We start from the raw sequence: 134994 nt of genomic DNA, 5'->3' as shown, positions 1-134994 counted from the left end.
TGCAGGAAGTGACACCTGCATCAACATTCAGAGCAAATGCAAAAGTCATAACATAGCTTCAAGGTTGAATCAAAATAGACACGCAGGCCCTTATTATGACTTTGGCAGTCTTTTTCAAAGACCGCCAGTGCTGGTGGCCTTCCACCCACCATATTACGACTACTGCTGGATTTCAACCACATTTTGGGCGGAAATCCAGCAGTAGTCGAGCTGGCGGACGGAGGCGCATGGGCGGTTTCACCACCGGCCCCACCCCGCCAAAAGTATTCACCAGCCGTATTACTAGCTGTAATACGGCCTGGTGGTTTCCTGACGGCGGGGCGCTGCATGCGGTGGAAGCGCCCGTTCCCTGCCGGACGAGCTCCTCGCCGGATGAGGTAAGTTGGGCATCCGACAAGGGAGCGGGTGGGAGGCTGAGGGGTGTTGTGTGTGCACGTGTGAATGTGTGTTTGCCTGCGTGTGTGTATGCATGTTTGTCTGCGTGTATAAATATTGAACTGAATGCGTATATGAATGTTGAAATGAACGTGAGTATGAATGTTGAAGTGAATGCGAGTATGTGTTGTAGTGAATGCGAGTATGAGTGTTGAAATGAATGCAAGTATGAGTGTTGTAGTGAACACAAGTATGAGTGTTGTAGTGAATGCGAGTATGAGTGTTGAAGTGAATGCATGTGTGAGTGTTGCAGTGAATGCGTGTATGGATGCATGTGAGTGAATTTGTGTATGTCAGTGTTGGTGAATGAGTGTATGCGGGGTGCGTGTGGGTGTCTGTGTGCATTTGCATGTGTGCGGGGAGGAAGGTGCTGTACCTGGAGGGGGTGGGAGGTGGGGGATACTGTACCTGGAGGGGGAGAAGGGGTGCTGTACCTGGAGGGGGGGTGGGAGGGGGGGTTGCTGTACCTGGAGGGGGGCGCTGTACCTGAAGGGGGGGTTGGGGAGTATTGTGCTTGCTGGGGGCGGGGGGAGTCATCTGCCAGTGACAGGGAAGAAATTCCCTGTCACCGGTAGCCTTTCCGCCAGGGTTTTCGTGGCGGTGCTACTGCCGCTGAAACCCTGGTGGAAAGGATGCTCATAATACATTCAGGGCTCTTCTGTGGACAGCCGGGTCGGAGATGTCTGGCCCGGAGGGTCCAACCTCCCTAGAGGTATGGATGGGGATGTGGACGGGTTGGCAGAGGCCAACCCACCACACTCATAATGTGTCAGTCTTCACCGTCAGCCTGTTGGCATAATGAGGGCCACAGTTCCTAATGCATTCGATGGACCCGATAGTGCATTATACTTCACAGAACAGAAAAAAAAAACAAATCTCCACGTTATTAGGACCAAAATCAGATTTAATGCATCAGGGGACATGTGACATCCACCAAAGATAGTTTATCTCTGCATTTATAAAAGACCCAACATTATAATGTATGCTTGATTTCAAACTAAACAACATTACCCAAGTTGAGTGGTTCTCACTGTGGTTATTTGTTAGAAACTGGGTTTCTGATTGGCAGAAGTACGCACCGTGACCAAGTAGAAACCACAATCCTCATCACGATAAGTCACCAAAACACCCTAAATTAACGTGTGCTGGTAGCATGGCACAGAGCAGTCAGGCTTAACTTAAGAGGCAATGTATTACGTATTTGTGCAACAGCTCAAACATTAAAACAGTGAAACCACCACACATAAAGATACCACACCCAGTTTGAACAATAGAATTTAATTTAATGAACAAAGCAAGATCGAAACAACAAAATGCTAACAAGTAGAACCTGAGATATGAATTTTTAAAGAATAATGTCAATGGCATTATTTCTTTCTGGAGCAGCACTTTATACCCACTTCATAGGGCCGAGGACTGGATTAGCACCACGTGGCAGGGCAATATTCACAGCTGGCAGAGTTCAAGTGCTGTAGCAGCTGAGTTGGAAGTCTTTTATGTCCCTGAGACTTCAGAAAACATGAGGCAAGCCAGCAAGCCCTTGGAGCCACTTTGGGTCTCTTTTAGATAGATGCAGGTCCAGTCCTTCTAACTCCCAGGCAAGGAGGTGTAATGATATTTGTGTTTTCACCACTGAGTCCACGTTGCACTTAGCCTAGCAGCACATCGTCACATTAGTGACCACCAACTTCATTTTTCATATTGACTTTATTTAAGCATTAGCCACCTCACGTTAAAAGCTGCAAGTATTTTACAGTGATAATGTGCTCTTTGCTCATGTTCACAGAATAAATACATATTCTTTCTCACCAAGGGCTTAGGCTGATAAGAATGTACTAGGACAGCAGGGAACGGTTCTGACCTAAAGTAACCAGCATTTTTTGAATAATAAACTTAGGCAGTGGGAGGGACTTTCTAGAATTCTCCTCTTGTTTATTCAAAGTATAGAAGAGGTCAAGACCAGATGGACCGGGGAGTGACTCAGATCTCGGACATGCTCAGGACGCTAAGGTGTGTCATCCTTCCCGTGAGGATAATTGGTCTCTCTCTCTCCAGGATCGATTCTGGGATCAGATGGTCTGATGCTGATTAGGAGGGAGATGAAGCAGATTTGCCCGTGTCTCATGGTGATGCATTTTTTAATTAATTAATTGCTTTGCATTGTAATATATATATAGATATATTTGCTGTGTATATTGCAGTGGAGAATCATTTGTACATGTTTTCATTTAATTGTTGTCACCATTTTTAAATGTGTACTTTCAGCATGCTAATCTCCTCAACAAAGCTTGCAGAGTGAATTAATAAATGTCTTCTTTAGACTAAGAAGCGCATTCCAGATATTTTTGTCAGTGCATGAGTGTTTCATCTCGGTCATTAGTGAAGCAAAACATTTTGGCATAGTCGGACAGTCTAAAGGGAGGTTGGTGGTTGAAAGTGTATGATTTAAAAGTGAAAATATGTGTGGCAGAGTGTCAAAGGAAGCACCGCAAACCTTTTCTGAAAATGCATGTGAAATTAAAATGCCTTATGATGCCTTGGCAAATGTGTTTTCTTGTTTATCAGGACTTTTTAAATTTTGGGATGGGTGCTTGGATAAAACAGAATTATTTACTGTTCTTACATGTTTTAAAAAGGTGCTTTTTGAACGGACTGATGACCCTTTTGTTCTTAGCAGGAGGGGTTGGATACTTTTGTCTGCTTACAACAAAAATGCATGAGAAGTGTAAACAGTTAGAAGATGATAAAAAACAATTACAGAAACAACTTGATGACACATTAAGTACTGTAACTATGCTGTCTTGTCAGAATAAGTTATTACAAGTTAAGGCTGATATCTACCAAGCCATCACAGGGAAAGCTGATTTTTCACATTCCAGTAATGAGGAGGTTAAAAAATGTAGGGACGAGTGTGAGCTATATAAGCAGAATGTAGTTTGTACTCAGCCAATATTTAGACAAAAAATACAGAGTAGCCCACAGAAATTGGCAGGAGTTGAAATGCATTCTTTAAAAAATTACACTCAGCAAGAAGTTAAGGATGTTAACAATATATTCACAGAGCTTTTGCAGTGTAAAATGTGGATGATTAATTCAGACAAGACTCAGGGGCCATCTCAAAATGGGAAGTTTCTAGGAATTCGGTGAAAACCAGGACATAGAGAGGTGTTGCGACAGGCAAAACAAAAGATTTTGGAGTTTGCTACTTCTCGCACTAAGCAAGAGACACAGTGATTCATGGGATTGTTTGATTTTTGGAAACAGCATGACCCTCATCTGAGTAAAATCTTAACCCTTTGGTACAAAGTGACCAGAAAAATCATGAGTTTTAATGGGGTGAAGAGCAGCAGTGCTGAAACTCTCCTGATACAACCACATGTGGCCACCAACACCATTGTGTACTGGGAAATAAAACCTGGAGCTTCAACTCCTTACTGAGCCACAACAGAATCTGCAGGTCTTGACCTACATGCTTACAAAATTGCCCAACTTGTCATAAGTCCAGTGTATGGAGGATTGGTGAGGAAGGGGACTGCCCCAGCCCTTCTGACAGTACAAGGAAAGGGAGGTTTTAGTTCAACTGACAAAAACCATGGTGCTAAAGTGTGGGTGAAATCCCCAAATGGCCCTCCAGAACCTGCAGAAATTATAGCCAAGGGCCATAATAATGTCCTGCTGATCATAAAACTAGGAAAGGAAAATGGGAGCACATTTCAGCTGACAAATGTTATGTGCAAGAGAAATCATACTTGTTTCTTTTACAGATCATACTACGACTTTCCTCGACCTTGAGTGTGCTGTGTCGCCTCCCTTCGGGCGTGTGCATGTGGGGTTGGGCAGGACAGCACCTCCAACCTGAACCTGATTGATCGATCACATTGCACAACACCCCTGCTGCTTTTGAAGGGCAATACCTATGGATCGATTTGGCGCAAGTTGTGCTCCACAGATCAAAGTTCTGCATGGGAATAATGCAGAGTACCATGGATGTACTATCAACCTGTTTGATTGCAATTTTAATGGAACCAACCATATGGCTTGTTATCACCTGGTGACTGCTGACACATTAAACATGTTTAAGTTGCCATTTGGCTGACTATTCTCATATGGCAACCTCACTTGTACCTACATTCCAGCAAACACTACAGGTGGACTGTGTACCTTTTCATGATTAGGACTCATGATGTTTCCATCTAACTCTATACAGACTCGTTATCCTAGAGACACTATTCAATTAATGAAGACTGTGATTCAGTTATTATCACAATCAGAATATATAAGCTTAAGTCTTTCTATTGTAGGTGTGCCTGGTTTAGCTGTCTATAATATCTGAATGATCAATACATTAGCATGTCTAATGGTTAAAAAATATTATTTACAATTCTATTGCTTTATAGTGATTGCTCTTATGAATTCATTATGTTGCTGTGTACAATACATACTTAATTTGCTTGTAATGTTAAAAAAAGAGAGAAGTTGATTTAAGGACTGTAGGGTATATGAGTCATTGGTCAAAAGGGTGGAGTGTAATGATATTTGTGTTTTGATCACTGACTCCACGTTGCACTTAGCCTAGCAGCACACCGTCACATTAGTGATCACCAACTTCTCTTTTCCTATTCTCTTTATTTTAGCATTAGCCACCACCATGTTAAAAGCTGCAAGTATTTTTCCATGATAATGTGCTCCTGCTTATGTTTTTATTCTGCATGTTTGTGTGTTCTTTCTCACCAAGAGCTTAGGCTAAGAATGTACTAGGACGGCAGGGTACGGTTTTGTTTTGATAGAGGGCACCTTGAGATTTTGGCCAATTCCCCACATGTTCTTTTCAAAGCTGACCTAAAGTAACCAGCATTTTTTGAATAATAAACTTAGGCAGTGGGAGGGAGTTTCTAGAGTGACTCAGATCTCAGACTTGCTCAGGACGCTGAGGTGTGTCATCCTTCCTGTGAGGATAATTGATCTCTCTCTCTCCACGATCGATTCTGTGATCTGGTGGTCTGATGCTGATTAGGAGGGAGATGAAGCATATTTGCCCGTGCCTCATGGTGATGCATTTTTAAATTCATTATTTGCTTTGCATTGTAATATAGATAAATATATTTGCTGTGTATATTGCAGTGGAGAATCATTTGTACATGTTTTCATTTCATTGCTGTGACCATTTTTAAACATGTACTTTCAGCATGCTATTTTCCTCCACGAATCTTCCAGAGTGAGTTAATAAATGCCTTTTTCAGACTAAGAAGCACATTCCAGAGATTTTTGTCAGTGCATGAGTGTTTCATCTCGGTCATTAGTGAAGCAAAACAGGAGGGCAGCAGGTCAGCACAGCAGAGCAGAGGTCCAGCAGGTTGGAATTCCTTTCAGCATCACAGCAGTCCCTCTTCCTAGCAGAGTTCCCACAGGTCCAGAAGTGTACTGCAGGGGTGGTGTCAGAGGTCCATTACTTATATCTCATTGTGCCTTTTATGTGGGAGAGACTTCAAAGACAAGTCTTTGAAGTGCACAGATTCTCTGTCCTGGCTCCAGACCCTCTACAGGGGGATATGCAGCCATTTGTGCGGGGGCAGGACACAGCCTATTCATGTGTGTCTGCTCCTCCCACTCATCCTGCCCAGGATGGCCCATCAGGATGTGGATGGCCCATCAATCACACCTAAGTTCCCTTTTTGTGTGGCTCTCTAGTTGGAATGTACAAAGCCCAGCAGTGTATTCAGAAGCAGGCAGTAGGCACAAAATGGCTAAAGTAAGAAACTGCCAACTTTCTAATAGTAAGCAAACACAAATGATGGATGGAATGTGGAACCAATCAAACATTCACCCTCAATCACAGATCTGGGTTTAATCCATCAATTCTTTTGCTCACTATGCCACCCCAGTGTGGACCCAGCCATATGCAAATCAGTCTTGACCCTGTTCCCCATGGGAACAGTCCAGCCCGAACTGCCAAGCTAGGTCATCCCTGGACCGGAAACAAGCATCCTAGGACTGGTTTCAGGGTATCACGCTTCATCATCCAGGCTAGCTTGAATCCAGTGGCACAGTGAGCCCAGGACTCACGTCTGGGCATACCCGGCGCACATTGGGCAAGAAAAGCAAGTAAACACCAATGATGGACGGAATGTGGAAGCAATCAAACATTCATCCCAGTCACAGATCTGGGTTTAATCCATCAATTATTTTGCTCACTATGCCACCCCAGTTTGGGCCCAGCCATATGCAATAAGTCTTGACCCTGTTCCCCATTGGAACAGTCCAGCCCGAACTGCCAAGCCAGGTCCTCCTTGGACTGGAAACAAGCATCCTAGGACCAGTTTCAGGGTATCACCCTTCATCGGCCAGGCTAGCTTGAATCCAGTGGCATAGTGAGCCCAGGACCCACGTCTGGGCATACCCGGCGCACATAGGGCAAGAAAAGCAAGCAAACACAAATGATGGACGGAATGTGGAACCAATCAAACATTCACCCCCAGTCACAGATCTGGTTTTAATCCATCAATTCTTTTGCTCACTATGCCACCCCAGTTTGGACCCAGTCATATTCAAATCAGTCTTGACCCTGTTCCCCATGGGAACAGTCCAGCCCGAACTGCCAAGCCAGGTCCTCCCTGGACCGGAAACAAGCATTCTAGGACCGGTTTCAGGGTATCACCCTTCATCAGCCAGGCTAGCTTGAATCCAGTGGCATAGTGAGCCCGGGACCCACGTCTGGGCATACCTGGTGCACATAGGGCAAGAAAAGCCCCGATCAAGAAACCCCCCTACAACCGCACCGTCAGAAAGGCCACCTGGTTCACCACCGACCACCGGACCTCCAAACAGACTTGCCGAAAAATTCAAGAAGAAGTGGCGCCAAGAACAGACTCCGGCCACCCACGCGGCCTTCAAGAACGCTATCCGCAGGCACCACCAGCTCATCTGGACTACCAGGAGAGCCTCCTTCAAGGAACACATCGACAACAACGCACACAACAACAATGAGCTCTTCAACATCTTGAAAGATCTCTCCAACCCCAGCTCCAGCACCAACGACATCCCACCTTCGCAAGACCTCTGCGACTCCCTTGGCACCTTCTTTCACTGCAAGATCGCAGACATCCACAACAGCTTCAACTCCAAGACCCCACCTGCAGTTGCCAACACCTCAGACTCACCGCCCCCCAGCCACACCAACCTCCTACTCTCCTGGACCCACGTCAGCGACGACGACATCACCAAAGTCATGAACACCATTCACTCTGGCTCACCATCTGACCCCTGCCCACACCACATCTTCAACAAAGCGAGCTCCATCATCGCCCCCCAACTCCGGATGATCATCAACAGCTCCTTGAAGACCGCCACATTCCCGGAAAGCTTGAAGCAAGCCAAGATCAACGCCTTACTCAAGAAACCCAAGGCGGACCCAAAGGACCTCAAAAACTACCGGCCTATCTCCCTGCTCCCGTTACTGGCGAAGGTCATCGAGAAGATCGTCAACAGGCAACTGACCCACCTCCTTGAGGAAAACAACACTCTGGACCCGTCCCAATCCGGCTTTCGCAGCAACCACAGCCTAATGCCCGTGACAGGAAACGTAACATGGACACATCACATTTTTACATTGAAAACTGACATGTTTTTTGGAAAGTGCCTAGCTGTGGTTTTTGATCTGTAGCTCAGCTGGCACCTAGGGAAACCTTCCAATCCTGTGCATTTTTGAAAACTAGACACCTATAGAAATCCAGGATGGGGTGATTTGTGGGGCTCTCATCAGGTTCTGTTACCCAGAATCCTTTGCAAACCTCAAAATTTGGCCCAAAAACACTTTCTCCTTACCTCTCTGTGACAGAAAGTTCTGGAACCTGAGCGGATACAGAAATTTCCTTCCACCCAGCGTTCACCCAAGGATCCCGATAAAAATGGTACCTCACTTGAGTGAGTAGTCCTAGCGCCCGTGACAGGAAATGCCCCAAAACACAACGTGGACACATCACATTTTCCCAAAGAAAACAGACGTGTTTTTTGCAAAGTGCCTAGCTGTGGATTTTGGCCCCTAGCTCAGCCGGCACCTAGGGAAACCTACCAAACCTGCGCATTTTTGAAAAGCAGACACCCAGGGAAATCCAAGATGGGGTGACTTGTTGGGCTCTCACCACGTTGTGTTACCCAGAATCCTTTGCAAACCTCAAAATGTGGCCAAAAAAACACTTTTTCCTCACATTTCGGTGACAGAAAGTTCTGGAATCTGAAAGGAGCCACAAATTTCCTTCCACCCAGCGTTCCCCCAAGTCTCATGATAAAAATGGTACCTCACTAGTGCCCGCGAAAGGAAATGCCCAGAAACAATATGTGAACACATCAAAATTATCAAATACTAAACTACCTGTTTTTGCGGGGGTGGGGACCTGGGATTTTGGTCATGGGCTCAGCAGCCATATAGGGAAACCTACCAAACTGAAACATTTCTGAAAACTAGTGACCCGAGGGAATCCAGGGAGGTGTGACTTTCGTGGATCCCCCAATGTTTTCTTACCCAGAATCCTCAGCAAACTTCAAATGTATCTAAAAAAATCACATTTTTCCCACATTTCTGTGTGGGATCACCGCACCGGGACAAATTTCCTACCACCCAACATTGCCCTCAGTCTCCCGGTAAAAATGATACCTCACCTGTGTAGGTGGGCCAAGTGCCTGTGACAGGGAAGAGCCAAAAACATGTCGAAATTGAGGGGGAACCAAAGTGGGTCCAAAAGGGCAGTTTGAAAAAACACATTTTTAGGCTGACAAGTGAGGCAGAATGTTTATCGGTATAGATGAGACAATGATGGGTTGTGGGAATTTTGTGGATTCCTGCAGATTCCAGAAGGTTCCATCACAAAAATATGGGGAAAATGTGTGATTTCCAGCAAAGCTGAAGGTTTGGAGGGCATTGTGGTTAAGAAAACAGTGCAGGTGCATGTGAAGCACACCACCCTGGAATCACCCAGATGTTTAGTTTTCAGATGTGTCTAGGTCTTGTGGATTTTTCTACATGGCAGCATCCCAAAGTCCGAAAAGTGCAGCCCTCACCATTCCAAGTGGGATGATTTTGAGTGTTAGCCAAGCTCTCATGGCCCAAATGTAAAACCAAAACCCAAAATAATCAAATGTCCTCTTGCTTGCAGTGGGATAAGATGTTTTAGTTTGGGGGGAGCTGAAAGACTGTTACCCCATTCAGTTGGGGTGGGTGGATAACCAGGCCCATACTGGTTGGTAGCCACCACCCCACAATTTTTTTAAAAAAATGTCCCTGGCATCTAGTAGTCTCCCCTCCACCCCGGTGTGTGGATTGGGGTAATTGTCCCATCTGCCCACTGTTGGGAAGAACAACTTTGGCCCCATTAATTTGGGGTGGGGGTATGGCCATACCGCCACCCTCTTATTTTGAAACAAAAATCTTCCCTGGTTTCTGGTGGGCTTTCTGCCCCCCTTGGGAGCATATGGGCTTTCCAAAAATAGGCTGATCTGCCCCCAATAGGGCAGATAAGGCCAACAGTAATGTGCGCCCATGGGGAGCGACCCTTGCTCAAGGGGCTGCCCCCAAACAAAACACACACATACACACACCAATCCCTGGTACCTATGTGGTTTCTTCCTCCCCCCCAGGGGAGGATTGGCCTAATAGAAATAGGCCGATCTGTCCCCAAGGGGAGCACAAATGGCCTAAAATAAATGTGTCCCCCACAGGGGAGTGACCCTTGCCTAAGGGGTTGCTCCACTTGTGTGAAATTGGCGCAAAAAGAAAATCCTCAGGGCCTAGTGGTTTCTGTCCCCCCTTGGGGTCAGATCGGCCTAATAAAAATAGGCTGATCTGACTCCAAGGGGGGCAGAAATGGCCTAAAAACAAGTTGCCCCCCAGGGGAGCGACCCTTGCCTAAGGGGTCGCTCCCCACATATAAAAAAATTAAATAAACAAAAAAAAATCCCTGGTGTCTAGGGATTTCTTCCCCCTCTGGTGGCAGGTCGGCCTTATTACATTAGGCCAATCTGCCCCCAAGGGGGACAGAAATGGCCTACAACAAATTTACCCCCCCAGGGGAGCAACCATTGCCTAAGGTGATGGTCCCCTCACGTGAAACTGACAAAAAAAATCTCTGGTGTCTAGTGGTTTCTGCCCCCCTTAGGGGCAGATTGGCCTAATAAAAATAGGCCGATCTGCCCCCCAGGGTGGCAGAAATGGCCTAAATACAATTTGCCCCCTAGGGGAACGACCCTTGCCTAAGGGGTTGCTCCCCATATATAAAAAAATGAAGTAAACAAAAAATATATATATCCCTGGTGTATAGGGGTTTCTGTCCCCCCGGGGGCAGATTGGCTTAACTATAATAGGCCGATCTGCCCCCGGGGGGGACAGAAAAGGCCTAAAAATATTTTGCCTTTGCTCTCCTGGGGAGCACCCCTTGCCCAAGGGGCCGCTCCCCTTATGTATAAATATAAATAAAAACAAAATTCCCTGGTGTCTAGTGGTTTCTGCCCCCTTGGGGGCAGATTGGCCTAACTAAAATATGCCGATCTGCCCAAAGGGGGGCAGAAAAGGCCTAAAAGTAATTTTGCCCCCCGGGGAGCAACCCTTGCCTAAGGGTTTGCTCCCCACATATATAAAAAAAAGACACAAAAATAAAATTAGCCCTGGTGTCTAGCGGTTTCTGCCCCCCCAGTTGGCAGATTGGCCTAATTATAATAGGTGGATCTGCCCCCGGGGGTGGGCAGAAATGGCCTAAAAATAAATTGCCCCTCTGGGGAGCGGTCTTTGCCCAAGGGACCGCTCCCCTTGTTCAATAAAAACAAGAAAAACTCCCAGGTGTCTATTGGGCATTTCTGCTGCAGAGAGACATCAAAGGAAAGGAAAGTCCTTTCCTTTCCTTTGATGCCTCTCTCGGCCCCTCCACGTGATCGGAGGAGAAATACTTTTGCATTTGAATGCTAGTGCTTCCCCTGAGGGCCCCTACTTGGAAGTAACAGTTACGTCCTGGGCACCCGAGCGGTGCTGCCCAGGACGTAACCACTACGTCCGAGGCACCCGAGGGGTTAAATACCTAGCATCTGAGCTTGGCCAGTCCAGGGCCTGCCTTAGGGGTGACCTATATGTATTAAAAAGGAAAGTTTGAGTCTGGCAAGAGGGTTACATTGCCAGGTCGACATGGCAATTTAAAATTGCACACACAAGTTCAGCAATGGCAGGCCTGAGACATGTTGAAGGGCTTCTTAAGAGGGTGTCACAATCAGCGCTGCAGGCTCACTAGTAGCATTTAATTTACAGGCCATGGGCACAGGTAGCACCCTTTACTAGGGACCAATAAGTAAAGTACATATGCCAATTGTGGAGAAGCCAATCTTACCATGGTTTAAGCAGAGAACACATGCACTTTAGCACTGATTAACTGTGGTAAAGGGCACAGAGTCCTAAAGCCAGCAAAATACAAGGGCAGCAAAACAGGAGGTCAGAAGGCAGAAAGTCAGGGGAAAACAAGCTAAGGATGCTAAGTCTAACACTATTGCAAAAAATTACCATGAAAACAGCAAGACTCCAAAAGTTGTGTGGCTTTGAAAGAGTAGTAAGACTCGGGCAGATTCATTCTTATTGTTGGAGCCTGACATGTGGCATTGCTCCTACAATGTGGTCTTTCAGAGGCATCAGCTTATCAGACATTTAGGCCCATATTTATCCTTTTTGACGCAAACCTGCGCAAACTGAGGTTTGCGGCAAAAATGCCATTCGGGCGCCGTATTTATTCAATGGTGCAAGCCGGCGCTAAACCTGGGCTAGCGTCTTAGAAGAAGACGCTAGCGGGGTGGGGGTGTGTAGTGCTTTCCTCTTAGCTAGTTTTTAAGCACTAACATAACACAACAGAAATGCACTTCTGAGGTCAAAGAAGACTTTTATTGTTGTTAATTCTTCCCCAACCACAATATTTATGAATGACGAATTAGTAGCTTTCAAGCCCGCGTTAATCAAACAAAATATATCAGTTTGCAATATACACAGCAGGTTATATTTATAAGATATTGAATGCAAAGCAAAACAAATACTTCAACGTGTGGGAAACTATTTACACCTTCATCTTTCTAAGGTCTGCAAGCTGATGACCCCCTGTCAGCCGCGAGAAAGAGATTCATCTACCCACACGGGATTGCTGGCAGCTGGCGCCAAGCTCCAGCACGAGGTCCGGCAGATTCGAATCTAACCCTCTGCAGCCTGTTACATTCGTTACAAAGGTGTGCCCCCTCCTCTCAGACCTGGGAAACTGAGCAAGCCTTTTGGAGACTGGCCAGGTCTCCAAGACTACTCCTGTTCCCAAGCTCAAGCAAAGAAAAACAACACCCATGTACTCTTTCTTATCATGTCTAGTCTACTGTGAGAAAAACATCTTGGTTCTCTTGTGCAAAAACACAGCTTGGAAAAATACAGCTTGGATTCTCAACTGCAATGTCTAACTCCACGTTAAAGGCAATAGGCAGCTAACCTAAATATCAAATGCAATGTCATGTGTCATGTCAAAGCCAATAAGCATCTAAGCTGAATACAAAATGCAATGTCTTATATCATGTCAAAGCCCATAGGCAGCTGAGCTGAATACAAAATGCAATGTATAATATCATGTCAAAGCCAATAGGCAGCTGAGCTGAATATAAAATGCTATGTATAATATCATGTCAAAGCCAATAGGCAGCGGAGCTGAATATAAAATGCAATATATAATATCATGTCAAAGCCAATAGGCAGAATATCTAATAGCATGTCAAAGTCAATAGGAATGCAATGTCAAAGCCAATAGGCGGCTAGACTGGATACAGCATGTCAAAGCCAATAGGCAGAATACAGAATGTAATGGCTAATGCAATGTCAAAGCCCATAGGCGGCTCAACTGAATACAGAAAGTAATGGCTAATGCCATGTCAAAGCCAATAGGCAGAATACAGAATGTAATGACTAATGCAATGTCAAAGCCCATAGGCGGCTAAACTGAATACAGAAAGTAATGGCTAATGCCATGTCAAAGCCCATAGGCGGCTAAACTGAACAAAACATACAATGTGAACATTGAGCAACTAATATGCGCAGTGGTGAAACACAAAGTCATTGGTCAAAACAAAACTTATCAAATGGCAGTACAGGGTGGCAGTAGGGAAGGAGGGGGTTGTGTTTCAGAAAATGATGCAAGCCTGGTTGGAGGCAAAAAAATGCCTCTAGCCAGACTAGCTCCATTTCCTGGTGCACAACCACCAAAAACATGACTCATGTCTTAGGAAAGACAGGAGTCATGCCCACCGCCCTAATGGCCAGCACAGGGAACAAGTGTTCCTGGGCATGGCCATTGCACCCTGTGCCATGCAGGGGCCCCCAAGTTAGGGCCCCCAATAGCAAACAAAAGAAAAAAATACATACCTGGTCCTACCAGGGATGGGGTCCCCTAACCTCCGGTGTCCCTCTGGTGGGGGTGCAAGCAAGCTTAACACCATTATTTAGCACCTCCTCCCACCCGTGCATCATTTTAACATGGGGAAATACATATGGGGCTATGGAGATAGCACCATTTTTAGATGGGAACGCCTACCTTGCATCTCATTGACGCAAGGTGGGTGCACACATCCACAAAATGGTGCAAGCGCCTATATTTTGACGTTAGACGTGTCTAATGTCAAAATATGAATATGGAGTTGGGTTTGTGCCGAATCTGTGTAAAAAACTGACGCAAATTCAGCTCAACAGAAGTATGAATATGGGCCTTAACTTGTTAAATGTCCACTAGCCCAAGACCTGCTCTGCATAAGCTATCTGTGAAGGCCACATTTTCCCCCATGAGTAAAATAACTAAACATGTAATCGCACAGCAACAATGTATCTTTTCATTTATGTAGGATAAATTGGTTGACTAATGCAGACATCTATGTGCACCTCAAAGGTAAAAGAATTGCAACCAAGTTAGGACAGCCTTACATATTCTCCTTTTCAGGTTAATAGACTGAGAAATTCCAGTTTATTAAAACACGTCATTCACAGCATCGCAGAACTGTGGCTACAAGTGCTATAAAAACAGTAGTATAAAAAGTGTTTATTGTCCTGCTACTTAAAACAATACACAACAATTGTAAAGTACATTAATAAAACGGGGTAAAAGTATGATATGCAATATGCAAAACTCCGTCCTTCACACAGAACTGATGATTTCAATAGTTACAGTAATGTTTCATTAACATTGTTAGTAATAAACAGTCATCTTATAATACTTAAATTCCAAATTTAAATTTCTTTTTTGTAAAAGCATTTATACAGTGATGTACTACACAAAAAAAGAAAACATTGCCCTCACTAGCACTGTGCCCATGTATTCAATGAGCCAGCTTAGTAAAAGAAGGTTCTTCCAACTTAAATTAGCTTTTGTAGTTTCAAAGCATGTTGGATGTAGCGTGAACAAAACGTTTATTGGAACATTGGGAAATGTATAGCTGCACTGAAGATGGCGAAGTGGGTGATGGCTGTAATTTTGGTATATACCTTCGCCTATAATATTCCAAAGGTTGTCTCTCTGTTTCACCCTGTTTAATTTAGAACATTCTACCACATGTGATGACATGTTCTTATAGCTGTACATTGAACTCTTAATTATTCAAACGATATGGTTGACTCGTCCTCATTTGTATGATATATTTGGACTCCAGTACATACACCGATATTACCACTTCCATCAAACTCATACCGCCACCTGACCGCAAGTGCGGCCAGAACACCGTCAGCCCTATTACGAGTTCACCACAGGGCCAGCGGGCAGAAACCCTGCAGTAAACATGGTTTTAACATTGACACGGGCTCATAACCAAGCCAGAGGCAATGTGGCAGTGGGGTGGGTGCAGCAATACGCGTTGCGCTTTCCACTGCCCGTAATTCGGTCAGTGGAAATGGCAGCAGGGCTGTCCATGAGGGCCACTGCATTACCCACGTCAAGTGCATGGGCAGTGCAGAGGTCCCCATGGGGCCCCGAGTACACCTTTTCTGCCAGCCTTTGCATGGCAGGGCTACCACCATGCAAAGGCTGGCGGAAAGGGGACCCGTAATCAGCAGGTGAGGCTGTCGACAACCTGGCAGTGTCGGCGGTCTGACCGTGCTGGCTCTGCCATGGTTGTAATGTGGAGGCCGGACTGCTGCTTTGGCGGCGGTCCAACCGCCACTGCGGCCCTGACAGTCTCATGACCGCCAGCATCGTAATGAGGCCCTGAGTCTGAATAAGGAATGCAAAAAGAAACAATCAGGCTAAATAGATGACATGGACACTTAGGCATCTAAAGGTATTGAAATATGACGTTTGTAACAGAATTGATACTACCATAAATATGTAATGTACTCCATTTAATCTTTCCCTGAAAAATCACAATAATCAGTTAATAGCAATAATTTATATTGCAGAAAGTTTATTCATTGCACGGCTGGAAAAGACCTTTCTGAATGTGTCTGTATATTCAAAACCAGTGGTTCCCAACCTTTTGACTTCTGTGGACCCCCACTTTATCATTACTGGAGCCCGGGACCCCCACTGAGTTTTTATTGGAATCCGGGGACCCGCCCACTGAGTCATTACTGGAAGCTGGGGACCTAATCTGTTAATATTATTTAGTTTTTTAAGCAGTCGCGGACCCCCTGAGGAGGCTTCGCGGACCCCCAGGGATCCCCGGACCACAGGTTGGGAACCACTGAACAACAAAGTCAGATAGCAACTTAACATCAAACTGCTTAAAAGATGTGCTTTTAACAAATACAATATGCGTTTTTAACATATTTATTTTCACAGTACACATTCCTTGTTTATTTTGCACATATGCACATATAAGACAGGTTTATTCAGAAAGTGAAAGAGATCAAGATTTATAAGAGGAGTCAGGTAAGGTTGTGGTGTGACACATATCATAGGAAATAAACGACTTAATTCCACACATTAAAAGAATATCGCAAATCAACTTCGTTTTCCCTAAGCAGGAAGTCAGCTTTAAACTACTGACTCTTGAGTCACAGAACTTCTTTGGAACTCACATTATCCTTATAAATAAGAATTGGGGGCAAGCTGTCCTATACATTCTTTTCTGAACATCCCTTGCTTTAATTATTTGACAATAAGAACCAGGCTTTTTGTAATTCCTCTTATAGAGGTATTGAGTTATTGCACTCAGACCCTCGCTTTTGTTTTTGCCGGAGCCCCTGGTTCAATGGGGCTCCAGTATGCAAAAGCCTTACAACACCAGCATACATATACAAGATGTCGGCAGTTGTAAGAAATTGCCTAAAATGGCACTTCTGCTCATTCCTTGGGATGTACAAGTGCCAAATTATTGGAATATGAAAATCCTTGCACCTGGACTGCTTGCGGATAATAACATTGCCTTCTTCAGGCCAGCAATAAACAGTGGCCAGTCCCTAGAGGAGTTCCATCTTACTCACAAACCAAACAACCCTTGGAATGATTTTGGTCCATAAATACGCTGGGATGGGATTTTTCACATTCTGTGACTTCTCCATGATTTGGCATTCCAGGCCTAACACGGACCTAACTGTACATTTGTGGGTTTTCATAAACTGGTCTCTGACCCCGTCCTAACCAGAAAACAGTAGGAGATTTACTTCAGACAAGGGCATATGCAATTATGTTTCCTGGGTTGGAAAAGGAAGGCCACACCACGAAAGCTGGTTTGTTTATGGGGGAAATAGTTTCTCCATGAGGAAATATTTTTTTAGTAAGTACATTTGTACCAGTTTCGAAAATATACACATGTATATTTTCACTTAAAATGTAATTTTCAAACTTTTCTAGGACTACCCCTGGAAAACTGTGATTGGCTCAGATTTTAGACAATATTTGGAAACATTTTGAAAACTAAAGAAAGTCATATATCAGCATTCTTTGAAAACAGTACATTTGTCATACAGATGTATAACTATTTTTTTTCTGGGAATCATCCCTGTGGCTTTATTTGTTGGTGTGACCAAGGCAAGCTTGTTACCACATCCAAGCTAGATAGAGACCAGCAAACCACACACACTATAAAATATGACAACTTCAACTTTGACACTAGATATACAGTGATTGCCAAATGTTTCAAAAACAAGATCATCTCTGCTTTGCACAATAAGCATCCTTATGGGGTCAAAAGAAATGGCAAAGGTCACATAATGTCTGTGAATATGCAATGAAAGCGTGGTACAGTCATCAGTATGTATATCTTTTTGAGAGCAAAGAATGGTTTTGAAATGGATGCTATTGTATTATTATTACAGTAGACTTGTAAATCATGTATCACTCTATCTACATATCACACTGTAGCCGGGCTGGGGCAGTATGAACCTACATAATCATTACATGTGTTACTGGATTTAATCTTAGCTGTATGAGAAAGTTAGTTAATTTAGCAAATACTTCAGCACCATTTTCTGTTCCTACAACCTGGATGATTTGTGACCTGTGTCTACAGTGAGTCTTCTCGTCAAGTAGATGCATGACTTAGTCCTGAACTGACATAGCAAATAAAAGGGAACATTTTGTTTCCGTACAGCACTGATATATCTGCGTTTCATTCCTCTGCACGTTCAATGCCAATGAGTCTTCACCAGGAGCTTAGTTATTCTTGGGTTGAGGGATCTCACAGCATAAATCCTTCTCCACTTATTGGCTTGGTTTTTAGATGATCAGGCACAGAGATGATATCAAAAGATGTAGACCAGTTTTCTGAATGCAAGTTAGATAGGAATTGCTTTCTAGAATAGAATACAAATGATGTTCCTTTTCCAGCATCTACTATCAATCAAAACTGAATGAAACATAGTGTGATATTGAAAATAAGTAATGTGCTTTTTGAGTTTATCCTCCCAACATGGGCACCCATATTTTGAGATTCATACTCATAGAAAAATACTGTTCTTCCTTTGATAGGAAGCAGTTATACGTTTTGGCATAGGGTCTGCTTCCTGCCGCTGATCATCTGTAGAGTATGAGCCCTGTAGTTCATCGGTGGATTCAGCACAAATTGAGGTAAATAGTCCTTAGACCAGCCAAGGATAATGTTTTTCCCAAGCAAGACTTGATAGTGCTGTGATGGATCACGGGTTACACTTGGCAATCCTTGGAATATCTGAGAGAAAGGAAACACATCCTCATCATTATCCGATAAATGTAAACATGTAAAAATACTTGGTTGTTCATTCTTTTCCTTTTAAGTTCCACTTTACTTTCTTAAAAAATCTTTGCCAACTGCAGAAATAGAGAAGCTTCAATTTTTCGAAAATAAAGTTGCAAAACAAGGCATATTCACTAAACATGGGCATAAGTCCACTACTATACTGCTGGAAGAATACTTGTTTCTGAGGAGCCAGGTTCTCCCCCTATATTGGAAGTCCCAATGGGAGACTTTTGGGCAGTGCTTAATTTGAGTCGGTGGTTTCCGGTGCTTAGCACCAGCACTTAATCGTCAACACCGGTACTCATGACAGCCAGCTACATGGCGTTGCTTGTCTAATTTTGTAATAAACACAACAGCTGTTTAATAATGCATATACATTAAAAGAGTAGCTTGGTTGGATGGTATTGGTCATTTTTAATGCATTTTAATTCTGAATTGTCATCAGCAGTGCTGACAAAGGCAATGGGTGGTGCTAGCTGTAGTGGTCTCCTGACAAGGGCCTGGCATTTTTTTTCAAATTGACAAAAACAAAGTTCTATGAGGTGATGGGTATTTGTTTTTCTATACTGTATTTATTAGGACCTCCTATGATTGAGGCAGTCTAGAGTGGTACATGTTTGGATCTGTGATTGAGGAGCCCACTGTAGGCCCGAGCCCATCTCTGTTCATTCATATGGAAAAGGACAATGTGGCTTATTTAGAAGTTGACATATTTTGGGAATCTGATTAATGGTGATATTTCAAATCAAAATAGGTGTCAGGTTTCCGACTGCAGTACCTCTACTCGCTTCACCAGTGGAAACATGGGACCGAAAGCCCATCCACCACTGGGCTGTTGGTGAGCGTACAACAAAATGTCCAGCCCATTTAGGCAGACGTTCTGTCATTTCCTGTTCAGGGCTGCTAGGGAAAGTCTGGTGCTCCAGAACAGGAAACAAAGGAATTGAATGCACTAGGAGAAAACCCTTTAATCTTTTTTAAAATAAGAAACTGCGACTTTGGGAATTTGTATTTCAAAAACAGAAAGACTATGCTGAGAAAGAACGATAAACATGGCAACCACTGATCAAAGCATCTGTGCCGTCCGAGGGACTGCAGAACTGGCTCCATTGAATTCTCTTGATACCAGAGATCTCTAATCATGGTGGACAATCGCTGACAGGTCTGCAAAGGACATATCAATGCTGACCTGATGCACTGTACAGTAAAGAATGCCAAATAAATGAAATGGGTACCTTATGGGAGGTAGGGCCCTAATAAAGTTGTTTAGTGCTTGAAGTCTATCTTAAGCTAAGAAGGAATGTCAAGCCTGTCTTAAGCAAGGTCAAAACAGTTTACAAATCATATTACTGCGACTTACAACCATGAGATCTTAATCAACTTTTCCATACCATCAGCACTGAAAACTAGCAGTATTGCAAGGCAAACAGCCTAACTCATAGTAGATCCTGCAAAGAAAATTATTCCTTCCGTTTACTCTTGGTTCCTTAATTTCCAGCCAACGAAAACAATTGATAATTCTACCTCAGTATGACAACTGTTCTTAACAACCTCTTTCTAGTTCTAAAGTCCTTTGCTGCCCCTAAACCTCTTGGAAAACCCAGTTGGTAGAAGCCTCCAGTGAAAGCAGTAAAATCAAATTGAAAGACCCTGGAAAATCTCTGTAACAAATCCTAGAGCAATAACAACAAACTTGCTTTCAGCACCATTCCAGAATATATAAAGTCATTATGAAAAAGGAAAAAACATTACATCACTGTTGCATTTCTCAGATGCTATTTGCCTATTATTGACATTATACAAAACTATTAATCAGGTCTACATCCCTCAACAAAGTGACCCCTCGCATGTATTTTGCAACCCTCTGGCCTTGCTACTTCACTACAAAAGTAAATGACCTGAAAAAAAGGAGGACAGTCTGTTCTTATCATTTCTATTTCTAATGCAACAAACAGGTAAAAAAGAAAGTACTTTCCCCCAACTCATTCCTTTACCAAGGACGATTCCACAACACTGCAAAAGCCTGGCAGCACCAGCTCACCCCTGTCCAGCATCTATATTCAAGGTCATTCTCCTCAATAGCTCTGGTGCCATTGCGGCACATAAATCTAATCCAGAATATTATGGCTTTGGTCCAATGGATCCTTCTAATTATCAGTCTAAATGAATGGCCACGTCCCAGGCAAACTCACTGAAAGATCAATGTTCTCCCCAGCATCTGCATCCTTTGAAGACATTATCCTGCACATCAAATAGGATTCTGTCATGGCCATGATAACGGAGAAGCACTGACAGTCATTTAAAATCAAAAGTACTGTCAACTCTAATAGAGTAGAAGTACTGCTCCTACTGGACTTCCCATCTGCTTTTAATGTGTTTCATCATCATGTGCTCTGTCTGAGATTTGAGGACATATTAGCTTTAAGGAAATGTTATAAAATGGATTGCCTCTTACCTTACTCATCATTTTACTTAATTCCCTCTCCTCTGCTTTCAAGCCCACTGCTGGCATTCTCTAAGTCTCACAGATTGCACGCTTCTATTGAAAGACAAGCTGTGCTCAATATATCCAAATTTAATTTTAAATTCTGTAACAATGTCATTTACATACAAATGATACCTAGGCTAAAATTCCCGTGATTAATGACTCCTGTACCACTGGACAATGCCCACAGGTAGCTGACCACTGGATTCTGGAGAACATTATCAATTAGAAACATCAAAAATGAGAAATGAGCATTCAATAAACAACCAACTATCATCCCTCATCGTCTGGTTTTAGGAATTAGGGCCAGTACTATCCCCCTCAACTAAAATATGGAATTTAAGAGTAATTACAGACACTGATCCATCATCTATACCTTATGTAAATAAAGTCTCCAAATAAAGCTTCTTTCTTTAGGAATGCATAGGTAAATCTTACTACATAGTATACCTTATACTTCCTAAAAAAAAATTCAAACCCTATTGCTTTAGCACCTTTCAGTCATGCCAATGTAAGTGGACTATACTGGGAGCAACTTTGTTGATACTTCAGAAATTACAGGTGTTCAGAATAAAGCTGTCCGGCAGCTTCCCAGCTAATCATGTGGACCCACATCATGCTACGCATCACATACTTAGACTGGCTACTCTGGCAGACATGTCACCATCAAAAATCAGATTTGCCCACACATCCTTCAAAAGAAAATCTACCCTTATTACTAAACAATAAATCATATTCTGGCTAAATATCACATCCTCAAAAATGTTGTGAACAGGTGGATCATGGGTCTCTGCCCAATTGGCTAAGCTAAGGAACTTGTTCCTTGCATGAATGAGAAAGAAAAATTGACAAACACCTCAGACTCTTGAAGACAGTACAAACCTTAGTCTTCCCATCAACATAACCGCAACATGCAGATGCCAACTAAATAACTCGGAAAATACATACTCAAGAATATGTCTATTGTCACAATTTCAGTGACACATAATGCTTCTCTGCAGTGGTGTATGCTGCACCCTCGGTGAACCATGTCATTGAAACTCAAGCACCTCATACAACATATCCCAAGTAGGACAAACAACATCCAACATCCTTCCAGTCATACACTCTGAAAAGGCATCCCTGAACTTGATTGATGCAAATCACACTTCTTCACTTCCACATCATGGAATTGAAGCACTATTCAAATGCTGCACCATAGTATAAAGCCCAAACTTCAGGATAGCTTTGGGTATATGAGGTAACAGAACTTGAAGATTTCAGTTTTCTGAGAAGTCTATTGCTTTTGTATGTGCTTTATAATCACCACCACAATGGTTTTGCTAATGTCTCCCACTTAAGTTGCAGGATTCAGCGTTATATTGAGGCTCAAGTCTTGACTCTTTGCTGTTATTGACAATAGCACGCTTCCCAAGGGATACCCAGGCGAACACTGAACATGTGCATAGGACAAACAATGCTCATTTTAGATAATTAATTTTGATAATTCTAACAGATTTACATAATATTGTCAAACAATTAAACACATGGACATGGCTTTCTTCTTCCATATGTTACCACAAAATACTCACTTTGTGCACAACTAGACTAGACCACGCCTTTGTGAATTCTGGCAAACCCTGAGGAGTCTACAAAAAGATAGATGCACCTATTTGTATTGTAATCAAATATATTGGAAAATGAATATCCAGACATTTACTGGGAATTCCAAACCTTATTTAGAGGATGTTCTTACCTGACATTTCAACATAGTCGTAGACATCTTTTTCCCTGGAATGACAATAAGAGCTCTGTTAGTATTTTTGCATTCACTTCATTCAACTTCTTTCTGAAGTACAATACTTGGAATAATTGCTTAATGTATTCAATGGCAGAAATATATAGCCATATGTGAAAATATAGACTAAAAAAAATATGCTCTAAATTGAAGTCCCTCAAAATCTCAAATTTACATGAAAAAAAATCATTTTGACTTATTTATAATTCCTAATGATGGGAAAATTCAGTTACCACATACATTTGTTTGTGTTATTTTACTATTCTGATTATAGTCTTGACATATTTGATGGCATGTTCTTGATAGTGGCATTAGGCGTAGAATGGTATTTGTATAATAAGATTTGTTGCAATCTATGTGTGCAAGTACTGCCAATATCTAAAAAACTATTCCCTCAAAACACACCCTATTAAGACAGCTTTAACCAATTTGTTTTCATAGCGCTTGTTACTTAATTTGTTGCTAATTTATATTGTGTAACAAGTAATATTATATACAGCTCAATGGTATTCAATGTATGACCTTCATGGGAATGAAAACAGGATTCAGTGATGTGTGAGTTAAATTTGCGAACATTGGTTCAAAACATGATCCCATATTTTGCACTGTGCCGACACAGAAGAGGTCTGTCTGGCTCTCTTTCCCATCTTCAATGCACAACTTTAGGGCCAATTTTACAGAGAAACCCTGCAATGCGGCACAGCAAGTAAAGGTGCCCGCTGCATTGAATGAATAGGAGAGAAAGAACAGCATCATATCGATTAAATGTGAAGCTGTTTTGGTCCCTCTTCCTGTGCTAGTGCACTTTTGGCTGCCATGCACCCACATGGACACACTGGTGGCATACCGCTAGGATGTCTACTTTGTGGCAAGTATATTTTTTGTATAGAAAGGGGTCCCTTCCACTACAACAACTATGTGTGCATTAGAATGAAACACACGTGCAAAGAGGGTAAAACGAGGAGAAATTAAAACATTTGTCCTTGTTATACCTGCTTCAGGGAACTGCAGAATTTTTGCATAAATCCCTGCCAACAATTCGTTCTAGATACGGACTTAGTCAATACCCACATGTGGTAGGATGGGAACGCAGATGCACACACATGGAACATCCCCTTGATGTAAAGTAAAGCAAGGCTGCCAGTTGCGCCGTGTTGAGTTACTACTGGCTACAGTCGGAAAGTAAATCCCACCAGTGGACTTTGCTTCAGGTTTGCATTAAAAAAGTAACTCATACCTGTTTCAAAGTCCAGGTAAATCTGGGCCTCGGTATGTAAATCTCCACGCTACAAAAATTATGGATTATGCAGATGCCCTCATGGCTCAGGACATTTTTGTGCTGCACCCCTTAGCTTTCGTGACGGTAAGTAAGTACATCATCACAATGCTTTGAGTTTCCTTGCACCCACTTTAAACCTTAGGAGGTAACCTCTCCAATTTCTTTCATTAGCTGCAGACAGCTGACCTTGGAGACATGAGGCAATAATTGCCTCTTTGCGTTTCCAACTTTCCCAGCTCTGCTGTCTGAACCCCGTGCTCGAACTGAAGATTTGTTGAGTTAAGGTATGTGCTGAAGATGGGAAAAAGAAATGCGCAGACTCTTTCTGCTTCGGCGCATTGCAAAGAACAGGACCATGATACCACGCTTGGCTAAGGAAAACTCCCTTTCAAACGTTGCACATACCCAGTCCTCGATACTACAATTAATGCCCCTATGTAGGGCGACCAGATGTCCCGGATTTCCCCAGACAGTCCCGGTTTTCAGAGGACTGTCCTGGTGTCCCAACGCTTTTGTTTATTTTACATAAATGTCCCGGTTTTTGGGGCACAGTCAGGTCAGTCTGCGCATCAGGAGTGAAAGGTTTGTTCTCTTTTCACATGTAGCTCTAGTCTTAAATACTTCTGCTGCCTACTCTTTTGGGGGGAGGGGGCTGTGTGGGTGTGTGTGGGTGTGGGTGTATACACACGCACTCTTTTACAGGACAGGCCAGATATAATAGTGAGACTGAAGGATTGAGTCCTACTTTTAATTAGAACCTGTCCTGTTTTTTCTTTTCAAAATCTGGTCACCCTACCACTATGGTAATATGTTGACTGGGATATTGGTTGCATGTTGACAGAGTATCTTGTGTGGCAAACAAAAGAAAGGGCCCCTAGTGCCTTAGCTTGCCTAGGGTTGTCCTTCTTTTCAAGAAAAAGGATATTAGGATTCAAAGACCCCTGATATATAGATTATTGTGTGGTTTTGATTGCATCACTCAATTCAATCACGCCATTCAATCCAGAAATATAGAATGCAACAACTCTAAGTTATTTGCATGTGTTGAGCATTAGCTGCGCCCTGGGAATGAACACCAATAGTATTAAATCCAGTGTGTTCATTTGTTTGTGCATTTGCCACCAAGGTCTATCTTGTCTTTCCAGAGGATTGTGGAAGTGGTTATGATGTGTGCTAAACAGGACCAATACGGTGGTTCCCCATTAATAAACATATTGCAATAACTGGGTGCAAAAGCATTCCGGTACTTTGCACAAAATGCTAAATGTGCATGGAGAGTTTTTGCACCTATCAACACCACACAGAACCAAATGGTCTTTCAAATGTAAAACAAACTTCTGAAACAGAATACAAAGCCCGCCTGGTGCATTTCAGCACCACTGCATCGCTCTTTATGTGTACTGCAATTTCTGCCACGCAAAAAACTTTATAGGCAAAATTATACTTTTGCAGTGACCCACTCAGACTGATGAGAAAATCTTGGTTGCACACATTTTTAGTAAAGAACTTCCTCATGTCATTTATCATTGAATATGTACATATATATCTTGGTGTCACAGCTTTCTTTCAGTGAAGCTCGTGGCTATAGTGGAACGTAGAGCAAAAGTTTAAATTGTATAAATATATACATTTAAAGTATACTTACACCTGCAGCAGGTAGAGCCTGGGGACATAGCCATCTGAAGAGAGAATAATTTAACAAGAGTTTAGATAAAGGTATCTTGTTTGATGGTCAAATAGAAACCTCTTAAGTGGTTACTCAGAAGGTACTGATGGAGCACGTTTGGTATGTAAGTAAATGAATACATGGATCAATCATGTGTATGTGTGTGTGAACGGACATGTGTGCGTGCATGTGTGTTTTCCTGATGCCTCAGAAGTGCAAGTGATTAGAGTACCTGACTGTTCATTTAAGGCTTGGGTTTTGACAGCGGAGCTTCATACAGACATATTCGTCATAATATACACTGTGTTTTGGGGGGGTTTTCGGTTCACTCCTTTGAATAGTTGGCTTTTCTCAACCAGCTTCTTTCAGCTTTTGGCTTGAGAAAGGGTCAATAATTTTTTCAGTTCAACCATCCTGCATTTAACGTACATATGTATCATGCGCTAACGCATTATCCAAAAACCTATTGGGTTTGCCAGTACTTGATGGGTTTTTGGAGGGTGTGGGTAGAGAGGCCTCAATGCTGTGTGTGGCAAAGAGAAGGGAATACCACCAGGGAATCCCTCGCCAAGTGTACAAGGGGTGTGTCAGACTTTCAGCACGGTATGAAAGCCTTGTAATGTAGTGCCGTGTTTGGTGTGAAACCTTCAGAGTGAGTTGCTCAGCCTAGTGTGATACATTCACAGTGAAGATTTCAGATTGGTGTGATCCTTTCACAGTGAGGAGCGTAGCATTGTGTGATAACCTTGATGTGGAATGCTAAGTCTGGTTTGATATCCTCGCAGTGAGGTGCTCAGTTTGGTTTAATTCATCACAGTGGAATGTTCACCTGAATTTGAAAAGTGCTCACCTTGGCACCACAGCCCACAGTATAGGTCCGTCGTACTATGTGTAACATCTTTACTTCAGTATTGTCTGTGGTGTGATATACCGCAATATAGTGGTCTCTAAGTCAGATGTGATGCCTCACAGTGCACTGTTCTTCATAAGTTAATACCTCGGAGAACAGTGCTTTCTATGGTCTAACACCCACACCGAGAAGGACGTCGCTAGGTGCTATTTCTTTACAATGTAGTTCCCTTCCAGATTCTGTTGTGTTAAATTATGTGTGTTTTTATAATGCACTAGTCACCTATGAGCGTATTCAGTTACTCTGTAGCAAGCGTGTGGGGTCAGCACTGTCAGGCTTAATCAAAAAACCGGGTCTCCAGTTTCTTGTGAAAGTCAAGAAGAGAGGAGGATCTGATGTGTTGTGGGAGTCGTCCCAGGCTTTTGGGGGCAGGTATAAGGCATGGCCCCTTGATCTCCTTTTGTATATGCAGGTGGTGTTTGCTAGTGAGAGACTGGCAGAGCTAAGTGTCTGGAAGGTTGGCGGAAGTGATGGTGACTGTTGAAGCGTGCTTTGTAGGTGTGACGGAGGAGTTTTAAGTGTTGCAGTGTACGCACTAACGTATCAGGAGCCATTGGAGTTCCCTAAGGAGCAGTGTTATGTTACATTAAGTTATGTTAAGTTATGTCTTGTTATATTAAGGTGATATGTAGGGTGCACTAATCACCCAAGACCATATCCAAGCACTTGGGCAAGTGTGTAGGTGGGTGGTCCCCAAAGTGCATATCCAAAAAGCCAGATCTTCAGCTTCTTGTGGAACTTGAGAAGTGAGGGGACGTGTTGAGGGAGGTCATTCCATGTCGTGGGTGTGATGTAGGAGAATGAGCGACCTCCAGTGATGGGGGCTTGACCTATGCCACCTACATATTCTGACTTTTAGTGGCTGAAGGGATATACCATGTTGATGTATTACTGGTGAGTTGAGAAATATGAAAAATAAATGAATGTGCATGTAAATATATGCGCATATTCACAAATATTCGTTATGGAGCAATTCAAAACTAGCTGAATTATCTCAAATTTAGATAAGCTATGTCTCACATGATGCATGAAGATGTGTACTGTAGCAAATTTTGAGTTGTCTGGTGCCAGTTGTCCCCTACTATTTGGACACCAACGGTATTGTGCCCCAACAATATTGTATGTTTTACACTGATCTGTTACTACATTTTAAGGAATCTACACAATTAATATTTTTACTCTGGAGGTAAGTTTAAGTGGAATTAAGAATAGTATTTGTAAAGAAATGGCTCCCTGTTGCAGTTACCCCCCACTTTTTGCCTGATACTGATGCTGACTTGACTGAGAAATGTGCTGGGACCCTGCTAACTAGGCCCCAGCACCAGTGTTCTTTCACCTAAAATGTACCATTGTCTTCACAATTGGCACAACCCTGGCACCCAGGTAAGTCCCTTGTAACTGGTACCCCTGGTACCAAGGGCCCTGATGTCAGGGAAGGTCTCTAAGGGCTGCAGCATGTCTTATGCCACCATACGGACCCCTCACTCAGCACAGACACACTGCTTGCCAGCTTGTGTGTGCTGGTGGGGAGAAAACGACTAAGTCGACATGGCACTCCCCTCAGGGTGCCATGCAAACCTCACACTGCCTGTGGCATAGGTAAGTCACCCCTCTAGCAGGCCTTAGAGCCCTAAGGCAGGATGCACTAGACCGCAGGTGAGGGCATAGGTGCATGAGCACTATGCCCCTACAGTGTCTAAGCAAAACCTTAGACATTGTAAGTGCAGGGTAGCCATAAGAGAATATGGTCTGGGAGTCTGTCAAAAACGAACTCCACAGCTCCATAATGGCTACACTGAATACTGGGAAGTTTGGTATCAAACTTCTCAGAATAATAAACCCACACTGATGCCAGAGTTGGATTTATAAAAAAATGCACACAGAGGGCATCTCACAGATACCCCTGGTCTGTGCTAGCCTGCTGCTGAGAGACGAGTTTTTGACCCCATGTGGTGAGGGCCTTTGTGCTCTCTGAGGATAGAAACAAAAGCCTGCTCTGGGTGGAGATGCTTCACACCTCTCCTCTGCAGGAACTGTAACACCTTGCAGTGAGCCTCAAAGGCTCAGGCTTTGTGTTACAATGCCCCAGGGCACTCCAGCTAGTGGAGATGACCGCCCCCTGGACACAGCCCCCACGTTTGGCGGCAAGTCCAGGAGAGATAATGAGAAAAACAAGGAGGAGTCACTGGCCAGTCAGGACAGCCCCTAAGGTGTCCTGAGCTGAGGTGACTCTGACTTTTAGAAATCCTCCATCTTGCAGATGGAGGATTCCCCCAATAGGAATAGGGATGTGCCCCCTCCCCTCAGGGAGGAGGCACAAGGAGGGTGTAGCCACCCTCAAGGACAGTAGCCATTGGCTACTGCCTTCCCAGACCTAAACACACCCCTAAATTCTGTATTTAGGGGCTCCCCAGAACCTAGGAAACTAGATTCCTGCAACCTAAGAAGAAGAGGACTGCTAAGCTGAAAAACCCTGCAGAGAAGACGGAGACACCAACTGCTTTGGCCCCAGCTCTACCGTCCTGTCTCCCCACTTTTAAAGACACTGCTCCAGCGACGCTTTCCCCAGGGACCAGCGACCTCTGAATCCTCAGAGGACTGCCCTGCTCTAGAAGGACCAAGAACTCCCGGGGACAGCGGCTCTGTTCACCCAAGACTGCAACTTTGTTACAAAGGAGCAACTTTAAAACAACCTGCGTTTCCCGCCGGAAGCGTGAGACTTGCTACTCTGCACCCGACGCCCCCGGCTCGACTTGTGGAGAACAAACACTTCAGGGAGGACTCCCCGGCGACTGTGAGACCGTGAGTAGCCAGAGTTGCCCCCCCCCGAGCCCCCACAGCGACGCCTGCAGAGGGAATCCCGAGGCTCCCCCTGACCGCGACTGCCTGTTCCTCAGATCCCGACGCCTGGAAAAGACTCTGCACCCGCAGGCCCCAGGACCTGAAGGATCCGAACTCCAGTGCAGGAGTGACCCCCAGGAGGCCCTCTCCCTTGCCCAGGTGGTGGCTACCCCGAGGAGCCCCCTCCTTGCCTGCCTGCATCGCTGAAGAGACCCCTTGGTCTCCCATTGATTTCTATTGTTAACCCGACGCATGTTTGCACACTGCACCCGGCCGCCCCCGTGCTGCTGAGGGTGTACTTTCTGTGCTGACTTGTGTCCCCCCCGGTGCCCTACAAAACCCCCCTGGTCTGCCCTCCGAAGATGCGGGTACTTACCTGCTGGCAGACTGGAACCGGGGCACCCCCTTCTCCATTGAAGCCTATATGTTTTGGGCACCACTTTGACCTCTGCACCTGACCGGCCCTGAGCTGCTGGTGTGGTAACTTTGGGGTTGCTCTGAACCCCCAACGGTGGGCTACCTTGGACCCAAACTTGAACCCCGTAGGTGGTTTACTTACCTGCAAAAACTAACAAACTCTTACTCCTCCCAGGAACTGTAAAAATTGCAGTCTAGTTTTAAAATAGCTATATGTGATTTATATGAAAACTGTGTATGCTATTTTGATTATTCAAAGTTCCTAAAGTACCTACCTGCAATACCTTTCATTTGAAGTATTACATGTAAAATTTGAACCTGTGGTTCTTAAAATAAACTAAGAAAATATATTTTTCTATACAAAAACCTATTGGCCTGGAATTGTCTTTGAGTGTGTGTTCCTCATTTATTGCTTGTGTATGTACAACAAATGCTTAACACTACTCCTTTGATAAGCCTACTGCTCGACCACACTACCACAAAATAGAGCATTGGTATTATCTCTTTTTGCCACTATCTTACCTCTAAGGGGAACCCTTGGACTCGGTGCATACTATTCCTTACTTTGAAATAGTGCATACAGAGCCAACTTCCTACAGTATTTACAAAGTTCTCTTACAAAATCGAGGTAGTTGATGTATTAGATATGGTATTATTGCCATGCAATATATTGTGAACAGTATAGTGTCCCATCATTCTCCAGTACATCTTACTGGTGTTCCATTTATATGCAGATTTTATCCTCTACAAGTCTTTGTGAATTTTGTACACTATTAAAAGCAGGAGCGACAAAGAAAATGGCTGTAGCTGCACAAGTGACATTTTGAGATTTGGTAGAGGTGATCATTCATCTATTGGACTGATGAGTGGGTAGGATCTTGGTATGAGTGGGTACAAATTTGGTAAAGTTGATCATTCTGATATTGGATTGAAGAGTGGGTAGGACTTTGATTACCAAGGTATGTTACATTTGTGTTTCCAGCGATAAGCAACTGGAAGACAGTAATTATGAAACCCTGTTCTTTGAGCCTTGTTGCATGTGTTTTTTTTTTTTTTTTAATATATCTTTATTGTATTTATGCACTTAGAGAAAACAGTTATTTTCCAAAATTCTACATCACAAATGTAATTCTTAGTACACGTGTTGGCCAGTCAATGGAAAACAATGCCCATAAAAGCAGTGAGACTTGATGAATAGGTGAAAAATTTTGGTAGTCTATGTTTCTGTTGTATTTTATTCTTTAAGACATTGATGTCAAAATGGCTCAGTTGATTAAAATGAAAATACCTACATTTCCCTTTGCTGTTGCGGCAAAGCAGTTTTTCCAGACTTGTCCGTTCGATGACTTCTAGAATTTCACCTCTTTTGTGTGAAAGATATTTTCCTCCGCCTTTCTTGATCTTTGCATTGGGATCTACCATCATTTGAGTCAAAACCTTAATTTCTCCCTCAAGCTGGAATAAAATAGATCCAACATTATTTAGCTGCAACTGTGATGATTTAAAAAAGCAGATCGTTTTTTTTTTTTCAAAACAGGTGCTCAGCAGAGAGAGGTGTATCATTGTTCTGTCTCCTCACATGACCTGAAATATGTTTGATTAGTGTTCTGCTGCAATGACCATGCCAGGGTGGGCTTCCAAGCATTACTGAAGACATTACACACAGTGTGTACCCTGTGAATAACAATATGTTCCTCATCTTCATACTTCTCACCAGGCCTACAGGAAATAACTCTCTATTTGCAAATGTTGGTTCATTAAAATAAAAGATAACTTTTTAAGAAAACTTTCAAAACAGTTAATTAACAATACAAAGCTAGCAACAGACCACCAAGGGAGTCCAGTCTAGTATGCCAAATTTTAAAGGTGCGTTCTCTCTGGCACTATATTAATATCTTGCTGTTGGAAAAACTGTTATAATATCCTCCTTCCTTTTTAACTTAATGCGGTGGGGTGAAGCCCTCCAGTACTGTGTATTTCACCCTACCTAAGATGCGTGAGGTGAGGAACAGGAAAAGTGTTGGCATGGGGAGGAAGGCACAAGAGAAACAAGTGATGGTAGGAGAGGACAGGAGCATGAATGTGTGGATGAAGCAAACCACATTACTGTGAGGGACTGCAGGAGGACAAGTTAATCAGGTGTGAGAACGGTGGAGGAACAGGGATAGGAAGCAGGAAAAGAGTGACCACAAGGGGAAGAAAAAGGTAGTATAGGAAGAGGGAGGCAGGAGAACGAGTGGCACAGGTAAGGATGGAGCAAGAAAAGTGTTTCCACATGTAGGGATGCAGAAAAACTGGTCCTGTGGGAAGGGCACATGTACCCTGGGAGGCACTGGTGGCAGGGTGTAAAGCTAAAGTTACCTGTGCATCTAACGAACCGGTACAGCTGTGGTAGAGCCAGGCACTGGCTTTGCCTCATCCCCACTTGAATTTTAGGCTATTGTTATAAGAGGTCTGTAATTCGTGAAAGGGCTGCTAACCCTGTTGTTTGCCCTTTCATGAATTATGAGGTCTGAGAAGTTACAGAAAATCTATCACGTTTCTATTGGAGATTACAGGTATTAAAAGCAAATTTTGGGGGAAAATATGAGGAAGAATGACTATGTGGCTATTACTTGAAATTACTATTCATCAGTTATTCTTCAAATCACAGGTGATTTTGAAGGCCTAACCTGCAATCCCTGTGAATTCCACGCACATGAAGTTGGCAGAAACACCAATTATCTGTGGGACATTTAATGAACATCTCACCATTTGTGCACATTTAAAAAGGCCCCAAACACTGATTAAGAAAGTCCTCGATGTTTTTGCTTAGCTGGCTCTCTTGTGTTTATATTTGTCCATGCTTTCCACGCTGACTTTTTAAGTAGATTTATCTAGATGAAATTGTACATTCACTTCTAGCAACTATCATTTCCCAAAATATCCAGGTAGCCTTTTGTAGCTTTTTGTATTTTTATGAATCTTGTTACTTGCACCCTTTGACCTAGTATTAGGATTAATTTGCATATGTCGTAGTAAATTTGAAGACCCTGGATCCAAAGTGAAGTAACCATCTGTCTGTCTTGTTCTTTAGCATACAATCCAAATCCCTCTACGTTTATGATTTTGGGAGTTGCACATTTTGAGACTGGAAAGGGGAAATAGTGATGCAAGATTTTGTATATGATCTGATTGAAATGAGGATAAATGTAGACTAACCTACAGACTTTTTTATACTTGTTCTTAAATCTTAAATTGCATTTTTGATGTTTTACTATTCCATTATGTATTTGTAGTCTGATATATTTGTTACTATTTTTAAAGGGTTTGTACACAAACCCTTTTGAAAGGGTATGAATAATTATTGAAAAAAGGGATTATATTTTCTTTCTGTTATCCTTTATCATTTTCTTATTTGAATGTTTTTATTGTTTGTTTCAATATGTTTTTCTTTCCATATATAATTTTTTTTTTTTAAAGGGTTTCAGTGTAAAACACACTACAAAAATAAAAGTGACAAATAAAAACATATTAGTTTTCAAGTTAATATTTAGAACAATGTATTGATCTATTATAATTGTGATAAACCTGTGTTAGACGGTATGAGGTGCCAACTTTCACCACTTCGAAGAACACCGCTGCTACCACTGAACCGCAGCAACCATTAGAGAGTCAAGATGGTGGAGAATCAAGCCTAAACTCTTAGACTGCAGTATCTTGAATCAATATAAGACACAGGGATTCACATTAAAAGTGGTAAGTGCTTCAATAGGATGAGCACACAATCCAATGAGTCTATAGGTAGGTGTGCCCCAAATAAAGTATAGTAACATAAAGTATTAGTGTGTTATGAAAGGTGGTACTGAAGGCATCAGATATCCAAACAGGCACTAATAACTCCTTAACACCAATTAAAATAAGAGCAAGGTAGCTAATACTATTACATTCCCAACATTTACAACATTTTAGCACTAAATGAAACCTTTCACCCATTTGATAAACTTAATATTTCGCAAAATTGCGAGAGGCTGGAGTGACTGCTATTCGAAACACTCTATCCTTGAAAGTGGCCATCCAACAGTCCTGTAGGGTTTGGCGTGGGGGAAGAGGATGGTAGAGACAGATAATACTGCTGAAAGTGATCAGTCTAGACTTCTCAAACACTTTAATCTAGTTATTACTGAGCAGCATGATGGATTTACGTTATTCCACAGCTTTGTGAAATGGCCAGTTATCATATCATAGAGTCCACATTCTGACTGAACACTTTTAATAATGCTGTTGAGCGAGTACAATGTAGGTTGTGTGGAACCTAGGATTTTGCAGACAAAGTTGTGTGTGTCACCCCTTTTTTTAAATGCAGTTGTGAAACTTGTGACCCTCATATTTCTTCATTTGCCGGCGATCTTCCCATGTGAAACATGATCTGTGGGAACATTTACCATTAAAAAAACAGAGCTTGAGGATTCTCCTTCTAAATCTAAGTTTTAGGTGGTATTTTCTACCAGAAAAAAAACATTTCTAGATTTTCATCTTTTACTTTCAAAACAAAAAAAAACTCTTGAAATTCACATTTAAAAGTTTTAAAAATCAGGTAATTAATTGCAGATTTTGATTTTTTGAATATCCCACGACCATCTCATAAATGTGAGGTGATTACAAATGAGATTTATAAAATGAACATTCTTGTTTATTCTGCTATACCTTAAATTTTTTCCTAATGTCTTTCTCTTCTTTTTCTTCTTTCTTTAGTTTCTTTAAATTTTTCTCATTTGCTTGCTTCATTGCATACAATTCAGCTTCGCTGGGTTTCCTAAAAAATATTAGATCCAAAGTTTACAATTTTTTTTATTAAGTCTTTGTTTTTAAATTGTATTAACTTAGCACAAATAAAGCTCCCTTACTAAAAGCCGTTGTAATAAGGGACCTAATAGCCAACACAAACTTGGTACTGTAACAGATCTTCAATGTCATGACGTGCTGGAAAACCCCAGACAGAAACAAAAAAATCATTATCATATCAGAAAAAAGTAAGGTTTTAAGGGGCATATTTATACTCCGTTTGCGCCGAATGTGCGTCGTTTTTTTCGACGCAAATTCGGCGCAAAACTAACGCCATATTTATACTTTGGCGTTAGACGCGTCTAGTGCCAAAGTATGGGCAAATAGCGTCATTTTTTTGCGTGAACGCCTTCCTTGCGTTAATGAGATGCAAGGAAGGCGTTCCCGTCTAAAAAAATGACGGCGACGCAAATGCGTCGTATTTATACTCCCGGGCAAAAATCACGCCCGGGAGTGGTCGGGTCAAAAAACCCCGCATTTGCGCCACTTTTTAACGCCTGGGTCAGGGTAGGCGTTAAGGGGCCTGTGGGCTCAAAATGAGCCCACAGGTGCCCTCCCCTGCCCCCAGGGACCCCCCCTGCCACCCTTGCCCACCCCAGGAGGACACCCAAGGATGGAGGGACCCATCCCAGGGACATTCAGGTAAGTTCAGGTAAGTATAAAAATTTTTTTTTTTTTGGGTGGCATAGGGGGGCCTTATTTGTGCCCCCCTACATGCCACTATGCCCAATGACCATGCCCAGGGGACATAAGTCCCCTGGGCATGGTCATTGGGCAAGGGGGCATGACTCCTGTCTTTACTAAGACAGGAGTCAAGTAAATGGCGTCTGGGCGTCGTTTAAAATGGCGCAAATCGGGTTAAGACGTTTTTTTTTGCGTCAACCTGACTTGCACCATTTTTAAGACGCCCTAGCGCCACTTTTTCCAACGCCGGCGCTGCCTGGTGTACGTGTTTTTTTTCCACGCACACCAGGCAGCGCCGGTCTGCTTGCGCCGGCTAACGCCATTCAATAAATACGGCGCCCGCATGGCGCTTCAGAATGACGTTAGCCGGCGCAAAATTTTTGACGCAAAAAGTATAAATACGGGCCAAAATGTCCATACTGACTAGGAAGCAGGTTTTCAAATAACGCTGATAAATAACTAGTTATTTGATTCACAATTCTCCGCATTGAGCCTGTACTTAGAACAGACAAATGGGCTGCTTCAGTCCTAAATTTGCCCATGGTTTATTCCTGCTTACCTGGAAAAAAACACACTTCATGCTGAGGAATGAGTGTGTTGTTTTAAAGACCCAAATGCAGAGTTAACTACATTCAGGAGATTGATTTATAGTCTAAGAAGAACTCCTGGATTGAGGAAGATATATACAAAATATGATTTTTCTAGTTTAAGGCTGTAGCAAATATTATTCAACTTAATTACTTATACGACATACAATTTCTAGTTGAAGTTAAAATAAATAGTGTTCAATAAAATGAAAGTCTTAAATAATTTATGATTAATTTGAAAATGAAACAAATACAGTCATTTGAAAAAATGAATACTTCAGACATTTAAAAATATAAAATATACACCATATAGATTGAAACCATCTGTTAGAAGTATAGATAACCATACTGCGACCTAGACTGTATTAGACTAGAGTTAGGCTGATTAAAAGATGCAGACGGTGTAGGTTATGAGTCATATTATAATTAGGTAAAGATACCTAAGAAATTGGATTGTTTCTTACCTCATTTTAGGAAGTGCAGGCGGCATTGCCTTATTTATCAAATCTATATCATCATATAATTCCTCTGAAAAGAAAGTTTGACATAAACTGATTAGGTTAAAAGAATGCTGGAGATGAATGTGTTATGTTATGCATAAGCATTACGAGTCTCACTTAGTGTCTGGGGTAGAAATGAGATATCCACAAACAACAAACAAATGTCTGATCTGCCAAACTAACTTTCCACTGCTTTGTTTAAAGTTGGGAAAGTGCCACTTTATGACTAGAGCTCCTCTTTTCGTCTCCACCTGGGCTGTCAGTGAATGTACAACAGAACCTCTGCCCTTTTCGGGACCCAAACGGGAAATCAAATAATGTACCCAATTTATAAAAGTTCAGTGTCTTCAAGAGATCAGTTGCACAGGCTGCGCTGGTGAAGACTAGCTGCTTGGCAGAGATTTGTTAGCATGGTGGGTAGTCTTCGGTCAGGTCAGCGGAGAACACTACTCTCCTGACCACTCAAGCCACTCTTACTGAGGCCCTAAGGCCCAGATTTTCTAAGAATTGGTGTCGGGTTAGTATTACTTTTTTGGCACAACCCTGATGCAAAATCTATTTTTGGATTTATAGAGCCCCACAAAGCCTGAGTGGCAAAGTTTTGCATAGCTTTGTTAAAAGAAGTAAGGCAATTCAGCACATAATGCTGCCTTGTGCTACCTTCGTTACCTTGTGTCAGGTTGGTGTTGCATTTTGATGCAAACCCATATGTACAAAGGCTTATTAGCGTGGGTTTATGCCAAAATGTTGGCCCTACCTGAGACTAGCGTCCTGAAAGAAATATAGTTTTTTATCATTGTTACTTTCACTTTGCTTGCATGATGCATTCTGCAGCCCAAAGTGCACAGGTGCAAGAAGTGTGGTGAATTGTGCCATATCTTTGTAATTATAGCACAGTGCTGCTCGCTCCCTTTCATGCAAAGCAAAGCAGCAACTTCCTTCATCTCCTGTTTCTGTCCCTCTACTTCCTAAAGCACATGAACAATCCCCTGGACTATTATGAGTGTCTTAACATGTAAAATCAAAGATCGGCTCATACTTTCCAGCATGAATCTTCATTTTTGTAAAGGCACCTCGAGACAGTTTTTCTAAGTAAAAAAATTACAAGGTATCCTCAAATAATTTTTTCCCCAGTTGTCCATGTTGAGAGGCACTTTGGGCCAGATTTGCAAGAAAGTGGTGCATCATCAACTTTTCTTGTGCCCCCTACCGGCACAATACGACGCACCGTGGCACACGTTAGGACAATAGCGTCATAATTTATGACGCTATTGTGGTACTTTGCAGGATTTGCACCATAAATAATGGCGCTAATCCTGCAAAGTAAAGGGAGGCCCACTGAAAGTAATGGGCATGTCATTTTAGCGCCTGCTCTTGCGCAGGCGTTAAAAATGGTGCAGTGAAATGTTTACCGGCCTCCAACCACCTAAACCCCTCTCTTGCCTCAATTATGCCTGGCACAGGCATAATGTGACGCAAGTGGTCACAAAGTGGCACAATGCAAGCCTTGCACCACTTTGTAAATATGGCAAAGAAGAATGGCCTCCTTAACGCCACATTAGCATTAACAAATTACGCTAGTTTAACGCTAAGATGTGCTAAGGCCTTGTAAATCTGGCACTCCCTTACCTCAATAGGTTAGGTTGTCAATGACAAACATCCTGTTGTAGGATAGAGATCTCTTCTAACAACTCAGAGCCTCATTCTTGGCCAATGTACCCCTTTTGTACTTTTCAATCCTCCAATAGTTTACTCCTAAGGCTATAATTATTTAGATCATATCTAGACATGTTACAATAACTTGAATATATGTAAAGGTATTTGAGCAATCACTAAATAGCACAGATTACAAAGTTATTTTTAAACATACCAAATATTCCAACATCGTCATAGACATCTTTTTCTCTAAAATTGTAAGGAAAACACAATTTCAGTTAGTTATTTGTTCACAACTGTTTAGCATTTTTCCATTCATTAATTTACATGATAGTTTGATGTCTAAGGTAGTTTATAAATTACTAAGCCAAAGTTTTTGGCTGTTGCCATCCATAAAATTATCAAAACACACCGCAAAATAAAACTGACAAATTATGTTAGTCCACACTGCATCAAATTCTATAATGGGGGATTCCAATAGCTTTCAACACAATTTCGGTGATTAATTTAGAACACAAAAACATGGCTTCAAATTCTAACGTTTTACAAACCACTGCCAATGTCTTGCCATTTTAAATCCACTACATATATTGAAATTGGGGTAAATCTGAGGCTCAGGTTTTAAGGATGAGGCTTCAGAAGATGCTTCAGACAAGTCAGGATACAGAAGTGGTGGCAATTTGCAATAAGCCTTTATTTGTGAATTACAAAGCATGATGTAGGTATTGTGAAGTACTTAAATCCCATAACAGCCTACTCTTATACATGATAGAAGAGGTTAACACAAACACAAAGGGGGTCATTAAGAGTTTGGTGGATGGAAAAGGCTGTCCACCAAACTTCCACGGTCAGGTTACCGCCAGTGCGGACCCTTTTCCGTGGGCCCCATTACAAGTTTCCCACTGGGTCAGCGGGCGGGAAACAGCCCACAACATTGACGCCTGCTCATAATTGAGCTGGCGGCAATGTTTCAGTACTTAGGGTGCACAAGCATCCGTCACACTTTTTACTGTCTGCAAAGCCACCTAAAGCTCTATCTTCAGAATAAGACATAGAGAAGGATCTGATCTTGAGTGGCGGACTTGCATGGCCTCTTACGCTATTTTTATTGTCCAGAACAGAGTCTGTATCGTGAACTTGGAACAAAACAAAAAACAAATATATATATATATATATATATATATATATATATGTAATGAAAACAGTAAAGATACTTACATCGATAAGAGGGACCTCTTGGGCACATACCCAACTGTAAGAGAAAGAAGGCAGAGTATATTATATACAAAAGGTGGGCACAGTGGGAGCAGAAGAGTAAGATCAAATCAAGGGATGAACCACTGTTGTTTCTGGGCTACAACCCTTTGACACATATTGTAAGGTTCAGTGGATGTAGGAAATACAACTGAAGTAAGTGGAGACATTACCTTCTACCAAATTCAGTGACCACAGATATATAAAACCATTTAAAAATATACATCACACAGTAAATCTGACAACAGCCAAATTAAAACGCAGCCACTTATATTTCAAGCTCAGTTGTTATGGTTGTTTTAATGTATTTTTGTAGCTTTCATGTAAAATCAACAAATAACAGTGATCTTATTCCGGTGCCCAGCATATATAAGTCATGGGGTCTCCAAAGAGAAGTTGTGTACAGTGTATGTGGAATGATCCTTATCCATGGTTACTTTAGTATCATCAAGATTTTTGTTTCCAATTCTATGCATCTTATCTGGCTTTCTTTTTAATGACGGATCATTCCATATGATGCAGGAGGCAAAACTGACTGGTTTTGAGTTGAATTTGGCATTTTCTCACTCAGCTGGGATAAAGGAATCGATAAGTGGAGAGGTAGGATTCATAGTAAAGCTTGAGATGAGGTGGGAGGATAAAGTGAGAGAGGATCTGACGTGGACAATGAGGGTCAGTGAGTCTCCTTATTAGTCCGAAAGTTTGGATTTCAGTTAATAATATAGTGGTTGTTAGATGTCAGGGCCCAATTATATCACCTAAGCGCATGCTCATGGAGTTACACAAAACTGTGGCTGTTCAGCATCTTCCATATGACCTCAACTGCTCAGCTTTCCCTGGAACAGTCACAGTTCCACATGTAAACCTAAAATTAGCCCTCTGGAAAACTTACCACACAGGTGGACTGTGCAAGGCACTACATACCGTCTGTGGGTATATATGTTTGATGATCCCAACTCATGAACTCAGGCACAGCAGTAGAAGCCAATTTTTACACACCAAAGCACAACTTTGATGTAGCAAAATGCTAGGAATCTGGCTCACAACAATTTTCATACAAACATAAGATCAGACGGCACTGCCACAAGGGAATGCGGATTTAGCACACCACACGACTCCCAGCTCCACATAATGCTCTTGGTCGTAGGCTTTATGTACAGGAAGAGCCATCAAATGGCCATCAAATGGCATTATCATTCATCTAAATAGTTGCGTGAACTCATCTACGTCAGCTTATAAAGAATGGCAGTGGTCGTGAAGTGGCATCATGCATCCACTTTACTTCATATAATTGACAATATGACCTCACGTGGTTGTGCTCCCCTCTTTTACCACTCAGTGGTCTCCTACTTAGGCTTCTTCACTTATCAGCCCTGAACAAGGATTTATATGCACACATATGAAAAGTGAGTGTGAAAACATGCAAAGGCACCATTGTTTTTGAAGGTATACTGGATGGGATTTTTTCTCCTTAATAGCATACTTTTCGGGGGGTAAAAAATAAAATATTAGAACATTTTTACCTTACACTCACCGTAAACATGTGGATTTCCACCAGTGACTTGTGTATTTCATGAACCAAGCAAATTTTGTTGCAATATTCAATATGGTCGTTTCAATATTTAATATGTATGTTACAATATTTAATATGTATTGGTAGGATAGCACATTTTGTTAGTCCAGTAATAGCGAGAGTTACTAGAATCATGCAGCATAATTTACTAAATTATGTTGATGAAAAAAATAAATTATGAAGAAAGGAATTGTAGGTTGTGTGCCATAATATGTAGTGAAGGTAGATTATTTGCAAGGTCAGTTACATTATTATACAGGTAGTTTGACACTTCAATAAACTGTGATAAAAAGGCGCCCACTACTATTAAAAATACCAGTTTCTTAACAAATTAAAATTTACACATTCACTTGATCCTATATTTAAAATGTTATTCATCCAGAATGTTTTTGTCTTGCATGGAAGTACCAGAACCTACTTTTATTCTCATTGACCTTTCTACTTCCAAAAGTTAAATAAAATGGTAAAGCATACACAATGCTGTACCCTACAGAAAACATGCTGACATGTACACAACTTTTTTTAGTAAAAGGTGTGCTTAACTTGTTTAGAGAATCCCTGTCATGGTCTAAGGGCCTCATTATGACCCTGGTGGCCGGCGGTACACTGGCGGTAACACCTCCAACAGGCTGGCGGTGTTCTGCCAGTGTATTATGACTGTGGCGTATTAGCCACGGCCATACCGCCGGCCCCTCCACTTGACCGCCAGGCTTCCACCAGGCGGTCATAATCCCCAACCGCCAGCCTGTCCATGGTGGTAAACACCGCCATGGAAAGGCTGGCGGTAAGAGGTACTCGGGGTGCCCCTGGGGGCCCCTGCACTGCCCATGCACTTGCCACTGCCCACTTGGCATGGGCAGTGCAGGGGCCCACAGGCACAGCCCCATCGTGCATTTCCCTGCCCAAATTTCGTGAAATGCACGACGAGTGCTGCTGCACCCGCTGCACATCAACATTGTCACCGGCTCTAATATGAGCCGGCTGCAATGTTGATGTGACTTTTCCGCTGGGCCAGCGCAAATGTCATAATAGGGAGCCACCAATACCGCCAGCACTGGCGGTATAGTGGCGCCCGCTGCTTCGAAGTCGTAATGAGGACCAAAATCTTCTCTTTTCTGTGAGTGTAATCTAGGTTTTCTTTGTGAGTTCCTGGGCTCAGCACTTTGCTATCAGACACAGATCAGTAGAATGAAGGTATATATTACGTATTTTTACTTCAGGCACTGATTATGAGTTGCTTGTTATATTCTGACCCATGCGTAAATCCCTGTTTACGCATGGGTTGAAATTATGATTTTGAAGACATTTAACACATCTCATAATTAGCGGATGAGTTAAATTCCTCAACTGTCCTTATATTTTGGCAGGTCAAACCTGCTGAATTTTATTGGGGAAAATCATCTGGTATTTTCCGTACCATATGGATTTTGGTGCATTAAGCAACAAAATCTGCAAGTTATTCCCCACAAACTCGATACATAACACTGAAACTCGTAATCAGGCCATAAGTGTCTCAGTAACGAGGACTTTTCGTCAAGACTTCAAACTGTAGAAAGCAATGTAACATATTTCTGAAGTCTAAATTACCTCTTGAACTAACAGGAGCTTTGAGAACCGTGTATGTGGTCTACACCTGAAGTTTTATCAATAGTGAAACAAACTATTAGCAGTGAGGTATTATTATTGCAGCCTTTTTGGACTTACATTTAGGTACCTTATGCTTTTGTGTCCTACTTTAAGCAATAGCTCTTTTTTCAGCCCATCAAATGCTAACATTCAGGCTATTTGGAATACTCCAAGAACAGCAATTGTAATATATGTCATCCATTAGTGCTGGAATTTTTTTTTCTAAACTATAACTTATGCAGAAGACAGTGGTTTATGTGGCAAATGTGGGGAAATCATATTAAAACAGAAAACACCCTGGAATAACCTGTGTCCATGGGTCCTGGCCAGAATGGTCGTGCGCATTATCCATTTAAATGGGAACACTGACTTGACACGCAGCAATATAAAAATACATTATTTTAAAGTAAATAAAATGTATTTTAATAATATAATTAAGAGTTTCATAAAATGTAATCTTTTACGTACATTTCCATCTTATGTTGCGGCACAAATACTTTTCTTGACTTGTATATTGGATCACATCAAGAAAATCTCCTCTCTTGTGCGGTAAATCGTAGCTTCCACATTTCTTGATAATGGCGTTGGGATCGACCATCATTCGAGTCAAAACCTTAATTTCACCCTCAAACTGCAACATAATGTCAATAAAGCGCATGAGTTCAGGTTATACTAAGTGTACATCTCTCACACCACTCATTCCAGTTTAGACCCATACTATTTTTATCGGGTCTAAAACTTCCTGCCTCTCATACCATTAGTACCAGGCAATGCCCAAGTTCTTGCACCCAGTTTGCACAATCTGCAACCTGTCATCAATGTTTCCCACATTTTGTGCTTTACCTCTTCTAACTCCAACTTCTACCTAGTGTTAACACCACAGACAAACTAAAAACAACATAATAAGCTGCAGAAACCCACTATTTCTACTCCCTGTGGGTTTCTGTGCATCGCTGCGCTATTATTGCCCGGCACCTTTGCCTTGAAGCAACTTTTGGCTTAGGTTGCAAATGAAGACGGTTTTAAAGCAGAGTATTTGTGGTCAAAAGGCTGAGTCACACATCCCACTTACTCAATTCAAGTTGCAGCATGATGCTAAAACTTTGGCAACAACTTCCTATATCCTGCTGAAGGTCTAAAACAAGTGCAAGGTATGAAACCTGTAGAAAGTGCGACTTTACCTGTAGAAAGTGCAGACTTTATGAGCCGTCCACTGTTTTCATTTCTTTTGTTTGGGACAGCAAGGGCAATGCCAGACTAGCAAGTAGACAAAACACCCTATTTTTATTGTGTTATCCTAGTATAGACATCTCTGCATTGGATGCCCATTGAAGGTTTCAATCGGAATTCAAAAATATAAGGTAAAATAAATCCCTCCCCACACCCACCTGACCACCTTGGGTCGAGTTGAGAGAATGGCTGTGGTCACCAGAAATATCAAATTGTCTTGTGGACATTGCAACACAGCAACCATTCATGATGTTTATGTGGAGCCCGCCCAACACACACAACTTCACAAAAAATAGTGTACACCTCCAGGTGAGGTCAAGATACAGTGCGGCTGGGGAACAGTATTCCCCCATTGTGATCACTCTTGTTCCTGATATCATAGGGGAAAACTGGGGATGGTTACCTGTGGATTCTGACTATGCAAGGAATCAATACTTGAATTAAACAGCTAAAACAAATCACCCCTCTCCCATTCAAACAATACCTGTGTCAAGCATGGTGGATATTAGATAGGAGATAGCATAGCTTGGAATTTAAGTCTTTGGTAAAATTGTTCATTGTGCCCGTGTTTGATACTGTGTTGAACTGGGTATCTGTCTAATGACAGTGGTTACATGGCTGCTAACCGGGGATTGTTCTTTGAGTGTATTGTTGCTCTAGAGCCTTTGGTCCCCTGCATATCTCTGTAGACTTGTGCTTTTGCTTGCATTTTGAATTTAGTCAACACATAATTGTGCAGTTTGTTACGATCCTCTATAAGTATTGCATAATTTGTAGGTGCATATGAAATGTGTGTTATATCCACAAAATTTAAGAATATCTGTGTTATGCAGGATTCTGGAAATTTAGTGAACATTCAAAGATTTTGTTTTTGCTGGAGATTGGTTTAAATGGAAAGCCTTGCAGAGTCCATTTGCCCTGCAAACAAATCCTCTTGCCTTTACCTTGAGTGACTTTTGAACTCGATGTATACAACACACAAAAAAATTGCCACACTACAAAGAATCATTCATAAAGGTATTGCCTCAGAAACAAGAAGCAGATTGCTCATAATATTCGCCGAAGAGAGTGACACACAGAGTTTCATTGAGACTTCAACCTATGAATCAGCTGGGATAAAACAGAGGGGCAACAGATGTAAGTGAAAACTTCTTTGCTCCAACATTCAATAGCCGATAAGAGACCCTCCACTGTCTTCCTTCTCTACAAGTAAGCCCTTGATGCACAATGATAAGGCTATCAAGCTAGCACACCAGTTCAATCCCTCTACCATGTCTGCTCCAAGTCTGCCAAGAGTCTTGAACCATTTATTTATTTTCAATACACTCTCCTGGCATGATGGAGCTCACAAATACATCCCTTCTCCAAGGTGTATCCCATATGCAGCAAAAGCATACAGGTAACACCCCATCCTAACCAAGACTACCACTGTGTCAAAGGGGGTATCTAACTATAGCCTATTTGCTCATCACCAATATCTAATGAAAGTAACCAGAAAACTATTGGATTATATGGTTGACATGACACAATCAATAACCATGATCACCCTTCGAACCATCTAAAGTAACAGAGGCTGCACTAGCAAACACCATAGAGGACACCAGGATCATTCTGATCTGAAGACTACCTTGCAGCAGTGATAATTACTTGTATCTTTACAGCCTACAGATGGAAGTCAATAGCATTTTTTAGCTAGCAAGCACTGGCTGAGATTCAATCCAAAATAGGAAAAGGATCCCAATTACCAGGTTGTACTGCCATTTGTTAAATTTTGTTTTGACCAATGACTTTGTGTTTCACCACTGCGCATATTAGTTGCTCAATGTTCACCAGTAGCACATGGTATGTTTTGTTCAGTTGAGCCGCCTATTGGCTTTGACATGGCATTAGCCATTACTTTCTGTATCCAGTTGAGCCGCCTATTGGCTTTGACATTGCATTAGCCATTACATTCTGTATTCTGCCTATTGGCTTTGACATGCTGTATCCAGTCTAGCCGCCTATTGGCTTTGACATTGCATTCCTATTGGCTTTGACATGATGTATTCAGTTTAGCTGCCTATTGACTTTGACATGCTATTAGATATTCTGCCTATTGGCTTTGACATGATATCATATATTCAGCTTAGCTGCCTATGGGCTTTGACATGATATTATATATTGCATTTTGTATTCAGCTTAACTGCCTATTGGCTTTGACATGATATTATACATTGCATTTTGTATTCAGCTCAGCTGCCTATGGGCTTTGACATGATATAAGACATTGCATTTTGTATTCAGCTTAGATGCTTATTGGCTTTGACATGACACTAGACATTGCATTTGATATTTAGGTTAGCTGCCTATTGCCTTTAACATGACATTGCATTTGATATTTAGGTTAGCTGCCTATTGCCTTTAACGTGGAGTTAGACATTGCAGTTGAGAATCCAAGCTGTATTTTTCCAAGCTGTGTTTTTGCACAAGATGTTTTTCCCACAGTAGACTAGACATGATAAGAGAGAGTACATGGGTGTTGTTTTTCTTCGCTTGAGCTTGGGAACAGGAGTAGTCTTGGAGACCTGGCCAGTCTCCAAAAGGCTTGCTCAGTTTCCCAGGTCTGAGAGGAGGGGGCACACCTTTGTAACGAATGTAACAGGCTGCAGAGATTCAGATTCGAATCTGCCGGACCTCGTGCTGGAGCTTGGCGCCAGCTGCCAGCAATCCCGTGTGGGTAAATGAATCTCTTTCTCGCGTCTGACAGGGGTCATCAGCTTGCAGACCTTAGAAAGATGAAGCTGTAAATAGTTTCCCACACGGTGAAGTATTTGTTTTGCTTTGCATTCAATATCTTATAAATATAACCTGCTGTGTATATTGCAAACTGATATATTTTGTTTGATTAACGCGGACTTGAAAGCTACTAATTCGTCATACATAAAAATTGGGGTTGGGGAAGAATTAACAACAATAAAAGTCTTCTTTGACCTCAGAAGTGCATTTCTGGTGTGTTATGTTAGTGCTTAGAAACTAAATAAGAGGAAAGCACTACAATTGGTACCAGAAGGCGTGGGGTCGGTCATTAAGAGGTGATTAAGAGGGTGTTGACGAGTTGGTAGATTTCTAAGTGCACACTTTAAAAGTGTAATTGTTTTTGTTGTTTGGAGAATTACAGAAATTGTTTTTTTTGGAGAATCACAGTAGCACGGCAGACCATGTCTGAGAATGCATGTGTTGGTAAACTGCCCGATGGTGCTAAGAAAAACTGTGAATTGTTTTCTGTTTGGAGAATTACAGAAGCACAGCAGACCATTTTTGAAAATGCATGTGTAGCTAAAAGGCCTGATATTGCTTTGAGAAATAATTTCTGTTGTACATATGTAGAAAAAGTGTCTTTTGGAAGTAATGATGACAGAAAGGTCTGGATACCTTTATCTGCTTACAGAGAAATGCAGGAGAAATGTAGGAAGTTGGAACATGAAAATAGGAATTTACGTGAGCAAATTAGCCAGGATACAATAATTCAAAATAAGACTGAAAGTTATAAAACTGCTGTTTTAGAAGAATCTTTCTTGTCCCATTCCAGTAATGAGGGGGTTAAGACAGCTCCGAGCTGCACGTTTTCGTGTGAGCCAGGGTTTTTGGCAGACAATGTGATTTACGAGTTACCGTTGCAAAATGCACAAGTAAAACGAAGGATTTAGAGCAAGACACCCCGAGTTTCATTAGCTTGTTTGATTTTTGGAAAAAGAAGCTGCGCGCTTGTGATTTGGCAAATGAAATAATGCAGACTTTAGGTTTCTGCGCAGTGCAAGAAGGAAATACTTATGTACATGTAATTCAAGAACAAGGGAAGAAAATAGTGCCCCTAGCTAGGATCATACACTGGATCTGGTACTTGCAAGACAGGGCTAGAGTACCACAGGTAAAAGAATTACCGGTGAAATTGTGTGCACCATTTGAATTCGTGTCCACTGAAGATAAAAAGCATGTTTGTTTTACTAATGATTCATTGACTGAAATGTTGTTTTCTGGCACAGGAGAAGGAATGGAGTTGTATAATGTGTGTCAGATTTTAAAGCAAGAGCTACGTGAGATGTGTCATTTTTACGCTGATTTTTGGTTCATTGCTAATGTTTTAGCACCTAACTGGTTCAATTACCTTGCAGATGTTAATGAGAAAAATTCAGAGAGAGAAGTGTACACCCAGAATTCTGCCTTAGTGGGGATGGCTAAGTGGGTGCCCCAGAAATGTGAAAAGCTGAGAGAAAAAGCCACTTACAGGTGGGCAGAGATGAGAGAGATGCACATTCCCCTAGATTTGATAAAAACTGTGCAGCACGCACAAAAGCAATCTGTCATGCAAGCAGTCACAGAGCAGTTGGGGAGAGGAAAGTTACCAGGACAGAAATGGCAAAGTGATCAGGTTTTAGGGAGAGTGATTGCTGCAGATTACCAAGGAAAAATCGAAATTATGCTGATACCTAGAAAAGAATCTGATTTATTGATACAAATTGGAGACAGAATGGCCCAAATTGGCAAAAGTGCAGTGAATGGAGGTTTGGTAATGAAGGAGTCTGCCCCAGCCCTTCTGACAGTGCAAGAAAAGGGAAGCTGTGGCGCAGCAGATAAAAACCTCAGTGCTGATGTGTGGGCTGAAGCCCCAAGTGATCCTCCAGAACCTGCAGTGAATATAACAAAGGGACCCAAAAACGTCCTGCTGATTATAAAACAGGGAAAGAAAGAGGAAGGGTGCAGTTTAAATGAAAAATGTTATTTGCAAGAAAAGTCATACTTGTTTCTTTTGCAGATCCTACCACGTTTCGCCACTGTCCCTGAGTGTGCTGTGTGGTCCCCCTTCCGGTGTGTGCGTGTGGGGTCGGGGAAGGGACCGAATCCCCAACCTGAACCTGGCTGAGTAAAGTGCCAGCACCATGGATCCATTTTGCGCAAACTGCGCCTTCAGTTCAAGTTCAACTTGTTTGATTGCATTCTTCCACTGGAACTAAGCTGTGTTTTTTTTTTTTTCCCTTCTCGTATGGAACTCTGACTTTTGCTTATCTTCCAGCAAACCTTTCAGGTGGACCGTGCCCCTCTACATGAGTAGAACTCATGCCACATCAAATTGCTAACACTGTTGAATTAGAGACTCATTCAGAGTACAAATTGCCCAGTCTTTTCTATGTAGATGTATCTGATGTGAAAGGTTATGAAATCAATGTGTTAATTCACTTCTATTGCTTTACAGGGATTGCTTTGATCATTCAAATCTGACTTGCTGATAATGTTTTTTTTGTTTGTGCTGATGTTTTTTTGTTTTTGTTTGAAACAAGAGATATGTGAAACAAAAATTCATTGGTCAAAGGGCGGAATGTACTGGCATTTGTTAAATTTTGTTTTGACCAATGACTTTGTGTTTCACCACTGCGCATATTAGTTGCTCAATGTTCACCAGTAGCACATGGTATGTTTTGTTCAGTTGAGCCGCCTATTGGCTTTGACATGGCATTAGCCATTACTTTCTGTATCCAGTTGAGCCGCCTATTGGCTTTGACATTGCATTAGCCATTACATTCTGTATTCTGCCTATTGGCTTTGACATGCTGTATCCAGTCTAGCCGCCTATTGGCTTTGACATTGCATTCCTATTGGCTTTGACATGATGTATTCAGTTTAGCTGCCTATTGACTTTGACATGCTATTAGATATTCTGCCTATTGGCTTTGACATGATATCATATATTCAGCTTAGCTGCCTATGGGCTTTGACATGATATTATATATTGCATTTTGTATTCAGCTTAACTGCCTATTGGCTTTGACATGCTATTATACATTGCATTTTGTATTCAGCTCAGCTGCCTATGGGCTTTGACATGATATAAGACATTGCATTTTGTATTCAGCTTAGATGCTTATTGGCTTTGACATGACACTAGACATTGCATTTGATATTTAGGTTAGCTGCCTATTGCCTTTAACATGACATTGCATTTGATATTTAGGTTAGCTGCCTATTGCCTTTAACGTGGAGTTAGACATTGCAGTTGAGAATCCAAGCTGTATTTTTCCAAGCTGTGTTTTTGCACAAGATGTTTTTCCCACAGTAGACTAGACATGATAAGAGAGAGTACATGGGTGTTGTTTTTCTTCGCTTGAGCTTGGGAACAGGAGTAGTCTTGGAGACCTGGCCAGTCTCCAAAAGGCTTGCTCAGTTTCCCAGGTCTGAGAGGAGGGGGCACACCTTTGTAACGAATGTAACAGGCTGCAGAGATTCAGATTCGAATCTGCCGGACCTCGTGCTGGAGCTTGGCGCCAGCTGCCAGCAATCCTGTGTGGGTAGATGAATCTCTTTCTCGCGTCTGACAGGGGTCATCAGCTTGCAGACCTTAGAAAGATGAAGCTGTAAATAGTTTCCCACACGGTGAAGTATTTGTTTTGCTTTGCATTCAATATCTTATAAATATAACCTGCTGTGTATATTGCAAACTGATATATTTTGTTTGATTAACGCGGACTTGAAAGCTACTAATTCGTCATACATAAAAATTGGGGTTGGGGAAGAATTAACAACAATAAAAGTCTTCTTTGACCTCAGAAGTGCATTTCTGGTGTGTTATGTTAGTGCTTAGAAACTAAATAAGAGGAAAGCACTACAATTGGTACCAGAAGGCGTGGGGTCGGTCATTAAGAGGTGATTAAGAGGGTGTTGACGAGTTGGTAGATTTCTAAGTGCACACTTTAAAAGTGTAATTGTTTTTGTTGTTTGGAGAATTACAGAAATTGTTTTTTTTGGAGAATCACAGTAGCACGGCAGACCATGTCTGAGAATGCATGTGTTGGTAAACTGCCCGATGGTGCTAAGAAAAACTGTGAATTGTTTTCTGTTTGGAGAATTACAGAAGCACAGCAGACCATTTTTGAAAATGCATGTGTAGCTAAAAGGCCTGATATTGCTTTGAGAAATAATTTCTGTTGTACATATGTAGAAAAAGTGTCTTTTGGAAGTAATGATGACAGAAAGGTCTGGATACCTTTATCTGCTTACAGAGAAATGCAGGAGAAATGTAGGAAGTTGGAACATGAAAATAGGAATTTACGTGAGCAAATTAGCCAGGATACAATAATTCAAAATAAGACTGAAAGTTATAAAACTGCTGTTTTAGAAGAATCTTTCTTGTCCCATTCCAGTAATGAGGGGGTTAAGACAGCTCCGAGCTGCACGTTTTCGTGTGAGCCAGGGTTTTTGGCAGACAATGTGATTTACGAGTTACCGTTGCAAAATGCACAAGTAAAACGAAGGATTTAGAGCAAGACACCCCGAGTTTCATTAGCTTGTTTGATTTTTGGAAAAAGAAGCTGCGCGCTTGTGATTTGGCAAATGAAATAATGCAGACTTTAGGTTTCTGCGCAGTGCAAGAAGGAAATACTTATGTACATGTAATTCAAGAACAAGGGAAGAAAATAGTGCCCCTAGCTAGGATCATACACTGGATCTGGTACTTGCAAGACAGGGCTAGAGTACCACAGGTAAAAGAATTACCGGTGAAATTGTGTGCACCATTTGAATTCGTGTCCACTGAAGATAAAAAGCATGTTTGTTTTACTAATGATTCATTGACTGAAATGTTGTTTTCTGGCACAGGAGAAGGAATGGAGTTGTATAATGTGTGTCAGATTTTAAAGCAAGAGCTACGTGAGATGTGTCATTTTTACGCTGATTTTTGGTTCATTGCTAATGTTTTAGCACCTAACTGGTTCAATTACCTTGCAGATGTTAATGAGAAAAATTCAGAGAGAGAAGTGTACACCCAGAATTCTGCCTTAGTGGGGATGGCTAAGTGGGTGCCCCAGAAATGTGAAAAGCTGAGAGAAAAAGCCACTTACAGGTGGGCAGAGATGAGAGAGATGCACATTCCCCTAGATTTGATAAAAACTGTGCAGCACGCACAAAAGCAATCTGTCATGCAAGCAGTCACAGAGCAGTTGGGGAGAGGAAAGTTACCAGGACAGAAATGGCAAAGTGATCAGGTTTTAGGGAGAGTGATTGCTGCAGATTACCAAGGAAAAATCGAAATTATGCTGATACCTAGAAAAGAATCTGATTTATTGATACAAATTGGAGACAGAATGGCCCAAATTGGCAAAAGTGCAGTGAATGGAGGTTTGGTAAAGAAGGAGTCTGCCCCAGCCCTTCTGACAGTGCAAGAAAAGGGAAGCTGTGGCGCAGCAGATAAAAACCTCAGTGCTGATGTGTGGGCTGAAGCCCCAAGTGATCCTCCAGAACCTGCAGTGAATATAACAAAGGGCCCCAAAAACGTCCTGCTGATTATAAAACAGGGAAAGAAAGAGGAAGGGTGCAGTTTAAATGAAAAATGTTATTTGCAAGAAAAGTCATACTTGTTTCTTTTGCAGATCCTACCACGTTTCGCCACTGTCCCTGAGTGTGCTGTGTGGTCCCCCTTCCGGTGTGTGCGTGTGGGGTCGGGGAAGGGACCGAATCCCCAACCTGAACCTGGCTGAGTAAAGTGCCAGCACCATGGATCCATTTTGCGCAAACTGCGCCTTCAGTTCAAGTTCAACTTGTTTGATTGCATTCTTCCACTGGAACTAAGCTGTGTTTTTTTTTTTTTCCCTTCTCGTATGGAACTCTGACTTTTGCTTATCTTCCAGCAAACCTTTCAGGTGGACCGTGCCCCTCTACATGAGTAGAACTCATGCCACATCAAATTGCTAACACTGTTGAATTAGAGACTCATTCAGAGTACAAATTGCCCAGTCTTTTCTATGTAGATGTATCTGATGTGAAAGGTTATGAAATCAATGTGTTAATTCACTTCTATTGCTTTACAGGGATTGCTTTGATCATTCAAATCTGACTTGCTGATAATGTTTTTTTTGTTTGTGCTGATGTTTTTTTGTTTTTGTTTGAAACAAGAGATATGTGAAACAAAAATTCATTGGTCAAAGGGCGGAATGTACTGGCATTTGTTAAATTTTGTTTTGACCAATGACTTTGTGTTTCACCACTGCGCATATTAGTTGCTCAATGTTCACCAGTAGCACATGGTATGTTTTGTTCAGTTGAGCCGCCTATTGGCTTTGACATGGCATTAGCCATTACTTTCTGTATCCAGTTGAGCCGCCTATTGGCTTTGACATTGCATTAGCCATTACATTCTGTATTCTGCCTATTGGCTTTGACATGCTGTATCCAGTCTAGCCGCCTATTGGCTTTGACATTGCATTCCTATTGGCTTTGACATGATGTATTCAGTTTAGCTGCCTATTGACTTTGACATGCTATTAGATATTCTGCCTATTGGCTTTGACATGATATCATATATTCAGCTTAGCTGCCTATGGGCTTTGACATGATATTATATATTGCATTTTGTATTCAGCTTAACTGCCTATTGGCTTTGACATGATATTATACATTGCATTTTGTATTCAGCTCAGCTGCCTATGGGCTTTGACATGATATAAGACATTGCATTTTGTATTCAGCTTAGATGCTTATTGGCTTTGACATGACACTAGACATTGCATTTGATATTTAGGTTAGCTGCCTATTGCCTTTAACATGACATTGCATTTGATATTTAGGTTAGCTGCCTATTGCCTTTAACGTGGAGTTAGACATTGCAGTTGAGAATCCAAGCTGTATTTTTCCAAGCTGTGTTTTTGCACAAGATGTTTTTCTCACAGTAGACTAGACATGATAAGAGAGAGTACATGGGTGTTGTTTTTCTTCGCTTGAGCTTGGGAACAGGAGTAGTCTTGGAGACCTGGCCAGTCTCCAAAAGGCTTGCTCAGTTTCCCAGGTCTGAGAGGAGGGGGCACACCTTTGTAACGAATGTAACAGGCTGCAGAGATTCAGATTCGAATCTGCCGGACCTCGTGCTGGAGCTTGGCGCCAGCTGCCAGCAATCCCGTGTGGGTAGATGAATCTCTTTCTCGCGGCTGTCAGGGGTCATCAGCTTGCAGACCTTAGAAAGATGAAGCTGTAGATAGTTTCCCACACGGTGAAGTATTTGTTTTGCTTTGCATTCAATATCTTATAAATATAACCTGCTGTGTATATTGCAAACTGATATATTTTGTTTGATTAACGCGGACTTGAAAGCTACTAATTCGTCATACATAAAAATTGGGGTTGGGGAAGAATTAACAACAATAAAAGTCTTCTTTGACCTCAGAAGTGCATTTCTGGTGTGTTATGTTAGTGCTTAGAAACTAAATAAGAGGAAAGCACTACACAGGTACTTGTTAATTCTTCTGGAGCCACGAGCAGCACTTTGCCACAACATCATTTATGTGTCACTGGATTCAATTAGGGGAAAAATAAGGTTTTACTGGTGGAATGATGGCTAGAATTACCTATTCCCATTGTAATTCCTTATTTCTAAGGGAACTCTCCTAGTACCGCTTGTAATCTCTTGATACCTCCGTTCCCTTAGAGTTAAAATCAAGAATGATGTCAACAAAAAGGGAAGAGTGGAGTTACCAGGCGGGTACAGAGGCACTCACAATAAGGTCCACAATGTTAGAGTGTTCTAATCATTCATCCAACTCAGCAGCGTACACATCATAATGATATCTATAAATCTTAGATGAAAAGGTATGCCTCAAGGGTCCTTCCCACCACACACTGGTCCAGGCTTATAAAGGATTTGCACCAGCGCAAAGTCATACAAAATGTTGCAAATTGGTTCTAACTCTTGCAAGGCTATTTACTTTTCAACTGAAAAGATACATTGCACTGGAAAGGTGCCCGTTTCTAAGGGCAAATAGTGCATTGCACTGCTTCCCACCGCTTTGCAATCAGCGTGTGACACTTGGGTGTTACTTGAGTGGATCAGTAGAAGCATCCACAGTTTTTACCCAAAGCCAAAATCTACTTTGTGCCAAAAACACAGCTCTTTGATGCAGGTTTTCTGTTATGTTATATGTATTATTATAGCAGCATATCACCTGTGAGGATATCCTTCCACTTCTTAGGTCAGTGGGCCAGCCCCAGGGTCCTTACTCGAATGGCCCGGTCTTCTGCCTCTTGCGGAAATCAGGAAGACAGAAGGAGGTCCTAATGTGATGGGGAGGTCGTTCCGTGCTTTAGGAGTGATGTTGGAGAAGGCCATTCTCCTGCTCTACCCTTGCATATGGGTTGTATGTGTGCTAGTGAGAGTTGGGATAAGCAGAGGTGCCCAGGGGGTTGGTGGAATTGTATGCGCTGTTCAGGTAAGCAGGTCCTGTGTTGTGATTTGCCTGGAATGTGTGGGTGAGTAGCTTGAACTGTGCGAGCCAATGAGTTAAGAGGGAGAAATGTTTTCATTTCTTCAAATATTCCATGCTGCACTGTCCAGTACACATGCAATGAGTGGAATGTGTAAGAATTTGTCGAGACATAGGATGTTTTGAGCGGGAAGGGTATGCTCAAACAATGACCCCGTAGTGCAAAGGGCCTGATTGGCAGTATGCAGCATGCTTGTGCACTAGCGGAGGGGATGAGTCTAGTAGTGGGCCTTTTTCAAGAAACATGGTCCTGCGTTGCACTAAAAAATAATAAATCTGCCACGTTCTATTCAAAGTTTACATGACAACATTTGGTACAGGTAACTGGAATACAGTTTCTGCAGCACCATATGTAAGTGGATGACTTTAAAAACCATCCCTGCCAGAACCAGGGCAACCATTTGAAGTAACAGGACCGTGTATACCACTGGAAGTGGGACTGCTTCTGCGTGTACAGCCCCGATTTGGATGTAATGCTGGATAGTCCTCCTTGAGGCACAGTGGTCCCAATGAAATGGTCTTGTGACTCAGGCATAAGGTCATTTTCAAGCAGGGTCAAAGATAACATATACCTAGCCCTTCTCACGTACTTGGGCCCTGATTTTGAGTATATCGGAATCCATGTGCTTTTTTTGCACCACATAAATAGTGATACCCTGGAGTAGGTTATTTATTGGGTACAATAAATAGCACCTATTATGAGTACCTGGGGAATAACATGCAAATTGTGATGCTTATCGCACTAAAATATGCATGGTATATTAAATACCATAGAATTTTCTGCTGTTAAAATCCAGTGGGTTTGACCTGCAGAAATTTAATGAAGGGTGAGATAGTTAACGTACTGGTAGTTACCGGATGCGGTAAATAACACCCAACTCGTATTTCTGACCTGTGCACAAACAGAGGTTTTCCCAAGTGTCAGAAAACACCAATATGATCATTATTCAGGGCCTTAGACTCAGAACTTGAGATCAGGTTTACTACAAGGAGAATTTGAAGCAAAATAAATGACAGCAGCTCCTTAAGGCAGATTGTCCTGGGCTTTGGAACACTCTCAATTAGGAATAGGTGAACTATTAATTTCTTTGCTTGAAACATTTTGAAAAGAATTTGGAGGTAGAATTCTCCTGAAATGCATTTTTTTGCAAGGGAATTATACCTCCAAACGAGAAGTGTGCAGAGATTTTAAGAAGCACAAACACTGACATATTTTTTTTGCAATCTGGCTAGAAACTATGCGATCTTTGTAATGTTTGTATGGCGCGTACAGTCTGGAAGTCAACCTGACAGAGTGTGCTTGAAAAGACTTTACATCTTTCATTATAACAATGAGAGCCACAGCACCAGTTCTTCAGTCGTATACTAGCAAGAGCTCAGACAAAATGCCCGCCCATCACAACACTGTCAATGCACGCCTGAGAGCACAGGCAAGCCTCCTGCTCATAAGACCTCTCTCTGTACATCCATGGGAGAACAATGGAACTATTCGCTCATCTGAAAGCTCTCAAAAACTCTTTGAGGGCAGTCAAACCACCAACTCAACAGAACTCCCTCAGTTCCTCTACAGGAGAATAGTGGGAACATGCACCGATGACAACAACTCCCAATATATGTTGTTTGAGGATGGTTGAACTATCGAGCCATCAGAACACTCTCAATAAATCTCTAAGAGCACACTTAAACTGCCTCTAGATGAAAACACTCAGTATATGTAGAACATCACAGTCAACCCACCTGCCCAGCAGAAAACTCTCAATGCCTCAATAAGAGTGTAGTTGGAACATCTGGTGAAGAGAACACTCAATATATGTGCAGGAGCACAGCAAACTACCTGCTCATAGGACTATTGGGAGCTCTGGACAACTGTTTTTCCTCACCAGGATCTCAAGCAATGATAGAGATATAGGTTCTAACATTTCTTACCTTGAATTTTTTCCTAAATTCCTTTTCTTCCACTTCTCTTTGTTGCTTAATTACGTTTTTCCAGTTTATTCGGAATTCATGGGATTTCCTGAACAACAGATGAAAATGGCATGTTAATTTCCACACTATTCTAGTCAAGTTAGATAACAAATACAATGTTGCATTTTTATAATGGATTACATCTGTCCATGTGATTACTTTGGTGGTGCTAGTGGTTTCTATAATGTTAGGCTTTCACATGTACATTCTTGTATTTTAGAAGGAGAAAAGTAGAAGGAAAATAGATTGTTCCATTTGAGTTTTGCTCAGTTGGTTGCTCTTATCATCAGGGCAAATTTCATGACTGATGTCATCAGCACAGCAAGGAATGGCCACAAGAAAGGACATCATGGTCATTGAGATGCATGCTCTGCCCTGGTATACCTATGTAGATCTGCTATCTGATCATAGCAGATTTAAAGGGGTTTGCATTCTATGTATGTGAGGTTAGTGTTTTGGGCGACTTAACATGTGATTATGTGTGAACATGATGTCCGTGCTTGTAGAATAAATCAATGTGGTTACCAATCATTTTCCTCTAACACATCTGCAACCATCACGAATTTGGTCACGTGCGAAGGCCCTCAATGAAAGTTTGATGATAATTAAAAGTTCTCCAATTTTTACATGGTGTTTAATTCCACAGAAGAAACCACAGAAGGAGTGTCCTCAACCACACTCTCCCTAAGCCAGTGGAAATTCCAATTGTGGGTTGTAGACCAATTTAGAACTGCATCAGAGGAATTCCCATTACTAGCCAATTATTTCACAATTTCTGATTGTCTGCAGAGTAGGACTGAGCAAGTTTCAGTTTTTCAAGCAAATGCAATATTTACATATGGGATCACCTGAGGTTATCCTGTGGGTGTATTTGATGTTTTGATCCTTCATATATTTCAGGCAAATGAAAGTTAACCTGTAAGATCATTTTGGTGCACCAATATGATTCAGTGTGTGATTGTCATGGTGGTACTTAGTGCTTAAATTGTAAAAATAAATAAATAAATACATATGTAATAAGTGTCATATTTTTGTTAAGAAACCAGCTGCCTGGCAATTGCAAAAAAAACCTTTCCAGGTCAATGTATACATAGTGGATGGATTTCCATATGCTAGGCCACCACTTCTCGTGTAGGTTGGCCTGGCTACAGACACCCATGCAATGGTCTGAGTGTACCGCATGCAGGACCTGCCAAACATTGCTATTTCTGTCTCTGTCTCTTTCTCTCTCTCTCTCTCTCACACGTTCTTCTCCTCCCTGTTACCTTCTTTCTATTGCCGCTCTTTCTCTCTATACATCCTTCTTTCCTCTCTCTCTCTCTCCATATATATATATATATGTACATATATATATATATATATATATACTTTTTTCTCTCTTTCTTCTATCACACCCCCAGGCTGCACTGTGTTATAGGGAGAGGGCAGGAATGTGCTTTACTTAACAATATATGGAGCATTCCTGTCATTTCCCAGCTCTGGCGCACTTTAGGCAGCCTAGCGCCAATTCAGACACCCTTGCACCATGGTGCAAGGGGGCCTGAGTTGTAATCAGGATTGTTTTTGTGCAGGAAGGGGCACCTTCCAGCACAAAACTTTGCAGGTAGGCCTTGCATGTCTTGATAAAATCACATTTTAAGGGATTTTAAGGGCTGCAACACTTTTGCACCATGTTGCGTGGTACAATGGCACCACAACCCTACCATAAATATGGCTCTAAATGTTTTGTGTCTTGATACTTAAACTATTAGCAATAAAAAAATGCAATGGTTTACCGTAGTTGTGGGGGTGGAGGAGGAAATATCGTTTCCAATGATCCCACATCATCGTAGAAGTCATCTGAAGCACAAACACAACAGAGAGATCAACTAAAGAACATGTGCCCTTCCAACCACCCAAGTTACATTATCAACAGGCTTATTTTAAAATCAACTAAAACAGAACAAATCTTTCTATGACTGCACTCCTAAGTTAAGTTTCCTGCGAAAATTTCACCAGGAAAAACGTCCAAATGCTAAAAACAAGATTGCAAATTCTCAGGCTTTGCAGTGTACAAAGGAAACTTTGTGATTTGGAAATTCCTTTCTGACAACAAATGTTTGGTTTCGAGTTATTTTTGGCCTGGGCTGAAGCCTTTTGGCATTTCCAATACTTATTTTGTTTTGTCATGGTTTCACCAAAAAGCAAAAAACATGTTTTGCTCTAAAAAGCACATTGCCGTAATAGACTCTGGTACTGAATGGCACTACTTTGGGTGCTGATAAGATCACCGCCATGAAACTGCTGGCAGAGAACAGGTGCAGGGGGCTGCAGGGGGCCCATGCATTTGGCAAGGCAGCCCTACCACCCCCCCCGGCCAGCACCATTGCAATATTCACTGCTTGCTTTGCAGACAGTGAACATTGCGAGGGTGCTGGTGCCCCCTGCAGGCGACGGCATTGCCACTGGCTCACTTACGAGCTGGAATCAATTCTGTAGCATGTTTTCCACTAGGCCAGCAGGCAGAAACTCAGGTTTCCACCTGCCGTCCTAGCAGGAAACCCATAATAGCTCCGGCGGGGAGGTCGCAGTGTAGGCAGCGGCCACCCTGTCAGGAGTTTGGGGGACAGAGTTTTCTGTCTGTCAAACTCATAATGGGACTCATAATGTTGACAATTTTAATGATTGTGGCATCAGGCCATATAAAACCAGAAAATATACTATTAGAGCCTTTAAAAAAGATTTGTTTGCAAACTTTCTCAGAAATTCCAAGGTGTCCTTGGACAGCAGCATTTTCCAGAGTATTTTACGTTGACCTGACTGACAAATGAGATTTAAACCACTAAAACCAGGTTTGATGATACTTCTTTTTAAAAAGACATCTAACTGTAGTATTTGCATAGTATGTATAGTATGTACAGTGATTCACATTCATACTGCGATACATAAAGATAGTTTCTGATAGTATTTATAGAAATGTATCCATACCTTCTTTGGAGCTGGAAGACATCTTTGGTTTTGGCTTCGGTGGTGGTGCTGGAGACAGAGCTGTCCGCTTGGGCATCGGTCGAACTGTTTCAATGTCATCATAGTCCTCACGGTCTTCACTGGGATGCAAATAGGTTAACTTTATTGAAAGAGACTAACTGCATTTGACATATTCAGCACACTGGTACAGCATACCTGAGCAAGCAACAAACCATCACCAGAAACAACTCCAGCTCCATCAGCCAGCATAGCTCTATCAGTAAGTATAGCTCCATGAACAACTGCATTACCATCAGCAAGCACAGCTCCATAATCAGGCGCAGCTCCATAAGCAAATATGTCTTCATCATTTGATACAGTTTCATCAGCATGCACAGGTCTGTAATAGGAACATGGGAATCCCAGCCTTGGTCCTTGTATAAAAACCTTCCTCCCCAAAACTCACACTCATCTAGTCTCACCAATGAAAATGTAAATCCACAAAAATTACAAATGAATCCCATATGTATCACCACAAAAGGGCACTATAGGGACCAACAATGATAGAGACAAAACATGTTATCTTTTCCAGTCACAATCAATAGCCATTCCAGAATGTTGCCTTTTCTGATGATGTCTTCTCAAGATTTGGGAGCCACTGTGACATCATTTACCAGTTGACCTCATTAAGTAAAAAAAAGCCTCATTTCAACTGGCCTCAATCACTGAACCAGTTTCTATTAACCCCTGGAGCATGAGTCATGAGTCATCTTAAGGACCTCCTGAATCATCCACCTACATATCAGGACTTCATCGCAATTCACACTACATGAGCTACCCTCAAAAGCAAAATGTCATTACCTAACAACAGTGGCCTTATTCATAAAACCATTTATGGTCATTAAACTATGTTAACAGCCCTAAATTGCCTTTTATTTATACATGACAGCAGTGCAGAAAGGGATACCTGCCTGGTGCACATGGATTTGCAACAGCATAATTCTCTATCACAAGTGTGCCAAATTACGCTGTAGCAAATACCACATATGCAAAGAGGAGTGAATGAACCAAGTGTGGTCTGTCCTAGGAACTTGCGGATAATCATAAACTCTGGTCCGACCATTTCCCGCACTGGAAATTGTCAGAGATTTACTCTAGCCAAGAAATGCAGTACATAATTTCCAAGATTGAAAGGGGAATGGATCACCCTCAAACCCATGTGAACGTTAAGGGGAAAACGTATCTCCACACAAAAAAATATTTCCACATGGAGATAAAAATTTGAATTTGAATGTTTGACTACGTTTCTAAAGTGGATAATTGTATACTACTTACAATTAAGCAACATGTAAGTCATAAAAATGGCACAGGTCCTTCACAGTAGTATGCTTGGAAATCTTTCACTGGGGCAGATTTCCGTCATTCTACTGAGGATGTTTGTGAATTGCAAACAAGTCTAATGTAGATTCACAGTAAGGTGTACATTTTTTAACATACTATTACCTATTTATGTTAAATGTGCCCCACTAGTCTCAACCAGAACCACATAGACACTATCACCAACTCCTTAATTTAACTGAACAAATGAAATTGTGAGTTCTTCTAGGTGCTTACCATGATGATGATGAAATATTTAATGAACCTGAACCCGTCGAACTTATTCGTGGATGATGCTGAAGGGACGACAACAAGTCCTTTGCTTCAAATTTTTGCTTCATGAAATCTACATTAAAAAAGAGAACAGAATAAATGATGTAATCATGGCACATAGCTGTTGTACAGAACTATATTGGATGTTATGTGTCCTGTCTGCTCTCTTAGTGCCCACTAGGTGAACAGAAAAGTACTTTAGCAGGTGTACTTCATCCTCTCAAAGCCAAGATTGAACACTTGATATATTAATTTTCTTGGCTAGAAGTACCACTTGCTCTAACATCAGGGACTGAGATAGCACTGACTAGTTAGATATTGTCTTGACCCCTTTAGAACGGCCAGTAACGTGTATTTTTGCATGCCTCTCACACAAATCCAAGCTGTGCTGTAATATATGCACATGATAATTACCACACCCCTACAATTTTCCTGGCAGACATTTACCTGGAAACCCAAGAGGAATGCCTTTGAAGACAATGCTCAGAAACACATGTAATCAATGCACAAAACACCATTATCATATGTTATACCTCAATCTGAGCTGTGGAACCCATTGGTTGTATTAACCAGTGAGTCATTTGAGCTGGTGCTTGAGGTGGGACCTACTGGCACTAATTTTTAGGAACTTGTGTTTATTTTTTATCATCAGACTTTGCCCTGAGAATAAAAGAGAAAAGACAAGAAGGGAGCAAGAAGAAGGAAAAGCATGACAAACAATTGTGACAAATGGAGCAGGCAGCAATGAAAAAGAACAGGCAAAAGTGAGGTAATGGGGAAGTGAGTGGATGATGGTGGATGAAAGAGGCATAGGAAGAAATCAAACAAAGACAGTCTGGATTACTCAGTAATCCACCGACATTGGGCTCCTAAAAAAACTTTGTCCCTGGCACTTATTCTTTTACATATTAAGGTAATTACCATACCCAGTGAATAACACACTCTGGACAGCAGTAGTAACACAAAATGCTAATTGCCACCTTTTTTCGACAAGATCCAGAATGAAGACCTAAGTGGTGTTTTTAAACTGGAAAATCTCCAAATATACATCATAACTTTACCCCTAAATGAGAGGTTTCTCAAATTTGAGCCCCAAGTCTGAAATGCGCACTCCATGGTCGCTGTTCTCTCTGTCGCTAATGTGAGGCTTAGGTAACCAAACAGAGCCATAAAGTATGAATGTATCTCATGATACAAAAATCTGATGTAGAACAAGTGGATTTTTATAAACTATCTTTCCTGGTGCTTGTCACATTACAAATCAATGGTAACACTGCCACCACTGTCATAGGAAGGCAACCAACTCTACTTTAAGAGATGATGCAGGATAAAAGGCCTGATTCAGAGTTTGGCGAACTGGTACTCTATTACAAACATGACGTATATCCTGCAAGTCATACTTTCAAGATGTACAGGATATACGAAGCAGAGAAAGTTAATATCTCTGCGTTGATGAAGGAGATGATGATGACGATTGTTATTTTTATTATTATTGTTATTAATCATATCATGTTAGTTAGTTCCTGACTTTACAGAATTTTAATCATTTGTTTTTGTTGCAGACAGTAAATATATTGTTACTTTTAGCATCATTAAACTCTCCATGAAAGTTGCTCATGTTATCTGTATTTCACTTTTGTCTAATCATCAGAATAAAATCATGTCCACCTGAAGTTAACATGTAAATTCGAAGCAATGGCCATCCACCCTCCTCAATATGAAACAGATAAGTAAAGAAAGTACTAAGTGCAGACTCTACATTAATACACACTTTCTGTAGGAGTAATATCAAAGACATTTTTAATACTATTGTCTATATTGTGTTCTAGTCCATAAACAGACGAGTACACTAGCTAGTAATAAGGTTACTGCAATGACTATGAAACTTTATTGATTTTGATTATGAAAAGCACAGAATTCAATACATATTCCTAATACTCCAAGCGTGGTGTCTGAAACTGGTGGACAAGATTATATACTCACAGTATTAAACTCTAGATTATGTACAAACAGTTATGAGATTTCGTCCACTTTGTGGGGATTTATTTGAAATCTGATAAATGTTATGAATCAATATTAAATACTTTAACTCAGACTAATAGAATGGATATATTGAAATTGTTTTATACATACCCATTTTTTTCTCATTTGCAGGCTGCACCATGAGCATCACACCTTTGCCCTTTGTGAATCTTGTTAAGTCCACTAGTGGGGGTCGGGTGGGTTTCAGTGGTCTAGGTCCCAACTGTTTTGGGTTTGGTAATGCCTTCCGTGGAGGGACACCCGGTTTATTGCAAGGTGAAAGTCTTAAAGGCTTCGGTGGCAGATGATCTTTGCTTGGACACCTTTTTATCTCATTCCCCCCAACAGGATTTTGTGAAAGCTTCATAATTAGATTATGGTGAAAGTCCAATGGCCTTGTGGTGTAGGAGTTGCCAGTCTCTTGGGTAGTACTATTAACATTTATTTCCTTGAATGTGTTTTGTCGTCCAATTTCGAAAAGAGGAGTTCGTGCACTGGCTTCATTAGGAGATCGGTCCCCATTATACTTTTTTGTGGCATCCACTTTCAGTTTTGAATTGTTTATGTTGGACCCAATCTGTCCACCTGCCAGTTCTTTCAAATTTGGTGATGAGAGTTCTTTCGTTAACTCTCTCCAGGCGGCCACTGGATACATTGGTGAATAGGGATTCTCCGGCTCTATCTTTTTAGGTGCAATAGCTGGTTTGGACTTATTTGTAGGTGGAGCTGGTTTAGTTGCAATAGGTGGCTTAAATTTACCTGCATCAATTTCTGTGGTTTTCGTGTGGAATTTAGCCATCAAACTTTTAAAATCACCTTTTTCTTCCTGTGAATCAAACAGCAAATATTTAGAAGAGATCATGGGGTAAAATGAATAATTCCATTAGCATGAATCCAAACACTTAACACACACTTTTCCATACTAAACAAGTGCTACCACAAAATTAAGTGACTCCTAACATTCACAAAGTATTGGATAAAAAGGCTTTATTTATGGACGTAACCCTATAAGTATTTTCAATCAATCTGAGTCCATGGGGTGGGAGTGGACAGGAACCAGGTGGGAGTAGACAAAGGTGGTCATTAAAACCTCTGTGGTCTTTTTCAAAGACCGCCGAGGGACCGCCGTGCTGAAGACCGCCAGTGCAGGCGAATTATGACTGCTGGCAGCCCTCCGTCCTTTTCCAGATGGAGAGCCGCCAGCAGCCATACTGGCAGTCAGCGGGGAAGTGGAGGTTGCTCTATATGGAAACCCAGAAAATCTATCATTTGAGAGGGAACCAGAATGGATTTCTGGGCATTGATTATGAAACCCAGACTCTGAAGTAGAGACACTGAATATTCCAGATGAGACAACAGCAGGTCTCGATCCTGGGCCATGATCAGAATGTCGTCTAGATAAATTATTAATCGGACCCCTTGGGAGTGAAGGAATTCCACGACTGGACACATTATCTTCGTGAAACACCAAGGGGCAGAAGACAGATCAAAGGGGAGAACTTTGTACTCGTAATATTCGGTCTCCCAACAGAACTGGAGAAATCTCCGATGCGGAGGAAAAATAGGAATTGTCAGGTAAGCGCCCCGTCAACAGAACACCGCACACCGTGATTCGGCGAGGCGGTGTTCTGTTGACAGGGTGCTGGCGGCAGAGCAGCCCCCATGGATCCCATCCCCTCCTGGAGGATCAACAGACCAGGTAAGTTGATCGTCCGTTTGGGGAGGGGAGGTGTTGTGTGTTGTGTGCGTGAATGGAGGTGTGCGTGTGAGTATTTAGAGTGGGTGTGTGAGTTTATATGCATGCGGGGTGTTGTGTTTGGAAATGTGTGCGTGTCTGTCTGTCTGTATGTAGATGTGTGCATGTATGTCTGTATGTTGGTGTGCGTGTATGACTGTGTGTGTGTGTCTGTTGGCATGTTTGGTGATATGTGTGCGGGTATGTGTGTTGGTGGTGTATGCATGCGTGTACGGTGTGTGTCTGGTTTGCGATGTTGGGGGTAGGGGTGGGAAGGGGGGTCCTGCCACCTGTGGGGGGTGCCAGGGTTTGAGGACACAGGGGTGGGGGGTGCGGGAGTCCCCTATCAGTGCCAGGGAAGGGATTCCCTGGCACTGATAGTGCTTACCACCATGGATTTCATGGCGGTTCCCAACCCCATGAAATCGATGGCGGTCAGCCGGGCTGTGATACCGCCGGCGGTCTTGTGACGGCAGGCGGGCTGGAGACCCAAGTCTCCAGCCCAGCATTCGTCTCCGCCCTGGCGGTCGGAACGGAGAAGTGGCAGATGACCATGGCGGCAACCTCCATGGTCATAATTCCAATTTTTTTACCGCCATTCTGTTGGCGGTAAGACCGCCATTTCTCCGCCAACCGCCAGGGTCATAATGAAGGCCAAAGTGTGAATACATAAAGGTTTGTCCTAAACACAATTAAGTTTGTAGGCTTTATAGATGACTATGAACACACTTATGTGTATGTTAGGAAAAGTAGATACGAAGTCAATAGAGAGTGTTTCCATGACTGGAAAATAAGGAAACCACTGACACAACATGAGATTTAACAGTTAATTTGGACTTCACTTGCTTAAAGACAAACTGTAAAAAATATATATATTAATCCCTACTCAAATGTTAATTTACATTTATGCATCATTAATCGAATTTGTTGAATTTGCATTACATCACATTTCTAGAGTTAGTGTTGTGAGTAACCACAAATCAAAGAGCACACGCAGAAAGATTTCTTTAGCACCAGGTGGATTTCGCTTATCACACCTACTTCAGAGGAGGGGAAAACAACAAGTGCCTCTCACTTTTGGCTGTGATGAGTTAGGCTCATCTACATTATGAGTGTTATGAGTTAGACAACCTTGCAAGGGGATTTCATATCTGCAGGGGTTATCCGTATAAGCTTGGAACACCACCCTCACCCCTGAAAGCAGCAGACACAAGCAGCAGTTGGAGTTTTATAACAATAGTTTATGTATTGTGTACATTCAACACACAAACTATGTATCAGAATGATGAAAATAAGTACGGTAATCTCAGCAGTCATGATATAAAATAAGATGTATATTAGAAAAATCCAAAACATTTTATCACATATCCCTATTGCATGCGACAATTTATCTACACCATATATAATTTCCTTACTAGCCACATGCCAAACCATGTACTGTCTTAGCATAGCTATAGAAAGCTCCAAGGCATGGATAACAGCGCTCTGGTATTTTCAGATTCTGTTTATACCTTTCTACTTAATGATCTGCTATGGATGAGGGAGGTGGAGTTGATATGCAGCCTCTTGTATCTACCTCACTATCCAAATAATGCCTTAGTTAAAGACACATCTGAAAAGACAAGAAATTGTATCGAAACATTCTTCCTTCAACATGAGTTCTGTGCTGGGCCACAGAGCCATGTTATGTTGGTCACTGCATGTAGTTCCCCGGACAGATAACAAAATAGAAGCTTCCTTTTCCCTGCTTTTCTGTTATTTTTGCTAGTGTGACAAATGTCGGCCTACTTGTAAAATAATATGGCAATCTTGCACACTTTGTTATCACCTTTCAATGCATTTGTTTTCTACATACTAACCCTTTTACAATCACACCCTAAAGAGTTAGGCCCCCATTACGACTTTGGGGGTCTTTTTCCATAACCGCTGAAGCAGCTGCAGCCAACAGACCGCCAGTGCTGGCGGTCTGTTGGCTGCCATATTAGGAGTCCTTGGAGGACTTCTGCCCATTTCTGGGTGGAAGTCCGACTCCGAAGAGGTGGTTCCACTGCCGTCACTGCCACGGCAGCAGGACTCCACCCACCGTTAGAACTCTACTGTTATTAGTGTTCTGGGGATTTGTATTTAAAGAAGTAGATTATAAAGGTTTTACAATAAAAAAATGTAAACATTGTAAATATAAAAAAGTAGAACCGAAAAATGTTTATATTTGGTACAAAAAGTAAAAAACAAGATAAGAAGTAATTAAAAACAATGTAATTCAGTTCTAAAAATAAGGAACTACAATACAGAAATAAAAAAATGGTCACAGTTTTGAAAAGACACAGAGGGAACTTGAAAAGATGGACTCACACTGGCACAAAACGAGGAGAATGGTGTTAGAAAATGGTGGCAGAAAGAACACCAGCTTGGAAAAATAGTAAGTGGAAATGATGAGGGAACAGAGAGACAATGGCAAAAAGGTAGGATGTAAATGAGCTATACAGAGATTGAGGAAAGTGACCAGAGAAGCAAAGTAATTGGAGCAGGAGTACTGCATCAAAAAAAATAAAAGAATAAAGTAATTGAGGAGAGCTGTTAGGCTAAGAAAACTGGACGATAGGGAGAGAGACAATTGTGGAACGGGACTGGAGAGTGAAAGAAACTGAATGGAAATAAAAGAAAGGACAAAACAATGGTTCAGAATGAGATGCAACACAGAGACAGTTACAAGGAAAATGAAAACCAAGAAAAGACACAGTGTAAAAAAGTGTACAACAACAATATAGTGGTAAAAAATCCAACTTTCTTTACATTTTTGTAATGCACGTAGACATAGCTGATAGTTTGAAATAACTTTTTACCACTGCATTTGTGTAGTCTACATTTTTCAAGAAGGCAAAGAAATTTACATATAATGATTTTGTGGTGCAAATTACTTGGCCACCTACCATATTCTATAGAGGGCACAGTAGTATTTGCTAGCAGGACAGCAAATCTAAGTTTAATTTAGCCTGCCCATATTGATGTTTCATGATTTCTTGTATTACCCCTACATTATTTGACTTGATGTACGAAACAAGTGAACACATACAAAAGCTCTGACAATTATCAGCTGATCTTTCATAATCCCACACCTCCCACAAAGTATGTAGGTTGCTGCATTGTCCTAGAATGAGACATTTAGGCCAAGAAAAGAGAACATCAAATGCAGAACTTCACAAACGTTTCGAAATATTTACTGGCAATTCTAACCACATCTCTTTCAAAGATAATATACTTTAAGAAAGGTTCTGCTCAGGGGAGTAAGCGAGATCGGATGCAAGGAGACCGAGGTCTGTTGTAGTTTAAGATTCCTTCTTGAGTAAGGAGGAGTCAGGTAGCCAGTTCATTTACAATAACAGGTTGTAGGTTGTAGGTTTATTGAAGGAGTTACAGGATACATGGGAATGTACCCCACCAGGAGCACAATCCTTACTGCTCAGCCCACTCTCTCTGACACTCTTACAGGCACTCATTGGCATTCCATGACATCACACACTGGCTGAGCAGCAGAGAACAGAGGATCTATGGAGAGAATGAATTGCAACTAACAGCAGTACAAGGGCTTTATTTAGAGTTTGGAGGAATACTCCATCACATATGTAGTGGATGTTCTGACCTTTGTATTACAGGTGGATTATAACCTACAGCACTTGTAATATGGCAGAGAGAATATCCACCACCAGGTAATATCTTGCCCACCGAACTCATACAAACTCTAAATAAGTTTCAAAGGATTATTTAAGTATAACTAGATGACAGACTATGAACATGGCACAACTTGATTGTCTTACACTTTCAGCCTTATCAAGTGAGTTAACTGTGTTAGGGTAATTACCGCCCAATAATGTCAAACACAAAGGTGCTTGGAATTTACTAAGTACGGTTATTATCACATATTCAACTTCAGAGGGAATATTGCACAGATTCTGAAGCTTTCATAACCAAAATACGCATGTACTAATATATCCCAGGCCTTTTGCCTTTAAATTCTAGCAGGTGTGACCTGCCAAAATTTAAAAGAGATGCAAACCATATACCAGCTGGTAATTATCCGGTGAGATAAACTTCAACCACAAGTAATAGTGATCCCCGCATATACAGATGTTTGCAAAGGCACTGCAATTTTACGGGCTATTTGTAATCAGTCCCTCAGTGGTGAGCAGTAATGGGCCAGCAGCCACACATTGTCAGCTGTTCTGTTTGGCTACGCTTCTATATACACCATGTGCTTTTTCCTGATAGAGAAGCAAACCCAGGCTCCACCATTGGGAAAGCTGCCATCAGATGGGAGGCGATTCAGCAACATCTGTGCTGACATGTTTTCTGGTCCAGGTCCACCATGTAAACCGTGACAGGTCCAGACAAGGAATGTTCACAAATGGCTCCCTCGTACTTGTGAAAAACTCAAACCATTTAGTGGTAAATTATTCCCTTCCTCAAGAAAATGTACGCCGCACCCAGCAAGCTCAAGAACTACTGCCCATCTGTCTACTGAACTTTCCCGCCTAAGTCCTCAAAAAGACCATCAACCCCCAACTGACGGAATACTTGGAAAACTACGATCTTCTGGACCCATCCCAATCCAGATTCCACATTAACCACAGCACCGAAACCACCTTGATCGCAGCCACCGATGACATCAAAACCCTCCTAGACCAAGGACAGGCAGCAGCCCTGATCCTCCTTGACCTCTCAGTAGCCTTCAACACCATGTCTCACCACACCCTAATCAAGAGGCTTCATCAGATCGGTTTCCAAGGAGATGCCCTCAAAAGGATCACTTCCTTCCTCACCAGAAGAACCTAGAGAATGCGGACACCACTGTTCACTTCCGAATCCAATGGCACCATCTGCGATGTCCCTCAAGGCTCATCCCTCAGCCCCAATCTGTTCAATGCCTACATGAGCCCTCTGGCCATCATCGTCAGAACCCATGGACTGAACATCGTATCCTACACAGACGACACTCAGCTCATCCTCTCTCTACCAGAAGAACCTTCTGTCACAAGGTCCAACTTTTGCCTGTGCATAACCAGTGTCGCTGACTGGATGTAAAACAACTGCCTCAAAGTCAACACAAACAAAACAGAAGTCCTGATCTTTGGGAACAACACCTCACCATGGAACGTCTCCTGGTGGCCCTCACCCACTTCTACAGGCCACCCCTGGAACATTGGCCTCTTTCTGGACAGCAAACTCACCATGAAAAAATAGATCAATGCAGTCTCCTCCTCCTGCTTCCTCGCCCTTCGCGTACTCCAAAAGATCTTCAGATGGCTCCCAGCCAGCACCAGATGTACCATCGCTCAAGCCTATGTCAGTAGCCGCCTGTACTACAGCAACACACTCTACACAGGAATCACCACCAGTTTCCTAAAGAGACTGCAGACCATACAGAACTCAGCGGCCAGACTCATCCTTGACCTCTCCAAACAGACCCACATCACCCCACACTTCAAGATGTTCCACTGGCTCCCCATCCACAAGAGATGTCAATTCAAGATGCCGACCCACGCCTACAAAGTCCTGCATAATCAAGGATCAGCATACATCAACCACCCACCCTCCAGACATCTCCACTGTGCCTCTCCCTCCCTTGTTCACCCCCCCACTACATCTGCCGATCAACAGTAGAGACCGATCCTTTTCCTACCTCGCAATGAAAGCCTTGAACAGCCTCCACCTCCGGACCTCACCCTTGCTTCAGGAATTCAGAAAAGGACTCAAGACCTGGTTTTTCAACTGATTTCACTCGAGCAGGTGGCTCACAGTACCTGGATACCCTTACGGGTGAATAGCAGTGCTTTACTAATTTCCGAGTAATAAATTTCAGCTGAAGATACTAATCCAGGACGAATGACCAGAAAATACCAAGACGTGAATTTTAGGGAGGCAAGCACTAACATCTTCATTTTCTGCCCCATTTTTTTGTGGGCAAAGCTTCTAACAGGTGACAATTATTGCACTGATAATTCTAAACACTTCAGCGCTGGATTTTATTGTGTGCAATAACTATCATCCTGGACTCCAGGCTGCTTGTAATGAGAGCCGTAGTAGCCTAAAAAAAATCTTAAACACAAGAAATCAAAAATAATGTAAACTAAAAAGCAGTCAGTGAAAATGCAAATACAAAATGATTAACAATGCATTCTGCTACACCATATTTAGTTCAACATCTTTACGAACTTTGTTAATGCAGGTGTACACATAATATGCAAGTTATTTTCTAGACCTATTTTTGGAGCACCACTTCCTTTTAAGAAAAAGAATGCTGGATACATGTATACATATAGTCACAGAGAAATTATATATTATATAAATTATATAAATTCCAAAAGGAAAATATATTTACTGAGAAACCACTTTGAAGAAAATTTGGAACAAGAAAAATACATTCAGGTTTTTTCAATAAAAATAAAACAGATTATAAAATGTTCATTTCGAATTTATTTAAATGAAATGTTTAAAGATTATTCTGCGAGGTAGGACTTCCACTGTCCGATTGACGGATATGGACATCGAGGGAATTACATCCGATCCTTTGGGGTAGTACATGCTCTCTCAGATGTTCTCTTATTAAAGTGCAATTTTTAAAACGATATCGTTTAAAGACTTCCAAATTTGCCTTCGCACCTCTTCTTCATTAGTATTGCGGCATAATTTCAATGAATCCTTCAACGGTTGGTCAAGTAGCACTGCAGACCTGTGCAAACACAGCACTTCCATCGAACCCTGACCCAAGGATACAGTATACATTAAGGTTCAGGGATGGAGAAAGGTTTGTGTGTGGGTCACTGTTAGAGTGAACTTTAGAGTAAGTTAAAGGTTAGTGTTGTGGTTTGTTGTAAAGTGGGGGTCACGGTTATGGATTGGTTTGGAATTACAGTTCAATTTAAGAAAGTTGTTAGGGTTAGTTTCAGTTTAGTAGGGGTGGATGAAATACAATCTCTTTCTTCTCTTGTTTTTGATTACCTTTTGTGGTTCACTAAAAATGTGGCGTTCAGGTTTCTCCGTAGGGCTTACTGTTTTAAGATATTTCTCCATGAAAACTTTCATCTGCACTGGATTCAGAGGAGGATATTTCACTGTAAACGTTTTCTTTGTAATTTCATACGCCCCTTTGTGGATGGTGGTAAAAGAAAGGTATTTTGGGGTGGAGAAGGCAGTGTCCTAACAATGTGTCATTGGCTCTCATTCCACTTGGCGAAATACGTCCGCAGGCACCTTGTTCTAAAGTAAAAGATATATTTATTTTGATGCAGTGAGACGCCCTCACCCATCTTCCCCAGCGCTACTGCACCTTCCACACCCCTGATAGCCATCACCAGCTTCGCTGGATGGTCTGTCCTAGTCACAGCCCTCCTTTAGCAGTGGGGATCCTACATTAGGCTTCCGATTGTCCCAAGGTAGATCTATTTTGGAACAACGACGCCATGTGGCTACAGTCTGGGCATCCCAGACCTTCAGGTCTTCCCACAGTCTCCATGAAGTGAGGTAGAGTGTGGGTGTGCGGGTTGATGATAGGGGTATCATGTATCTCTCTTCTTCAATGAGGGTGGTGTTGGTGTGGAGAGGCCCACTTCTGCACTCAGATTGTGAAATCAGTGACAATGTGTGCGTTTGCTCATCAGGGTCGCATGGGATTTCCTACTGCAAGCAAATCCACTTTTCATCTTGCACGTGAAATTTACACAACTTGAAGCTAGCTTCAAACTTCTTGCAGTGCCATATTAAAAGGTTTCGTTTTCCACACTACCCTCTGTGTACAAACACATTTGTGTAGCACCTCAAACATTTCTACCTCCTATGAAACCTGCTTGGTCTCTAAGCACCAATTTACAAGGTCTTCCATTCATACTGCCCAAACTTTTGTTAACAACTTGACAACAATAAATGACATGTGATGTCACTTTGACCTCGTTAAGAATCTATGTACCATTTGTACCATGTATTTTGGCTTTCCTTCCGCTCAGAACTCCCCCTGCAATCACCCCTTTGACGTCACTGCTCGTGATCGTGGGCGTTCACCCCGCCGCCCTGTCATGGAGCTCCCCAGGATTGTACAACTCCTGGCGCTGTTGAGAGTGATGTGGTCAACATTACTGTAGCAGTGTCAAAAACAATTCCCCAAGCGGAAGAAGAAAACGGAAATTACACATCTGGAGAGATTTACCACATCTTCGGACTCAGGCCGAACGGTAGGGAGATGAAAAAAGGGATGTGGGAAACGGTAGCAAAGTTTCACAACTTAGGGAAGTTCATCAAGCTTCTTCTCACTGTGCGTAAAAAGCAGGCAAATATTGACAGACAAGTTCCCCAATTTCACTGGTAAAAGACAAAACATGATCGAAAACTTTAAAAAGAGGCTTTTAGGTTTAAATTAAAAAAAAGTCGAATTGCTGTGCTATGTTTTCACTGTAGATATTTTTCTTCCAAATATTTGTGCATTTCAAGAAAATATTTTCACTGTAGTTAAAATGTATAGAATTTTTTAGCTAACCTTATATGGAAAACGCAAAATGCAACTAGTGCAGCTACCGAGAAATAATCAATTTGTAAGAGTAAAGATGACACAGAGGAGTGAGTAGAGTCCACCTGGTTGTAGCAGGCTGGGAAAGCATAAACTGAGTGGGGTCTGGTGCTTTCCTGCCACCTAACTCAAGAAGCAATGGCCATAATAACTCTATGTTTATACCTTTACAAGATACAAACATGCATGAAATAATTGTGCTTCTTGTAATTAAGTATGTGATACTCGATTTCAGTAAACACCTTTTGAAGAAAGTGAACTAAAAAAATCTTGTGTATATGCACACTCATTCGTGCTGTGGAGCTGCGTTTGTGTGTGTACACGCAGTTGCTCATCTTACTTGGGGCATATTAATGATGTCCCTAGCGCAACCTTACCACCGCCATAGCGTCATTTTTTTTATGCTAAGGCAGCGCTAAAGTGGTTTTTTTACTGCATCACATTTACAAAGTGGCGCAATGCGTGCATTGCACCACTTTGTAACCCCTTGTGCCACATTATGCGCTAAGAGGCCCGCAAAAATAGCGCAGTGAAATTTAAAAGATTTCACTGTGCCATTTTTGACATCATTTTTGGTGCCTGCTCAGAGCAGACGTTAAAATGACTCTGCCATCATAACCTTTGCGTCAAAATGCTTGAAGCTAGTGTATCAAAGCGCCAAAAATGTTTATGCTATTGTGCTAACAACCATCATGGTGCGCCGTATTATAAATACAGTGCAACCATGGTGTTGTTAGGTGCCGTGGGGGAGGAGGGCAAGAAAAGTGTTGCATCATAGCTGATGTACCACTTTTTCTTAAATATGGGCATTAGTGTTTTGTTAAAAATATGTTGCAGTCCAGTTTTTTCCCGTTGCATTTTGGGATTTTGTAGTACTTGTTTATCTTCTAAAAAAACAAGAATGGTGCAACTAGTCAAGCATGGACCTTCGAAGCTTGTCAGCTATGCTATTGTGCAGGGTAGTGTATGTGATGTGTGCACTCACACACATGCACCCACGTACCTCGTGTAGTAGATACATTACCAATTTTCATGGCTTCTCATGCAGATCATGAGTGGTGCGCATGATTCCCTTATTAGAATCAGTCAATATTCATTTGAGATAAGGACTTGGTTTTCTAGATAGGGGCAGCAGTCTGTCCTGCCCAAAGTAAATAGCGTCTAATCTAACAAGGAAGGAAAGGCGGGGGCTGCTCTTCTGTTTTAACAGCACATTCAAATCCAAGTGACAGATAACATTGAGGAATTAATACTCACCTCCTAAACCCTGACTGGTGCAAAGTCCATGCCCAGAGCTATATCTATTAGCAGGCACACTCAGTAGCCATTTCCTGATTTCTTCATAGCCTCCTAGCAATTGAGGTCATTGAATTTTTATAACTTAATCAAGGGAAGCACAGAATTTCCACTCATTACTTTCTTATTATCTGTGCATACAGATGCTAAGCCTCTCCGGAACTGGGAAAGCTAATAAGGTAAATGTATGCACAGATGTTGGCTAGGGTGAGATTTGACACCGAAGAGAACTTAAGGATGGAATCCATTTTTCAAAAGGAGTTAGGGGTGGTCACTAGAACTGGTACATCAGTGGTTCCATTACAGTCAAATGTAGTTGTCTGGCGAACCTTTTGTAAAAAATCCTTTATACATATTTAAGGCTCCCCGTTTCTATTGGTTTGTACCGATTAATACAGACTGAAAACCATTTATTTTCCTGTATGTATTTAGTTTTGGATGTGGATAACATCAGTCACTCCACATTCAGTTCCTTATGTCTTACATGCATTACATACATTACATCATTACCTCCACAATTACCACAAGTACAACCGCCACCACTACCATCACCATTGTCACCACCGCCATTAACATCCCCACCACCATTACCATCACACCTATCAACACCACAACCAATATTATACCACCATTTCTACATTGGGATCCAACATCAATACCACCACCACCATTTTGTTTGATGTCATAACTTTAGACAGCCAGTCGGTCTAGCTTATAAATGAAAATGTGAGCCAGACCTATTGGCTTGGCCAATGCTTGTTAATATGTTAGCATTGCTTAGCCACATGGCCCCATCAGCCAAGCACCAGAGTGACACAGTGGTTAGGACTCATGAATGCCAGGGTCCATCAAGCACTTGAAAAGGATGGGGCATGAAAAGTGTAGAGAGACCAACAATAGCTCAGGAGAAAGAATAAAAAGCAGAAAGAAGAGCTGCAGAGCAATGGTGAAGATGTCAGCTTCTATGGAAACAGGCCAAAGTCATTCACCTTTCAAAGAAACCTTCTTTAGATGCCTCTAATCTGGAAATCCTATCTCGCTGCTACGTTTTCTGACTAAAGTCACAGAAAAATATATGAACTCTATTCTAATTAAGTACTTAGAAATTAATCAGCCTTTAGATAGTTCACAAAATGGTTTTAGGCCTAGACATAGTACAGAGTCCACCCTCCTTCCTGTTACTGAACATCACTTGAGGCTCTTTAGATGTGGGTAAGCCTGTGGCACTGGTCTTGCTCAGACTAAGTGCACATTTGAGATTTGCATTGGTGACTCTGCTCTGGCATGGGGTGCCTTGTTTCTTGCTGAGCACTCCTTCCAGGTCATTGTTCACCCATACAGCTCTCAAACTCATACCCTACATCACGGCATGCCACAGGGTTCTGCATTAAGCCTAACCTTATTTAAGATCTACATTCAACCTTTGGCCCAAGTGGTAAAAGCTTTGAGCCTTATGTTGGTGTCATATGCAGATGATACCCAGTTGAACTTTAGTTTGGACCTGGCTCTCTTTCGGGGGGGGCCTCCTTGCTGTAGCTGAGTGGATGGTCACCAACTGAATACATCTGAATGCCAATAAAACTGAAATCATGGGACTTGGTACAGACCCTCTCCTCTGGGATCGGAATTGGTGGCCTTCTTCTTTGGGGGTTCCTCCTTTACCTATGTTCACAGTAAAAAAAACTTGATCTCTGGATGGAGCACAACCTCACGTTTGAAGCACAGGTGAAAACAGTCTCAGGTAGTTGCTTTGGTCTTTTGTGCAGTCTCAAACCCATACTTGTATTTTTTGCCCCAGATGTTCGCAGAATTATTGTGTAGGCAGCACTGACAAGCCCTCTACCGGGCAGCTATGTCCGTTAGAAGTCTTTTAACATAACATAACAAGAGAGAGTGCCAGAGAAAGGAAATGTATCTAAATGAGCAACAGAAAAACAAAAATACCATGAACATTCAAGGATAGAAAAGTCACTAAAGAGAAAAGGGGGTCAAATGACCATGGAATAAAATATTGCCAAAAAAACATTATTAAGGTAACTATATATATATATATATATATATATATATATATATATATATATATATATACATATATACATATATGTATATATACACTGAAAAAAACAAAGGTTAAGTTAATGTTATGGTTAAGGTGAAATGATCAGTAAAAAACACATACATTCACCACTTATAGTTATCTCAAGTGACTTTAACTTGTGCACTAAGGTAACTGTTAGTGAATCCAATGTACTCAACATTTCCGGCGGAAAGGGAAAAGGACTTATGAGTGTATCAACCAACTCCACCTAGAAGGAGCAGTGCTGTCCAAGATGGATGCCAAACTTTTGCAAAGAATCATGAGCCAACCATCAGCCTGTGCTCATCTTCTTTACCACCTCGTTTGTCTTAGATATCTTATCTGTGTTACCAGAAGTGCCATACTTTTAGTGTTTTAAGTAACACGCTGAAAGATAAGAGCCTGTTTGCTCTTGGGCAAGAGGACTCTAAACTTATCTTATCCGCTCCCTATCTTTTTGTTGCGCAGTGTATGTACATATGGTTGAGACATCTTTATTTACAATAAATATATAGCTTGGGCCCTGGCACTTGGTTTGAGCTATTTGCAATCTACCACTCTGACGTCATTTATATTGTTCTCAGTATTCATATAGTTGTGATTCTTTCCATTTCTGAAAGGGTGAGAACATAAAGTGCACAATTCTTGTTTGAAGTTCAGAAATAGTAATTTCTTCACATAGTTCTTCCATTAGACTTGATTATACCTGAGAAAACAGTGTCTCAAGGGGTTGGCCATGCCATCTGAGCCAAGGTTTGCAGACTCCATGAGGGAGAGAAGAATACTGGTACTTTTCAGTAGCAAACTGGTACTTGGGGACAGTGAGTTCTTGCACCACTATACTTCCTTGTCAAGCACTGGCAGGATGGGTTTAGTAACAGGAGATTTCTACTGCCAGCAGGCTTCCCTACATGACCCCACATCACACATCAAAGTGCACTGTTTATAAACCTTGAAGGACTCTTGCATGTACAACTGATGGATTGTATTTACCTTACTTAGTTATAGAGGTATTGTAGTAAGTACAGGGGTCCAAACGAAGTCAGTAAGTTTAATGTATCACAAGGGCCATCACAACCACTCGTAACAGCATCCAGGGAGCAACTGACATCCTGGAATGTCCAGCGGCTGGCTGTCAACTATCATGCGCACTTGTTCCAACATTACATTGCAGAACAGAATTCAAGAATAAACACAACCCTTCTTCCCTCGTAGACAACAAAATATACCTTTATACACTTAAACGATATATGTTAAATATACCTTTATACACTTAAATGATATATGTTAATGAAAAATGATAAAACTAAAGTCAAATAAAGTATAATTCTATACATGAAAAGTAGAGATATATTAAGCAATATAATCTTGCAGATATGCAGGTCATTTGATCCCACTTCTTATCTGCTGCTCATTGGAGCATCCGGGGTTCTACTTTTCTCCATCTCTTTGTCAACATTATTCTCTATTAGTTCCCTACTACTTGCACTATGGTAATTACCACAGTCACCATTTTCTCCTAGAAAACTTCCAGGACCAGTCGGCACACTTTCATCCTCAAGCATCTACAAACCACCCAACCCATACTGCTCATTTTCCACATCCTTTTCCTCTTCTATTCCTTTTCTACTTCTTGCTAAGCGGCTCATGTGCCAAATCTTGCCATCTTCTAATCTCACTGAGTTGTTAAAAATGTCATGAACCTCTAAAGGCTTAGAAAAATTGGTGTCACCCTTACCCACTTTAAAATGTAGTTTCATCCAGACTGTATCTAATTCCTTGATTTTACACTCTCTAGTTTTCTTCTTACAGTCCTGATGTATTTGGTATTCTCTTTGAGGCTCCAAAATATTATCAAGTGACCAAAGCAATTTTCTGAACTTCACTAGCCAACCTTGGTTATCCTTCATGTAAGGAATTCTACCTCTCATGATTGTGAACAGGCTAAACCCTGTAACAGTAGGTGTGTGTGATACATCCAGATAGTTCTTCTTATGCTCACCTTCCAGATCAAATTCCTACTTCTTTCCATTTGTAAGCATCCCTTGGTCACTATAATGAATCTCTCAACCTCACCATTACAGGTGGCATGGTAAAGAGAAGTTAATTTGTATTTACCTTCATTCCACAGCAAACAATCCTTCATAGTTTCACTCTTAAACTGCACTCCATTGTCTGACACAATATATTTAGGAAGGCCCTCCCTCTGAAAAACACTATCTAGAAATGTTACCACTGTTTCAGCATTGATGTTATGTACAAATTCTACTTCCGGCCATTTTCAAAAATAATCCATGGCTACCAATACATACCGATTACTATCATCTTCCTCACACACATGGCCCATGATATCTACTCCAACAGTCTCCCATGGCATGTCAGGACAGGGTGTAGGGGTGGTCTCATTATCACTTGACATTTATCAGCTCCTTCACAAAAATGACACTTCCTGATAATTCTTTCCATCTCCACATCCATCCCTGTCCACCAATAACTGCTTTTGATTTTCTTATTACTCTTTACAGTGCCCAAATGTCCCTTAAGGCACAATTTGACTATTACACTTCTTAGTCCCTTAAGGGGTATCACCCTTACACCTCACAATATACTTCCATCCATCATTGTAAGTTTGTGACGCATCTCCCAAAAGCCCTTACAATATTCCTTTAAAACCTTTTTTGCCAGCCACTCATTTATCACAAACTCTTTCACATCCTTCAATGTAGAATCATCCTCACTTGCCTTTTCTCACTCTTCTCTGGTAATAGCCTTAAATTCCTAAAATCCTCTCCATGCCACATTCAATTAATCATCACAGCCTTTGAAGGCATCTTCCAATGGTAACTGTAGCCAGCTCAGGCATTCACCCACTCTGTTCTTAACTCCAGGTACACAGAACACTTTATACCAAAAGTCCATTAACCTCAGTGACATTCTTGTAATCCTGGGGGTGGCATCGAGCATAATAACTAATAAAGTACACTGTTCCAAAGAAACACAACTAATCTACAAGAAGGCGAGAATAGTCAGGAGCAGAACAGCCCTCACACATTCAATAGGATGTCAAGCTTCATCACTGGGCGAGCTCCTCATCAGACGGCACTGCAATGTCTGACGGGCCACCTCTTTCAAAGAAGGAGGTGGCTCTTAGCCGGAGATTTTACTCCTCATGGTGAATATCCCCATAGTAGACACAAGCTAAAGGTGTATGTAGGAGAGGGGAAAAAGTGAAACATAAAATTGGCTCTAAACCATAACCATCATATTTTAATAGTTCAGAAGATGGTCCAGGCCAAGATTAAAAACAGAGGGAGTGCTTGTAGAGGTGATGCTCAACCGCACTCACACACAATAAGTGTAAGGAAAATGAACAATCTCCAAATTCCTATAGAACTAAGTCAACATGTTTCGCGTCTAAATGGCCAAAAATGATCCAGTGACGCTTCCTCAGGACCAAAAAAATAAATGACTTCTCCTAATAGTAGTGCTTAAACCTAATTTAGGATACAGTACAGTAAACAAATAGCTGATTACTTACTCATGCCAACTGCTCGTCAAAGTGGCACCGGGCATTCAGAGTTTCGTTAAGGGCTTATGATCACACCTAACATCGGCTTCATAGCACCAAATAACATTTTAAAGTGTTCCAAACCCCACACATTTGCCAATGTCTCCTTCTCAATAACAGAGTACCTTTCCTCTCATGGTGTTAATGCCCTAAATGCTAAAGTTACCGTATAATCAATACATTTGACATCTGCTTGGCTGAGTACGGCACCTATTCCTCTGTTGCTCACATCACTAGTAAGTATATACTTGAGCTTAGGGTCAAAACCATGTATATTTTTTGCTGAACAAATGCTACTTTTTATGAATTTTAATTCTGATTCTTTAGACCAACTGAATTTCGCCTTATTTTTTAATAATTGGTGTAGCTTGTAAGTTTTTTCTAAGAGGTTTCTAACAAACTTTGCATACAACTCGGCCAAACCAAGGAATTACCTCAATTTGTCCTCGGTATAAGGAAAGGGAGCTTCCTTAATAGCGCGTAACAAATCATCTTTTGGCTTAATGCCATCAACAGTGATCTCATGTCCAAGGTAATTCAGACACTTCACCTTAAATTAACATTTTGATAACTCGCCTGTTAACCCACAATCCTGTAAAATATGCAACACCTCATTCACTCTAGAGTTATGTTGTTCTACATTCTGTCACCTTGGAAAATTATAACGCTGGAAAGATCCTTGAATTAGTTTGTGCATAAGCTTTTGAAATATGCTGCCACTGAAGAAAGTCCAAGTGGCATGCACAATAAACAGTAACACCAAGATGGAATCATAAAGGCAGCTAAGTCTGTACTATCCTCTTGTAGACTGATTTGATGATATGCTGAGGATAAATCAATCGACGTGAACCAACTCATCCCTTTAGTGTGTGCAAGCATCTATTTTGGGCAAGGGAAACGTTTCCGCTACTGTATTCTCGTTCAGATTCGCCAAATCTATGCATAAGCGGATTTTCCCGTTAGCTCACATTGCAACTACAATCGGGGTAATCCACTCTGCAGTATCAACTTGTTCAATTATGTTCTCCTTAAGTAATCTTTTGATTTCTTGGTCCACCTCCTTTCTCACTATCCAAGGTAATTCTCTAAATGTGTGTACCTTTGGTACAGTATTATATCTTAAAATAATCTTATACGAGTACCCCTTTAAAGTACTGATTTTTAAAGAAAATATCTTTGGAAATTTACTCCTAAATAAATTCCTGTCATATTCTCAATCACTAGTAAAAAAGGACCTGTTCCTTACTGTTCAGATCTAAGATAACCCCTAAGGCTCTCTGGTCGATCCATCCCAAGACAGAAGGACCATATTCTGCAACATATAATTTGCTCACAGTTTTCCTCCCCTTCAATTCAAAAAATAATTTCCTATAACCCATACTATGGTATTAAGAGACCCAGATGAGTATTTCAACTCCCACCAACTCAACCTTACATACAGGTTTGTTTCTTGATTGTTGAGAAAGCAAAGTCACACCATTTGTAACCTGGGCATTCCTTTCCTAGACTTCAGCTATTCCAAAAAGATACTTGTCCTTCATACAAGAATATTCCTCTATGGATTTGTCAGATTGAGATTCTGAGTCAGAATCCCATCTCTCCTGAACTACTTTCATTTTCTTACCAAATTTACTTTTCCTACATACTTTAGCGAAATGCCCCAAAGTAGCACATTACCCACATTTTTTATTATGTGCAGGGCATTTCCTGCTGTAAGCTAATAGTTCTCTACTGCCAAAACTATTGTGAGCCTCAAACAGTTATCACAACTAGCAACACTCCTGCTTCAAGCTCACATTATACTACTTACCCTTCTACTAAACAAAACAACACTACCACTAACACACCCTATCTAAACTGCCAGCTCATAAATGCTCGATCACTCTCAAAAAACAAGCACCACATCTACGACCTGCTCACAGGCACACAACCTGACTTACTATTCATTACGGAATCCTGGTTGGGAGATGACATGGCACCAGTGTTGCACGAAGCCCTTCCTCCGGGCTATCGAACCATCACACAAAACCGTATAGGCAAGAGAGGAGGTGGACTTGCTATTATATTCAAACATGCAATAAACCTCAGTAAAACAGACAACATCTCCATACAAGGTTGTGAAGCCCTCCTTACCAGATGCCACCCTACTCCAACTTTCTCCTGTAACTTTCTCCTCCTTTACAGACCTCCACCTAACAACTCCACTTTCCCAGATGCTTTTCTTGACACAGTCTCAAACCTTATTACACTATACTCCAATCTATGCATTCTTGGCGATCTAAACATTTGGTTTGACAAACCCAATATGCCCTATCCAAAAGTTATCACCACTGGCCTACTCGCATTGAACCTACATCAGATTGTACAAAATCCCACACACATCGCTGGTCACATCCTAGATGTCATTTTTGCTAAGCCTGAACTCGTTACTATTCATAGCATCACACCAACCACCTGGTCAGACCACCATCTGATAACTTTCCGGCAGACAACTCCACAAATCAACACACCCCACAACCACTTACATACATACACCTATCGACCATGGAGCAAACTCAATTTGGATCACTTAGAAACACAACTAACAGCAAACACAGATCTAGATACAATCAATTCTGTACCAAAACTTTATGAGTGGCTACAGGAAGCTTTTCATGTCCTAATACCACTCAGAAAAACTAAACATGACAAAAGAAAACCAACACCTTGTAGAAACACAGAACTTAAAAAGATAAAGCAACAAATCAGAAAGTTGCAGCGGACCTGGCTCAAAACAAACAACAGTCAAGACAAACTGCAGCTACACAAACTTAACAGGATATACAAATCATCAATCAAAAAAGCTAAAAAAAGATACTACTCAGACCGAATTCTAAATGCTCAATCTACAACCAAGGAATTTTATAAAATTCTCAATGAATTTCGAAAACCCACATGCATGGAAGGAAGTCATCCCACCACTCAAGATTTCCCAAAAACAAATTGGCAACTCACTACACAACCAAGGCAGACACATTGGACTCCTATTTAAAATAGAAGAAAACCATCAGCACCAACCCCTTTACTAAAATACCCTTTAAGAATAAACCATCCCAACCTCTACAGTCTTTCAAACAAATATCCCAGGATGAATTTATGGATTTGGTCAAAGCAAGCAGACCTTCTGGTTGCCCTTCTGACCCTTGCCCACCACAAATCTTCAAGAACATCCTGCTATCTACTTCTGCTGCCACACCTGTAAGAAGAATCATCAACAACTCTTTAACTTCAGGAACTTTTCCTACAGACCTGAAAAAGGCATACATACGACTGTAAGGAAATGCCTCCTTGGCATGGTTGCCCCCTGACTTTTTGCCTTTGCTGATGCTATGTTTACAATTGAAAGTGTGCTGAGGCCTGCTAACCAGGCCCCAGCACCAGTGTTCTTTCCCTAACCTGTACTTTTGTATCCACAATTGGCAGACCCTGGCATCCACATAAGTCCCTTGTAACTGGTACTTCTAGTACCAAGGGCCCTGATGCCAAGGAAGGTCTCTAAGGGCTGCAGCATGTCTTATGCCACCCTGGAGACCTCTCACTCAGCACAGACACACTGCTTGCCAGCTTGTGTGTGCTAGTGAGGACAAAACGAGTAAGTCGACATGGCACTCCCCTCAGGGTGCCATGCCAGCCTCTCACTGCCTATGCAGTATAGATAAGACACCCCTCTAGCAGGCCTTACAGCCCTAAGGCAGGGTGCACTATACCATAGGTGAGGGTACCAGTGCATGAGCATGGTACCCCTACAGTGTCTAAACAAAACCTTAGACATTGTAAGTGCAGGGTAGCCATAAGAGTATATGGTCTGGGAGTCTGTCAAACACGAACTCCACAGCACCATAATGGCTACACTGAAAACTGGGAAGTTTGGTATCAAACTTCTCAGCACAATAAATGCACACTGATGCCAGTGTACATTTTATTGCAACACACACCCCAGAGGGCACCTTAGAGGTGCCCCCTGAAACTTAACCGACTGTCTGTGTAGGCTGACTAGTTCCAGCAGCCTGCCACACTAGAGACATGTTGCTGGCCCCATGGGGAGAGTGCCTTTGTCACTCTGAGGCCAGTAACAAAGCCTGCACTGGGTGGAGATGCTAACACCTCCCCCAGGCAGGAGCTGTAACACCTGGCGGTGAGCCTCAAAGGCTCACCCCTTTGTCACAGCCCAGCAGGGCACTCCAGCTTAGTGGAGTTGCCCGCCCCCTCCGGCCACGGCCCCCACTTTTGGCGGCAAGGTTGGAGGGAACAAAGAAAGCAACAAGGAGGAGTCACTGGCCAGTCAGGACAGCCCCTAAGGTGTCCTGAGCTGAGGTGACTCTAACTTTTAGAAATCCTCCATCTTGCAGATGGAGGATTCCCCCAATAGGGTTAGGATTGTGACCCCCTCCCCTTGGGAGGAGGCACAAAGAGGGTGTACCCACCCTCAGGGCTAGTAGCCATTGGCTACTAACCCCCCAGACCTAAACACGCCCTTAAATTTAGTATTTAAGGGCTACCCTGAACCCTAGAAAATTAGATTCCTGCGACAACAAGAAGAAGGACTGCCCAGCTGAAAACCCCTGCAGAGGAAGACCAGAAGACAACAACTGCCTTGGCTCCAGAAACTCACCGGCCTGTCTCCTGCCTTCCAAAGAACTCTGCTCCAGCGACGCCTTCCAAAGGGACCAGCGACCTCTGAATCCTCTGAGGACTGCCCTGCTTCGACGACGACCAGAAACTCCCGAGGACAGCGGACCTGCTCCAAAAAGACTGCAACTTTGTTTCAAGGAGCAGCTTTAAAGACCCCTGCAACTCCCCGCAAGAAGCGTGAGACTTGCAACACTGCACCCGGCGACCCCGACTCGGCTGGTGGAGAACCAACACCTCAGGGAGGACCCCCGGACTACTCTCCGACTGTGAGTACCAAAACCTGTCCCCCCTGAGCCCCCACAGCGCCGCCTGCAGAGGGAATCCCGAGGCTTCCCCTGATCGCGACTCTCTGAAACCTAAGTCCCGACGCCTGGAAAAGACCCTGCACCCGCAGCCCCCAGGACCTGAAGGACCGGACTTTCACTGGAGAAGTGACCCCCAGGAGTCCCTCTCCCTTGCCCAAGTGGAGGTTTCCCCGAGGAAGCCCCCCCTTGCCTGCCTGCAGCGCTGAAGAGATCCGTTGATCTCTCATAGACTAACATTGCAAACCCGACGCTTGTTTCTACACTGCACCCGGCCGCCCCCGCGCTGCTGAGGGGGAAATTTCTGTGTGGGCTTGTGTCCCCCCCGGTGCCCGACAAAACCCCCCTGGTCTGCCCTCCGAAGACGCGGGTACTTATCTGCAAGCAGACCGGAACCGGGGCACCCCCTTCTCTCCATTCTAGCCTATGCGTTTTGGGCACCACTTTGAACTCTGCACCTGACCGGCCCTGAGCTGCTGGTGTGGTGACTTTGGGGTTGCTCTGAACCCCCAATGGTGGGCTACCTTGGACCAAGAACTGAACCCTGTAAGTGTCTTACTTACCTGGTAAAACTAACAAAAACTTACCTCCCCAGGAACTGTGAAAATTGCACTAAGTGTCCACTTTTGAAATAGCTATTTGTCAATAACTTGAAAAGTATACATGCAATTGAAATGATTCAAAGTTCCTAATGTACTTACCTGCAATACCTTTCAAACAAGATATTACATGTTAAATTTGAACCTGTGGTTCTTAAAATAAACTAAGAAAATATATTTTTCTATAACAAAACCTATTGGCTGGATTTGTCTCTGAGTGTGTGTACCTCATTTATTGTCTATGTGTATGTACAACAAATGCTTAACACTACTCCTTGGATAAGCCTACTGCTCGACCACTCTACCACAAAATAGAGCATTAGTATTATCTATTTTTACCACTATTTTACCTCTAAGGGGAACCCTTGGACTCTGTGCATGCTATTCCTTACTTTGAAATAGCACATACAGAGCCAACTTCCTACATTGGTGGATCAGCGGTGGGGTACAAGACTTTGCATTTGCTGGACTACTCAGCCAATACCTGATCACACGACAAATTCCAAAATTGTCATTAGAAATTGATTTTTGCAATTTGAAAAGTTTTCTAAATTCTTAAAAGACCTGCTAGGGCCTTGTGTTAGATCCTGTTTAGCATTTCTTTTAGAGTTTAAAAGTTTGTAAAAGTTTGAATTAGAACCTAGAACTAGTCTTAGATTCTTAAAAAGTACTCCAACTTTTAGAAGCAAAATGTCTAGCACAGATGTGACTGTGGTGGAACTCGACACCACACCTTACCTCCATCTACAGATGAGAGAGCTAAGGTCACTCTGTAAACTAAAGAAAATAACAATGGGCCCCAAACCTACCAAAATACAGCTCCAGGAGCTTTTGGCAGAGTTTGAAAAGGCCAACCCCTCTGAGGGTGGCAACTCAGAGGATGAAGATAGTGACTTGGAGGGAAATTCCCCCCCTCCAGTCCTACTTAGGGAGAGCAGGGCTACTCAAGCCCTGACTCCACAAATAATAGTCAGAGATGCAGGTTCCCTCACAGGAGGGACCAACAACTCTGAAATCACTGAGGATAACCCCAGTGAAGAGGACATCCAGTTAGCCAGGATGGCCAAAAGATTGGCTTTGGAAAGACAGATCCTAGCCATAGAGAGGGAAAGACAAGAGATGGGCCTAGGACCCATCAATGGTGGCAGCAACATAAATAGGGTCAGAGATTCTCCTGACATGTTGAAAATCCCTAAAGGGATTGTAACTAAATATGAAGATGGTGATGACATCACCAAATGGTTCACAGCTTTTGAGAGGGCTTGTGTAACCAGAAAAGTGAACAGATCTCACTGGGGTGCTCTCCTTTGGGAAATGTTCACAGGAAAGTGTAGGGATAGACTCCTCACACTCTCTGGAAAAGATGCAGAATCTTATGACCTCATGAAGGGTACCCTGATTGAGGGCTTTGGATTCTCCACTGAGGAGTATAGGATTAGATTCAGGGGGGCTCAAAAATCCTCGAGCCAGACCTGGGTTGACTTTGTAGACTACTCAGTGAAAACACTAGATGGTTGGATTCAAGGCAGTGGTGTAAGTAATTATGATGGGCTGTACAATTTATTTGTGAAAGAACACCTGTTAAGTAATTGTTTCAATGATAAACTGCATCAGCATCTGGTAGACCTAGGACCAATTTCTCCCCAAGAATTGGGAAAGAAGGCGGACCATTGGGTCAAGACTAGGGTGTCCAAAACTTCCACAGGGGGTGACCAAAAGAAAGGGGTCACAAAACCTCCCCAGGGGAAGGGTGGTGAGACAGCCAAAAATAAAAATAGTCAAGAGTCTTCTACAGGCCCCCAAAAACCTGCACAGGAGGGTGGGCCCAGAGCCTCTTCACAAAACAATCCTGGGTACAAGGGTAAAAACTTTGATCCCAAAAAGGCCTGGTGTCGAAACTGTAGTCAGTCTGGACACCAAACTGGAGACAAGGCCTGTCCCAAGAAAAGTTCCACTCCAAACTCCAATCCAGGTAACACTGGAATGGCTAGTCTCCAAGTGGGATCAACAGTGTGTCCAGAGCAAATCAGGGTCCACACTGAAGCTACTCTAGTCTCTGAGGGTGGGGTGGATTTAGCCACACTAGCTGCCTGGCCTCCTAACATGCAAAAATACAGGCAGCAGCTCTTTATTAATGGGACAAGTGTAGAGGGCCTGAGGGATACAGGTGCCAGTGTCACCATGGTGACAGAGAAACTGGTTTCCCCTGGCCAATACCTGACTGGAAAAACTTATACAGTCACCAATGCTGACAATCAAACTAAAGCACATCCCATGGCAATGGTAACTTTAGAATGGGGAGGGGTCAATGGCCTGAAACAGGTGGTGGTCTCCTCAAACATCCCAGTAGACTGTCTGCTTGGAAATGACCTGGAGTCCTCAGCATGGGCTGAGGTAGAACTAAAAACCCATGCAGCCATGCTGGGTATCCCTGAACTGGTGTGTGTAAAAACAAGAGCACAATGCAAGGCACAGAGTGAAAAAGTAGAGCTGGAGTCTGGAAAAATGGCCCAGCCTACCAAGAGAAAAGGAAAGTCCGTTGGGAAACCAACTGCAACACAGTCAGAAAAAGAGAACCTCTCTTCTCAGGAAGAAGTTCTGCCCTCTGAGGGAACTGAGCCTTTGGAGCTTGAACCTTATCAGGTTGAGCTCTTAGGCCCAGGGGGACCCTCAAGGGAGGAGCTGTGTAAGGGACAAGAAACCTGTCCCTCTCTTGAAGGCCTTAGGCAGCAAGCTGCTGAAGAGTCCAAGGGCAAGAAAAATGGAACACATAGGGTCTATTGGGAAGATGGACTCCTGTACACTGAGGCCAGAGACCCCAAACCTGGTACCACTAGGAGAGTGGTAGTGCCTCAGTCGTTCAGAGAGTTTATTCTGACCTTAGCCCATGATATTCCCCTTGCTGGGCATTTGGGACAAACCAAGACGTGGGAGAGGTTAGTCAACCACTTCTACTGGCCCAATATGTCCCAGAAGGTTAAGGAGTTTTGCCTCTCCTGCCCCACCTGTCAATCCAGTGGTAAGACAGGTGGGCACCCAAAGGCCCCCCTCATTCCACTTCCAGTGGTGGGGGTCCCCTTTGAAAGAGTGGGTGTGGACATAGTTGGTCCACTGGAACCTCCCACAGCCTCAGGAAATATGTACATCCTAGTAGTAGTGGATCATGCTACTAGGTATCCTGAAGCTATTCCCCTTAGGTCGACTACTGCCCCTGCAGTAGCCAAGGCCCTCATTGGTATCTTTACCAGAGTGGGTTTCCCTAAGGAGGTGGTGTCTGACAGAGGTACCAACTTCATGTCAGCATACCTAAAACACATGTGGAATGAGTGTGGAGTGACTTACAAATTCACTACACCATACCATCCACAAACTAATGGCTTAGTTGAGAGATTCAACAAGACATTAAAAGGCATGATCATGGGGCTCCCAGAAAAACTCAAAAGGAGATGGGATGTCCTCTTGCCATGTCTGCTTTTTGCTTACAGAGAGGTGCCACAGAAGGGAGTAGGATTCTCACCCTTTGAACTTCTGTTTGGCCACCCTGTAAGGGGACCACTTGCTCTTGTTAAAGAAGGCTGGGAGAGACCTCTTCATGAGCCTAAACAAGACATAGTGGACTATGTACTTGGCCTTCGCTCTAGAATGGCAGAGTACATGGAAAAGGCAACCAAAAACCTTGAGGCCAGCCAACAGCTCCAGAAGTTTTGGTATGACCAAAAGGCTGCACTGGTTGAGTTCCAACCAGGGCAGAAAGTCTGGGTTCTGGAGCCTGTGGCTCCCAGGGCACTCCAGGACAAATGGAGTGGCCCTTACCCAGTGCTAGAAAGGAAGAGTCAGGTCACCTACCTGGTGGACCTGGGCACAAGCAGGAGCCCCAAGAGGGTGATCCATGTGAACCGCCTTAAGCTCTTCCATGACAGGGCTGATGTGAATCTGTTGATGGTAACAGATGAGGATCAGGAGGCAGAGAGTGAACCTCTCCCTGATCTTCTGTCATCAGACCCAAAAGATGGCTCAGTAGATGGAGTGATCTACTCAGACACCCTCTCTGGCCAACAGCAAGCTGATTGTAGGAGAGTCCTACAACAGTTTCCTGAACTCTCCTCCTTAACCCCTGGTCAGACACACCTGTGTACCCATGATGTGGACACAGGAGACAGCATGCCTGTCAAAAACAAAATCTTTAGACAGTCTGACCATGTTAAGGAAAGCATCAAGGTGGAAGTCCACAAGATGCTAGAATTGGGAGTAATTGAGCGCTCTGACAGCCCCTGGGCTAGCCCAGTGGTCTTAGTCCCCAAACCTCACACCAAAGATGGAAAGAAAGAGATGAGGTTTTGTGTGGATTACAGAGGGCTCAATTCTGTCACCAAGACAGATGCTCATCCAATTCCTAGAGCTGATGAGCTCATAGATAAATTAGGTGCTGCCAAATTCTTAAGTACCTTTGACTTGACAGCAGGGTACTGGCAAATAAAAATGGCACCTGGAGCAAAAGAGAAAACAGCATTCTCCACACCTGATGGGCATTATCAGTTTACTGTTATGCCCTTTGGTTTAAAGAATGCCCCTGCCACCTTCCAAAGGTTGGTGAATCAAGTCCTTGCTGGCTTGGAGTCCTTTAGCACAGCTTATCTTGATGATATTGCTGTCTTTAGCTCCACCTGGCAGGATCACCTGGTCCACCTGAAGAAGGTTTTGAAGGCCCTGCAATCTGCAGGCCTCTCTATCAAGGCATCCAAATGCCAGATAGGGCAGGGAACTGTGGTTTACTTGGGCCACCTTGTAGGTGGAGGCCAAGTTCAGCCACTCCAACCCAAGATCCAGACTATTCTGGACTGGGTAGCTCCAAAAACCCAGACTCAAGTCAGGGCATTCCTTGGCTTGACTGGGTATTACAGGAGGTTTGTGAAGGGATATGGATCCATTGTGACAGCCCTCACTGAACTCACCTCCAAGAAAATGCCCAAGAAAGTGAACTGGACTGTGGAATGCCAACAGGCCTTTGACACCCTGAAACAAGCAATGTGCTCAGCACCAGTTCTAAAAGCTCCAGATTATTCTAAGCAGTTCATTGTGCAGACAGATGCCTCTGAACATGGGATAGGGGCAGTTTTGTCCCAAACAAATGATGATGGCCTTGACCAGCCTGTTGCTTTCATTAGCAGGAGGTTACTCCCCAGGGAGCAGCGTTGGAGTGCCATTGAGAGGGAGGCCTTTGCTGTGGTTTGGTCCCTGAAGAAGCTGAGACCATACCTCTTTGGGACTCACTTCCTAGTTCAAACTGACCACAGACCTCTCAAATGGCTGATGCAAATGAAAGGTGAAAATCCTAAACTGTTGAGGTGGTCCATCTCCCTACAGGGAATGGACTTTATAGTGGAACACAGACCTGGGACTGCCCATGCCAATGCAGATGGCCTTTCCAGGTTCTTCCACTTAGAAAATGAAGACTCTCTTGGGAAAGGTTAGTCTCATCCTCTTTCGTTTGGGGGGGGGTTGTGTAAGGAAATGCCTCCTTGGCATGGTTGCCCCCTGACTTTTTGCCTTTGCTGATGCTATGTTTACAATTGAAAGTGTGCTGAGGCCTGCTAACCAGGCCCCAGCACCAGTGTTCTTTCCCTAACCTGTACTTTTGTATCCACAATTGGCAGACCCTGGCATCCACATAAGTCCCTTGTAACTGGTACTTCTAGTACCAAGGGCCCTGATGCCAAGGAAGGTCTCTAAGGGCTGCAGCATGTCTTATGCCACCCTGGAGACCTCTCACTCAGCACAGACACACTGCTTGCCAGCTTGTGTGTGCTAGTGAGGACAAAACGAGTAAGTCGACATGGCACTCCCCTCAGGGTGCCATGCCAGCCTCTCACTGCCTATGCAGTATAGATAAGACACCCCTCTAGCAGGCCTTACAGCCCTAAGGCAGGGTGCACTATACCATAGGTGAGGGTACCAGTGCATGAGCATGGTACCCCTACAGTGTCTAAACAAAACCTTAGACATTGTAAGTGCAGGGTAGCCATAAGAGTATATGGTCTGGGAGTCTGTCAAACACGAACTCCACAGCACCATAATGGCTACACTGAAAACTGGGAAGTTTGGTATCAAACTTCTCAGCACAATAAATGCACACTGATGCCAGTGTACATTTTATTGCAACACACACCCCAGAGGGCACCTTAGAGGTGCCCCCTGAAACTTAACCGACTGTCTGTGTAGGCTGACTAGTTCCAGCAGCCTGCCACACTAGAGACATGTTGCTGGCCCCATTGGGAGAGTGCCTTTGTCACTCTGAGGCCAGTAACAAAGCCTGCACTGGGTGGAGATGCTAACACCTCCCCCAGGCAGGAGCTGTAACACCTGGCGGTGAGCCTCAAAGGCTCACCCCTTTGTCACAGCCCAGCAGGGCACTCCAGCTTAGTGGAGTTGCCCGCCCCCTCCGGCCACGGCCCCCACTTTTGGCGGCAAGGTTGGAGGGAACAAAGAAAGCAACAAGGAGGAGTCACTGGCCAGTCAGGACAGCCCCTAAGGTGTCCTGAGCTGAGGTGACTCTAACTTTTAGAAATCCTCCATCTTACAGATGGAGGATTCCCCCAATAGGGTTAGGATTGTGACCCCCTCCCCTTGGGAGGAGGCACAAAGAGGGTGTACCCACCCTCAGGGCTAGTAGCCATTGGCTACTAACCCCCCAGACCTAAACACGCCCTTAAATTTAGTATTTAAGGGCTACCCTGAACCCTAGAAAATTAGATTCCTGCGACAACAAGAAGAAGGACTGCCCAGCTGAAAACCCCTGCAGAGGAAGACCAGAAGACAACAACTGCCTTGGCTCCAGAAACTCACCGGCCTGTCTCCTGCCTTCCAAAGAACTCTGCTCCAGCGACGCCTTCCAAAGGGACCAGCGACCTCTGAATCCTCTGAGGACTGCCCTGCTTCGACGACGACCAGAAACTCCCGAGGACAGCGGACCTGCTCCAAAAAGACTGCAACTTTGTTTCAAGGAGCAGCTTTAAAGACCCCTGCAACTCCCCGCAAGAAGCGTGAGACTTGCAACACTGCACCCGGCAACCCCGACTCGGCTGGTGGAGAACCAACACCTCAGGGAGGACCCCCGGACTACTCTCCGACTGTGAGTACCAAAACCTGTCCCCCCTGAGCCCCCACAGCGCCGCCTGCAGAGGGAATCCCGAGGCTTCCCCTGATCGCGACTCTCTGAAACCTAAGTCCCGACGCCTGGAAAAGACCCTGCACCCGCAGCCCCCAGGACCTGAAGGACCGGACTTTCACTGGAGAAGTGACCCCCAGGAGTCCCTCTCCCTTGCCCAAGTGGAGGTTTCCCCGAGGAAGCCCCCCCTTGCCTGCCTGCAGCGCTGAAGAGATCCGTTGATCTCTCATAGACTAACATTGCAAACCCGACGCTTGTTTCTACACTGCACCCGGCCGCCCCCGCGCTGCTGAGGGGGAAATTTCTGTGTGGGCTTGTGTCCCCCCCGGTGCCCGACAAAACCCCCCTGGTCTGCCCTCCGAAGACGCGGGTACTTACCTGCAAGCAGACCGGAACCGGGGCACCCCCTTCTCTCCATTCTAGCCTATGCGTTTTGGGCACCACTTTGAACTCTGCACCTGACCGGCCCTGAGCTGCTGGTGTGGTGACTTTGGGGTTGCTCTGAACCCCCAACGGTGGGCTACCTTGGACCAAGAACTGAACCCTGTAAGTGTCTTACTTACCTGGTAAAACTAACAAAAACTTACCTCCCCCAGGAACTGTGAAAATTGCACTGTGTCCACTTTTGAAATAGCTATTTGTCAATAACTTGAAAAGTATACATGCAATTGAAATGATTCAAAGTTCCTAATGTACTTACCTGCAATACCTTTCAAACAAGATATTACATGTTAAATTTGAACCTGTGGTTCTTAAAATAAACTAAGAAAAGATATTTTTCTATAACAAAACCTATTGGCTGGATTTGTCTCTGAGTGTGTGTACCTCATTTATTGTCTATGTGTATGTACAACAAATGCTTAACACTACTCCTTGGATAAGCCTACTGCTCGACCACTCTACCACAAAATAGAGCATTAGTATTATCTATTTTTACCACTATTTTACCTCTAAGGGGAACCCTTGGACTCTGTGCATGCTATTCCTTACTTTGAAATAGCACATACAGAGCCAACTTCCTACAACGACCATTATTAAAGAAAACAAAACTAGACCCGCAAGACCCCAACAACTACAGACCTATCACAAATGGACCTTTCCTGGGCAAATTGATAGAAAGAGCAGCATTCGCCCAGATGTCACAATTCATTGAAGACAATTCTATACTTTCAGACTTCCAAACTGGATTCCGCCCAGGAAGAAGCACTGAATCGGCACTCATGGCAATCTGGGACGATCTTAAAAACACAGTCGACTGAAATGGAGTTGCTGCACTACTTCTCTTGGACCTCTCAGCTGCCTTTGATATGGTTGACCATGACACCCTAACTCAAAGACTCCACGAAGCCGGCATACAAGGGATTGCTCTCGACTGGATTACTTCCTATCTCCAAAAAAGAGCAAATATCATCCACTCGCCCCCCTTCTCGTCCGAACCCTACCTCACAAAAACAGGGGTCCCCCAAGGGTCAATCATCTCACCTTTGCTTTTTAACATCTACATGATATCTTTACCAGAACTGATCAATGATTTCCATCTCACATGCTACAACTATGCAGATGACACACAAATACTACTTCAATTAGAAGACCCCAAAAACATTGAAAACTCACAAATCTTCAGTTGCCTCAGAGCCATTGATCAGTGGATGACCTGGAGCCATCTCAAACTAAATACCGCCAAAACAGAAATACTCATATGTGGTGACTGGAAAAATTATGAGCCTCTGTGCATCTGGCCTGAAGATCTCGGACCACCTCCTCAATTATCCAAGGAAGTGAAAAACCTAGGAATCACCATGGATTCCAAGCTAACTATGAATGCCCAAGTAGACAAATTAGCACGCACAAGCTTCATCACCTTAAAAACTTTACGACGCATCTTCCCCCACCTCAGATTTCCACACAAGGTGCAAGCTACTATCTCGCTTGTATTATCCAAACTGGATTATGCCAATAGCCTCTACCATGGATCATCTCTATCTGTTATGAAAAAACTACAACATATCCAGAATTCCGCAGCCAGGCTACTACTACGTATAAAGCCGCAAGCCCACATCTCCCCTGCCTTGAGAGCACTACACTGGTTACCCGTTGCCAGAAGATGCACTTTCAAACTGCTTTGTATCACCCACAAAGCTATACATGGAACAGGACCGCTTTTTATCAGAAAGAAAATTACCAAATACATCCAACAAAGAACCCTCCACTCAAGACTGGCACCCCGCCTTAGAACACCACCATACAAGAAAAAGACTGTAGGTGGTACATCCTTCTCCGTCCAAGCAGCCAAACTATGGAATTCATTACCCCCAACTATAAGAGCCACTGATAACTTTTTTGTTTTCAGAAAACTACTCAAGAGTTGGCTCTTTCCTTCATAACCACCTTTTTCAAACAACTATGAACTGCATATGCCTATGTGGATAAATATTTTTTCAGATTATATGTATATTTCTATTTATTTATAGTTTCTTCGGAAAATATGTATTGCTACTGTCATAACAATATAATACACACACACTCTTTTTAAACCTGTCTGACTAAGTATTTTTTACCCATGATTCTAATTATGTATTGTATGTGCATATGTGTGTGTATTCATGTGTGTGTGTATAAATATATATATATATGTGTATGTATGTGTATATGTTGTTTCTGTGCTTGGCATGTTTGTGGATCATTGCATGGCTCCTGGTTTTTTTGGGTTGTTATACTAGATATCTATGAATTTCTGCTCTCATTTTTCATCACTCTTATGTCATGTCTCTATCAAACTATCCTCCATACTCACTCTGACTCATCCCAAATCCCTTCGACCACTTTCATCTCCTAAATATCTCTGCCTAAGCTCTTCCCTCCACCTCCACATCTAACTCACCAAACCTCACTCTACCTCTGTGACCTCCCACACAACCCTACTAAATTCTCCTGCATTCATCTAACCCTGCTACTATGCTCTCCCTAACCCTTCCACATACTCTTCCCCCCTCTGCCCCCCTTTATTCATCCCAAGCCTTTGGATTGAGTAAATTAAGGATATACTCCCAATTAACACTTCTGGATTTCTTTCCTCCTCCACCCCTCCATTACTCCAGTCAATCTAACTAACAAACTCTCATATCCGCGGCTCAAATTAACACATAATAATACTAAAACTGTAGTCATTATTAAATGATACTAATCCATCACTAATTCTTGTTGGGTTCCGGAGTAGCGTGCTACTCATCGAAAAGTGCTTCGACGCCTCGTCAGGGGTAGTAAGCGCTATATAAATACGATTACAATACAATACAATACATCTGTATCATCTCTTTTTCTCGCTGTTTACTAGATATTTTCTTTGTGTCTCCCTGACTACGACATCCTTCAACTCTTCTTTTTGTTTTGCTTCCGCTGCCCTGGCACACTTCTTTGACAGCTCTGCCTTTTTCACTGCTGCAACTACCTCACTAAGAGATTATTCACCATAAATGCTCATTGTTCACATGCAAAATAATTTGATCTCTCACTAATTTGTCATGCAATGTGCCAAACCTATAGGTGAGTGCTAGTTTTTTCAAGGCAGAAACATATTCTTCTATTGGTTCTTGCCTGTTTTGCTTCCTTCTAAAATAGAATTATGCCCATCAATTGCAATGCAGACTGAAGTCGAGTAATATTTGTCCAAATCCTCAAAAGCATTCTGGACTCACTTGCACTATGTGTTTTTTTTCTCCACCTCATTGTATACAATAAGACCTTGCGGTCCTAACAAATGTAAAATATTTTTTTCTTTTTTTCCTGTAATAGCTCCTCATCTTCTATAGTATCAATATAGTTCAAAAGGTACTGTTTCCATTCATTCAACTTGATAGGCAGATCTCCTGTGCCTGTTAAGAATGGTTGTGGTGAAGTCAGGGAAGAAATATGGGACGGGCACATATTTGTGGAGGAACGATGACCCAAAAGTTGAAGAACAATGAATAGTCACTGTAGTCTATAATACTTTAGCAGTAAAATATTGGTTTGCTTGTTGGATATATACGAAGCAAGTTGTAGAGTAATGACATGCTGTCATAGCTGGAAAAACTCCTTTCCAAAAAATATTATTTATTACAAAAACAAATCCTTCTGTTTACACACCTGGGATAAGGCTGCACTACGGTATAGAATTGACCAAGGTAAACAATTACAAGTTAAACAGTACATTACCTACAGAATAGAAGGTGTGCCTATCACAGATGGACAAGACTTAATATGACGAATACCAAGAAAGGCTGTATTAAAGAGGGTTTGCTGTCACTTGCGTTGTTTTACAGACAGCAATGCAGGAGAACGTGTCTGGCTGCATACATTCATGTGCATGCGTCGCCAATCATCTGGTATTCAAAACAGCTGAATTTCACTTAGTAAGATGGCTGCCTTTACGTACATCAACTTACTTTTTCTACGGTTCTCCGGTGTCAAGAATGCGCAAGCTTCAGAACCGACATGTGTGCAGTATCGCGAGAAAAGCGCATCCAAACCTGGTGCGCGGGTCCCAAAGTGTCCATTCCACTAAAACGAGCGCCCTGAAGTCTGAGCAGCTCCAGCCCCAGTACCTGTATTTGTACCACCTGCACAGAAGTATTCTCCAGCTGGGTGTGAGGATGCGGAAGTGTGTAGCGCAGATCACACACACTGAGTTCCCCTGTGCCGCCGCAAACTACTGTTAGCGAAGCAATACATTAAAGTTTTGCTACTAGTCATTCAGCTTCCTTTACTGTGTGATCCGCCGCTGTTAGACCTCTCAATTCCCTGTTTTGTGGCGTCGCTGCTGGCCCATACCCCGTTTCCACTTTCAGTACATGTGCAGCGTAGGACAGTTCTGTACACGTAATTTCAGGTTGCACACTGTTCTTCTCCAAAACTGTAGTAAGTACAGGAGTCCAAGCGAACTTAAGTAAGTTTAATGTATCACAAGGGCCAGCACGGCCGCTCGTAACAGAGTCCTGGGAGCAAATGACAACCTGGAATGTCCCGTGGCTCGCTTTCAGCTTTCACACGCAGTCATTCCAACATTACAAGAATAAACACAACAGGTATGAAATTCTGTACCCTGTAACTTACATATTTCACTGAAGAGGACTATGAGGCAGAACTTAAGCATCCAGGCAGGATGAGACCCGATCATGAAGCATGCCACTACTGGAATCGGTGAAGGTCTAAAAACAAACATTTTGGTTTGTCCTCATTGCAAAGGATGACACTCACTGGTTATCAGGGTGTCCATTACCAATAAAATCTAAAGTGTGGTCTTAGTCCTGTATCCTTGCAAACGTGTGATATAAGCAAGTATAAATGGCTGTGCGTAGTCTAAGAAATGTTTCCAGCCCTTACAATGGTGTGGGGCCTTGTGTTCACCTTCACACTCACCTCAGACGTCCGCCTTGAGTCGATGTCCTCTCTTCTTCGTCCATAGAATCTCGGTCCTCTGAGGGGGGTTTTACAGGCTTTAGGTACTTTAAAGGGAGAGCTCCTGTATTAGAATGGTTCCTGCTGGATTGTAATGCTCAGGTGTGCTTTAAAGAAAGTGCTTTAATCTTGAGAGGAAGCACAGTGACAACACACAACAATGCCCAGGCCCAATCCGTGTTATATCTTTTAGAAACCAAACAAGACCTTTAATCGCATTGAATTCAATAACATAGTTGAAATATGACAGGATCGCCGTCAAATGTTTCTGCCAAGTACATTACACACTGTAAATTGCCTTAAATGTTGATGAACTATAGGAGTGTGCAAGAGAAGGCAAGCAGCCTGCAAATTCCGGGATTACGACAAGTTTTCTGTATCCCGTGTCTGTGGGTAAAGCCATAGTCCTCTGTTGTACTCTATCCTGCCGAACAGGCTGTCAATCACTAGAGGACAACATATTAGGACCCTGGAAGGCCGGCAAAGCCAAATGATGGAGTTGCAATTGGAATATCCACCCAGTGGATTTTCGGCACATTCTACAAGAGGAGGATATCTTTGGGCAACATACACAGGAATGTCTGTGGGAATAATGCTGCATCCATCATGGTTGATTTAGCTGCAGGAAATCCTAAAGGACTCCCAATGTGGAAGAGCCTAGGCATCCAGAATCTTGAAAAAAGGGAAATAGTAGTTAGAGATGAGGAAAATCCCTGTGGCAATCTTCCTTTCCAGTGGTTCACCCCAGATGGTCTGGTGCCCCACAACATGGGGCTCTCTCTATCTTTGGGAAACATGGAGGTCACAGCTATAAAAATGAACACAATGTGCTCCATATTGGAGTCCGGATAGGCAGCAGTAGTAGCATTCTGGTCTTGAGCAACCTCCTCCTTTTTTCCCAGACAGCAGTCTACATCAGTGGTTCCCAACATGTGGGCCGGGGACCCATGGGGGGTCCGCGAAGCCTTCTTAGGGGGTCCGCGGCTGCTTAAAACATTTAATAATATTAGGTCCCAGCTATCAGTAATGACTCTTTGAGGGTCCCTGTGTTCCAATAATGATTCAGTGCGGGTCCCTGGGCTGCAGTATTGATAAAATGGGGGTCCACAGAAGTCAAAAGGTTGGGAACCACTGGTCTATATGCAACCTTCAGAATAGCTAGACCTTCACAGTTCAGCAGATTAATTCAGGCAGGAACTGAGCACAAGCAAGTCTTTCTTGTACACTCCTGGGATGTTGTCCCTACTCCTACCAGGGAAATGGCTAAGCCTTCTTGTCTGGGATTTATTCCTATCCTCCGTATTCATGTCTCAAACTCCTGGAAGTCAAATGGCGAATTTCTTCTTGTCTCACAAGGCGAGGGTACATTCAGAATCAGTGTTAGTTGGTTTTGGGTGAAACAGTCATACAAGTTCAGAGCCACATTAGAAATTTGGAAGCACAGTACATCTCAGTGCAGTTCACTCCCTTGGTGACCTGGATCCCATGGTATTGACAATCACCCTGGTTCCAGAGTAACAGCAGGTGTCACAGAACGTCCACTAGTTGCAGATATCTATACAAGACACTCCGGCAGTGAATTAGTAACTATTACAAGGATTACAAGTGCTACAGCTGAACACTGCATGCAGCACATGAGGATGGGGACCAACCTAATATGTTAGATGTTTGGCAGTGGCAATTTCTCTGCCCATGCTTTATTCGTCTAGGGTTTCCTCCCTGCCACAGACTGATCTGTTAGAACCATGTTCATTAAAGTTTATGTTGAATCTGAGAACCACAATTACAATTACTTGCCTCACAAGGAAAGGTGTAAGAAAAAGGAGAGTGGAGAGAGAGAGGAGAGCATTGCATGGTGATGTGCAAGCAATGGAAGACTGCTACTAATATGGAGCACAGACGTTACTTGGTTGCTCTTAGCAAGCTTAAAAAATGATGGAAAAAATGGTGCAGTGAAATCTTGTAGATTTCACTGCGCCATTTTTTCAGGCCTCCCTGCGTTGGAACGCCCCCTTTGCATACATTATACCTGGCATAGGCATAATGTGTTGCAAGGGGGTGCAAAGTGGCGCAATGCATGCATTGCGCCACTTTATAAATCTGAGGGTGGCCAAAATGCCTTTCTAACGCCAAATTAGCATAAAAAAATTAAGCTAATGTGGTACAAGGAGGCACTAAGGGCTTGTAAATGTATCCCCTATGTAACTTACTACCCGCCAATGATGTTCAACTTCTGCTGATACCTTGCAGCAGTGGAATGATGAAAAGGGCTTCATACGCCATGAAATATAGAAGCTGATGAGACAATCTATGTGCTGTCTTACAGGAACACAAGGCCAAGAGACAAATCTTGCATCATATTTCCATCTGCCTCATTTCCTGTTTCAAAACTTTCATGTAAAAAATGAGAAGTGAACCGCCCTGAAAGTGCATGGAGGCCTAGATGTAACCAGTGGAGGTCACAGTTGCCTGACCTTCTACCTCTGCCGAACCTACAACATTCTGCACCAAAGACCCTAGTTATTGGCCATCTATTGTTCTGACAGTACCAATAGACCAGACTTGTTTCAATACTGTCATACTTGCCCACACAATTAGAAGATGCTACATGTATTTACATCCTGTTTCGGGGAAGATCTTTCTGCCCAACAACAAAAAGCCTTTTTGCGGTCCTCTTTTATGACTAGGCATATCTGTTGGTCAACTTACATATGACTGTACAACTGCCCATATCCTCTACTCCTTCTATTAATTTTCTCCCCTTTTCTTTCTGCTGTTGGTGAATCTATATATCTAAGCTTCACCACATGTCATGACATTTCCAAAGCTGAATTTGCACCACCTTAGATGTTTCTCATTGAATTGTCACCCATCTGAATTTATTCTTTGGATATCCGGCCGCCAGAAATGGGCCTCCACAATACTATACTATGTGTAGTCGTAAAAAGGTGGTTGCAATTTGTGAGGTTTTTGCTGCTAAAGGGTGTAAGAACCTTAGAAGAATCTAAATAATGTGGCAATGTGTTCCCAAAAATGATTTTGACAAATTTCACAATCTAAATTTTAACATGCATGTGCGTGTGTGAGTGCGTGTGTGTGTGTGCTAAGAACACAAGAAAAAAATGAAAATCAAGTGTGCTGGAATTGTAAAGTGCAAATACACTGACAAATTATCGCTGTGTAGGAACAGCTCATATTGCACACCAGTGGGCAGAATTTCTTTTGCAATTCATACATTTAGGAGCGAGGTTCTTGTAGACAACCTTAATTAGTGCTTGTAGGAATTGTCACCCTCTCAGTAGGGCTAAACTGCAGCTTCCCTGAAGCTACTTAAAATGTGCTTCCTGCATCCAGGTGGGATCTGGGATCCTACAAATTACTTATGCATCATCTGACATTCAGAGGGCTGGCAGCCGTAAGACCTGTCAAATTTAGGTGAAACTGTCCTCCTCGAAATGGCTTTCAGATCTGAGTATGGCACCCCTGTAATGTTTGTGCCACAGACCAAAAGAGTGAAACTCATTTAGCTGCAAAGCAGGACGTTTCAGATCTTTTCTGTCTATGCCCTCAGTGGAAGACCCAGATAGAATAAAAACAGGAAGTGATTTTCTATAGCAGGACCGGAGGCTTGGATTATGCTTCTCCTTCTTTGTTGTTTATTATTTTGGAAATCACAGCAGCCAAGCAAATACAACTTTACAAAAAAACTACAACTCCCATAAACCTGATGTCAATCCTCACAACCAATGGGCATCCATACTGCCACATATCTGTTCTATTCGCTATACTTCCTCCTCTTTTTTTGCTGGTCGAAATACAGATAAGTGCCTTAATGTCTTCTCAGTTGCGCAATCTGTGGCAGTTGCGCTTCAGCCTATCGCCAGGCAACTTAAGCGCTATGCATTGACTGTTCCTTCCTATAATAACCCCATGCCAATTGCCTCCAATAGTCAGGAGGTTTCCCCTACCCCCAGGACCTAAATGGCCCCACTCCACACACATGGCCCGGCTCTCTCAGTCTCAGTCGCCCTCCAACCACCAATATTTGGCGCAATAGTCCACCAGCACTCAGGCCCTCTCCTGCCCCTCTCCAGACGATGCCTCTGACGCCTCCTCGTCCCAGTCAGGTTCAGACAGTGAGTCAATTCTTCACAAGCGACGCAGACACTCGTTTGACGGACAGCATGGCCCCACACCCTCTGAAGTTTCCAGCTCTTCGTCTGCCCTCAGTTTTAATCCTGACAACATCATTCACCCCAGGTCATCAGACTGGGTTCCTCTTCCTGCAGTGACGGATTATGCCCATGCCCACATCAGGAAGCCCCTAGACAAGGACGTCCAGAGTTGCCTCCGGTCCGTATGTCCACGTGGCCTTTTATTCTACAACAAATTTGTAAAAGATTTGGGCAAGTTTATCCATACATTTACTGTGCTGGATAAGGCCCAACTTCGAGGGCGCCTGTCCGGCCGTGTCGCCTCCAATAGCCCTCAGTCCTCCTACAACACGACAGGCAAGGGATTCCCAGCTCCCCAAGACACCTTTTACCCAGCCAGAGCCCGAGCAGGCCGTGCCCGCTTCAAAAGAGGCAGCTTCAAGGCCAACTACAGCTCCGGCTCCAACACTCAAGGTAAGCTTGATTTCACCTTCCCAGGTAGCACTGGGGGGAGGACCAGGTTTTTCCTAAACAACTGGGCGGCATTAACATCGGACCAATGGGTTCTAGAGACGGTTGTAGGTTTCCAACTAGAATTCTTTGGAGTACCCCAACAGAGGTACTTGCCACCTCCTATCCATTTTTCCCAACTAGATCTAACTTTTATTCAGCAAGAAGTCCAACAGTTGTTACTCAAAGACGCAATTGCTTAGTGTCAGCCGGATCCTTCAGGCTCAGGCTATTGCAGCAATATTTTTGCAGTAAACAGGAGTGGTGGAGGGTTGTGCCTCGTGATCAATCTGAAGGAGTTCAATACCTGGGTTCTAAATCAACATTTCAAGATGGAAGGGATACATCTGCTCAGGAACATTCTGAGGGAGGGCGACTGGATGGTACGCATCGATCTGAAAGATGCTTATCTCACAATCCTGATATTTCCCCCTCACAGGAAATATCTGCAATTCCAGTGGGACAACCAATGGTTTCACTTCAAGGTTCTCCCGTTCAGCCTTTCTTCCGCACCCTGGTGTTTCACCAAGGTTATGCGTCCCATAGTGGAGAGTCTTCAAGCCAAAGGGGTCAGGATGATCGTCTAACTCGACGATATGCTTCTGACGGCACAAGATGCTCATCTCCTCATCAACATTTAAATTGGACCATTCACTTGCTTTAAGAGGTGGGATTTCTGATCAATGTGAAGAAATCCGCTCTGACACCATCCGGTCAGATGGAATTTCTAGGTTTCCAGATCAACTCTATTTCTTCTCTCCTATCTCTTCCAGCCCAGAAGATACAATCAATTCGGAAGGAGATCAGGTCCAATCTCCAGAAAGACAGGATATCCCTAAGAGTTCTAGCCAGGATAGTGGGGCTTTCAGCGACTTCTATACAAGCCATATTTCCAGTGCCCATACATTACAGGGCACTATAGCGATTCAAAATTCGTCATCTACAAAAGGATCTTTCGTGCACGGAACTCATCACTCTCCCTCGAGAAGCGGTGCAAGCTTCAATGGCAGCGTGAAACGGCAGTGCAATTTTCGGTACACGCCCGGATATCATTCTGGAATCCAACACCCACAGGTAGGGCTGGAGAGCCAAATGTGATTCTGTCTCTACCGGAGGGAGTTGGTAGTGTGAAGAGTCGCAGTTGCACATAAATTGCCTGGAGCTTTGGGCAGGCTCTTTTGCCATAAAAACTCTGGCCCATTGCTCCAATTGTTGCGTTCTGTTGCGCATGGACAGCGTCTCAGCAGTACGATACGTCAACAGCTAGGGGGGACAACATCTCAGGTCCTAGCAGAGACAGCAAAGGGGATTTGCCATTATTGTCTTCAGAACCAGTTCTCAGTGACAGCAGAGTACCTGCCAGGTCAGTGCAATACGGTAGCGGACTGGAACTTCAGATTCCTCAGGGATTCCAGCGAGAGGAAACTCCATCCCTCGGTATTTCGGGCCCACCAAAACAGGTGGGGACAGTGTCACATAGACCTATTTGCGTCTCGCCTCTCCCACCAGCTGCGATGGTTCTATTCATGGAGACCAGATCCCCTGGCAATGGCCACAGATGCCTTTCTCCAACAGTGGACAGGGCCGCTCCTGTATGCCTTTCCCCCCTTTGTGATGATATCCAGGGTGGCATCTCAGTCGGTCAAGCAGAAAGCAGAATTGATTCTGATCACTCCCTTTTGGCGAGCTCAGCCTTGGTTTCCAGTTCTTTTGGAAATGTCCAGGGATTGTCCAGTCCATATTCCCCTGATCCCGGGGCGGAGGGGCAGACACATCCTCTTTTGATCCAAGACAATTTACATCTCATGGCTTGGCGAATTTCAGGCAACGTAGGCATCTGCCAGGCCTTTCGGAGCAATCTACTTCTTTCATATCAGCGTCTTGGTCTGACTCCACCCATAGACGTTATGCCTTGGCATGGCGCCAATGGGTGGGTTGGTGCAACTCTCCGAGTTTGGCTTCCTTGGGGGCCCCAATTGTCACCATAGTCAACGTTTTGGCAGAACTAACATCGGAAGGACTATGTTTCTGCACAGTAAATAATTACAGATCTGCTATCTCAGCGGGTCATGTATTTCTAAACAGGAAACCAGTAGGGGAGCATCCTCTTGTGTCTAGAGTAATGAAAGGTATCCGTTTGGCTAACCCTCCTCAACTGAAGTACACGGATGTAAATATCATCCTCAATTTCTTGCAACACTGGCCTTGTAATGCAGATTCATCCAGAAAACAGTTATCAGCTATATTGACAATCTTATTGTGTTTGGTATCATGCAGACAGGTGTCTGATGTGATGTGAGAGCTTTAGATATTTTGGGTTGTGTGTCCCTCCCATATGTAGAACTTTTTCCATTTCCAGGAGAACGAAGACTGGTTCAAGGCAAGTAACCTATCCTAGCTATCCAGACGATTCTAAACTATGTGTGGTACAGTGTATAAAGAGTATGAGGACAGTACCAGGGAGTACTCCTGCGGGTCAATTGTTAATTGCACTTCAGAAACCCTTCCATCCAGTATCTTCTTCGACCTTAGCTCGCTGGGTGAGGTGAATTCTGTCTGAGACAGGAATAGATACTTCTGTCTTTGAAGCCCACTCGGTGAGGGGTGGCATGGCATCAAAATCCATAAACCAGTTTTGGATGTAGCCTCCGCTGTTTTCCGCCAGCTTTCAACAAGCATAATCCAAGCCTCCGGTCCTGCTATAGAATGAAACATTTTCGAGCATATGCAATAAGAATTTTCGGTTCTATTAAGGACACGGTTATGTTATATCAGCTTAGTGTTCAGTATTTGCTCATGTGATTCAATGCCATTGTGATATCATGGTCATGTAACTCGATTTATTTGATGCAAAGTACATTTTATTTTTCTAATATTGCATGGTGTATTGCATTTATTCAGACAATATACAACTGTGTATTACGTACACTTTTTGTTTCTATTCCAGCATCCAATCAGAAGTCCTTGTGATGGGATTAATGAAGAGTACCTCTTCTTTCCGTAATGGCGCTCTGACATTTTGCGGAATTGACCGATTCGTTGTTGGATCCATGCCAAGTTTTTCGTTAAGACTGTCTGTTTATCACTTTGAGACTTTTTCCCTCACTGCATAGAGGAGGAAGTATGGTGGTTAGAAGATACTTCTAACCGCCAGATATGTGGCAGTATGGACGCCCATTGGTAGTGAGGATTGACATCAGGTTTATGGGAGTTGTAGTTTTTTTGTAAAGTTGTATTTGATTGCCTGCTGTGATTTGCAAAATAATAAACAGCAAAGAAGAAGCATAATCCTCGCCTCCATGTTCTTAATAGAATTGAAAATTCTTATTGCGTATGCTCGAAAAAATTTCCTTGTCAGAGAGGCCGCCATTAGAGGTGATGCAGTTCCTGCGGGTCTCAGGTCTGCATGACAATGGAGTTATCGAAAACACCAAGTATCCCTGCACTCCAAACAAGAGGAGGCTAGAAAGCCCACTGTACGTAGCGAACACCGCATGACTAGTTCCTCAGAGAGGGCAGAAAAGCATTGCACATGCATTGAATGTTTGTCCCTGCCATGAAGCATGGGTACATTGTTGTACTAGGCACCTCACCGGATGCTGTGTGCAAAATATGAATGAAGCCAGCAGTTCAACGTGTGAGTTGGCCGCTCTACCACAACCTACATGAGGATGGTTCAAATGTGGGTTTGTACGCTGTCCATGAGAAGGACGTCCATTTAAACAGACCGACATATTACTTCCCCATTTGTGGTTTACTAATGACGATTACTTTTGTATATATAGTGGTGTCAAGGAAGTAAAAGAGATTGCGGTTTGTTGTGGTTTTGTTAGGAGATGCACGGAGCATTTTGTGATGTATGGCCAGCCGCCATGTTGCAATTTTCATGATGGAATTATTCTGAGTATAATTCGGGTTTGTGTCAATCACTCTCACATCGGTACAGATGCATTATCCTATCTGTGTTACATTATTCAAGCAAGCTCCTGATTGGGTTACCCGTAACTATGGCTCTCCATCAGGTGCACCTCCTGAAGGGTCACAGGTGTGAGCCTCCATCCTATGTTGTGGGACAGATAATATATCTTTTACAAGCTGGCCTCCAGTTTGCTACCAACAGGGAGAAGCGAGATGATTAGGAATTGTGGGCACACAGGCCCATATTTATACTATTTTAGCGCCGCATTTGCGTAATTTTTTGACGCAAAAAGCGGCACAAACTTGCAAAATACAATTGCATTTTGTAAGTTAGCGCCGTTTTTGGGTCAAAAAGCGTCGCAAATGTGGCGCAAAAAAAGTATAAATATGGGCCACAGTTTCTCCAGTAGCAGGTGGCACTCATTTTACATTTTCTGGGTTGTAAATGTAAGTAGGGCCCCAGCCAGCCTGTCCTACCCTCACTTTAGAGCCTGCAGAAAGGAGGGAAAGACTACTGCCCATTTCTGCCCACTCCAGAATGGTCCGATTTCTCACTGGAGCGGAAACCAAAGAATGTTAGTGGGTTCATAGTAAAATCCTGATATGTACCTCACAGCCACCAAGAGAGGGACTAAAAACACCAAACCAATTTTACAACCTTACACAAAAATACCAGGCAGAGATTAGGATCAAACCTGTGTGAAGAGCGAAGCGCCGAAGAGGTGGAGGCAATAGCCGTACGTCACAACAAAGTCCACAAACATGTTGTGCCACAGCAATATTCCAGTCAGATTATCGACTATCAATTTATACATATACATTAACTTAAAGGTTACTTATGGGTCCGTGAACACAAAATCGAAAAAGCCCTGAAATCTGCCAGTTATGTGACGCAATGCACAATGCACACCATAATTCCACTAAACGATGGTACAAAGCAACCAATAATACGGAGTCATCTCTGGCTAAAGTAATGATGGCTAGCTTAAGTGTTCTGTGGACACAAAAGGGGATTCAAAGTCGAGGACCAAAGGAGGGAAATAACAGATCTAGGACTGATAGAAGCAGCCCTTTGGGAAAAGAAGGAGTTAAACTAGGCCAGAGTCTCCACCCCTCACAATGAATGGAAAAAAAAGGGATTGCAAAACAGTGATCCACCATGTGAAAGTCAGCAGTCAGATTAACAGCATCAATTTAGCAAGGTCGCCCAACAAAGTATCAACTTTTTCAATTGATGCGGTTTCTATACCGCTGCCTCAGTGAACACCTGGCTGACATAGACATAGAAGAAAGCTTCCTTGGACTGAGTGTTCTTATCTCCGCCATGATCAGAAGTTCCGTGCTTAATAAAAAAAAAAAATTCAAATGCACCAAGTAAATGGAAATGTAAAGCAGTGCTTAAGTTGTAATTGTAATTGTAATCGTATTCATATAGCGCTTACTACCCCTGACGAGGCGTCGAAGCGCTTTTCGATGAGTAGCACGCTACTCCGGAACCCAACAAGAATTAGTGATGGATTAGTATTGTTAAATAATGAGTACAGTTTTAGTATTATTATGAGTTAATTTGAGCCGCGGATATGAGAGTTTGTTAGTTAGACTGGAGTAATGGAGGGGTGGAGGAGGAAATAAATCCAGAGGTGTTAATTGGGAGTATATCCTTCATTTACTCAACCCAAAGGCTTGGGATGAGCAAAGGGGGGTGGAGGGGAAAGAGTATGTGGAAGGGTTAGGGGGAGCATAGTAGCAGGGTGAGATGAATGCAGGAGAATTTAGTAGGGTTGTGTGGGAGGTCACAGAGGTAGAGTGAGGTTTGGTGAGTTAGATGTGGAGGGAAGAGCTTAGGCAGAGATATTTAGGAGATGAAAGTGGTAGAAGAGATTTGGGATGAGTCAGAGTGAGAATGGAGGATAGTTTGATAGAGACATGACATAAGAGTGATGAGTAGATAAGTGTGATAAGATGAGAGCAGGAATTCAACCAGGAGCCATGCAATGATCCACGAACATGCCAAGCACAGAAACAACCTATACACATACACATATATACATACATATGTATATATATATATATATATATATATATATATATATATATATATACACACAAACACACACATATGCACATACAATACATAATTAGAAACATGGGTAAAAAATACTTAGTCAGACAGGTTTAAAGAGTGTGTGTGTATTTTATTGTTATGACATAGTAGCAATACATATTTTCCAAAGAAGCTATAAATAAATAGAAATATACATATAATCTGAAAAAATATTTATCCACATAGGCATATGCAGTTCATAGTTGTTTGAAAAAGGTGGTTATGAAGGAAAGAGTCAACTCTTGAGTAGTTTTCTAAAGACAAGAAAGTTATCTGTGGCTCTTATAGTTGGGGGTAATGAATTCCATAGTTTGGCTGCTTGGACGGAGAAGGATGTATCACCTATAGTCTTTTTCTTGTATGGTGGTGTTCTAAGGCGGGGTGCCAGTCTTGAGCGGAGGGTTCTTTGTTGGATGTATTTGGTCATTTTCTTTCTGATAAAAAGCGGTCCTGTTCCATGTATAGCTTTGTGGGTGATACAAAGCAGCTTGAGAGTGCATCTTCTGGCAACGGGTAACCAGTGTAGTGCTCTCAAGGCAGGGGAGATGTGGGCTTGCGGCTTTATAGGTAGTAGTAGCCTGGCTGTGGAATTCTGGATACGTTGTAGTTTTTTCATAACAGATAGAGATGAACAATGGTAGAGGCTATTGGCATAATCCAGTTTGGATAGTACAAGTGAGATGGTAGCTTGCACCTTGTGTGGAAATCCGAGGTGGGGGAAGATGCGTCGTAAAGTCTTTAAGGTGATTAAGCTTGTGCGTGCTAATTTGTCTACTTGGGCATTCATAGTTAACTTGGAATCCATGGTGATTCCTAGATTTTTAACTTCCTTGGATAATTGAGGAGGTGGTCCGAGATCGTCAGGCCAGACGCACAGAGGGTCATAACTTTTCCAGTCACCACATATGAGTATTTCTGTTTTGGAAGTATTTAGTTTGAGATGGCTCCAGGTCATCCACTGATCAACGGCTCTGAGGCAACTGAAGATTTGTGAGTTGTGCTTGTTGTTTCCGGTGCTGAGCTCCCATACTTATTTTTGAGGGCCGGGGCTTATTCTTCGGCCTCAGGCATTTGCTGCAAGCACAAGACACATATGGGAAAGACAGAGGAAGAGAAAAACGAAAAAGCGTCACAATGGGAGAGAGCAGAAAGCTGCAAGAGTGAGCTGAAGGAGCAGGGAGTGGCTGTAAATGGATTGAAGAGGCCTGAGATGGCGCCACCTCAGTATTCTGTGTTCAAAGATTTAATTGCAGCAGCCGCGTGTTTAAGAGGGGGGCTTTGGGCATTGGCACATTTTTATTTACAAATTAAGCACTGGTAAAAGGTGTTTATAAGAGCGCAAGACTACTGGAGAAAGTTTTCTGGCACTGCACCATAAGTTGATGAAGAACCAAACTAGAGAGGATACTGGGAGAATGGCCATGTCTTGAGTGTTTTCCTAAAGGGGGCTTCATCCTGTATCTGCTGCAGGTTCAGAGGAAGATTATTCTAGCCCTGGGGGCCCAAGAAAGTCAAAGAGCGTCCACCATCCTCAGCCAAGCGTACTCTAGGAATCCTTGCCAGAATTGGAAGACCATAAGACTCTACATGGGCACTAGAGGCAATCCTGGCCATTGGATATACAGGTCCTGAGAGATGCATTTACAATGAGGGTCTGAAGAGAAAGTTTTGCCACAGGAAACCAATGCAGGCGGCGCAAATGCAGAGTAACGTGTTCTCGTCCAGGCAGCCCAGAAGGCATCCTAGCCGCAGCGTTCTGCACGGTCTGAAGTGTGTGTAGCAGGTACTTAGGCAGACTTACATAACAAGCATTGGCATAGTCCAGCCTGGGCACAACTAACGCCAATATCACTGTGATTGTACTTGGAACAGACAAAACATGCAAAAAAGTGTTTTAGCCATACGTAGAATACCAAAACAAAGGCCAACCAGATAGTTTGATTATGAAAAGTCATTTTGTTGTCAAATTTAATCTTCAGCTGTTTTACAGAGTCTGCCTGTGTATCAGGTGATGGCACCTCAGCGAGCCAATGAACATTTATGTTAAGAGTAAATTTATGCCTGACACTGAGAACTTAGGCGGTCATTCTGACCCTGGCGGTCAAAGACCGCCAGGGCGGAGGACCGCGGGAGCACCGCCGACAGGCCGGCGGTGCTCCAATGGGGATTCCGACCGCGGCGGTAAAGCCGCGGTCGGACCGGCAACACTGGCGGTCTCCCGCCAGTGTCCCGCCGCCCCATTGAATCCTCCAAGGCGGCGCAGCTTGCTGCGCCGCCGAGGGGATTCCGACCCCCCCTACCGCCATCCAGATCCCGGCGGTCCGACCGCCGGGAACCGGATGGCGGTAGGGGGGGTCGCGGGGCCCGTGGGGGCCCCTGCAGTGCCCATGCCACTGGCATGGGCACTGCAGGGGCCCCCGTAAGAGGGCCCCTAAATGTATTTCACTGTCTGCTGCGCAGACAGTGAAATACGCGACGGGTGCAACTGCACCCGTCGCACAGCTTCCACTCCGCCGGCTCGATTCCGAGCCGGCTTCATCGTGGAAGCCTCTTTCCCGCTGGGCTGGCGGGCGGCCTGAAGGCGGCCGCCCGCCAGCCCAGCGGGAATGTCAGAATTACCGCCGCGGTCTTTCGACCGCGGAACGGTAACCTGACGCCGGGACTTTGGCGGGCGGCCTCCGCCGCCCGCCAAGGTCAGAATGAGGGCCTTAGTCTTTTTAGTGTTACATTTCAGTTGATTAAAAGTCATCCACCAGAAGACGAGGTTGAATGGCATCCTGTTTGATGGGCATTGCTTTGCTGAAGGTGCAAAGAATTTGGTTGTCATCTGCATATGAGATAATCTTAGCCCCAAATGATTCCACCACCGTAGCCGGGGGGCATATCAGTGCTTAAAAAGGTGCTGGTGCTCAAAGCTCTCCTCTTAAACACATGGCTGTCGCAGTTAAAAGTGCAAGCACATAATACTGAGGCAGCGTAATCCTGAAGCCACCTCGGGTCTCTTCAGTCCATTTACAGCCACTCCCTGCCCCTTCAGCTCACTCTTGCAGCTTCCTGCTTTTCCCCCTTTCTGACGCTTTTTCGTTTTTCTCTTCTTCTGTCTTTCCCACGTGTGTTTTGCTCGCAGTAAATGCATAAGACAGAAAACTAAGTGCCGACCCTCAGAAATAAGTGCCGGTGCTCCACACAGGAAAAAACCAGCACAAATTAAGCACTGGGGCATATAGATATTGAACAAAGTTTCTAACTTTAGTGTTTTCTCCAGGCTCTTTCCACCCGTTAGCAAGGTTTCTTCGCAAGTTAAGGGTCTCACTAAACCAGGGACTAGAGACTTTCTTCCTGTTGGACACCTGACTGGGGAGACGGCAAGTTTCTCCCCTGCAGTTCGCAGCCAGCAATTATATTTCTGCATATCTAAATCAATGGAACCCAAAAAAGTTCCAGTAAAAGTAAACTACGATTAGAAATTTTAGAGCAAATGCCAATTCTTGAGAGATATTCAGGTCAGAGGTCGTGTTAGAAGACATCTTGTGAAGACCATGTTGTGTGACTTCCTGTGATGTCATTTCACTTTCTCTACTAGAGGCATTTTGGTGAGTTGACTTGGATGGGTTCTGCATTGGATAGCTGATTTAGAGTTTGAGGGTGTCTCATCCCTTTGCCAGGTTGTAGGAGGTCATTGCCCCTGCTGTCCAGGCAGGCTGTCACCCGCTTTAGTTAGAGATTACCCCTAGAATAGAAGTGATATCTGTCTTCAGCAGGACAGCCGTCTGGTGCAATTCCTGCGAATGCACAAGTCTGATGCACAGCCATAATCCCTCAGGGGTGCAAACACTTCTTCACAAACTTGTAATAGGTTATGTTTGTCACATCTGATAAATAGCCTACCCATTGTATTTGTATTCATCAGGTGCAATAAATAGTGCACCCCCATCGTACCCTTTGAGTTTTCCCGGGTACATTCCCGGAGGTGAAAGCTGACGAAACTTATGGGCGAAAGAATGTCTGGTATACACCAGTAGATCGTGGTGCAGTATGCCCCAAAATCGACATGCCATTTCCCCAAAACTTGTAATCAGATGATATTTATCGCATCCCACGAATTTCAACTGTGGTTTGGATTTTATCAGGTGCAATAAATATCACATCCTTTAGGGGTTCCCTTTTAATAAGGGCCTTGGCCTAGGACTCAAAGTCATTCATTGAATCTGGTGGCCACAACTTCTTTCGAGGAGAGTGAAGTCATCAGACATGTCCCACTGCCATGTGAATCCGATGAGAGCGTAGATTCATGGGGGAAGAGGGAAGGGTGGTGGGCACTGCTGCAGAAACAGGAACATCTCTTCACAGCACTTCTAAATAACTCGGTCGGATTCAAGATGGCGAGCATGAGTCAGTGGCACAGCCTGGGTGCCGAGGCATTCATTCAATCGAGGGAAATGGACTGCTGCCCACACTGGGGTAGTACTAAAGTGCACATATAACGGGGAATAGCAGGCCCCTCACAACCCTGGACCCTGGTGTCAGTGCACCTACTGCACTATTTATAGGCGCGCCTCTGCGCACGGGTTTCAAGTTCCTGATTTTGCCTTCCTTTCCCTCTCTCAGTTTCCATCCCTGCCACCTCCTCTCTCCCTTTCACTCTCCCTCCCTTTCCCCTTTCTTTGTCACGCTCGTCCCTTCTTCTGTCTCTCACGTGACTCTTCTCCACGTGACATTCTTATTTCTGGCACCTTTCTCGTCCTCTTCTCTCGCACCCTACGCTCGTCCTTATCCCCTTTCAACATCTTCTGTATCATCTCCAATTCCCATTTTGTCACTTTTACCTCTTTTCTGCTTTTCTTTACCCTCTGCTTCCCTTTTATTCCATTTCTCTTTATGTCTCCCTCCTTTTCCTCTCCCTGACTCAAACCCCACCCCCCACAAAGATTGGGTGAGCGCAGGGGAAGCGAAGCAAGCGCATGATGTGTTTAGTGAGTGATGGAGTTACTCAAACCCCCATCTGTAGAAGGGAAGAGTCATAGAGTTAAGAATCCTGTGTTATGCTGCGTCTGAGACGCTTTCCCTGCACTTCACCTAGGGGTAAGCCTTCTCTGCTAGCTATGGCTACCAGTGGAAAGTCACTTTTAAAAGGAGGTCATTTGGTAATTGAATTGGAATGAAACATGATTGCACAAAGTGAAACCAGAAAACCTGGGATCAATCCCGGCTTCTCCTCTTTGCCAAACTGTGTGATCCTAGGCAATTGTTTTATTGCACTTTTCATCCTTTTTCGTCATGATCGCATGTGAGAGAACCTTGAAACATGCATTCAGGAGCTGTACAAAACCTTTTCTTGTGTGTGATTTAATAACTATAATGTTGATGAGGGAGGGGACCACATGACAACTCACTTGCGTCTTAGTTCGCTCTCGGCATTGTTGCGAGGGTGAGAGATTTGTACGTTAATTTTTTTAAACTTTCACTTCTAAAAAAATTGCTCTTAATTTATTGATATAGTCTGATGTACTAAGATGAAACACTTCTGCAAAGAAATGCAATTTTTAGATTTATGAAGAGACTTTATCATATTTTTTACATTTGTACCAGGATGTCTCAACATATGAATGTTCCTAAAGTTAAGTGGTGCAAAAAAACCTTATCTGCTTCTTTTCTTTTTTAGGGTCGAGCCTGCATTGCATGCGCTTGCGCATGGTATCGCAGCGAGACGCTTTAGTGTTTAGACAAGGGCTCGGAGCCCTGTTGACGTCACGTCCGTGTTTTTCATTGGTTCGTGTGCTTGCCTATTAAAATCTGCTTGCTTTCATTAGTTTAAGGCATGCATAGGTCATGCCTTTTCCGGTGGCTAGCCCTCCTTGAGCGCATCGACCAAGTACAGAAAACATGCGAGGCTTGCTGTTTTCTGTCCGGCTCGTGGACTACTTTTTCTCTAATTTGCTAGCGCGATTTCGCTTGGCAGAAATCGAGTGCTTTACATAGTTAATTGCACTTTTTTGGGTTACGTGTATAAATGCACTTTAGCCGATACGTGAAAAGTCGGGGTATGAGTTTACAACGCTATCAGCTCTAACATGAGCAAATGCGAGACCCGTTGCATTGCAAATGCTTGTTTTCAGTTATTGTGTAAATAAATGTTTTTGACGCTATTGACATCTTTCTACACGTCAGCACGCTCTCAAGTACACAGCAGCCCAGCGCTGTCGTCCAACAGAAGGTCGCATCAGGGCCGGCTTTAGGGCGGTGTGGCCGCACCAGATGCTGATCTGGATTGGGGGGCGCTGTGTTTAGCAATAACTTACGACACCTGCGATTTAAAAGCACCTGCTGAAAAGTTCCTTGTGCATCCAGCCTTCAGGAATCCAATTAAAATGTCAAGATACCTCTTGTGATTGATGTTCCCGCTAGGGAAAGAGATAGGAGTTTTGTCTAGCAGCAGCTTTGACTTGCCATAAAGTAGCGGAGAGGGTTAATATGCCTGCTGCAAAGAACAGAACTATATTTTATGTGGATAGCTGAGTGGATTAGTAAAACCAGCCTTTACGAGCGCTTCAAAAAAAATGAATGTATGTGAAAGGAGGGCTTTGGAGAGATGAGGGGTGCATTTGCCAGGTGGTGGTGAGAGAATCCGAGGAGGTGTTCAAGGAGTGGGGGTGCCAAAAAAGACTGTTGCACAGGGCGCCACCAGCACTAAAGAAGGCCGTGGGTCGCATGTGGAGGTCAGGACCCCTGGCCCTTCTTTCAGTATCACTGCTTTAGGTGAACCCAGCAACTTATTTTAAAACCAATGCTGTGCTGTCAATTATTCACCTAAACCTGTGTTTACCTTTGACAAATCACCTACCCTTGCCTCAAATAGTTCTAGAGTTGGTCACGCACGCTTCGATATCGCCTGGCTCCATGCTACCAGGAAATGTCCCATTTTGTTTGTTGACAAGAGGCATGGCAAGTCTTCAAAAATATGTTACAGCCGCGTAATCGCGCCGCTGCACTCAGGTTTGAAAGAATTACTTTTCGCAATGTGGGACTGAAGTTTCCATGCGTTATGCAAGACTGTCGTAGGTGATATGTGTGTGTAATATTTATATGTGTGTGCACGCTACATTGATAGGAACATCAGGAGTTGTGTTTCGTTGATTTATTGATTAGCAGAGATTTGCAGAAAATGTGCTGGGGAAATAGGAGATGGCCGAATATAGGAAGTGAGCAGATATTTAAAAAATATATCTTTAGCACAACCATCACAAACGCCCAAAACAGGTTTGCTGGGTACAAATTCCTTTAAAGAACTCACTGCACCAACAAGATTCCAGATCTCTTATATTTCAGGGTCCCTGTGTTATGGTTTTTTATTTTTACATTTCCTGTGTTATGTGTGGCTATTTTTCCTCAACTGTGTATTTAACATTATTTATTTTTAAGGTTTGGGTTAGATTATTTTCACATTTACAAAACTTTCAAATGTACTTTCCACAAGTCTGTAGGATGTTCATTCTCTGAGCAGCTATAGACAAGAAAAGAACACATTCCCTCATCTGGAACAATTGCCTTTGTTTTGCACACCTGCAATCCCTAAAATATCGTTAGGAAAGTTTACCCCTAATTAACTCCCTCTGTTCTCAGTGTGAAAACACTGAGGGCCAATTTAAAAAATCCTATTTCGGTATTTTCATATCTCTAAAAATAAATACAGATAGAGAACCAGGTTTTGGACCATTTGTAATTAATTGTTAAAATCACTAAAAAAGGAAAACTGAGTGATCAACTTACAGCACGGTAAAGTTCGACAAACTGTCTATAGAGTCATTTCATTCACTAGAGCAGAAAATGTCCATATCCTCAAGCTTCCTAATACCGAAACCATCTCCTGGTCGTGATGATGTAAAAAAAAAGCTTCCATCCACACGGAGGACAGTTCAGTTCTCCTCGAAAAACCTCCACTGCCATAGGAAGCCGCAGGTCCCAGTTCATACTCATACTTGACGGTAAGTACGATTTGAGTCTCAACCACACACAAATAAACTTGAATGCCCATTCCCAGCTGCAGACAAGGGAGACGTTTATTGATAGAGTATGGAGTGAGTATCCTTGCAGGAGTCACCGAGACACTAGCTTGATACCTGTGGATGATATAGACCAACTGCATTCATCATCGACGCTGCCAAATGGCACTGATAGGTTTAACGAAATCAGTACTCCGGCAATGGCATCTTCTACTATCGATCAAAGATCGTTCGGAGCACTGGAAGAATTTATTTATGTATTTATTTATTAGTTAATTAAGTTATTTATTTGAACAAGTAACATTTAACCAGAAATGGTACATCTCCAAATTCGTAATCTTGTCTAAACAGAACTTTGCTTAAGGATCTGAATTACTATTGTGATAATTGTCACATGCTCACAATTTTCCATTGTTAGATAATAATAGGTCAAACCTCCTACAAAGTATTAGGGAAAAAGCAAAATATGAGAAATTGAGTTTGTCAAACAAGAATCTGCTCAAGGATTCCCATTTCGAAGTTAGAAACTCAGAATACAAAGTATTGCCAAACCTGTTAAAGAAAACACAGAGTAATGGTATTTAACAGGTGTGGTAAGAATACGCACTCTCGCATACAATTTGAAATTCGCACACATGCGTCATGGAGCGTTTTTTTTGGTGGCTAGATGGAGTTGGAAGTGAGTAGTGATGACTTTTGGGTGGTGAACAAAACATGGCCTACAAAAGGTTACCCTGGTAGTACATACAATACTCTCACACCCACTGTGGGTGCCTTTACTTCCAGGCCTGCATGGAAACCAACCTGGAGAGGGTCCAGTGAGTGCTTTAATGAGCAACATCCAGGAGCTACAAGTGATTGGCTGAATTGGAGGAGGAAGCTAGGATGAAACTGGAGGATTTAATGAAGGTAGAGCAATAGAGAGCATTTTACCCAACTAAGCACAGACCTTGAATAAAGAGAATTATCACTTTAATGCAAAAGCACAGGGCCACCTGCTTCTTTGGCAACACTGTGGAACCTTGCCAGATGCACACGTCTGTATTATGATTCTGTGGGAACTATTTGCAAAAGCCAGTCTTGCCATCCCCGCCTTCATTGTGCTACAGATCTGTCTTGTGTACACAGAGGGCAAGGGTGTGTGCCAAAGACAAAGGTGACTTTGTTTCAGTGGCCTGTGCTATGTCCAGAGAAAGAAGGACTGAAGTTAGTGAGGGAGTAAGGTGAGTGAAATAAGTGTGTAAGTGAATGACTGAGTGAGGAAGTGAGGATGACATCGAGGGGGAAAGAGATAGAAAGTGTGTGGGTGAGTGTTGTGTTAATGGCTGAGTGTGTAAGAGAGAGTGAGTGAGCGTGTGAGCAGCAGCTGTCTCAGTGAGTGAATAATCGAGTTAGAGGGTAAACAAGTGACTTTAGGAGAAAGTGAGAGGGTGAACTTTAAGAGAAAGTGAGAGGGTGAACAAGAGGTGAGTGTGTGTGAGTGAGTGAGTGTGTAAGTAAGCGAGTGAAAGAGTCAGTGAACAAATGAAAGAGTGAGTGATGTTATAAAGTATTAATTACAATTACAAATCATTTTTTTTTGTCTTCCTCTATCAAAAATAGGTACACCTTCCTCGGAAACATGTAAGCGAGATCCAATATTAAAATAGTACAACCCAAGTCCAGCATTCCAGGCTGATCTGTTCTTCTTGCCTTATGTTAGCAGGGCTAAGTGACTCAACTTCCACTTCTCAATGTCCTGAAAGGTGTTAGTCTTCTTTCATGTCTAGTACTGAAAGGCATTATCTCTGCTGGCTTTGAGTTGGGTTCAGCATAAATTACACACATTACACTCACACTTATTGCTGGTTCATTAGCAGCCTCCTGTCACAAACCAATAACACAGACAACAATAGGACAATCTTAACTGAAACAAAATCAGAGGACAGCCTCAATGCAAAGTGATGTGGAATCTGTGATCTTAGGAAGGCAGGAGTAAATCAATCAAGGACCACATGTACATTCAAACCAAGGTCACAATTCACAAAATTGGGCTTGTAAGCAGGATTTAAGAGCAGCTGTAGTCAGGGTTTGTGGCCTGTTCAGGGAAGTGTGCACCTCAGCCGCAAGTCACTGCGGTCCATGTTTGAAAGTCGAGCAAATGCACTCGTGATCAGTCTGTGGTTGATGGTCCTGCCTAAGAATTGTGGTCCACAGACAGTTGCAGTCTGTACTTTTGTATCAATTCTATCCCTTCAGTTTGGCTACAACTGGTTCATATTTTGGGTTAGTTAGTTGTATGCAAATCTGAAATTCACCATCCATCCTGTTGTCTCCCCTGCCACAAGTGGCATCAATGTACAACATGACTAAAAGACAATGACCAAGCCAGTACCTCTCTCGTAGACAAGACCTATTTGCTTTGCCAATGCTTGTTTTATTTTGGAAGCAGCTGCCCTGCATGGAGGTGAATAAAACCAGTAAACCAATGTTTGCTTATGAATGTCATTTGTGTCTGACCTGGTAGTTTCCTTTTTTCCACTGCTGGAGTCTATTTTTGGAAAACAAAAAACCCTGGGTCCAGATACCTGGGGAGATACCTTTTAGGGCAAGGGTTGTATTTGTTATTTAATCCGTCCTGGTCCAGCATGATTTCCGTGACAGACCCGGAAAGGCATATTTGCAGGCTTGGTGTTGGAAGAGCTGCTATCTCTTGCCACTGCTGAATCTGGCTATAGAGCAAGAAAGCTCTGAACAAAGGCGGGAGATATTAGTAATGGTTCAGGATGATTTACAGATAAGTAGGAAGCCTGTGGATTGAGAATGCAATCATGTTGAGATGTAGGGCCAGATGTACAAACCTTGTGCTCTGGGTTTGCCTCAAAAAAGTGATTAAAAACTGCACAAAATATTTCTTTGTTGGATTTACTGTCCAGCACACAACTCGTTTTGCGCTGGAAAGTTGCCTAAAAGTAAGGCAAAGTGCTGTTTAGAGTGACTCTTTGTCAAAGGTGGAATTCCATGGGTTGTAGATGTACAATCCCATGCAACCACCCATGTTTTTGGTGCAAAACACCATTTTATAACAGTAGTAGTTAGGGTTTTGAAATTATCACCACTTTGATGCAGAAATGTTGATTTCCCCTAGCTCTTTTCACTCTGCATGTGTACTCACGGTACAGTGCACTTCCAAAGTGGGAAAAGTTTTAAAGTTAGTCTAAACACTGCATTTTGAGCTAGATGGGCATCCTTCCAACAACAACTATGCACAACTCACACAGAATCTTTTGCACTTCGGTGTTAAGGTGTGTGCGTGGTCCTCCGCAGGCTGACTGTGCACCAGCACTAGGGAGGGCAGGATGGTGCACAGATATGGACCTTTCTGGTCCCGGTATTACTCTGGGCGGCAGCATTCTCTGAGGAGATGGGCCTTAAGCTGCTGGTTTGTATTGCAGAAGGATTGGGTTGGGACAGTTCTGAAGTAGTTGGTGATGCTGTTCCAGATTTTGACAGCATAAAAACAGATGCCTGTCTCTCAGTTTTTACAGTTTTCTCTTGTGTTTACAGTTTTTTGTTTGCCATCAGGCTGTGGTGCTGCCACTTAACTGAGTTAATGCCTCTGCCAGGTGTGGAGTGAGACATCTCATGACACTAGAGGTGTGGAGTGGTGAGACGTGCCTGACTTCTTTAGGCCTTTGCTGAGCCCCTGAGCCCCAGATAGGATACCTTCGTGGAAGGCAGTCAGGAGCCAGGGAAACTGCAGAGCAGAGCAGGGTGTTGCTCCATCGTTGGTCATTTTGAACACTAGTTCCGCTCAGGGGTTGAAGCTTTAAATGGCACAGTGCATAAATAGTTCTTGTGAAGTTGGCTGTCAAAACAGAAACTTCTTCCGTGGAAGTATTGATATGCACGCATGTGTGCACTGTGGCTTGCAGTGCTTCTTATGAGTGGTGAGAGAAAGTTTAAGCTTACCCTCTGGCGTATTTCCATTTCAGATGTCAACTAAAAGACGCTGTCTGCAGAGGGAGGGCCTCTATGCGCTTCACAGATCCTTATAGTCTGTGAGTCATATCCTCCTTACTTTAGAAAAGACTTACAATTCCTGTCCCGACATATAAGCTGTGCAGGAAGAATTTCAATATAGTATTTGTTAAATAGGCAAGGGACAGTATGAGTTTGATCGGCTGATAACCCCTGGAACTACAATAAGGGAGGAATTGTATAATTAAAACACACGACAACACAGTTGATTTGGGTGGGAAACGCCCACTTTATAACCAGGTTACCGACTCGCAAAACAGGGATTGGGCATCGCGATGTGCTTTTTGCACGTCACAAACAGCGACATTTGCTGTTTACGACGTGCAAAAAGTTTGGAACATCTGGCCCTAAGTCTGTTGCCAAATGTTAGCATGTAGGTAAAAACTAAACACCGTCTCAGGTTGAGACATCAAAAGTGAGCAGAGAAATCTGAAATCACAATTAGTGTGTGAATTGTTTACAGTGATCAAATCATACATTATGATGTCTTTTGGCCTTGCTCGTCCCCGCATCTGTCAGACGAGTGGCAAATGCGACCCTTCCATTTTGATAACAAACTGGAACCAGAAATGGTACACCCTCATTGAGTGGACCGCAATCATAATTAGGCCAATATCAGTAATCACAGACTTCATCTTGATTACAAATCCTATCCGTGCCAGGTTACCGTATAGGCAAAGTAGACACTAGCCTATGGGCCCCACTTCTTTTAGGGCCCCCCCGACAAAGGATTAAAATAATATTGCTTTGATCTTGAATGAAAATTACAATCAAGCTTTCTTAAATTGTTTCCAAAAGACAGAAAAAAATTAATCAACGCAAAGAAAAGAAAACTTTACATTAAAGACTCTATAGAGAAAATACTGTTTTGTTAATGTACCCATTTACAACTTATAGTACATAAACCACAGACATCAGATTCACATAACAGTTTGTTTTTTAAAAGCTCATCTTCTGTCAGCTGTCAGTTTGTAGAACAAAGTCGTTGCAAACTACGTACGTGTAATGTTTACTTTCGAATAATAAAATTGGTTTATTAAAATTGTTGGTTGGTAAAATTAAAAACATATTAAGAGATCATTTGCTAAGGGAGCCCCAAAATTTCGACTGCCCAAAGGCATCTACAAAGTTTAATCTGGCACTTGATCCCATGTGAACCCCACAGGCTAGGAGATGCTCACCCATACTCTCCGCCTGTTGGCCTGGGGGAAAGGGGAATAACCATAACATTAAGGCCCATATTTATACTTTTTTTGCACCAAATTTGCATCATTTTTTGCTGCAAAACCGGCGCAAACTTACAAAATACAATTATGGCCCATATTTATACTTTGTTTGCACCGCTTTTGCGTCATTGTTTGAAGCAAATGCGGCGCAAACTTACATAATATAATTGCATTTTGTAAGCTTGCACCTCTTTTACGTCAAAAAATTGCGCAAATGTGGCACAAAAAAAGTATAAATATGGGCCTGTATTTTGTAAGTTTGCGCGGTTTTGCGTAAAAAAATGACGCAAATGTGGTGCAAAAAAAGTATAAATATGGGCTTAAGTGTAGTACTTCTGGTTCTCGTGTTAATTCCACAATATTTAAGAGACCATCAGGATCCATCTCACGATCCCCAGTAAACTTTGGACTCACCATCAGGATTTCAGCTTGTTGCACATGCGAACTGAAGGACTACCTTAATTTTGCACTTTTGGCCTCTGTTGTTATTGTTTAAAGTGAAAGCTTCTTAATATTTGTGTTTTGATAGTCCGGTGCTCTTGTCTGTAGTGAACATGGGTTTTGGGCCTTGCACATTTCTATGGTGAAATATTTATCTCAACGAAAGATCCGTGATCAGTTTACTCCTTCCACCTCTTAGAACCCATGGCTTTCCTTCTACCTATACAACCAACACCAGATCATTCAGATGGACAACCAGGTCCCAGACCATCCTGATTAATCTCCAAGAACACCACCACTGTGACATGCATGCAGGCACACCCGGCAAAACTATGTGCATTGCATTTCACACGAAAACATATTCTGGTGTGTGTTTGCGCAAACAAAGGTCTGCCAAGCATGTGTGCAAGCTCTAGATAACTTTTTACATTTTCCCTACATAAAAAAAAAAACATTTCCCAACACGAGCACCAGCTTTTGGGGTTGTCTGATCCCCTTACCTACCTGATGAGCTGCTTACTCCTGCCCCTTTCAGCAGTGTGCACACACTCACTCCTTGGAAATCACTCCAAGGCCTTGTGAGTATATAAACCAATACAAAGTGGTTCATCTGAGTACATTCTTTAACAAACGTAAAACTAACTTTTGTGAAACTAAGAGACTATTATGAACTCGTAGTTGATGAGAAAGATAAAAAATGTTCTTAAGGGCAAGGAAAAGACCTGACAGGCATGTATACTGGGTTCTTGCAGTGCACACAACTCGAGGGTCAGATTTACTAATATTTGTTGCACGAAGCACAGCTACCAAAATTGCTGTGGTGCATGAAATGGATAGAGCAAGACGGCGTCATATCTACTAAGATCTGCCACTCTTGCTGTCATCCCAAGCAGTGGCACACAAATATGATACCTTGTGTCACACACACACAATTTCACCACAAGACAACGGTGTGGGTGTGATGTCAAGCATAGGTTTTGTACCGGAAGAGTACAGTTCTAGTACAGAATATTGTGCCTAAGCAAACATTAACATGTTTCCCACTTTGTATGTGTGTTATATAGTACAGTACATGTGCAAAGTTTTAAACAATTGGAGAAAATATTGTTGCCTCTGATTTGTGCCGGCATTAAGTAGGCATATTTTTTAGGGGCAAAGACCAGTCCACACACGGCAAGTAGATGGAGCTTTTCATCGAAAAACATTGGTGGTATCATGAGAATGTCCATGTACCACCCTCGGGACACCATGGTATCACAAAGTAGTGTGCACTAGCACATAGCTCTACTTGACGTTACTGTTAGGCAATTTTCCAGTGCAAATAAAGTTTTACACTGGAAAGTGAATAACAAATCAAAACTTTGTGCCAGATTGCAACACTTCCGGGGCCCGATTCACAAAGGAAAACTTAGACATTTGGTTTGAGTTTAGACCGATCGCCTAAGTTTACGATTTTTGGGAAGTTTTTAAACTTTCCACATTTCTCCAACTTCGCATGCATGCTGCACTGTACAGAACACATACAAAGTGGAAAACATATTAATGGGAAGGTTTCTGTACTAGAAGGGTCCTCTTCTAGTGCAAAACCTTTGCTTGACAGACCCTACACATGTGCACGGGTGAGTGTGGTGTTGGTGCACGGCAGCCTAAATTGTGCTACCGCAGAGAGAGGTGGAAAATACCTCCATGCTGAAGAGTTATAGGGCTCTTGTGCTCTATCCCTTTCATGCAAGGCAGTGCATCAACTTTGGCCGCTGCTGTGGGTTATAAGAAAAGTTAGTATATCTACCCAGAAATGTGCATACACTTGTGGTGCTTCTGGCTGCCCCACATTGTATGTCTTGTCTTTGCATAGAATGATGTGTTTCCAGGGCATGCAGAGTCAACACGAGAGGATGTGGTCATGCTGCAAGTGTCAATCTGTGGCGTGCAACTGCACTAACAAGGTCAGCGCTGGCTTGCGCATAAGCACTGAGTCCCATCTGCATACCTAGACAGGTACCTGTGGTAAGCGCTATCCGGCCTCACTGAGGCAGCGCTTAGTGCTTACAATGCAATCATTTCTTTCCTTAAAACCAGTGACCTGCCTTTTGACTGCCTTATACGGGCTACCTCGCACTACTTGCTAAGTTAGTGTAAACAACGTCTTGCAGATGCTGGGATGTGTTCTTTATCAATATGTGTCCATTATCAAAGATGGAAAGTTAAGTAAGACCTTAGTTATCAATTTCAGATTCAATGACCGATACGACAGACTCTTCCAGCAATACCTAACAATTCTCAAAGGAATTATCCATAAAACTATAATTACCAATAACGGATTTAGTTGAAGATGTAGCAGACTTTCACCTCTCGAGGTCATCAATACTTTAGACTATGTAGGACCATAATCATCAAAACCTGATTCAATGACTGTGATAAATTGCTGAGTTTACAGTTATCAATGCTTGACCATTCTCAAAGGAATCCTCTTTGAGATGATCATAGTTATCAACACCTGTTTCAATCACAGAGGTAACAGATTCTCCCAAGTCACAGTTATCAATACTTTAGCAATGGCACAAGTTGAATGTTCCATAGATATCCCTCCTTAGCCAATCACAGAGGTGACAGATTCTCCTGGGTCAAGGTTATCAAATCTCCAACCAATCACAGAGGTGACAGATTCTCTAAGGTAAAGGTTAGCAATACTTTCGCATTTTCATGTGTCAAATGCTCCAGAGATTTCAATTCCTAACCAATATCAATCCCTAACCAATCAGCGAGGTGACAGATTCTCCCAGGGCAAGGTTATCAAATCTCTAACCAAACACAGAGGTGGCAGGTTTTCCCGGCTCAATGTTAGCAATACTTTGGCATTGTCATATGTTGAATGCTCCATAGATATCCATCCCTAACCAATCACAAAGGTGACAGATTCTCATGGGTCAAGGTTATCAAATTTCTAACCAATCACACAGGTGACAGATTCTCATAGGTCAAGGTTATCAAATCGCTAACCAATCACCGCGGTGACAGATTCTCCCAGGTCAAGGTTAGCAATACTTGAGCATCGTCATATGTTGAATGCTCCACAGATATCCATCCCTAACCAATCACAGAGGTGACAGATTCTCCCAACTCCAATTTATAAAATACTTGGCCATTCTCAAAGGAATCCTCTGTAAGACCACAGTTATCAACACCTGTTTCAATCACAGAGGTAGTAGATTCTCCCAGCTCATGCAATACTTCGTCACATCACAGGTCAAATGTTCCACAGATATCCATCCCTAACTATTCACAGAGGTGGCAGATTCTGTCTGCTTAAGGTTATCAATGCTTGAACATTGTCACAGGTGGAACGCTCCATCAGACCATAATTATCAATACCTGATTCAATCACAGTGGTAACAGATTCTCTCATGTCACGGTTCTCCAAAATACCATATTTATCCATTACTGATTAAGTGGGTTACATTTCTCCCATCTCACATTTACGAATATTTAAACCATATTCAGAGATGGCAGGCTTTCTACGCTGTGATTAGAAATACCAGCTATCATGTGGCGTAACATCTTGATACATAGTTAGCAATATGCAGGTTAATGCATTTGTTACACCAAAAAATATATATACATTAATACTTTATTCCATCAAGGGTGGTCTCCAACAAATACCACTGTGTAGGCTTGAAAACATTCCATTCCATTCCACCTCTAATGCTTGGGGGTGCTCTGCTAACTCTTTGTGTAAGCTGGTAATTGCTAAGTATGCACGCCAGACTTCCGATTACTTCTAGATCCATACGAGGAGGATGTATTTCTGATCACTCCTTCAATTTCCAGAGTATTAATTTAAAAGTGCCCAGCACACATCTTACAATGGATCTATTATTGCGTTTTTGTGTCTGCTTCCTTGAATACGTTTGGCACATTTCACCAAAATCCTGGGGTTAAGGAGGAAGTGGCATCACAGAAAAATTTTATGACATCACAGGAGGTTATATCTCACACTCAATAACACTCAGTCAACAGGGATGAATTTGGAGGAATTGTGATCATGAAAACTTGGAGCCTGGTTGCACGGGGTGGTATGATTTTTACCCAATAATGTGCAGAACATTGCATCATAGCCATTTGCCTGCTAGCGATGCTTTCTCACTAACAAGCTTTATACACCTGGATGTGAACTGAAGACCACCCTCCAGTTTTGGAACAGTCAGTCAGGCAATGCAAAAATATTTAACGGATCCGAATCATTGTATTTTCACATTACCCAATGTGAATAACTAAATGGATCCTTAAGAATTCTCCAATGACTAAATACAACCAACAGACAACCAATCTTTGTGGAACATTCAATGCTGCTGCCGGTGACAGAAGGTGGCTAGTAAAACCCAGCAGCTAAAGCTGGCAAATCATAAAGGAAGATTTACTTTTTGAAGATAGGAAGCCAGGTCATTCTAGTCCTGCGTTGTAAAAGCACACCACATGATCAAAAATATGTTATCCTACGAACCCTTAAAATTCTCCACTATTGAGGGGTGAGCCACATATTATAATGTCAGAAACAAAAATAGAAAATGCTTTGTGGCCTTCTTGCAATTTTCATCAAATGCATTAAATCTATTGTCTATACATTTTCCCTTCAAACGAAAGCTCACCAGATCTAAACTCCTCCTGGGTTATATTTCTTTTTGCCCATGCATAATCTTGTGTAAATGCTATTTATATCTGCACACATAATTTTTGAGTATTTTGCAAATGTTTTGTCTTTTAACGTATTTTTTGCATGAAGAGATTGGTTTGAGTATAAAATGTTTGGGCAACATTAAATTAGGTATTGTGACTAAAGAGAAAAGGGTTTTTATATTGATACAGGAAACCACAATATAATATTTGTTAGTGGACGAATAAGCATTAATTTCCAGTTAATTTATGTGCATACTCAGTAATAAAGATGAAAAGCTCGGAAATTGGACCCTATTCGGGACACCTTACTTTCGCAACATTCAAAACCGGGGTCTAGCAATATTTATTCTTGAATTTTCCCTATGTACACAGTCTGGGAACTACCCTTCTTTGTACCTAGACATCAATTTTAGCATGTTCGTACAGGTCCAAGTTGTACCTATGTGTAACTCTTGGAAGGTTACAGGTAACCTTCTCTATGGATACCACCTACATAAAGCAAACATCTCATCAAATGTTTACAATCTTCAGTGGTAAATAGATGCAATGCTACAGTGATGCAGTATGTGAGCCATGCAGTCACAATCCGCAATATATTTTTTTTAATTTTAAAAAAATAATTTCAAATTTGGCACTCCAGATGTGCTTTTGACAACCAAGTACCTTGCTTACATGGGTGGTTCATGCCTGCTAGAAGGGCGAGGAGCTGGTACCTGACTGCAAATGTTTGTAAAATCCTCTGTATTATTTGTCTGGATTGCAACATAACATTGCAATCCAGCCTTTATTAATCATTTTGAAACGCCATAGTCTGCTGAACTCTTAAGTGATTTATGAATGTAGGTGGTGTCTTAAATTTCTATTTAGTGGGGGCACAGCATAATGGCAATTTTCATTTTTTTTCTCGGTTGTTGTGAAAACATCGGTTAAGTCGAAATCTTACCCAACTTCTAAGAAAAGTGTGAAGCACTAAATTCTGATGGAACTCCAGATTATCTTCTACCCGCTTAGGTGTGCCCCCCTGAATATCGAATCAACAATATCAATGGAACAAAATATTGAAAACAAAATATTGACAGGTAAGTTTAGATTGTCTATACCTAACTCCTATATGTACCTATGTGGTATATCTATGTCCAAGGTGCATAGCTGTGGAGTCGGAATAGTAAATCTGTATTTCCCTATATGCACTAGCCTTCTGATATTCTGTCATTGATATTAGCGCGCTGCAATTACTGTTGGTGTTGATATTCAGCAGTACAGTCCACCGCTCAGAGGATTGTAATTGTAAATTTGATTTATATAGCGCTTACTACCCCTGGCGAGGCGTTGAATCGCTTTTTGGGGAGTAGCACGCTACTCCGAAACCCAGTATAACCAGTCTGGTTAGCTTCAGAACCTGGTTTTTACTCAGAAGTAACATGGCCAGGTGTTGCATCCACAACACCCCCCCCCCCCCCCCCCCCCCAAACACCTGTCAACCCCACCAAAAAAAAAACACACACCCCTTTTAGGGCCCATCACATGGTGACTTTAGAGAAGGAGGAGACACGACTAGTCCCTTTCTGCGCAGTGGCGTGACGAAACTTGTGGGGGCACCCTGCAAATTACATGGAGGGGCCCCCCTCCGAGCTCACTCAGGAGCTCTCAGGCAAGGGTACTGTGCTGAGGGCCCCCCTGGAGCTCCAGTACCTCCCCACACCCCTTCCTTGCGCTGCGGGGGCTGCGAGGGCCTTTGTTACGCCACTGTTTCTAAGGCTCGCGCTGGTAGTGAAGGGCCACTGGAGTCAGCTGCAATAATGGAGGACCAAATTCTGAGGGAAGGCAGAGTAAATGATGCGGCAATAAAAGGCCAATTAGGCAGAATAATGTGGCACATTCCGCTTCAGTATTATTTCGCTCTTAGTCCTTTTTAGTAATGACTGGCTAGAGGTTACACTTCATTAGTACTAGTTTAACAAATTCAGATAGTAATAACTGAGTGGTGACCAGTTAGCGTTTGCAAATGGTTTGCAACCGTGCTGCTCAACGTGTACTATTTTTTGTGGTAACTTTTGCCCTAGAAACATTTTTGCGGTGAAACCTGTAAATTGTGCACCAGATGGCAGATACTGTGGCATGAACTACAGGTCGATAATTATGCGGAAAAGAAGACGCCGCTGCATATCCTAGTAGCCCCGTGTCTAGAACTGTGCTTAGCAGGTGCACTTTCTGCCCAAGGTTCGTACGTTCCCTAAATGCGCGCATCACAACAACGTTCGCTCATCCCTTGTAGGAACAGTCGCAACTCCACAGAAGTAGCTTCCCATATGCGAAGCATTTTTAAGTAAATCAACAACACACATAGATATCATTTCTAGAAACACCAGCAGGAGGCGCAGTCACACCTACCATGGTGGGAGAGCGGCCCCCCAGCCCTCGTCTCCCGGTACACAGTGGCCCCCGACCCTGCTGGCCCGGCTCGGAGCCCTCTCGGTGTGCGGCGGCAGAGACCAGCCCTCCGGTGCGCCCTCCTTGTGTGGAACTGAAGAGACTGTGGCGTGTGCTCGCCGCTGCCCGGCATTGTGCAATTTCAGGAAGTGCAGCCGGAGCCACCAGCCTTCTAGGAGGTAGTGTGACTGGCTGGAAGGGGGCGGAGGGTGCTGGCAGAGAGCTCCGCGGCTGGCATTCCGCGTTCGGCGGTGCCAGGCCCTGTGTGGGTGCCACCTGAAATCATGCAATGCCCTCATGTGACTGGCACGGAGCCAGGCCCGATTTGCCACTGGGCACAAACCCACGTCACGGTGACGTCGTCACCGGCTACATTAGGTGTTTTATCACAGGTGGGGGATTTCCCGCCATAATAATGTCCTTCACCTGGTGCCCTTGTTTACTCACTCAGTGTTTACCCCTTGGCTGCCAGGCATTTTCCCCCTCAGGTGCCCAGCCTTTTTTTGGCTGTTTGGGGCAGTTCGCGCTTAGGCCCTCATAACTTTTTGTCCACATAAGATACACATTCTAGAGGTACACAGAATTTGTGGGCTCCCATGAAGGAGACACCGAAATTAGCCAAAATACAGCGAAAATTTAGTTAAAAAAAAAATGGGAAAAAGGGGCTGCAGAAGAAGGCTTGTGGTTTTTTCCCTGAAAATGGCATCAACAAAGGGTTTGCGGTGCTAAAATCACCATCTTCTCATCTTTCAGGAACAGGCAGACTTGAATCAGAAAACCCAATTTTTCAACACAATTTTGGCATTTTACTGGGACATACCCTATTTGTACTATTTTTTGTGCTTTCGGCCTCCTTCCAGTTAGGGACACAAATGGGAGTGAAACCAATGCCGGATCCCAAAAAAGCGAAACATTTCTGAAAAGTAGACAAAATTCTGAATTCAGCAAAGGGTAATTTGTGTAGATCCTACAAGGGTTTCCTACAGAAAATAACAGCTGAAATAAAAAGAAAATTGAAATTGAGGTGAAAAAAACTGCAATTTTTCTCAGTGTATTACTCTGTAACTTATTCTTGCGATGTCAGATTTTTTAAAGCAATATACCGTTACGTCTGCTGGACTCTTCTGGTTGCGGGGATATATAGGGCTTGTAGGTTCATCAAGAACCTTATGTGCCCAGAGCCAATAAATGAGCTGCACCTTGGAATGGGTTTTCATTCTATACCGGGTATACAGCATTTCATTTGCTGAAATATAAAGAGTGAAAAATAGGTATCAACAAAACTATTGTATTTCCAAAATGGGGACAAGATAAGGTGTTGAGAAGCAGTGGTTATTTGCACATCTCTGAATTCCGGGGTGCCCATGCTAGCATGTGAATTACAGGGCATTTCTCAATTAGACGTCTTTTTTTACACACTATCTTACATTTGGAAGAAAAAAATGAAGAGAAAGAAAAGGGGCAATAACACTTGTTTTGCTATTCTGTGTTCCCCCAAGTCTTCCGATAAAAATGATACCTCACTTGCGTGGGTAGGCCTAATGCTCGCGACAGGAAATGCAACATGGACACATCACATTTTTACATTGAAATCTGACATGTTTTTTGCAAAGTGCCTAGCTGTAGATTTTGGCCTCTAGCTCAGCCGGCATCTAGGGAAACCTACCAAACCTGTGCATTTTTGAAAAGTAGACACCTAGGGAAATCCAAGATGGGGTGACATGTGGGGCTTGCACCAAGTTATGTTACCCAGAATCTTTTGCAAACCTCAAAATTTGGCCCAAAAAACACCTTTTCCTCATATTTCGGTGGCATAACGTTCTGGAATCTGAGAGGAGCCACAAATTTCCTTCCACCCAGCGTTCCCCCAAGTATCCCGATAAAAATGGCACCTCACTTGTGTGGGTAGGCCTAGTGCCTGCAACAGGAAATGCCCCAAAACACAACATAGACACATCACATTTTCCCAAAGAAAACAGAGCTGTTTTTTGCAAAGTGCCTAGCTGTGGATTTTGGCCTCTAGCTCAGCCGGCACCTAGGGAAACCTAGCAAATGTGCGCATTTTTGAAAACTAGACACCTATGGGAATCCAAGATGGGGTGACTTGTGGGGCTCGCACCAGGTTCTGTTACCCAGAATCCCTTGCAAACCTCAAAATTTGGCCCAAAAAATACCTTTTCCTCATATTTCGGTGACATAACATTCTGGAATCTGAGAGGAGCCCCACATTTCCTTCCACCCAGCATTGCGCCAAGTCTCCCAATAAAAGTGGTACCTCACTTGTGTGAGTAGGCCTAGTGCCTGCGATAGGAAATGCCCCGAAACACAACGTGGACACATCACATTTTCCCAAAGAAAACAGAGCTGTTTTTTGCAAAGTGCCTAACTGTGGATTTTGGCCTCTAGCTCAGCCGGCACCTAGGGAAACCTACCAAACCTGCACATTTTGTAAACCTAGACACCTAAGGGAATGCAAATTGGGATGACTTGTGGGGCTCACACCAGGTTCTGTTACCCAGAACCTTTTGCAAACCTCAAAATTTGACTAAAAAAACACTTTTTACTCACATTTCAGTGACATAACGTTCTGGAACCTGAAAGGAGCCACAAATTCCCTTCCACCCAGCGTTCTCCCAAGTCTCTCAATAAAAATGGTACCTCACTTGTGTGGGTAGGCCTAGTGCCCGCGACAGGAAATGCCCTGAAACACAACGTGGACACATCACATTTTCCCAAAGAAAACAGAGCTGTTTTTTTGCAAAGTGCCTAGCTGTGGATTTTGGCCTCTGGCTCAGCCAGCACATAGGGAAACCTACCACATCTGCACATTTTTGAAAACTAGACACCTAGGGGAATCCAAGATGGGGTTACTTGTGGGGCTCACACCAGGTTCTGTTACCCAGAACGCTTTGCAAACCTCAAAATTTGACTAAAAAAACACTTTTTACTCACATTTTGGTGACATAACGTTCTGGAACCTGAAAGGAGCCACAAATTTCCTTCCACCCAGCGTTCTCCCAAGTCTCCCAATAATAATGGTACCTCACTTGTGTGGGTAGACCTAGTGCCCGCAACAGGAAATGCCGAAACACAATGTGGACACATCACATTTTCCCAAAGAAAACCAAGCTGTTTTTTTGCAAAGTGCCTAGCTGTAGATAGGAAAAGGAAAAATCCCTGGTGTCTTCATGGTTTATGGGCCTAAAAAAAGAGGCCAATCTGCCCCCAAAGGGGGCAGAAATGGCATAGATTGTATTGCCACCTTTGGGGAGGCGACCCTTGCCCAAGGGGCCACCCCCCACACAACGCACACACACACACACACACACACACACACACTAATTGCATGGTGTCTAGTGGGCATTCGGGCAGCAGGAATGCTAAAAGAGACACCAAGGGAAAGGAAAACCCTTTCCTTTCCCCCATGCCTCTTTTAGAGGGACTCGCCCCTCCCCCGGAGGTAAAACTTACCTTCTTTCCGCTTGATGCGCTGCAAGCAAATGGCTTCCAGTGCGTCTTTGCACCCTTTCATGATGTCATAGCGCGATCATGTGCTGGTGTCATGGTGAGGGTGTGGGGGGTCAGAGGTGGAAGAGGAAGCGATTCCCCTTCCAACCCTGACCTGGGGGCGGCCCTCGGGGGGAGCCCTAGTGCTTCCCCGAGGGCCTGTACACGGACATAATGGTTACGTCCGTGGCGCCTGAGAACCTACCGAACCTGTCCATTTTTTAAAACTAGACATGTAGGGGAATCCAAGATGGGGTGACTTGTAGGGCTCTCACCAGGTTCTATTACCCAGAATCCTTTGCATACCTCAAAATTTGGCCCAAAAAACACTCTTTCCTCACATTTCGGTGAAATTTCTGGTATCTGAGACAAGCCACAAATTTCCTTCCACCTAGCGTTCCCCCAAGTCTCCCGATAAAAAGGTACCTCACGTGCGTGGGTAGGCCTAACGCCCACGACAGGAAATGCAACATGGACACACCCCTTTTATACATTGAAAACTGACGTGTTTTTTTGGAAAGTGCCTAGCTGTGGATTGTGATCTCTAGCTCAGCCGGCATTTAGGGAAACCTACCAAACCTGTGCATTTTTTAAAACTAGACACCTAGGGGAATCCAAGATGGGGTGACTTGTGGGCCTCTCACCAGGTTTTGTTACCCAGAATCCTTTGCAAACAGAATTTGGCCATAAAACACTTTTTCCTCACATTTTGGTGCAGAAAGTTCTGGAATCTGAGAGGAGCCACAAATTTCCTTCCACCCAGCGTTCCCCAAAGTCTCCCGATAAAAATGGTACCTCACTTCTGTGGGTAGGCCTAG

General features: G+C 42.9%; 1 protein-coding gene across 2 annotated transcripts; it reads right to left on the bottom strand.

Moving 5' to 3' along the window:
- Positions 1-14484: 14484 nt before the first annotated feature.
- On the bottom strand, positions 14485-130977 carry LOC138267663 (FYN-binding protein 1-like). 2 transcript variants are annotated; one of them, XM_069216792.1, is made up of 16 exons: positions 130631-130977; positions 63901-64615; positions 61732-61840; positions 60139-60257; positions 58947-59010; positions 57133-57220; positions 43169-43331; positions 39466-39499; positions 38462-38496; positions 36556-36619; positions 34683-34791; positions 31289-31451; positions 25808-25841; positions 22842-22876; positions 22678-22734; positions 14485-18573 (listed from the first exon to the last, which is right to left on the bottom strand). In XM_069216792.1, exons 1-15 carry the CDS (start codon positions 130631-130633, stop codon positions 22694-22696), a joined length of 1776 nt encoding a protein of 591 aa, XP_069072893.1. In that variant the 5' UTR covers positions 130634-130977; the 3' UTR covers positions 14485-18573; positions 22678-22693. The 2 variants fall into 2 exon arrangements, with proteins under 2 accessions (XP_069072893.1, XP_069072894.1); XM_069216793.1 differs by lacking the exon at positions 22678-22734 and having other exon boundaries at positions 130631-130976.
- Positions 130978-134994: the final 4017 nt, after the last annotated feature.

Source organism: Pleurodeles waltl, chromosome 12 (genome assembly GCF_031143425.1).
Source record: "Pleurodeles waltl isolate 20211129_DDA chromosome 12, aPleWal1.hap1.20221129, whole genome shotgun sequence".
Classification (NCBI taxonomy): domain Eukaryota; kingdom Metazoa; phylum Chordata; class Amphibia; order Caudata; family Salamandridae; genus Pleurodeles; species Pleurodeles waltl.
The sequence above is the reverse complement of the archived record's forward strand: the minus strand, read 5'-3'. Positions and strand labels throughout refer to the sequence as shown.

What these genes read in the sequence shown, in the direction of transcription:
- LOC138267663 (XM_069216792.1), bottom strand. An exon ending in CCGCAACATAAGATGGAAAT is followed by an intron (nt 39,500 to 43,168) that starts GTACGTAAAAGA and finishes TTTCTCTTACAG; the next exon opens with TTGGGTATGTGCCCAAGAGG. An exon ending in CGACTATGTTGAAATGTCAG is followed by an intron (nt 22,735 to 22,841) that starts GTAAGAACATCC and finishes ATCTTTTTGTAG; the next exon opens with ACTCCTCAGGGTTTGCCAGA.